Source organism: Mus musculus, chromosome 8 (assembly GCF_000001635.26).
Source record: "Mus musculus strain C57BL/6J chromosome 8, GRCm38.p6 C57BL/6J".
In the NCBI taxonomy this organism is placed as follows: domain Eukaryota; kingdom Metazoa; phylum Chordata; class Mammalia; order Rodentia; family Muridae; genus Mus; species Mus musculus.
This window is the reverse complement of record NC_000074.6, coordinates 116233476-116377654: the sequence shown is the minus strand read 5'-3', so window position 1 is coordinate 116377654 and position 144179 is coordinate 116233476. Positions and strand designations below refer to the sequence as shown.

Below are 144179 nucleotides of genomic sequence, written 5' to 3'. Positions count from 1 at the left end.
AATCTGGTGCCGCCTTCTGGCCTGAGCAAGAACTGCATGCACATGGTGTGCATATACACATGCAGGCAAACACTCAGATTAATAAAAATGATAAAGGTTATCATGAACAAAAACAAAAAAACCCTAAGGTGGAGAGCACCTGAAGAATGATGCTCAGTGCTGTTCTCTGGGCTGCACTTACAAGCACACATGCACACATGCACAATTACCTGCTGAAATGGATCAGAAAGAAAACCGTATGTCTCACTGCCAAACTTGGTTCATAGGAGTACAACCTCACCTGCCCTCTCTGGCTTAGAAGATGACATACCTTTGGTTGGCCTATACTAACAGACTGACAGCAAGACAGACTTCAGTCCACGTACTCCTGATTTGCCTGCAGTTTTGAGCAATACATTGCTAGTCGGTAAACCTCCTGTAGCTTCTGTGGTAAATGCCAGCGAGGGCCTCCACATTCCATATAGATTTAATCACACATTTACTGTTCGTGTAATTTTGAATTAATTACATGCCAAGCAGATTTATGTTCTATATACTTAATAAACCTCACAAGCGCCCTTTTAGCAATCAGCTGGTATTTAGGCCTTGCTCTGTTTTTTAAAAACAATGCTTCACGCGGCTGGCTCTTACCGTTCTTCCCATATGCTCAGGTGATGGTAAAATTAGAGACGCCAGATGTCGATAGGTGAGTAACAACAGGGTGGCTGCTGGATAGCAGGCTTTGGGTATGGGGTGAAGAAGTGGGTGAGCTTAGGATCAAGATGCCCCCAAAGTCAGATCTTCCGCCTGGCTAGTAGCTTGGCTTGTGGCCATTTGTCTGAGATGATGGTGTGGTTGGAATAGACCTTACGCTCTGCCAGCACCCACAGTTTGTACTTTGTTCTTCCTGCTCCCAGGTGGTTGGTATCCTGAGAGTCACACTGTTTTACTTGAAGGTTCTGCTCCCTGTTTCTTTCTCAGGGTGACCTTTTCTCCATCTTCTGTGGGAAGCTGGATTTTATCATTCATTCATTCATTCATTCATCCATTCATTCATCCATTCATCCAGTCTTTTTGCTAGGCAAGTGCTCTAGCTCTAAGCTGGTGTCCCCAGCTCTCTCTCTCTCTACTTTTTATTGGAAGGCAGAGGTTCATTAAGTTGTCCAGGCTGGCTTTGAACTCACTCTGTAGGTCAGGCAGACTTTGAACTCAAGATCTTCCTGTCTCTGCTTACTGGGTTATTCGGATGTTAGACCTGTAACCATGGGGTCTTGCTTTGGAGTCTTCTGACTGAGAATATATTCCAAGACTGGCATTCTAAGTTAAATCAAATGTCCGTACCTATTTTTCAGTGCTTTTAACTACAAGCCTCTCGGATGGCCACCTGGGTTTTCTAGGCAGGGGACAGGTCCAGAAGAGCTTAGGAACTTGCTGGGGCGACTTGCAGGGAGGAGCTGAGGTTGAGACTGGGCCAGATGGCTCTTGCTTATGGTGCCCTGTGAAGCACTGTCTCTGTGGCAGAACACAGTGGCCACCCTCTACCCCCACCCCACCCCCTGCCTTATCTGTGGCTTCACTTTCTGTGGCTTCAATTACCCGTGGGCAACCACAGTCTGAAAATGTTAAATGGAAAATTCCAGAAATAAACAATTCATAACTTTTAAATTGTGTGCTGTTCTGAATGCTGTGATGAAATCTCACACCATCCCACGTCATCCCACTCAGGATTGAATTCATTCTTTGTTGGGTACGGCTGTGATATATGGATCTTATACATACAAGGAAAGAAAGTCCGTGGTGACGTAACTTAAAAAATGCAATAGAGATGACCTATTTTAGGATTAGTCACTGTGGCTAATCTCTGTGCTTAATTTGTAGATAGAACTTTATCTTAGATATTATTTATAGAAAGGCTCCCCTCCCTCTGTGTGTGAGCGTGTGTGTGTGTGTGTGTGTGTGTGTGTGTGTGTGTGTGAGTGTGTTTGCATGGCTTGCTTTCAGGCATCCACTGGCCACCTTCACACATAGTCCCGGAGGATAACTGGGTCTTTTTGTGTTTGTTTTTCTTAACGAAATTTTTATACGGAGTGGTGTTTTTCATTATAACTTGGATCTTCTAACAAATTGCCAGAGAGTAAACAACCAGCCCCAATTTCTTACAGTTGGAGAAGCCAGAGCCCTAGGTCAGAATGCCACAGATGGATTGTGGTAAGGGCTGTCTTTCTGCACCCACTCCTTATGGGTGTGCAGAGACAAGGCATGTTCTCCTCGTCCTGCCATGGACCCATTTCTATCCTTAAGACTCATCCAAGCCTGGCCACTTTCAATTGACCTCATTTCTAGAAGGCGTATCATGGTTGGGAGTCAGTAGATGAATTTGATGGAAGGATAAGACATCATTTTGGCTTTCTTCAGCTCCTGAGGTAGTTGCTAGCTCACAATGGCAGAAACCCAAGGAGAGTGCCTCTGAGCTGTATCTCTGTAGGGCCAGCAAGCATCCTGGTTTCATACAGCTGAGCATCTGCGTAGGAGGAGGACACACCTAAGACTTCCCTTACCTCCTGAATGTAGTAGAAGTGGCTGGAAGAGGCTTTTCTGTGTTTCCTAAGCCGAGACAGCAGCTGAGTAACCAGGGGCAACTGAGGTGGGTCGGGGTGATAGAAAAGGCAAGCAGCTCCTCAGGGTGGGACAGTGGCCGGAGTTCTCTCCCTGCAGGGCAGTTTCTTGTGAGAGGTCACCAGAGCCCTTCTTCCAGCTCAGGATAAAGGATGCTCTTTACAGCCTGGTTTAGCAGGCCTGCTGTGCCTACCTGTGTACCACTAGTGGCCTCCTGCAGACAATTCAACACAGTGGGGGTCCTTCATTCCACTACCTCTGAGAGTTTCAGATGGTCACCTTGAAACAGAGTCATTCTATATAGTAGGGAGACATCCTTCCTACTTTATCCCAAGACTTAACCAAGTCTGTGGAATGGGGCAGACACATAATATAAGACCTGTCACTATTGCTGGATAACTGTCTAGGGATATGAGGGAAACAAAGGTAGTTCCAGAATTGTAAGGTCAATTATCATTTATTAATGGTGGTTATGGGCCATGGCAGAGTCATTTATACATTACGTTTTCTTTTCAGTCTAGAAGGTTCCTATTTATATTTTTAAAGACCAGAGTCAGCTTGCATAGGATGGGGCTTTTGGAACTCAGCTGGTAAGGTTGGGTACCTGTTTTCAAGATTCTATTTGCAGTCTGATTTACCCTGACTTTATACTGCAAGCTCCTTGTTCTCCAAGTGCTAATGACCCCCAGGCTGTGCGTGTGGCTGTGACGTGCATTCCATCTATACATGTAAGCGCATCGTAATGACAGCATGCGTAGGTTCATGGAAATGGGCATCAATATACCCAGGGCGACAGGCGGAACAGGATGGGCTGACTTCGCGGGGACATTTTCTTTTTTTTTTTTATGTCTTGAGGCAGAGTCTTATGAAGCTCTGGCCAGCCTTCAAATCCCTATGTGGCCAACAGTGACCTTGAACTCCTGGTCATCCTGCCTTCCCATGTGCTGGAATCTCATTTTGGCAGCGTGTGTCTTCATGTACATATATCTGTGTGCATGTAGAAGCCAGATGTCAAGTTCAAATGTCTTCCTTTATTGATTTACACCTTATTGTTTTGAGGCAGGGTCTTCCATTGAACCTGCTTAGGCTAGACTGGCTGACCCATGTCGTAGGGATCTGCCTGTCTCTGCTCTACCCCAGTATTGGCATCCGAGATGTACTCTGTCCTCCTTCTGCCAGCACTTGAGTTATAGACACACCTGCCTACTTCTGCTTTTTACATCTGGGCTGAGGATTTGAACTCGGATCCTCCTGCTTGTACAGAAGGCACTTCTTGACAGAGCTTTCTCCCTTTCTCCCCAGCCTGATTTTTGGCTCTTTGCAATAGGGTCTTAGTTATAATTATCGGTGGGCTGCCATGAAATATGTACACCAGGCTGAATGTGAAGTTGTAGCTCTCCTCTTGCCTCTACCTTTCAAGTGCAGGACTTACAGGCATGTGGTACCACGCCTAGCCTCCTGAGGCATTCTAATCTCAACTAGACTTTTAAAAAACTAGTCCCATAATGGAAAGAGAGAGTAAGATCGCAAAAAATAAGGAAAACTTGGTAACGATCATTTATATTTTTATCCAAGGATGGCTGAGGCTAGATTGGTTTTTAAATTCTTTTTTTTTTCTTTTTTCTTTTTAACTTCTGAGTTTCAGGCATAACTCAAGGATACCGGGAGTTTCCTCAGTTTTTGTTTTCAGATTTAAAGATTTCACTGTATTTATTCATTTCCGTAAGGGGGCAGGGGTTGGTATTGTGTGTGTAAGCACAATGCCCAAGATGGCCAGAAGAGGGTGTCAGGGTTCCTGGCGCTGTAGTTAACAAGTGGCTGTGAGCCATCCAGTGTAGGTGGGGACCTGAACTCAGGTCTCCAGCAGGGGCAGTAACCAGTCTTAACAGTACTGCCATCTCTCCAGCCTTGTTTTCAAAATTTAAGTCTTTCTTTAGTCCCCTTTCTTACCATCATATATGCATTACAAAATCATCAAGTTTCATTACGACATCTTTTTTGTTTTTGTTTTTGTTTTTTTCGACGCAGGGTTTCTCTGTGTAGCCCTGGCTGTCCTGGAACTCACTCTGTTGGCCATTTTGATATATGTATACAATGTACTTTTGAACCCCCCCCCCCCACCTTCTCTAGTTAGTCTCCCCTCCCCCTCCCACTGGTCCTTTTCCTCTTCCCGAATAGTCTTGCTTCCACTTTCATCTAAAATCCTCCCTTTTGTACTTACCATGATTCAGCAGAATGGGCTCTGGCCAGTCTTGGCTTGTGTTCTCTCTTCTTGGCACAGGCCTCCTAAACAGCAGGGCTTCTGTTCCTCCCAGCTCTTTCTGGATCTCAGAGTGCATGCGCAGGAGCTTAGGTTCTGAGTCAGATTCTCACCTCCAGGGTCCCTCAAACCCGAGGCAGCAACATCAGACATCTAGGGCTGGTGTGTGTGTGTGTGTGTGTGTGTGTGTGTGTGTGTGTGTGTGTTGCTGAACCAGAGATCTAGGAGGGTGGCTGTAATGCGTTGCATCTCTGCCTATCAGTGTGTCTTGTTTTTCCTTTTTCAAAATTGAAACATACAGGAGCTGAGCCGCCCCTCTACCCCTGTGAGAAGTAATTCACTACACCAGCTGCTTTTGCGACTCCACTCCCTTCCTTGGGTACCTGTCATCCTGAGGTTTGGAGGCGCCCCCTCCCCAACCCCCACCGCTAGTGTTTGAAACACTCATTGGTCAATCCATTGGGCTAGCACTGGCTCTAACTCCCCAGACCTGCCTCTCAGTGCCCTCATTGACCTTCTGCTGATAGGTTTCCATCACTCCCTTCCGGTTTGAGTTTCTGTTAGTTTTTCTTGTGGCGCATCTGATTGGCACCGCAGGCTCTCTGGATAGAACTCTGATGTGTTTTTCTTTGGAAACTGGCCCTGGCATCACAGAACCTCAACATATCCGCCGTTGGGGGGGAGGGGGCATGATCTGGCGGGGGTGGGGTGGGAGAACAGGTAAACAGTATGTTACAGGGGGTTGATGCATGTTGGAACTCCCCTTTGCCAGCGGTTCTGCAGAAACCTCGGAGTTGTCGGAACTTATCTTTCTTGTAGCTATCTCTTCTGGAAACCCTCCAGCAGGCCTTATCTAGAAGACTCCTTTTCTCTCCTAGAAAAAAGAAATACCATTACGGAGAAAAGGACAGAAACCTCCTAGCACATTTCCCCACCATCCCACTTTTAAACTTTCCAGCCCACTCGGCCTTGCCCTGGAATTTTAGGCCCCAATTAAACCTTTTGTGCCTCTTTACATAATGGCTGGGTCCCTCTGAAGGGGAATGGGTGGAGAGACAATTTTATGCATTGTGCTTGTGTTCTGTGATTGGGTCAACAGTCCATCCCCTGGAATAAAAAGAATAGCTTAGGGATGAGAACAAAACCATCATTTAAAAATACCCACAGCCATCTCACCCACCACAGAGGAGGCGACATTTGGGTATTCTGACTCTTCTGGTATCCCCTCCAGTTAGAGGAAGCAGACCCTCCCCCACCTCCCAGCTCAGTTCCAGCTGAACTTGCCCCACAGGTCACACATAGCTAAAGCCACAGTGAATGAACTTTACAGATGAAGTAGAAAACGTAACCCTGACCGCCATGGCTTCTGTGCCCCAGGGTCTGCCTGGTCTATGTCTTAGAATAGGGTCAGAAGACAGGGGAGGGGCCCTTCCACAGAGGTGTCCTGCTTGGGGAAAGCCATGAGCCCAGCAAGGAATGAGAAATTATCATTCTTCTGATCTTGATGTGTGTGGGATGACTTGAAACGATTGAAAAATCAAATCGGAAGTAGTGCAAGGATTTTTTTCCTGGGGAACCTGAGGTCAGCAAATGTGTTCTGGGCTTTGGGTTGTATTTTGGAGACTATAGAATGTGGTAGGTACTGCCCTGTCTCTCCTCTCCTTGTTTTATAATGGGCAAGATGAGACAGTCTCCAGCATAGTGCACTTAAGTCTAACTGAAAGCTATGTGCAGTGCTGTGGGGTATCAGAGATGGACAGAGGACTCATCAATCCAACCAATAAAATACCCACTATGTGTTGTCAGGCTAGATCCTGGGGAGTGATGAGAGGAAAGAGGAAGGTTTCTGCTGTCATATAGCTTGCAGCCGGGTGGCCTTATTTAGAGAAAAAACAACCAAAGACCTAAAGGAACTAACACCGTTGGATCTTTTTGGTTTTTTTTGTTTTTACAAAGGGGGTTTCACATAAGTCTAGCCTGGTCTGGATCCCCCAGCAGAATAGATGCACCTACCTCCTCAAAAGACCAAGGTCTGGGAGTTTAAATCATTCAGGCTCTGCCTCTAAGATAGCAAAATTAGATGTTGTCATATGGTTACAAGTTGCAGACACTTGCTTGTGGGGCTAAATGAGTGAGGGGATTGCAGAGTGGGGCATTAGTCATGACCCAGGAGTTCAGCTTCTGGCCTGGATGTGTGGTTCCCCCTCACTCGGCAGGAACACCTTTCTCTGAGTATAGGAATGACTCCCAAGTTTTAATGTGAAAAGGTCCTTTAGTCAACTCCAATGGAAACAGAAATGTTCTCGCAAATGTGCAAAATTGGTTTTGAAAAGAATCTGCTTCTCCCGTGCTCCTTGCTCTTCTCTTGGTGGAAGAAAAAAAAAATCTGAGCACGATACAGTTTATAAAGTATTCTCACACACGTATATTCTTTGAAAAGCAAACATCTTTAAAAAATCAAGGACAGATGTTCTGGAACCCTTAGGTTGGAGAGGAATGCAAAGTTAGGTAGATACGATGGAGCAATCCCCTCGGCGGTCCTATTCCGGCTTGGCACCTGGCTTCAAAGAAGGTCTGAGCTGATTTCCTAGGGTCTATAGTAGGGCACTAAGGGTGCCAACCTTTACTGGAAACCCTATCTCAGAATCACACTGGGGAGCCTCCGAGAAGGCTTAGTTGGTGAAGTGCTTGCCGTACAACTTGAGAAACCATGCTCCGTCCTCTGTGGGCAACCATACGAGCTCTGGAAAGAGTGACAGACCCTTGGGACTTGGTAGGTAGTAAGCTAGCCTAGGATTACCTGGCTAACTCCTGGCCAGTGAGGAAACTTATCCCAAATGACAAAGTGGATGGCTCCTGGTGAGTGACACCAGCAGTTGTGCTCTGGGACACACACACACACACACACACACACACACCTACTTACTCATGCAGAAACCTCCCCTGGGTGCATGCTTAGGGCTCTTGGGCTAAAAGAACTCCATTCTATTACCTAAATGCTGTGTCTTTTGGTGAGGCTCGGGGTGGGGCGTCAGGGGACACATCATTTGCATCTTGCTGTGTGACTCTGCTCTATGAGAAACCAGAGTTTGTGATTTGTCCCCATCTTCTGCCTTAAGAACCAGAACACAAATGTGTGGCTTAAGGATTTAGTCTCCTGGCTCAACAATGCCCCCTGTTACCCTGGAGGCCAGCAAGGACTCTGTTGTCTTCAGTCCTGAAAGGGGATCCTTTGATTAAATGGCTGAGCCTAGGAGTGACCTCTGGGTGTCAGTCAATTCTTTGGTGTTGCCTCCATTACTTAGTATGGTCATGAAGGAGATTTCTTAAGATTTTAGAAGGGTTTTTTTGGAGGGAGGCAGTGCTGGGTGTTCCTGTGGCTCGTTAGTTCTTAGTGTTGTTGCCTTGTCCTCCACCAAGGGACAAGAGGCACCCCATGGAGTAATTATTTCTCTTCTTTACCACCACGCCCTTGACTTGCTCCTGGTCCTCCTCCCCTGTGGCTGTGGTGCTCCTTCTCACACTGGGTCTTCTGCTGTCTGACCTCCCCCACTTGGAGAACGAGGCACTCACGGGCCAGGGCTGATATGATTGTGTTTGATTCAGGGCCATTCCCTAGTCAGAGCAGATCCTTTTTGGAAACTCCTCCCTCCTCCCCTCCCCCCCCCCCTCACGCATCTCAGGCCACTCATATCTATTTGTAGTTGGGTGCAAACATCTGCCCTTGGCTTGTGACCTGTTTGGTTCTAGGATGGCTATAGGATTTCAGTCAGACGCTGCCGCTCTTCCATTGGCGATCTGGAATCCCCAGCCCCTCCCCGGCCATTTCCACCAGGATGGAGATTGCTCTCTGAGGTTTTATTGAGCAAAGCACCTGACTGGAATAGGCTAATGTGATGGCCAGCTGTACCTACCTCAAGATGGCTCTGAGGAGAACCATCTGGACGAGAACCCATCAGATGTGGCTAACTTCGATCCAGAGTGAGATAAGCTTAGAACCAAGGCTGATGTTCTGGGCCCCACACCAGCAGGCACTGTGAATCTTAGGTCTGGGGAAAGGGCATGGCTCTCTTAGAGTTGTCTTTTAGTTTGTTTCTTTGATGAGATCTCCCTTCTCTTTGGCACGTGAGGAGAGCACTACCATCAACTATGTCACCAGCATCCAGATTTGACGCTTAGTGTCATTTACACTGGCAGCATCTCCTGACCCCAGACCTGTGTGTTCTCTCCTGGCCTCAGTGTCATTTCTGAGAAAAAGAAATGGGCATCGAATATCACTTATTTGCGATAGGCTGAATAGGTCCTCTCTGAATAAGCCTCTATCCCATCCCCTAGAGCCCTCAAATGTTCATTTATTTGGAAAAAAATGAATCTTTGTAGAGTGATTAAGGGTTTTAAGATAGAACGTAATTAATTATTTTGGATTACTGGTGGGCCGATGGGGTTCAAAGGGACCTTATAAAAGAAGTCAGCAAAGTGGATTCCTCAAGGCTCAGGGAGGAGAAGGGAGTGTGAAGACGGGCAAGAGATTCTTAGGAGATTGGGGGTGATGTTGCAACGACGTGCCAGGCATGCCAGAAGCCACCAAAAGTACAAAAAGAGAAAGAACTGTTTTTCTCTGGAGCCTCCAAAAAGACCCCAGAAACACTAAGGATAGATCTCTGGTTTCTAGGAATCTCACACATTTCTCTTTAAAGCTACTCTCTTTTTGGTAATTTGCCACAGGTACTGGAAATGAATACATGCCACCATGGCGTTATCAAGAGGGTCAGTCAATTTATGTCATGTTGCAGACATGTCAGTCTGTTTGTTATTGAATAAGTTCTCAGTAAGTATTAGCAAATAGTGTCATTTTATTTTGAAGCTAGGGAAAGCGTTGGCAGAGGATGACCGAATGGTGGGGGTGGGGGGCGGAGTGGGTGACCTGCCAGGGTCACTGTGATTTGCAAGCTGGACTTCTATCTTCTCCTTTGGCTGAAGGGATTGAATAAGTCCTGCCCTGCCTGGCTGCCCAGAGTTAAGGGATCAAATGAGTTAATGAACACGACAGTGCTTTTGCACAGCAGCCGTGTAAACGGCTAAGCTGTAGTCACAAAAGCTGGCACCAAACTGAGGCAGCCTAGGAGAGGGCCAGCCTGCAGCTTTGTTACTGGGGTGAGGTCATCTCTCTGGGCTTTTGTTCTTGCCTCTCTGAGCCCATTTGCTGTCCCCGCAACCTGGCCCCTTCAGCCCTGCCTGGAACCCCACACACAAAGTTCCAAAGGTCCCAGCAGTCCCAGCAGTCCCCGAGCCTCCCCTAGGGCACATTTCCTTTTGTTTCTATTTTTAAGAGTTATAACCAATAGATAGATAGATAGATAGATAGATAGATAGAAAGAAAGATAGATAGATAGATAGAAAGAAAGAAAGAAAGAAAGAAAGATAGATAGATAGATAGATAGAAAGATATATAGGTAGGTAGATAGATAGATGATAGATAGATAGATAGATAGGTAGGTAGGTAGATAGATAGATAGATAGATAGATAGATAGATAGGTAGATAGAAAGATATATAGGTAGGTAGATAGATAGATGATAGATAGATAGATAGATAGATAGATAGGTAGGTAGATAGACAGATAGATAGATAGATAGATAGATAGATAGATAGATAGATAGATAGATAGATAGATAGATAGGTAGATAGATAGTAGTGTTTAACAGTGATGCTCTCAGGGCTAAAGTAAATAGATCATCTTCCCTTGGTTTCACTGAAAGTGCCACATGCTTCTGATGAGTATCTTTTAGCCCAGAGACCCAGAGTCAGGGTGTCAACTTAGATAAGAACACGTCAACCCTTGCCAAATGCTTGCCTGTGGTGAAGTCCTCTGTGAAGATACCCAGCTTCCCCCAGAGAGCTACTGGGACAGCCTCAGGGGGCCCAGGAAGGCGCTCAGGAAGGAAGTGGGGGAGATCATGCTGACATGTTGACTTGCTTTGTCTTCTCCTGGCCTTTTCTCCTTGTTACTGTATGTGTTTATTTTGATGGGTGAATGGATAGGTGGGGTATGTCTTGTGTATATTCATGCATAACTTCGGGTTCTTGTTTCACACTCTGGTGATGTTCCCTGGGAGCTGCCTTCCTTTTCTCCTTCTCTTTCTCCTTCTCCTTATTCTCCTCCCTCCTCCTCTCCCTTCTCCTTCTTCCTCCTCCTCTTCCTCCCTCCTCCTCCTTCCTCCTCCTCCTCTTCCTCTTCTCCTCCTCCTCTTCATCCTTCTTTCTTCTTCTTCCTCTTCCTCCTCTCTTTCTTCTTTTCTTCTTCTTCTTCTTCTTTCTTCTTCTTCTTCTTCTTCTTCTTCTTCTTCTTCTTCTTCTTCTTCTTCTTCTTCTTCTTCTTCTTCTTCTTCTTCTCCTTCTCCTTCTCCTTCTCCTTCTCCTTCTCCTTCTCCTTCTCCTTCTCCTTCTCCTTCTCCTTCTCCTTCTTCTTCTACCAGTGTGTGTGTATGTGTGTGTATGTGTGTTCATGTTTATTTATTCTGTTGTTTCTGGAAGTCAGGGATTGATGTTAAGTATCTTCCTCTGTTACTAATCTCCACATACACACACACACACACACACACACACACACACACACACACACACACATATATATACATATATATATATCGTTTTATTTATGTGTAAGTGTGTGTGTGTGTGTGTGTGTGTGTGTCCCCGTGTGTGTGTGTGTGTGTGTGTGCCTTCTGAGTTCAGGTATCCACAGAAGCTACAAGAGAGCATTGGATTCCCTGGAGCTGGAGTTACCTGAGATGCCTGATGTGGATGCTAGGAACTGAACTCAGGTTCTCTGTAAGAACAACGATTAAGTAAATGTTTTAAAGTGCAGAGTCATTGCTCCAGCCCCCCATCCGCATTTTACCTTTTGGGGGTGCACATCTCTCATTGAATCTGGCAGAAACACTAGGAAGAGACTAGTTGGCCAATGAGCCTTCTGGATCTTCCTGTCTCTCTCCCCTACATGCCCTGGGTCACAGGTATGTGCTACCAGGCTTGGCTTTTACACGAAGAACTCAGGTTTCCATGCTTGCACAGAGGTCTTTATACTTACTGAGCTGCCTCCCCAGTCCTTTACCCTGAGGTTCAGGTAGGCTGGCTGGGCAGTGAGTTCCAAGGGCCTGTCTCTGAAATGACTTGTGTGTCCCTAAGATGCCCAAAGGTATGCATTGTGAAGACTGCCAGCCCACAGTTGAAGAATCTTGCCCCCCTTTTTCTTAGATCTTTACTTATTTATTTTATGTATATGCATACACTGTAACTCTCTTCAGACACCAGAAGAGGGCATTGGATCCCATTACAGATGGTTGTGAGCCACCATGTGGTTGCTGAGAATTGAACCCAGGACCTTTGGAAGAGCAGTCAGTGCTTTTTAAGTGCTGAGCCAGCTCTCCAATCCTCCCCTCCCTTTCTTTATCACAGAAGCATGGTGCTAGACCAGACTCTAGACCTCCTACACTGGTTAGCAGTGAAGAAAACTAGAGATAGAAGCTAATCAGGCAGGGAAGAGACCCCAAAGCATCAGTTCTGAGAATGCCCCCAGTTTCTGCCATATGTCCTTTCAAGAGCCTCAGGCCAGCAGCTTATTGGAGACCTATTTCCTGGGACCACCTTCTTAGCCTATGGAGCTCTGAGTCTTTTCTGCACTCCCTCTTAAGTGACCACTTATGGATGGACAATAAAATTCTCGGTAAAACTCATCCTTCCTGGTAAATTCCATTCTGTGAATTCAGAGGAAGAGAACCTGAAAGTCACTAGCTCTGTTGCCCTTAGAGACAGCCCAGTACTCCCATGTTGGCAGGAGTGGACCTAAATGTCCCTGACCAGAGGGTGGTTCAGTTCTGTGGCTTTAGGCCAGAGCTAAGATGCCTCAGGTACCTTTCTGAGGTCAGCCTACACTGAGATTCTCAGTATCTCCAGTGCCCTGAACAGCCATCTTCCCTCTTGCTGTCCTTGGGCCCAAGTTCCTGTTTCCCACAGGGAAGTCTCCTGAAGGCAGCAGAGGGACCTTTGAACCACAGCCCATTCCCACTTGCTGACAGTTAATGACTTGTTTCCAGGGATGCTTAATGCACTGTGAAATCAGCCATTAATTGCAGAAGCAACCGATTTCAGAGAGATCGTGGTGATTATGAGCCATTTATGATACCGGTGGCCTCACAAACATGCTGCCTGTGTTTCTCTGCCCATTCCTCATGAGAGGAGAAAGCCAGTTATGGGACTGGGATGTATCTCTCTGTTGGGGAGCAGTCATGGGCAGCAGAGCACCCTAATCCCCTGCAGTGATTCTCTTCAAACTCCAGCTACAAAACCCCCAAGTCAGCAGCCCAGTTCCTGGGGAAAGAAAAGAATTTCACCTGCCAGCAGCCAGCTGAGGGAGGCAGCATTGGCTAATGGATGGAGCCGCTCTCTGGGCAGTGACTGTACCCAGTTCTGGTGGCTTCCAGGCTGCAGCTGAAGAAACTTCTGTGGGTCAGCAAGGTTCTCTGGTGTCCTCTGGGTTGGCTCCAAGTGATTCTGGGGCCGCTGTCTCTTTGGTTTGTTTCTGGGGAAAACTGGAAATAAATGGTTCCCTTTGTTAGCATGCAAAAGCTCTCCACTTCTCAGGGCTCCATCCTCACATTTTTAATTATGTTTGGTGTTTCCCAGCAGTGTAGCCCAGGCTGGCCAGGAACTCAGGATCCTCATTCCTTAAGCAATCCAGTACTGGGGTATGCACTCCTCACCTATCTCAGACTAACCTTTGCTTTCTTTTGCATTATGTGAAAGAAAGAAAGAAAGCAAACTGGCTTTCTCTGAGCTCCCCACACCAACCTTCTGCTATCAATCTCCTACGATTTCCAGAGCCTTTTGGCTTGTTTTGTGTAAACCCTCAGAAGAGTCTTCAGAGACAACCTTGCTTCTCCTCTCTTGGGGCCATGTCACCCAGGTGTAAAGGAATGTCCCCGGAACTCATAGGCCAAGGACTCAGGGACTCTGGGTCTATACCAGCCTCAAAATATCCAGAAAGAGAGTAGAGGCCAGCATCGTGTGTAAGTAGAAAGCCTACCCATTAGTCTATTTTGCCCCTGCAAGCTAGGTCAGGATAAATAAGGGGAGAAGGGGGAGGGGGAGGAAGGAGTAGGGGGGGGAAGGGAGGGAGGGAGGGAGGGGGAGGGGTGGGGTCTGCTGGGGTGAAGGGTTTTACAGTGCTGGGATATGGGATCTGCTTACCCTATCAACAGCAGGAGATTAACAGCATGCATTGTGCCCACTAAGGTGGAATGCAAACTGTTTCTGATTGTGCTCACTGACACAAGATCTGGTTTATGGACTCTGTATACACATATGTACACGTGTATAAAGTGACATGCCCTGACATATCTAACCATCAGAGTCACTCTGAGAGATCAAAGACTCCACCAGCGTTTCTTGCTTTTAGCTGGTGTTAGCATACACTTGTGATCCCAACATTCAAGAGCTGGAGGCAGGAGGATCAGTGTTCAAGGCTAGCCTGGATTGCATGAGACCCCGCCTTACTTACAACAGAGCAATGCAAAGCAAAAACAAAACAAGAGCAACAAAGAAGAAATTTCTTCCTTTAGTGTCCAGAAAATGTCTGCCTCTACTACAATGAATGTATCTTTAAAGACTTCTGGGTATTTATTTTTAATGTTTAAATAAAACTTGTTCTAGTTTATTGATGGTGATAAAATGATATTTCAGGAGGTTTTCCTAAAGCTCTTTCTTGATAGTGTTTGCCTTTATTTGCTAAAAGAATCCAAGGTAAGACTAGAAAGGCAATCAGCTCACGTTCATAAAACAATCCACTTGGTAAAGAATTTAAAGATGGAGTCAGAAACAGGAAACATAAGGGCCCCATCCTCTTAAGAATTATGGATCAATCAAAAGTGGAGTGTGGGTTGGACAGTGTCACAGAAAGAAACTGGGGGTGGGGAGGACCCCATTCAGGGTGACAGCAGCCAAGTGCTAGTACTTCCTGTGCTATTGGTGGCTGTGCACAGGTGATATACAGGGCTCCCCGTGGCCTCGGGGCAGCTCTCTGCCAGACAGGCTTGAGAATTTGGGACATATCTGAAATTTCACTTCCTCCTTGAGTTTTGATATTTCTCTGAAATTCACGCCTCACTCCAGACTCAGCCACACCTTCTCCTAATAACCTCTTGCCCCGAGTCTGAATGTCAGGGACCTTCTGCTTGGCTCCTTGCCAGAGAACTGGTCATGACAGATACTCCAGAAAGTGCCCAGCATCCCAGAGTCTTTTGAAATGAGGTCCTTTTCCTGCTAAATGCCACCCCAGACAAACCTTATTTGAAAACCCCACAGCCCAGTTAGAATTCCATCTGGTCCTGTCTTGAAATTTTAACAAAAGAAGTGATTTCTTGAAAGAAATTTGATATAAAAAGTACAAGCCCAGGGACCAAAAATGAAGATTATGTATAAAATTTTATTAGCTTATAAAAAAAAGGAGACAGAAGGTCAAGTCAGGGGCATCATTATAGCTAGTTAAGCAAAGTTAAAAATCTTACAATAATTACCTTTGGGGCTAAAATATATAAAACACACAAGCATACACACACACACACACACACACACACACACACACACACACAAAAGACAATTAAAATTATCTTTGTTATCAGGGTCAGAAGATAATTCTGAAAAATGAGCCAGGAGCCACCTAGTACATATCAGTTTAAGTCAATTACCAGCTAAATAAAATATTCATTCTACAAGCCATTTCTTTCTCTAATTTTAAAAGCTAGTATTTTGTCAGCGTTCTCTTGTTTTGAGAACATAGTTTATAAACCCCAAACAAAGCAAAGGCACAGTGAGCTTTGTTCTGACTGGAAGGGGGAGGCAGCCAGTAAGATTTCCAAGACTAAAGTCACCAAAATGTGTAACTCCCAAAAAACCAAAAACTGAAACAGGAAATCCTTCAAATTAGCTGTTCACATAAAGTCTTTAAAAAACAAAACAAAACCAATTAGGGAGACAGCCTACTCTTTACTCTCTGTCCTGATAAAGGTTTTGTTCTGTTTTTTTTTTGTTTGTTTGTTTGTTTTAAAGATTTATTTATTTTATTTATATGAGTACACTGTAGCTGTCTTTAGACACACCAGAAGAGGGCATCAGATCTCATTACAGATGGTTGTGAGCCACCATGTGGTTGCTGGGAATTGAACTCAGGAGCTCTGGAAAAGCAGTCAGTGCTCTTAACTGCTGAACCATCTCTCCAGTCTCCTGATAAAGTTTTAAAAATAACAGCCCTCTGAGTTTCTTGTGTGTACATTGTCTCTCCAGCAAGGCTCAGGACCAGAAGCTGTTGGTTCCATTTCTCTTGGGTTTTCCCTCACTTTGGCACCAAGTCAGGAGAGCTGGGGATATGGGAGATGGCTCACAGTTATTTGCTCTTTGGGCAAGAAAGGCAACTGGCTTTATATGTCTTCCTACATCGGCTCCATGACAACGACTTCTTAAAATCTTGACTCCAGAAAGAATCTTGGAATGAGTTTGAGTCCAGTGTACAGATATCACATGCAAGGGTGCAAGAGGTTGTGGGATCTATATGCTGTTTGGACCCTGAATAAACCAGACCTTGGGCTTCCATAACACTCAATGCTACTGCCTGAGACAACACACCAAGTTATGTTAGGTCAACTTGTCTTCTTGAGGATCCTGTGTAGCTCAGGCTAGCCTTCAGCTCACCGAGGATGACCTTTGAACTTCTGCTCATCCTGCCTCTCTTTCCCAAGTGATGAGATCACAGGTGTGTACCATGGTGCTCTCTCTCTCTCTCTCTCTCTCTCTCTCTCTCTCTCTCTCTCTCTCTCTCTTGTCTGTCTCTGTCTCTGTAGGGTTCACACGGTTCATTCCAGAGTTGCCTGTGAGGTAGACAATCATTCTACCAACTGAGCTATAGGCCCAGCCCAGTGTGTGTGTGTGTTTCTAACATGTTTCTTCACTAAACATTTTTCTCTATTTGCTAATTTCCAAACTTTTGAGAGAGAGAGAGAGGGAGAGAAAGAGAGAGAGAGGCAGGGAGGGAGGGAGAGAGAGAGAGAGAGAGAGAAAGAGAGAGGGGGAGGGAGGGAGGGAGAGAGAGAGAGAGAGAGAGAGAGAGAGAGAACAAGTGTATTGTTGCCATGGAGGGTTCTGGAGCCTCTGGAGCTGAGGCACACGTGTGTGTTTGTGAGGCACCTGATGTTGATATGGGAACTGAATTCGGATTCTCTGGAAGAAGAGCAAGCACCATAATCCATGGAGCTGTCTTCCCATTCCCCAGTCTTCTATTTTCTAGTTGAGTAATTTGACCTAACCTTAACACAGTTTAGTATATTTTCTTATTATTCATTTTTTATCTTTCATATGCAGAAATGACTTCAAGGCCTCCTGCATGAGGGGCAGTGTTCTATCCTTGAGCCACATCCCCAACCCTCTTATTTATGTATTTATGTATTTATTTATTTATTTACCTATCCATTCATTTCACTTTAAAATTTAAAAAAAAAGAAAGAAAGAAAGAAAGAAATTGAGGCAGTATTTCACTACATTTTCCAAGCAAGTGTTAAACCTATGATTCTCCTGAGTAGCTGGGAATATAGGCTCATTCTACCAAACCCTGGCCTAACTTTTCTTCAAACTTCCCCAAGTTTGCCCGTGAGTTATAAGACTGGGACCACATGTGTCTTACAGAATTCTGGTGAGGATGAATCAGGTTATCCGTGCACTTAACACTGAAAACAAGAACCCATAGGGGCTGTTCAGGATGTATAGCTCCCATCACACATCAGGTTTCCTGCTTCTCTGACCCCACTGAGGGCATCTGGGCTGGTCCTGCTTTGTGTCTGTGCCGTGTCTCTTCATAGAGAGTTCTAGAAGCCTGGAGCAGTGGGGCAGCCTTTTCTCTGGCACTGATGGCTGCTTTCTCTCCAGCTGCCCTGGCACCCCTGAGCTCTTCTGGAGAGCAAGCAATCTCATCGGGAGAATAAATTCAATATGAACTAATAGACAATTTGGAGACAGTCTGAGAGTGGATGTGTTTTACACCTTGGAAGGTGTTTTGTCTGATTTTATTACTAGGTCTTCTGATAAATTAAAGGGAAATAAATGAGTTGTTATTGAGCCAAAGAAACCCTTACAGTTAAATTAAAATATAAATCCTCACTGCACCGCCCTCCCCCCATAAACGGGGCTCAGGCAGAAGTGACTCTGCTTTATATTTTTATGTTTAATTTCTTTTTGACACAAAGATATTTGCTGACTGTTGTGATTTGGGGTGCCAGGACACTCTTGTTTGTCTCTTTTTCCTGTGTGCATACTAGTGCACAAGTGTGAGTTTGTGCGTGGGCACACGTGTCTATCTGTGTATCTATGGGTTTTGGTTTCTCTCTGGGATCTGGGCATCCCTGATTAAGCCATTTAGCTTGGGGACCCTTCTGTCTCCCCTTCCCCAGTGCTGGAATTACAGGCATGTATGCTCACACCTTACTTTTTCTGTAGGTTTTGAGGGCTTAGTCAGGTCTTCAAGCTTGTGTAAGAAACATTTTCCTAACTGAGCTAACTCTAGAGCCCTGTTTTCCATTATAAAGGAAAAGGCTGAGACTGCAGGGGGGATGACTTAACAATTAGCAATAGATTCAACAACTGACAGACTTTCATAATAATTAAGAGAATTAAGTTTGAATCGCAGGCAGCTTTGGATGTTCAGCCTAGTCCCCATGCTTTATAACTTTGTGACTTTGGGTCTGTATCCATGTCCATAAAATAGACTGATGCTTGTTAATTTAAACATTAAAACTCACACCAAAACATCCCCAAACGCACCCGTTGAGACAAACATCTCTTTGTATTCTCTCAGATCCCATTTGGAATAGAGTCCTCTGAGCTGATTGGCTCTTCTCATCTGGGTTGGGCCCAATCATGTGACTTTGTGGGCTGGTCAGGAAGCCTTGCTTCACCCACTTCTCATCCTCTTTGTGGCAGAAGCCTAGCTCTTGTCATGATGATGGAGGAAGAGTCAGAGAGCAGGCTCAGTCCTACTTACATTATCAGTTAAGCCTTTTGACACGTCTGTTAACATCTCTGTGGGCAAAGCAATTCACGTGACCCAGCACCGAGGAGAGCAGGACTGTCTCCCCTGGTGGTCTGGTAATTTCTCAACAATAACCAGTAACAATCTGTTCTTCTGTAAAGGCCTGGTTCACAAGGATGCTGTTGAGATACACAGTGTAACAGAAGCTAAAGACGTGGCTCACCACTTAAGAGAATGAAGTGCTCTTGCAGAGGACCTGAGTTTGAGTCCCAGAACTGATGCTAGGCAGCTCTCAATGACCAGCTCTAGCTCCCGGGGTCCAATGCCCTCTTCTGGTCTCTGTCACCATTTACACTCATGTGTACAAACTTCCTATACACGTGACCTAAAAAGGAAAATAATATCTTTAAAAGAAAAGACAGAATGAAATAACACATTGTCCTTGATTGTAAACGATTTCACAGGTGCAAGACTCTCCTATATGTCCAAACCATGCAGCTGTTAGCTCTATCTGCTGACACCACCTTATCCAGGCCCATATATATTCTCATTTAGCACACTTATTCATGGTTTCCAATGCAGAGGCTCTGACTAAAGTGTACAAAAAAAAAAAAAAAAAAAAAAAAAACCAAACTCAGAGAGTGGCAACTTAAGGCACATCCGTAAGGGTTTTGGTTCATTTACACTTAAGAGGCAGAGGCTAATTTTCCTCCTTTGGATTGTGGATGGAATTGAATGGCTCACTGTCAGAACCGTTAGGAAAAAAAAAAAAAATGGAGACCATGAACAACTTGCATCGAGGATGTGGGCCTGTTAAGGCAGCATGAAGGAAGTCACCTGGAGGGTTTCTGGGAAGCATTGTTTCCCCCAGTGTGTATGTGAAAGGTGTGTGTGATGTCAGCACACATAGCTTCTTACACAGTGCTGCCCAAAGCTGTGGACACCATCTTGTGGCCAGGAGAGAGTGGCCAGGACAGTTCCAGAGTTGCTTGTGCTATGTTCTCAAAGGCCAGTTTGCTACCTCCAGATTTATTTTAGATGAAGGAAACTAACCAGGTATCTAACTTACCTAGATATGTGTCACATATGTGTGAAGACATTCCTAACCTCTCCCCCCCCCCCAAAACCCCACAAAAGACAAAACCCTAAAAACAAAACAAAACAAAACAAAACAAAAAACCCGTAAAACTAAACAAAAGAGCAACAAAACAGAATGTGACTATAGTAGGTTATATAATGGTACTCCAAAATGCATTTGTGTTAACATTTAGAACCTTCTTTCTAGAGCAGAGGACCTTTGGTGATGTGGTAAAAGCAAGAACCTTGACAAAGGGGAACCTGTGGGTGGGCACTGAAAACGGTCACAGGTATCCCCAGAGAGAGAAGACAGCTGAAGACGATGAGACGTGGTGGCAAAAGCAGAAATTGAAGTGATGTCCCCGTGAGCCTAGAAAAGCGCATGGGCCCTGGAAGCTGGGAAAGGCGGGGGAAGGATTCGTCACTGGGAACTTCTAGATGCCATCAGCCCAAGCGGCACCCCGAGCATCTAAGGCTCAGATCAAATCTCTGGAATCCATATTGATAGGAGGACTCCTTTATGGTGTCCATTAAGCAACATAGCTGTGGCTATCGGTACCTTAGCAACGGAGACCTCGTAGAGGGGGACACTGGGGTGCAGAAGGAATTCAGTGCTTTGTTAGAGGAGGGCATGCTGGGAGATCAGAATAGGGCATGCTGGGAGATCAGAAAAGGCTTTCCAGAGGGAGAAGTTGTTAAGCAATGATGAAGGGATGAGCAGGCCGTTGCTTGAGGAGAACGATGGAAGAGCAGAAACTTTTAGCCAGCAACTCAGTCACTATGGACATTTCCATGATTGTTTTCATGGCTTTGTCTGTCCCATTTCCAGTCCTCTCGTGGCTCCTCTTCCTCCATCTTCCTCTCCCCATGGCTCCTCTTCCTCCTTCATCTTCCTCTTGCATTTCCATTCTACTCTCTCTTCTTTCCCCACTGCTTTCTGTGAATAATTTGAAGGCAAATTATTATATTACTGTATTATATATTATTATATTATTATTATATTCATCTGTATCTGCTTGATCCTAATGCTGGATATTCACTGGTCTAACATCGTATAGAAGTCTGCATTGACTTCTATATTCGAGCACACACACACACACACACACACACACACACACACACACACACACACTTCTTCTCCCCAGGTATCTTGTATAAGGTTCTCTTGGGGGATGCTGCAGGCTTCCTTGTCACATACCAGCTTTGGAATACATAAAAACATCATTCGTTGAGGCAAACTTCAATCCCAGAATGTCTGGAGTTAGAAACATCTCTGGCTTTTAATTTTTAATTTTTTTTTTAAATTCAGGCATACATAATCTTATTAGAGACGTAGCTCTCTGGGCTGAAGAATTCCTTTTGGTTTCTTTGATCCAGGGCACACTTTTGAGTTCAGGGAGTTCAGCTGCTCAAGCCCTAAAAATATCAAGCTACCTCCTTGCTGACCTGAGAGGGCAATTTCTCTCATTTTTGGTGAGAGGTCTGGACCTTCATGAAGACCTGTCTCCATCCCTAGTTCAGAAAAAAAAGTAGGGAGCAGAAAGCACATTGTACTATATTGCCAAAGTGCACGCGAGGTACTTCCTGCTGGCATGCCAATTACTATAAGGAATATTAAGTTATTTGCATATACACATGTGCTCACAGACACTCACAGGTAGGCAGCAGGAGGGCTGGGGAAGATGGTTCAGTCAGTAAAGTAATTGGCTTGTAAATATAAGGATCTGAGTTTGGTCCCCCAGAACCCAAGTAAAGTAGCCAGGTTTGGTGTGTGCAATAGCCCTACTCCTGGAGAGGCAGATACAGGCAGGTCTCTGGGGCTCACAGGACAGCCAGCCTAGCCTGCTTGGTGAGTTCCAGTCCAGTGGAAGACCCTGTTTCAAAGAAGGGTGATGGTGGATACTAGTCAAAGTTGTCCCCTAGTACATCCACACTAGGCATGCTCCCACATATGCATACATGCGCAGATTAACACACACACACACACACACACACACACACACTCTCACGGACCCACTCCTACACTCACACGCACGCGCAAGTGCATGCGCAGTAAAGTATCAGTTGCTGCTTTGCTCATTCATTACATATCTGCAACCTTTCTGAGTATACAGTGTGGGCATTGTGTTTTGTTCAAATGTCTTTCTCTAATGCCACCCCCCTCTCTCGTTCATCCAGCAGATGCCATTTGTGTTCCCCTAGTCTCTGTCTCCCAGTTACCCCCCACCCCCACTCGTCTGCGTCTATTCTCTCTGCTTCATACAGGGATCCCTGTGTTTTATAAGCAGTGCAGGCAAACATATTTCTACTCAGGAAACTGCATGCTTCATGCCCTGACTTCTAGAGTGTTCTCCAAGAAAGCACGTCACTTCTGAGGCTCCAAAGACCCTCATCTTCTGGTCTGTAATCCCCTCCGCCTTTCCTGTCTACTGTATTTCTGTAGAAACCACATCACCGGCATTTTCTCAATTCTAGCTCTGCTGTATTTTATTTTCATAGTACTTCCCAGCACCTAGAACATTCGTTGGATTATTATCTGTCTCCCCTGTATGAGTCGAAGCTTCTTAGATGGGGGACTTTGTATAAGTTTGGCTCCCTGAAGTATTCCCAGTCTTTGATGTTTTTGTTGGGCTGCTCAGTGTGAGAGATGGGGTCAGGGGAGAGTTGGCGGTTGTGACTTAACCACTTGGTTTCTTGGCATTTCACCAGCACCTTCTATCTCAGACAAGCCACATTAAATGTCGGCTTACAGTCCCCAGAGTGAAATTCCTTTGAAAGTCCACATTTTCATGTTGCAAGTATCTTCCCAGGCTGTGCAGTTCATGGTATTATTTAACACACCCCTGGGATTGCTCGTTCCCTCAAAGAAATACTGATTGCTTGGGGTTTTGACGGACCTGGAATTCAAAGGTCCTCTAGCAAGACATGTGCTTATCCTTTCTCTTCTACTTTTGATGATCTGAAAATAAAACTGTTGACAAGAGGGCTGCACACTCTTTCCTCTCTTCCACCCCCCTTCTCTCGATTGCCTCAAATGTATCTGCTGGAGCCACTGATTGAATTTAGATTGGAACTCTATGTCATGCACCATTTTAGAAATTGCTCAACAGTGGTCTTGTCTTTGGTGGGTTGTGTGCAGACACATAGTGAATTTTATTTTGAAGAAAGACTGGAATCAGGAGACTGAGGAATGTCAAAAATATTTAAGGATGCATCCTAGTTAGTTTTTAATTATCAAGTTGACACAGCCTAGAGTCATCTAGGAAAGGAGTCTCAAACTGAGGGGTTGCCTGGATCAGATTGTTCTGTGGACATATCTGTAGGGGAGTGTCTTGATTGTGATTTAATGTAGGATGGTACAGCCCACTGTGGGTGACACCATTCCCTGGGCAAGTGGTCCTGAGTTACATAAGAAAGCTAGATACGCATAGATCTATGAGTGAGTCAACAAGCAACATTCATCTGTGATTTCTGTTTCATGTTCTGGCTTGAGTTCCTGTTTGACTTTCCACCGTGGTGGACTGTGACCTGAAATGCAAGCCAAATAAACCTTTACCCCACTTAGTTACTCTTCGTCATGGCAGTTGCTACAGGAACAGAAGTGAAAGTAGAAAAGGAGACAAACAACCTGAGGGCTACCTGGGTTTATGTATTACTTGGAGGCAGAGGCTACGATTTTATGAAATACACTTGAATATATCTGAATTGCACCCACCTAGCTATGCACGGTGGCATTGTCAGTTTTCTGTTTTGATAACGAAATCCCCAGGACTAAGTAATTGATTAAGAAATTAAATTTCCTAGGCTCTTGTTTCTAGAAGCTGAAAAAAGCAAGATAATGTGGTATCATATCTATCTGGCATCTGGTGAGGACCATTTTGCTGCATCACAGCACGGGACAGGATAACGAACATGTGGAGATACAAAACAGCTGTGCTTCTCTGAGCTATGGATGCTCATGACCTCATCCGGCGCTAAGCGTTTGGTTTCCCAAAGGGCCTGCCTCCATATACCCGGCGCTAAGCGTTTGGTTTCCCAAAGGGCCTGCCTCCATATACCCTGAGCAGAGGAATTTACAGATTAAGTTTCAACACAGAAATTTCTGGAGTACTTACTTGAATGGCATTCAGCAGCCTGATTAATGCATTATGTAACTCATTTCTTACTGTTTGGAGTGCCATTGAGCCAGCGACGAAGGAGTAGGTGAGGTCCCTGCCCTTGGAGTTTATCATACATGGGCTTTGGGGGCGAGATGTCAAATGAGCCACCACCACCACAGATAGTTATCGTCTTTCAAGCACCTTTGATGGGAAAATATAGAGAAGAAGAAACGAAGAGATGGGGATCCAGCTCAGCTGTGATTGGAAATGATGACGTCTAAGATGCAAAGGAGAGTCTAACCAGGCCTTAGGGTGTCCTTCATTCTTTGTTTTCCTGGTGGATATGTAGGATTTGGGTCAAGTTGAGATAGTTGTGTTCTAGGAACTCCAGGGTAAGGGGGACAACAAGGGTGTGGACTGATTCATTCATGAAACATTTCAAGCTCTTGTGACATCAAGACCATTTGGATAACGTGTATATTTAGCACTGGGGATGGGACTTACTTAGGACCTTGTGCATCTTAGAAAAGCAATTGAGCAACTGAGCTGTCATACCTTCAGCCCCTCAGGGTCCCATGTCAAGGATCCTGGCCTTTCATATTTTTGTAGTTAGCTGGCTGCTGCTTGTTTTACACCCCTCTGCCCTAAGGGTCCTTGAACTTCAGGGGACATACCAAAACCACCTGTGGAGGTTGCGAACTGCTGATTGCATAAGGATGACCTTTATTCTCAATGCCTACTGTGCCAGAATCACAGGATGACACTTCCCTGAACATCCCCACCTCTCCTTTCTTGCCTGTGCCCTTTGGTTGGCTGTGTGAAGACCCAGAGGTTTCCTGGGGGAAAAAAAAAACTTGGTTATAGAGGTTTTCGAAGGGCAAGGGCTCTCAGTAGTTACATTTGTTGCAGAGTACTTTTGTCCAGATAGACTTGAGCTTGGTTGTATTTTTTGATGTCTGGTGTGAACTGTCAAAGCACAGCATTAATCACCTCCATGGCTGTGGCTGAGAGATCAGAGCCTGGGGAGTTAGGTTAGGGTAGACATTGCTTCTTGTGACTTCATATTGTCTTTGTCCATCAATCCATCTACACCCAACTTCTCTGATCATCTCGTTTCAGCAAGGTTAGAAAGTATCATCCTACAGAAGAAAACTGAAGCCCAAGAAGATGAGTGACCTCCTTAGGCTTCAAGGTATGTGAGGTCTATGGCCAGGGCAATAGCTAAGGCCTTCTTATTTCCAACTGGTTGCTACTTGAGCCAAATCTCTAAGAACTGTACCGAACAAGAGATTTACACACTTAAGCTTCTAGAGTGATGATGGCTGTATTCACCAGACAGGATTCTGGTGACAAATTGGCATTAATGTAATCTCAATATCTACTCATGAAGAGAAAAACAAAAAATCCATAGCAGGCCCTTATGGGCCATTAGGTGTTAATGGGAATAATACAAATGTCCCACAGAGCACATTACTGAAGTAAGTGAGCCGGCCCAGCCCATCACAATCTGTAACGTCTCAATTGCTTCTTGCTCAACCCACAGGTGTGAATTGACTAAAATCATTGACGATCCAGGTGGTGGCCTGATATGAAGTCATGAGAAAGCACTTCTTCATCATGGAACTGAACGAGTGAGCCTGGGCAGGTTGCCAATGCCCTCTGGGTCTCCAGCTCTTCTCAGTAAAATGGGAACAGCCATGTTCTCTTTTCTGGTTGCTGAGGAGAGGAAAAGGGCGTCACGCTGTCTCATCAACCTAACTTGCATTTCTAGTGGCTGTCAGGGAGCCTTTTGACCATTGCCTGTGAGGAAGGCTGTCTAAAATCCCTCTTTTGGGAACTGACTGCCCATCTGTTTAGTTGTCTTCTTTTAAGCCAGTAACTCATGTGTCTGTAAATTCACCTATTAGTCAGACACATGCCCAGATACTATATCTTGATTTTTTTTGTTTGCAAATAGTTATACTGAAGTATTATTCACATAGCATGAAATTCAACGCTTATATAGGTGCAGTGATTTGGGCGGGTACTTTATAAAGTGGTACAACCAGATGGCACCATCAACCAGTTTTAGATGTTCCAGCCAGTTAAAAAAGCTCCCTTTGCCTGTCTGTGCCTTAGTCCCATGCCCATCCCAAGTTATAGGCCACCATTGGTCTGCTTTCTGTCTCAACTAATTTGTGCTTCCTGATAATTTCTTATCAAATGGGAGCATACTAACCGCAGTCCTGGCTTTCTTCTTACATTCACCTGTGCTCTTATAACATATGCCAGTGTGTTACTACTGCTAAAGAGTATTTCACCGTGTGGCTGGAACACATTCTGTGGTCTCTCCAGGCCCCACACCGAATATGTGCAAACTTGGTCTTAAGGGTGTACTTCCCCGAGCAAGGCACAACCTCAGATAATTGGAATTGTTTGCCTTCTCTACCTCCCAGGCTGCCATTTTCAGTGGTAATGCCATCGAGATTGAGTTTTCCCCTTTCCCTGTGGCTGAGAAGTTTCAAGTCTTCAAACCTACCCACCCTGGGCAGAATGTCTGTCAACCTGGCTGCCAGAGGAGCAGAAATTGAGTGACAATTGTGGTAATGATGATGAAGATGGTAATGGCTGTGGTGGTGGTGATAGTCATGGTGCTGATGGTGATGGTAGTCATGGAGATGGTGGTCATGGTAATGGTGATAATGTCTCTACTGTCATCAACAGTAATGGTGGGGTATAATATACCAAAGAGTAAACCTGTAGTTACATTATTGTAAGTATCTTATTTTTCTCTGGGTGCTTTGCTAGGGACCAGACTCATTTTTTATGCTTTTGATGGAAGTAGATGCTTTGACCTGTAGGACGCTTCTTCTGTTTTCCATCTTTATAGGTGGTATGAAAGAGAAACTTTCTCCTAGAGCAGAGGAAACTATTAAGAGAGTATTTCATATTTGAGAGGCAAAACTGGACCTTTTCAGTTGGCTGGACTATATTCATAAATTTATATATTTCAATAGACTATAGGAATACATATTCCATGTGAATGTCTATACCTCTTATATGTTTGTATGCATGTACACATATGCATGTTAAGTAGTGATCATTTGATCATTAATTGGGTTGGGCACTTTTTAGGTCCAGCAGTTACCTCTCCTCTGTTATGAATTACATCATCAGAACTCTTGCCCATCTTCAGAGTACTGATAATTTTCTTATTTACTTCTTTATTTTACCCATGTAAGACAATGTTGTTTAATCATATGCCTTTCTTAATTGAGATGTGTGGTTAATAAAACTTCCTGCCCATAAAAGAGTTTCCTATTCATGACAAGAAGATGGTTCTACCTTGTTCCATCTCATTGTCCTTTCCTTAACTACGATTGGCTGCAAACATCAACCAAGTATGTTGGACGGGATGATGTGCCGTGTGAGGTTCTAATGAACTCATCTCTGACTTGGAAGGGAAGCTGCCGCTGTGTGAACATACCTGGTCTGGTCTGTTGTGTGATGAAAACATTTGATCTTGCCACCCAATTGAGGTCACAGATGACAAGCCAGCTAGCAGTCTGGGTGAAGGTGCCCTTGAAAAACAAGCTCAGGTGGTCTGACAAGTCATCTGTCATGTTGAGGTCAGACTCTGCCCAGACTGATGCCATTTCCCCCTCTCCCCCCAGATAAAGTTGTCAGCATTGGCAGCCAACAGCTTTGAACCACTAAATTTAGGGTGGTTTAACACATCGCAGCAGGCACCTTCATGTACCTGTGGAAGCAAACTAATGCAAATTGCCATCTATTGCTCTGTAGCTGGTTGTGATTTTCTGTATATTATATCTTTCAGTGGTCACTTTTATCTTAACATATTTGTGCGTGATTTTGAGATAGGGTCTCATGTATTATAGGCTAGTCTCAAACTTTCTAGGTAGCCCAGGTTGATCTTGAACTTATGATTCTCCTGCCTATGTCTCCTGACTATTGGCTATACAGGAATAAGCCACTATGCTCCCTTTGTGAGGCAGTGGGGATGAAACCCCAGGTTTCTTGCAAGCTAGACAAGCATTCTATTCATAGAGCTCCATCTTCAGGGTGTGTATTTTTTATTGTAGAGCCACATGGAAGGTTTCCCCGTTCACCATCTCTCACTGTGCACAAGGTACAATGTCTGAGTTTGTCCTTAATCCATTTCTTGCTGTTATTCCGTGCCTGAATGAGCAGAGGCCATGAGGCAATGCTATTGCTCAAGTGTTTCTTTTCGAGCTGCCATTTATTTTGACTTGCACCGTAATTTGTATGAGGTGGAAAAGAAATGTTTTCTGTTGGCTCTTTGCATTTGTTTCATAACTCCCACGAGAACGCCGGCTGTTTCATCTTGGAGGTAATTATACTAACTTCAGTACATTCATGGTAGTTATGTGATAAATAAATTTCAGTTCCCTAGAACAAAAACACGATGGGTAAATAAATACTTCCCATTATAAACATGTCATAATCACCTAACATTTCAGTCTGTAGTAACAACTAAGGCTAAGGCAGAATATCACACTATAGCTTTAGTAAACAACGTAGTCAAAAGTCTGCCTCTTCCTAACAAACGTATTTTCAGCAGTCAAGGGTTTTATTCCACATTGAGTTCCTTTTACTTCCGTTCTGTTTTTTGAGATAGGGTCTTATGTATTCCAGGTTGGCCTTGAACTTGTTACATAATAGAGGATGATTACCTTGAGCTCCTGGTCCTCTTGATTCTGCCTCCTGAGTCCTGGGATTATGCAAATATACCATCATGCCTGGTTTATTCAGTGCTAGGGATCACACCCAGGACTTGTCCACATTTGGCAGTGTCTCTACCCACTGAGACCCAGCTGCAGTCCATATTAACTATAATTTCTCTTCTTACAGCTAAGGAATCTGTTTCATCTCCAGTTCTCACTCTTGTTTAAGTTGTAGGAGATAGTGTTCTCTCAAGGCATTGATTGCTCACCAATTTGTATCAGCAATCAAAGCTTTATGGTACCTCTCTGCAAAACAGTTTCAAATGATTTTAGTCATTGAAAATATAGGGCTTATAGTTGGACATTTAGCCATATTACTAATTCTTCCCCCATCAAATCATAAATGAATTTTAAATCCTATGTTGCCGTTTATCTGTGATTCAATCACTTTTTCATGTTCCTGTCTATTTAGCTGGGTATAATTTCTGTTTACACATTTTCCCTTCAAAGCACTAGTCACATGGATATACTTCAGGTTTTCCTATCACATCGTCCAGTTGAAACCAACATCATTGTTTTCCCTTCCCACATAGCCAGAATTTTCTGCCGGAATACACTTACTTGTCCTCTGTCCTTCAACTCATTACTAAAAAGCAAAATGAATAAGAACAGTAAAGTCTCTCATGTTTAGGGGTTGCTTCTTATGTGTTAATTTGCTTGTCTTCTCAATCCATTATTCAGCTTCGTTAGGTAGCAGCTTCATGACTATATTGTTTGTTGTACATGTGCATGCACACATATCTTTGTGTGTAGTAGGGGCACATAACATGTGTGTGGAGGTCAGAGGAAAGGTTTGAGGCATTAGTTCTGCCTGATACAATGTAGGTACCAGGGAATCACTTGGGACTTGACAGCAAGGGCCTTTATCCACTGAACCATAACACTTGGAGGACCTGGAGGGATACATATTTGAATACTTGATATCCTGAAGTGCAAGGTGCTCTTTCTCTGGATTGATAACTGTGACGGTTGGTTTTCATGTTCATCTTGACATAACCTAGAGTTTTCTGGGAAGAGAGTCCTAAAGGAGCAATTGTCTAGCAGGTTGACCTATGGGCATATCTCTGGGTTGGGTGATCCTGATTATGTTAATTGGTGTGGGATGATGCAGTCTACAGTGGGCAGCACCATTCCCTAGTCTGAGTAACAGTGTAATATATATATATACTGAGTCTGCATTTGTTCACTCTCTGCTTTTGACTGTAGATGTGACAAGCTGCTTCAACTTCCTACTTCACTTCTCTATAATCATGGACTGGAACCTAGAGTTGTAAACTTAATAAACTCTCTTCCCTAAGTTGATTTTGATTTTTGTCTGGTTTTTTTTTTTTTTTTTTTTTTTTTTTTTTAGTCACTAGGCTAGTGACTGATACTCAAAGACAGAAATGGCCATTTGATTTTATTCTGAGGGAAGGTCCTGTTCTTTCCCCATTGGTGTGTTGCACAGCAGTTTGGGGGATTTTTCCAGGCAAGCTCTAGAGGCCATCTGCCTTGGATCTGGAGTGCACATCACCTCTATGCATTAACTCCACAGACTCACTGACAAGGAACTCCAGATGTATTCCAGGCTGCCCTTGACAATAAGGCTCAACTAGGAAGATGATTGGCTCATCAGGACTGTACACTTGTAATGCTTTATCTTAACTGTCAGCTTGACAGTATCCAGAATCACCCCGGAGACAAGCTAGCAGTAGATCCAACAGCCGGCAATACAGCGACAAGTCAGCAAAGGTTCAGACGTGGGCTTCCATACTTTCCTGTCTGTGTGTTCCTTACCTGGTTTGTTCAGGCTAACTAGTAGCGGCTTCTGGATTGTTCAGGCGGCGTCTACTATCCACAGGCAGGAGATGCTGTTCTCCTCCCTGCCATTGGCAAAAGAGCTTTTTGCATTATTTACATTACATTTCTGTACCTGGGTTCCAGGCAATCTTTCAAGCACTTAAGGATATTAGCTGATTTAATCTTCTCAACAATCCAATGTACCAGGAATGGGGATGGGACACCAAGGTTCAAAGATTTATCAGCTGCCCTATGGCGTCTGAGCCAGGGAACTACAGAGCTGGGATTCAAACACATGCATCTCCATCCCAAAGCTGTCTTCTTGGCAGTGGGCAGTTCTGGCCGTTCTGCAGAGCCCCCTCTTATTCAGATCTAGTGCCGGTGCTGAAGCTTTACATAGACCTGGGCCAGCCTGGTCCCTTGGTCCACCGGGATTGATTTGTGTCTCTTCCCTTAGCCTTGGCTTTTACAACCTTAAGAGGATGAGGATGGGGAGTGCACAGGGGACGCCTGCTTCTCTTTACTTGCCGAGAGCCACCATGCCTCTGCCAGCTCCAAGGTGGAGAAAGCTCCAATGGCCTGGGCTTGATGCCATTCGCAGATATGCCCAATCCTAGCAGCAGAGCTAGATCCTTTCTTGGAAGTTGAAAAGGGGCAGTTAGTAAAGAAAGATCAAATCTCTTGTTGTTAAGGACTTACTTGTGTGTCCTTAACCTGCTCCATCCAGGAGCTTATGGCTAAGATACACATGATTTCCAAACAGGGCCTCTGTTTATCTGTTTATTTCCCCTTCTCTGTGTGTGTGTGTTCATGTGTGTATGTGTGTGTGTGTGTGTGTGTATTAATTGTATGAATGCATCTGTATCTGTGCACACACATTTGGAGGCCAGATATATAATTTTTTTTGTCTCCATTGAGCTCACTCTACCTTATTTCCTGAGACAGGGTTTCTCACTGAACCTGGCTCCATTGGCTCCACTGAAAGACTAGTGAGCTCCAGGGCTCTGCCTGGTTGGCTTCCTGAGGCTGAGACCAGTGCTATACCTGTTCTTTTTATATGAATGCCAGAGATCTGAATGCAGGCCCTCTCATTTGCAGGGCCCTCTTTCCAGCCTCTGGCATTGGATATTTTGAGACAGGGTCTCATGGAGTCCAGGTTGGCCCCAAACTTGCTATGTAACCAAGGATCACACGAACATTTCATCTTCCCATCCCTACCTCCCAGGTACTTAGTTTATAAGCCTGCACAAAGATAACTGCTTTGCTGTTGCTATGAGTCAAGGTCTCTTTCTGTTGCTGAGGCTGATCTGGAACTCTTTATATGCTCAGGCTGGCTATGAACTTGGGATCAGTCTGTATCCACAGTGCTGGGATTATAAGCAGATGGTTGGTTTTATATCAAACCTATTGAAGGCTTGCTCTAACCTCTGGGGTCTTGCCTGAGCTAGTATCTCGCCTGCAAGAATTCACTCGGACAACCGGATCCTTCTATGGCAAAGCTTTTATTGCTTCAACATAAGGAAGACCCTGAACCCGGAAAATGGCGCTGCTTATATAGCCCGCAGCGTGACGTTTCAGCACCTGATGTGGCGTGACAGCACCTGATTAGTTGCTTGCCCATCACCCCATTACTACGCCCCGAGATGGGCAGTGACTGGGCGTGAATTCACTCTTGCACTTGCGCATAAGGCTTGTTTACTAGTTAGGCGCAGTGGAAGCCAGTGCCATCTTATAATGGCGATTGCTCACAGCACGGCTCTCCACACTGGGGCCTCTGGGATGTGTGAGTCCCATGAGGCTTTGTGGGGAGGCATGGGTCTCTAGCTACAAGGACCCCAGAACCATCTGGAAAATCTGAGTGTGTCCCGGTGATGGCAGATCTTCTTGCAGAGTCTGTGCCCCTCACAGAGAGCTAGTTGTCAAGTTTAGGATAGCACCTGGGCCATTCTCCTCCTCCTTGTTTATTCAGTGATGAGTCATGGATGACCCAGGCCTGTTCGAAACACAGGGATTCTAGACACAACAGATCAATTCTCTGCACACACACCTCCTCACTGTGTCCTGGGGGTCGAGTGCAGATAATTGAGAAGTTACAGGAATGATCTAGAACTACTTTTGTAGTAGTAAGTGGAGTGGGAGGGTGTGTGGGCAGACTGTCTGGAAGAGGGCCTGGTTGGGATCCCCAGAACTGTGTAAGTGGGGCAATGGAGACAGACTGCTGTGATCCTAGTACTTTAGAGCAGCGAGAGCAGGGGCAGAAGTGTAGTCATCTTCAACTACACAATGAGTCTGAGGCCAGCGTAGGTTACATGAACTCTTTCCTTGAGGGGCAGGATTGATTTATTTAGGGGAGAGTAGAGCTATCACAGGCAATTTCTGGTAGCTGGTGTCAGTGTAGTCAGAGGTGCAAAGGGTCTGTTAAGGCAGAACAAGGGGGGAAAGACAAGAGCATTGAGGACAGACTACACAAAGACAGGGATATGAGGGGAAACGCTTGCTGAGTAGTGAGTGCCCAGTGTGACACTTAACCGTGGGAAGATTAAGGCTTGTCAAATCAAGTAGGTATTTCAATGGAAAAAGTGATGTTTGGTGCTCCCACAACCATCTTGTGCTCATGACGTTATGAGGATTATAATGGATGCCCTTTAGACGTTCAGTGAAGTGGTAAATAACCTTAGTATCCACGTCTCCTCTTGTTCCTTCACGATGTGAGCTCAAACACTGTTTAAGTAATTTGTTGTCATTACACATGTATACCCCTGGTAGAGGTGCTGTGCTCTCTGTGTGCGTGCGTGTGTGTGTGTGTGTGTGTGTGTGTGTCCTCACAGGTGAGTTTGGGTGTGCTTCTTTCTTCCAGCATCACACACTTCAGCTATGTTTTGCTGTATCAGTCTGAAAAAACTATCCCACTTGGGAGGGTGGCTGCAGACAGGGTGGCATCATGCTATTGCCTGGAACCTAGACTTCGCACTATACCCTTCCCCAAGGAACCAGACTCTTGCAAACATCCACAGAGACTAGGAGATTGCAAACTCTCCTTACACAGGCCCCACAGCTTTGGGAAACTTTTTAAAGTTCATCATTATTTATAAAGTTAATACTTCTAATGAAAAGGTTTCCCTTTGATGTGGAGTGTTTTTCGGAGCCTCTGTGACCTATATTGCCGATGTTCTCTGTGTATGAGGTGAGGCAGGGACAGGCTGGGGAATTACCCATGTTTAATGAACACTAAAATTAGGATTTGACTGAAATCCACAGAAATGGCTCGGCAGCAAGTTCTCGATGCCCCTGGGGAGCTGTGGGCAGCTCAAATTTACCCACAGGCACTTTTGAAAAAAAAATTTTTTTTTTTTTTGAATCAGCACAGTTGGTTCTTTTGAGCGTAGAAGGTTGTTTCCACCCAAGGCCCCTTCTCCCCTCCCCCATCACAGGCCCTGGCACTAATGCTTTGGGGGACCAATAAAAGCCTCCTCTGCAGGCTTTGTGGTGTTGATCATGGTCTCCTGAGCACAGGCCTTGAGCCTGGTGATGATCTACATTCCCCCAGGGCCAGTGGTTGACCCCTTGAGGAGGGTGAGGAATCTTGAGAAAAAAAAATCACCATACCCACAGTGGACATGTGGTTGATAGAAAAGAACCCTAGAGAGCCTCTTGTCAAGTGGTCCCCCAAAGCATGTCTTGGGTGAATGCAATTTGTCTAGAAGGCATTTTTTTTTTGTTTTTTGTTTTTGTTTTTTTTTTTTTTTTTTACTGAATTCTGTGGGCGGAGCCTGAATGTTTGCTCACTGGGAGGGAGGAGGGAGGAGGGAGGAGGGAGGAGGGAGGAGGGAGGAGGGAGGAGGGAGGAGGGAGGAGGGAGGAGGGAGGAGGGAGGAGGGAGGAGGGAGGAGGGAGGAGGCAGGAGGGAGGAGGGAGGAGGGACAAGAAGCAGTTGAGAGGTGCAGCTGTCTCCCCAGTAGCCCATGACAAAGAGGAAAGGACACAGGAATCAGAACAGAGCAGGGTTGAAGTGGGGTGTAAACTTGTGCCTGGAGCGGTGCCTCAGCAACTCACGGCTCAGCCCTGGTACGCCCTTGGCCAGGCCAGTGAGGTCTCTTCTTGGTTCTTTATGAGCAGTTATGTCTAGTGAGCACCGGTGGCCTCAGCTTCTCTGTATCCCACCCAAACCAGGAAGCAGAGACTGGCAACAGAAAGTGAAGTTATTTGCAGTTATTGACATAAAGTGAGGGAGTCTAAGTTCCTCCACGCGGTATCCGTGGTCATCTTGGGGTTTCTCATTCTAAAGCCCCAATCTAAGGTCTTGTAGGGCAGGTGTCCATCTTACCTGTAAGCCAGTCAAACTGGGCCAGTGGGAAGTGACGTGGGCCCCAACTGCCATCACTGTCTCTGCCCTCTTGAATTCTATTCCTCTTCACAGGCAGAGAGCGAAACCTTTCCTGGCTGCAGCTCATGCCAATTCTTTTTGCCTTTTCCAAAGACAAATACATTTTAAATTGAAATAAAACTAAGTCACTTTCTCCCTTCCCTTTGGTCCCTCTAGCTCCTCCCACTTACCCTTCCTCGAGCCCCGCCCATGTTTCCCTCCACTCTCAAGTGGATTAACACACTCCTTTTGGGCATGGCAACAAAAAAAGGTGATAATGGGATGGCCCAAGCGAGGGACATCCGAGTCTCTCAAAGATGCCTCTCCCTAGCACTTTAGAGCAGAGTCTCTCATGTCACAGTGCCACCTGCTTGTCTAGCAGTGATCGAAGGACAGTTTTATATGCTTGTGCTCTTACAAAACTATTTCAGTGCTAAGTTAAAATGGCGTTTTTTTTTTAAAGATTATTTGAATAAATTAGGAAAAAAGAATGTATGCATTAAGATCTAAGTAACTTGCTCTCCTCCACCTCTGCCCAGTAAGTCAGGGAATCAGCGGTTATGCTTTTGGTACACGCTGTCCGATAGCTCTTTCTTCTCCTATGTAAACATCTAAGTATGCACCCACGTAGATAGACATCTGCTTGTTTCTAATGTGTACTCAGCGTTTTGCCTTTTTATTGAATAGTACATCAGGAGTGCCTGTTGGGTGTGTGCATTATCTAATTCTTAATAGTTCCACGAGACTCTGCGATATAGATTTATCAAAACATAGCCACCATTCTTTATTGATCTGCTCATCTGCTTTTTCAAAACCCCGTCTCTCTGGAACCTCCTGTCTCCCCTGTCATTAGGACCATGGGCCAGCATCCCCCACTCTGCCTGACGGTTGTAACTTCAGGAGGTCCCGTTAGAACCCTGATCCGGGGCTTCTATCTCAGGATCCCTCATGCGAACCTAGGAACTAACCATTCCCTTTCATTCTTCTCCCTTTTTCTGTGCTTTCGTGAGAGAGTCTCTAAATCCTAGGCTTGCCTTGAAGGAACTCACTGTTTGGCTAAGAATGACCTTGGATTTAAGATCCCCCTTTCTTTACCCCCCGAGTGCTGAATTCAAACCACCACACTGTCCATCAGCTGAACTCTCTTTCTGATCACGAAGAGTCTTAGCAACATCCAAATCTGGGTTAGCTTGAAAACATCTTCTTCCCGGGCCTGAGAGATGGCTTGTCAGGTAAAGATCCTTGCCACCAATGCTGGTGACCTGAATTTACTCCCTGGAACCCACATGGTGGAAGGAGAGAACTGACTCCTGCAAGTTGTCCTCTGACCTCCATGGGTGGGATGTTGAGCACACTCTTACCCTACCCCAGCACACAGTCCATAGTTGTATTAAAAAAACCAATCTGCCTGTCTGTCTGACACATTGACTAACCGCAAGGTAGCTCAGCTCTTTCTTTGTACACATTCTTGAGAATACAGTGTACTGCTATTCAGGATGGAAGTGTGTTTTCCTTATTAAGCACTGGTGGATGGATGCTACAGTGAGGAAGATGTATCTTTTAGCGTTTACAGCTTAAACACCAGCAGTATTCTGCCAGAGAAATGTTAACTGAGGTCTGTTTCTCTCTGTGGAAAAAATATCACATTTCCCTATCAACCCAGGTTGGGTTCCTCCATCTGGCACACTCCTATTTCATGCAAGACCTGCCCTTATGGAATAAAGAAGGCATGACTTACAGTAAAGCACACAGCAGATACAATGTAGATATTTATCCCGAGGTGTTTGTGGACTCAAACTGACCTTGCAGGCGCATTCACCTAAGAGGTTATTCAATTATTCAATCAATCATTTGTTCTATTTTTAAAATTACATTTAGTTGTGTGTCAGCATTGAGGGAGTGGCATATGTACCACAGCATAAATGGGGGGGGGGGGTTTGTGCCAGAGGACAGTTTGAAAGATTTGGCTCTTTCCTCCAATGATATGGAAGCTGGGGATTTGAACTTGGCAGCCAAACACCTTTACCCTTTACTTGCTAAGCCATCTCATATGATCTCTCTCTCTCTCTCTCTCTCTCTCTCTCTCTCTCTCTCTCTCCTTCTCCTCCTTCTCTTCCCCCTTTTATGTGACAGTGTCTGAGTATATACATAGCTTCAAATAGCTCTAAATTCACTACGTAGCCCAGGCCGATCTCAAACTCATGAGCCTCCTGCCTTGGGCATCTGAGGGTTGCTATTATAGGAGATTACAGGAATACCTCCCACATGTTGAGGGTACTTTTTGATGGTGGAGAATCTATGCTAGCAACTTGGGGGAAAACGTTTTTCTTTTTCTCTCCTGAGTGAAGCAGGTTTGCCAGACTAAGTTTCTGGAAGCAACTGTGAGCCCAGGGTATAATGACTACTGTCAGCTCATATCTTATGTCCCTTTTTCTAACCCGGGGCCAGGTCACACTGCCCTTTCCTAGGCAGTACAGCTCCCTGACCTTCAGACCACACAGGGCTTTGCCTCTCCAGCAAGTTCTGCTTGCCTCTGGGCTTCTCATGTTAGCTTTATTTTCACTAAACCATGCTGGACCTAGGCCCCAGTGCTTGAATTGTCCAGGCTGTTAAACCCAATGCTGTGGTAGTAGCTCTCATTGTAGGAACAGAAGTTGCTGACCCCACGTAGCCACCTTATAGCATTTATCTGGAGTCAGGCAGGTGAAGTCCTCTTTCTTTTGCCTCCTCTTTCTGTCATGCCCAGCAATCCAGGCCCAGCCTTTTTCCAGCAGATCACCCGGAGGAGAGTCAGTGTATGCGTTTCTGAAGTCACCCGCTTTGCTGCTTTACCTTCTCTTTTATCTGTAGCTCTTTTGTGAGTGATCATTATTTTCTGCCTAAACTTTTTACTGTGAGTCCTGTCATATGCTGTCCCAGCAGAAAGGCTCTGAGCTCAGGAGTCTGCGCCATGATCTCATCGAGCCATCCAGAATGTCCGGTTCCTGGAAGGCCCAGTGGCTGGTGATCGAAATGTCATCCATAGATGTCTAAGGATGAATTTATCAGCACTTAGCATCTTAGAAAGTGAGCAAAAACAGCACACGTGAGGAACTTTGTTTCCAAAAATGTGTCTCTCTGTCTCTTTCCTGTCTGACTTTCTCTCTGTATCACTTTCTCTGTCCCTGTCTCTCTCCGTGTGTGTGTGTGTGTGTGTGTGTATGAATATATGTGTGTGTAAGAGTCTGTGCTGTGTTTTGTGTGTGAATGTGTGTGTGTGTATGTGAGTATATATATATGCATATGTGTATGTGTATGTGTATGTGTATGTGTATGTGTGTGTATATATATATATATATATACATATATATATATATATATAAATAAATGACAGTGCCATTTTAAACCTTGCCATTTTATACACACTAGCAAAATCTTTTAAAATCAGATGGCTCAATGGATAAGCTTGCCCCAAATATGATGACCCGAGTTTGATCTTAATGATGATAGAGCATTGAGTTCTGAAGGTTGAGCCCTGTCTGCCCCACGAGCAGAGTGGCATGTCCTTCCCCACACAGAAATTTAGAGGCTGATTCAGCAATAACATGTGCCCCATCTGAGTGCCCTCCTCACAACTGATGCATAATCTAAGCCAGCGTGTTCCCAGATGCAGAAGAGAGGCTGTAGGACGCTGGAAGACCCAGAAGTGCAGGGCCAGCCATCTTCAAGGTGATGTCACTTCCTGGGAAACAGGATGCCATTGGAATAGCAGACTGGTCACAGAGGAGAGAGCAACCTGGACATGCATGTCTTGTACCAGCCAGGGGAGATGTGCACTGAGCAGTCTCCCATTTCCGTGCCTGCTGCCTCTCTGAGTTTCATGTTTCAATGGTCTTCTTCCTAGTGAGCGTCAGCATTTACTTCTGTCTGAGACCCACTCTTCCTCTTCTCCTTGCCCATCTGTTCATATTTCACATCTTGCTTCAAAGAGCCCAGCCTTGCCTATTGAGTCAGCTTCGGCTATACCTTCTCTGGGTTACTGTGGCCTCATTACATTCTCTCTGCAATGCCTTTATCTGTTTTAATGTGCTAGACCTGTCCAAATCTCTCTTAAAAATAAAAAGACTCGAGGGTTGGGGCTAAAGCTCAGTCAGTTAAGTGCCTGTGCTCAAGCATACGGACCTGAGTTCAAATCCAAAGTCCCCACATAAAGGTGGGATGCAAAACCAGCTGGGCGGATGGATGCTTGAAGCTTATTGGCCAACCATTATAGGCAAACTGATAAACCACGGGGTCAGTGAGAGACCTTGTCTCAAGACATAAAGTAGAGAGCAACCAACAGTCAAGTAAGACACCGGGCCTGCACATACTCATAGGTGCACACACACGTAAACACACAGGTGCAAATGTGGGCGTGTGTGCATGCATGAACACACACATACATACACACACGTATGTGCACACGCACACATGTGCATGCACATGCACAAGCAAGAAAGGGCTAAATGGAAATGAGTCAGCACAGGGCTAACTCCTTCTCTCTCCATCTCCCTTGATCAAAGAGTCAACTCAGCCTGGGCAGTTCACTTCCAGTGCCAGCAAGGCAGGCAGGGCAGGCAGGGTAGACAGGGCAGGCAGGGCAGGCAGGGTAGGCAGGGCAGGCAGGGCAGGCAGGGCAGGCAACACAGGCTATGGAACACCCAAGTCTTTCAGCCTGGGTCAAAATGGCTCTGATGTCAGGCTTGCCTTATACTGACATGTCAGTTGTGTTTGAGGCTCTATCAGACCTGCTCAGAGCCCTGTCAAACACTGTTCCTTTCCTTCCTTCCACAGGATGTGAGCACTAACCACTTTACCCACCAAACTATTGTCACTTGTTTTTGGAAAACCCGCCCCCATTAATGACAGCGTATTGTCTACCTGGCTCATCACGGACCTGGAAGAATCTCATTCGCTACTGCCTTTCAGTCCCATTGCAGTCCAGAGTAGAATTTGTTAAGAGAACTTTTGAGTGGATGAGTGAATGTATGAATTTGGATGACCCCACATGCATCTTAGCTGCTAGTTCTTACCCACCCCCACTTAGACCTCATGCCCGATGCATCCGCTCCACCTATCACCCCCCACAATCTGAAGCCCCATCAGTTTTCTCTCCCTGAAGGAGACCTGCAAATTAATTGCATCTCTCCCCTTTGTTCTCAATCCTTGCCTGTCCCAGGGAGGGTGGGCAGGACACTAAGCAGCCCACAACAGACAACCCCTTTTATTCCTTCTGACGGCCTCAGGGAGGTTTGATGGGGACATTTCCATAATCGATGAAGGAGCCCTGTCACCCCAAACATGGAGTCTTTAAAGACGATAGGTTTATGCAAATTAGATATTGATGGAGTAATGATTAATTGGCCCTGAGCCTTTGTTAATATGCAATTGTAGTAACAGAGATACGTTTATAATTATTTTGGTTAATTGTTCAAACAAGCACTCAGGACTTAATTGCACAGAGTAATTGAGGAGTCCTGGTATTAGAATTATTTCTTCCCGAAGGAAAATCTGAGTTCTTTAACCAGTTGGGTCCCTGAACAGAGGGACAGAGGTGCTGTGTGTTCTCTGGGGTACTTCATGTCTTCAGATGATGAAGCTCTGTCACATAGCTACAGCCCTCCTGTTCTCAGAGGGTTAAGAAGCTGCATTGAGTGTCTGGACAGGGAAGGAGTCTGACCTTGGCCCTTGAAGGGCTCTGTGATTTGTGGAAAAGTCATTTAGTTTCTATGAGCTACTGTTGCCTGGTTCATGAAAGAAGAACAATATTTAACTCATAAATGCAAAGAGGGAATGGTGTCTGTGTGAAGCCAGGAGTTGGCATGAGTTATATATTAGGCATTCTTCTCAGCACTGTGATCAAACACCTAACAAGGCAACTTAAGGAAGAAAGAGATTTTCTGGCACACAGCTTGGGGACTTCAGTCTATCATGGTGGGAAAGACATGGCTACAAGTGGCTCCACAGTGGCTGAAGCATATGACGACTGTCTGCTTCCTGTTACCAATCAGGAGGTAAGGAGAAGCAAGAAGTGTTGTTCAGGCTATAAAATCTCAAGGACCTCCCCAGTGGCCTACTTCCTGTAGCTGGGCTCTACTTCCTACTGGTTCCACAACCTCTCCCAACAACGTCACCTGCTGGGACCTGTGTTCAAACACAGGAGCCTGTGGGGACAGTTAATATTCAAAGCATTACAGATGCCTGGTAAATGGCTCTGATGAGACCTAGTATGGTACTTCCTCCTGGTAACCATCCTACAGACTCCAAGCAGATGATGACAGCTGGTGGTATCAGGTGCCTGTGGAGTTGGGTGTGGACCATGCATTAGGAGACCTTAAGACTTAGCATATTTAAAGGAACAGGAAAGGAAATGGAAATGGCTCAGCCATCAATGACTTGAGTTTGAGCCTAGGACATGCAGGGTGGAAGGAGAGCATAGACATTTCCAAATTGTCCTCTGACCTCTACACACTGACATACACACTGGCACATACACAGTGAGTGAGTGAGTGAGTGAGTGAGTGAGTGAGGGAGTGAGTGAGTGAGGGAGTGAGTGAGGGAGTGAGGGAGTGAGTGAGGGAGTGAGAGAGTGAATGAGGGAGTGAGTGAGTGAGGGAGGGAGTGAGTGAGGGAGTGAGTGAGGGAGTGAGAGAGTGAGTGAGGGAGTGAGTGAGTGAGGGAGTGAGTGAGGGAGTGAGGGAGTGAGTGAGTGAGTGAGTGAGGGAGTGAGGGAGTGAGTGAGGGAGTGAGAGAGTGAGTGAGGGAGTGAGGGAGTGAGTGAGGGAGGGAGGGAGTGAGTGAGTGAGGGAGTGAGGGAGTGAGAGAGTGAGTGAGGGAGTGAGAGAGTGAGTGAGGGAGTGAGGGAGGGAGGGAGTGAGGGAGTGAGGGAGTGAGTGAGGGAGGGAGTGAGGGAGTGAGTGAGTGAGTGAGGGAGTGAGGGAGTGAGTGAGGGAGTGAGAGAGTGAGTGAGGGAGTGAGGGAGTGAGGGAGTGAGTGAGTGAGTGAGGGAGTGAGGGAGTGAGGGAGTGAGTGAGGGAGTGAGGGAGTGAGAGAGTGAGTGAGGGAGTGAGAGAGTGAGTGAGGGAGTGAGGGAGTGAGGGAGTGAGGGAGTGAGTGAGGGAGTGAGGGAGTGAGGGAGTGAGTGAGTGAGGGAGTGAGGGAGTGAGTGAGGGAGTGAGAGAGTGAGTGAGGGAGTGAGGGAGTGAGGGAGTGAGTGAGTGAGGGAGGGAGTGAGTGAGTGAGTGAGGGAGGGAGTAGATGCAGAAGGGTGGGGAAGAATTGGAAGAACATATGTAGGCTCTGGAGCTGAGCAGGGAAAGCCAATGCTAAGATCTCTATAAAATAGTTGGCTTGACTTGGTGCTTTGAGGCTTACTGCCTCTGAAAGATTTCTCAGGGAGCTTTACGTACTTATTGCTGTTCAAATTCTAGACTACACCCCCTCAATGTGCGCCAGCACACACACACATATGCACACATACACACATGTGCACACATATATGCATATATGCACACACCCTGGTACAACTGTTGTAACGGGGACAAAGGTCTTGGTGGCATCTGCTAAGGGGATACTTTCTCTTTGGCCCTTCTTCAAGTTGGATAACTGCCTGCCATGCCGGGCAAGAGGCTGCAGCAGGGCCGATCAGTGATAAGATGATAAGAGAGGCCTCCACAGCACTTGAAATCTAGGCTCAGCATGTGGGGAGAACACCAGGCTTTCCCTCCTTTGGGCCTCTGACCTTGGGCAGGATTTTAAGTTTGAACCTGTATGTTCTTTGGACCTTATTGAGTTAAAGTAAGCAGTCATAAAGACATGTAAGACTGTGCTGCAAAGCTGGCTTAACTCAATGGTTAAGAGTGACTCCTGCTCTTCCAAAGGACATGAGTTTATAGTTTTTTTAGCATCTATGTTGGGCAGCTTAAAACTGCCTGTGTTCTACACTCCAGGAAAATCTCACTGGGGATGTTTTCTCAGGCTTGGTGGAGGCAAACAATGGACTTGAAGCTCAGAACATGGTCAAGGGCTCGCCCAGCACACTTGACAATAGTTTTCCATCTCTCTTCTTTCATGGTGCCTTCTCCACCAAGAGTAGATGCTTCTTTGCTACCCAAATGCAGAGCAGGTCATCTCCTGTCTATGACTCTGCCCTGTGTCCTGATTATTTCTCTTCTCTTCCATCTCAATCAGCTCCATCCATACCAGATAATTTCTCTTCTCACCCTTGCCATGCCAGGACAGAACCAGATCCCTTAACAAACAGTCCTCATAGGGCAACTCTACCATTCTGTGGCCTCTGCTGGCTTGGAAGCTGCCAGGCTGTGCCAACAAGGCCAAGTGTCTAATTGCCTTTCTGAAAATACTGCCCTCATTGATTTACTGGCAGCTGCAGACTCAGAGTCGGGCCAGAGTGTCACCCATTGGCCCTGTACTACCCTGTCTGGTGACATGGAGACTCTCAACCCACCCGACCTCATCAGCCTTCTTCTGTATTCCAGGCCCTCACCTCATTGACTGCGCTCATGCTTCCTAGAACAGGAACTGAGTCGCCTCAGCTGGCCAGCTCAGGACTCATCCTGATTTACATCACCATTTCACCATCTGATAAGAATGACCACAGGAAGCAAGGACCTCTTAGGACACTTGTGAGGAGGGTATTTCACATGGGGACAGCGATTCTTAGAGCCACGTCTCACCCACCCGAGGGATTGACTCTCTTCTCACCTGCCAAATACATGTACCTTATTCTTCAATTGTGGATCCATGACTAAGGACAAAGATTATTGGTGCCTTGTGTGTCTGCAGAGGGGTTGGTGCAATGTATTTATACGTACTCTCAGGTCTGGATAAGACAAATGTTTCTTACTTCAGTCAACATAATACAATGAAGGAGGTTTATTAGTAAATGGGGCAGAACAGCCCAGGAGTTATGTTCGATCTAGAGGGTATAGCAATAATGATAAGACCTTTTTCTTAGCTTTCCTTTCCTTTATATTGGTCTCTTTCTCATAAATCAGGGTGGCTGCCATTGGCACTATTTCAGCTTCTTGGTTATCCCAAAGGATACTAAACTATTTTTCTCTATGGTTCAAAAAGAACTAAAAGACATAGTCTAAATCTCATCAAATCTGTTGTGGACACAGGCTGTTAGACCAGACCTGAGTCTACACAGAAGTCAGATATGAGGCCAGTGCTCTCCATTCCACTGCATGGAGAGTGTACATGGGTCACTACCTCATGGTAATGGCGGCCAGAATTTCTTTTTGGAAGTTAAGAGTTTCTAATAACTTCCCAGTCCTTGTGTTTTGAATCTGTTATTAGGTGTGTGTGTGTGTGTGTGTGTGTGTGTGTGTGTGTGTGTGTGTGTGTGTGTAGGGAGAGAGAGAGAGAGACCATAGATATATGTCCTTGATAAATTTGTTCCTTTCTCTCAACTAAGACATGCCCATTTCTATCTTTGTAAATATTTGTTGTTTATTCTGTTGGATGTAGCTGCCACCATCTGGTTTAGTTTTAACATTTATTGAATTTCATGTTCTCTACAGCCTTACGTTTAAGACACGTTTCTTAATAGACAGCACATGGGTCAGTCTTCATTTTTAAAAATCTATTTTGACATTCTCTTCCTTTTGAATTGATATTTGTCTATTCATATTTAATATAATTATTGACATAATTGTATTTGAATATTTGGGTTTACCTATTATATTTCATTAGTCCCTTATTTGTTTTGGTCTTATGTTCCCCCTTCTATACTTTATTTGGGGTATTTGATTATATGTTAGACTATAATATATATATTTATCTATGTATATTAATTTATCAACTAGCTTTTCAGTAAGCTTATTTTTGGGGGTGTACATGGATATATAGTCCTAACTGTGGACACTTAAACCTTAGAGTCAATATTGTGCCACTGCAAATTGAATATATGAAACTTAACATTGTGTGAATTTTTTCTTCCCTCCTTCCCTTTATGTTATAGTAGCCACATGCGTTATATTACATGCATTTTAAAGATTTAAAAAAATTACATGTGTGTGTGTATGTGTGTGTCTGTATATGGATGCCCATAGGCCATCAGAAGATGTTTGTTCTTCTGGGGCTGGACTTACAGGTAGTTGTAAAGCACACAGTATGGATTTTGATAACCAAACTCAGATCCTGTGGAAGAGTACCAAGTGCAGAGAATCACTGTGCCATCCTTCAGCTCCTGTAGCCTCTGTTTGACTCTTCCTGCTTAGAGCATATTTTATCAGATGATTGGTGCCTGTAGAAAAGCATGGGATGAGTCAGGTCTTCCCTGCTGCGGAGTACACTAGAGGCCTAGAGTCTTGTACCAACTATCGGGTGTACCCATATCCTGGGTTTTGGGAGGTAAGCAGATGTGAACTTACTAGGATGGGGCAGCAATTCACACTGGGAAAAGAATTAGAGGGCTGGAAGAATGAAACAATTTCAGTCACTATGGGGGGTGACTTCCAAGTCTCACACTTAGTTGGACACAGGACAGGAGGAGTGGGCTGGACTCTGCACAAGGTGAGAATGGGAGGGTTTATATGAGGAAGGACAAGGCCTTGGGAGCGAGGTGATGGGAGACAGAAATCTGGGACCCAAGGAATGAAAGAGGAGCACTAAGAAAACTGCCTGCATGGTCTGGATGTGCAGGCACTCATTCCAGAAAGAGCCACACTTTCCTAGCAGAGCACATAAAAACGCAGCGACTCCCATCCTCCAAGTTTCAGCTCTTGAATTTGGCTCCTGATTGTAGGTGCATAATAAATTCCCGTTGAATTAAATTAAAATGTTTAAGGAGCCAGTGGCTGGGCCAGGACTTTCTTTGCTGTCAAGGAAGAATTTATTTATCAAGACCTAGACTTTGGCAAAGGGCCTTTTCTTCTCTTGGCTAGTCTGTGGTCATGATTTAAGATGCTGATTTTTGCCACCCAGGGTTGGAAACTGGGTTCTTGGTCAGGGCCAGGGTGTGGGGCCTGAATGTTAGGGGGCAGAATGTTCTAAGAAGCTCTGAGCAATACTTGGTTTAAACTCTGGTCTTCCCAAAAGCTCCAGGGAGCTGTGATGGTCAGCTTGCTGCAATCTAGAATCACTTAGGAAGAGAGTCTCAGTGAGGAACTGTCTATGCCAGATTGTTCTGGGGACACGCCTATAGGAGATTTGTCTACAATTGTTAATTGATATAGGAAGACCCAGCCCATTGTGGGTGTTGCCATCCCCTAAAATGGAGATTCTGAACAGTATAAGAAGGGAGAAAGCTAGTTGAGTGTCTTAGTGTTTTACTGCTGTGAACAGACACCATGACCAAGGCAACTCTCTTATAAGGACAACATTTAATTGGGGCTGACTTATAGGTTCAGAGGTTCAGTCCATTATCATCAAGGTGGGAACATGGCAGCATCCAGGCAGGCATGGTACAGGAGGAGCTGAGGGTTCTACATCTTCATGTGAAGGCTGCTAGCAGAATACTGGCTTCCAGGCAGCTAGGACTAGGGTCCTAAAGCCACACCCACACTGACACACCTACTCCAACAAGGCCATACCTCCCAATAGACACTCCATGGCCCAAGCATATACAAACTATCATACCCAACACGGCTAATAAGCAAGCAAGGCTGAAATCAGGCTTGCATGCATTGGTTTCTCACTGTTCTATGGACCAAAATCCATACTGTGTGCTTCACAGCTACCCATAAGTTCAGTTCCAAAAGGACAAACATCTTCTTACAGACTGTGGGCACCCATATACAGACACGTATACTCCCTGCTGGAGTTCCCATCTAGATCTCTCCTCAGTGATGCACTGTAAACTTGGAATTTCAAGCCAATTAAACCCTTTCCTCCCCTAACCTGCCTTTCGCCAAGGTATTTTATCATGGCAACAGAAATAGAACTATGATAGGAGCCCTGAAACAGTGAGTCCACCAAAGCCACAATTTTTTTTTGGGTGGGGGGGGGGGAAGTGAAGTAACCTTGTTGATAGCCTTCTCAATCTCAAGGCCATTGTGTGAGAGGCCGAGTGTGTTCATGGAACTGGTGCAGTGTGCTGTGCAAGTGCACTCACGCTCTCTACCACGGACATTGTCTGTTGTAAGCATCATCTTTAAGCCAACCTGTATGGATATCAGGAGCGAGATTCCTGGGACTGACAATAACTGTGCAGAAGTTGGTCTCTGATCACAACTTCATAAAAATGGCACGGAAAAAAATCCTGTTTTCAATCAAAAGGATATTTCTCTCCCAGGATTCAGATCAGGACTGAGGAAGTAGGTCGTTGGTAGAGCAGTTTCCCATAACATCGTGCATTCAATCGTAAGCTTTAAAAACCAAAGGAGACATTAAGAGGCTGGGGAGATGGCTTAGCTCTTATGAATACTTACTGCTCTGGCAGAGAACCTGAGTTTAATCCCAAGCACCCACACAGCTATGTATAACTTCAGTTCCATAGGATCTGACAACTTCTAGCCTCTGCAAGACTCCTGCATGCGTGTGATGCACATATAAAATCATTTAGGCAGACACTTACACATAGATTTTTAGAAAAGTTTTCTTAAAAAAAAAAAAAAAGACATTGCATACCTGGATACAAAAACCCAGGGCTCTTAGCATCATGTGACTCAGTTGAGTCCGTGGTAAGGGAAGGCATTGCCTGGTTTAGCAGGGAAGTGTGTGGCTTTCAGCACACAACTCCATCAACACTGATGAGACAAACATGGGTTCTTTTCTGCAATTCTTACACTTGAGAAATCAGACCCTCCTTCCAGGAGGCTGCAAGGTCATTCCCACTTCCCCAGGAAGGATGGAGAATCAGCAGAGATGACAGTCGGCCTCTCCAGCACAGGTCCAGCCTTACACACACACATCTCATACACATTCCAGTATGGCCGAATACTCTGGGGGATGTTATGTTTGTCCAGGTCTGTGACCTGGCTCATCCACCAACACATGTTATAGCCTTCGTTCGGGGGTCTGCTGAAGTAGAAGCTCAAATCCCTTCAGGAATAATTACAGGAGAAATAGGCCCTGCCTGCTTAATTATGTAGGCTTCGTGACTAGTACAAAACGGCAGCAGCATTTTCTGCAGAGGCAATTTGAAAGATCAAAGTTTCTGAGACACAGAACACCTAAGCCGATAGGAGACTTCTCTCTACCGGCCATCTCGTCCATCTCGGGAAGGGCTCAAGGGAACAAAGGAGAACAATATCAGCATATAATTTATCCCAAATGTCTCAGGTCCTGCCAAGACAAGAGCGCATTTCAGACAAGGTTTGCGTTTCTTCTCAGCTTCATTTCAGAGCCTTTCTCAGAAGGCTCTTGTTTGCCCTTTCAGTCCTTCCCACTCCTCACCAGATATTAACCCTGCAGACTTTAAGTGAACAAGTAAATGGAATAAAAAACATTAGTGACTTTAAGAATTGAAAATTGGGTCTGGAGAAATGGCTCAGCTGGTAAAGGGCTTCTGGACAGGCACGGGGACCTGAGTGTGGATTCTTTCCCCCATGTAAAGCCAGAGTGTGGCAGAGGTACCTGTGCTCCAGTGCTGGGGAGGTGAGACAGGAAGATCTTGAACCTTATCGACCAATCAGACTATTTCCCCTTCAACCTCTGGACTACAAATACATGTTCACACTTATACACATCCGCACAAGCCTGTACACACACTCACACACTCACTCACTCACACGCACATGCACACGCACACACACACACACACACACACACACACACGATCTATGACATGGCTCTATGCTTGATGACTTCATTGCTGAGCCCACGATTCCAAGTTACATACACAGATAACCAATACCAAATCTGCTCCTCTGAGAGCTTGTGTTTATTAACCGTTCTGGTGCTGAAAGGTCATTTAATGACCTTTCAGCACTATATCCTGCCACTTTGCAAACTAAAGTCATTCCTATCTAGTGAACATCCATCCATCCATCCACCCACCCATCCATCCATCCATCCATCCATCCATCCATCCATCCACCCACCCACCCACCCACCCACCCATCCATCCATCCATCCATCCATCCATCCATCCATCCACCCACCCACCCACCCACCCATCCATCCATCCATCCATCCATCCATCCACCCACCCACCCATCCATCCATCCATCCATCCATCCATCCATCCATCCATCCATCCATCCACGTTGCCTCTGAAGGTTCACTTTCAAGATGATCTACTTTGAGAACATATTTAATATGCCTAATTTTATCTTCTGCTGGTTCTTCTGAGTTACATCCAAAGGGATACCATTTATAAAAGTAAAACATGGCCTCATCATGTACAACTGTTTTTATGGATCTTGGTACATGCTACCATTGTTTTCAACATGACAGTGTCAATTCTCAGAGTGAATAGGAGAATGGATGGATGGTAGAGGAAGCTAGTAATGAGCTTTGTAGGGTTTCAGTTTCAGAGAATATCTTGCTCTTGGATGCGTTGTATGTATTTGATTTGCCTCCGATCCTCTCATCTTTCTAGCAACAGAGACTTGGCTGTTTGCAAAGCTAATCAAAGGTGGAGTGATTCTCTGGCTCGGGCATCTGCACAGTCATTTCTGTAAGTGCTAAGCATTCCTGTAGCTTTTCCTCCCATGAGTCAAACAAAAACCAGAAAGGGAATGTGTTATCGAGCAAGGCAATGCTGTCCATCTCTGTAAAAACCAGAGCTAAGTGAATAAAGAAAACATTATATTAATGATTCCTTCCTGCCCAGTGGGCCTCAGCTCTGCTGTTTATTATTTATCTGTGGAAAGTTTCCAATCTTTCTCCCAGTGAGGCTCTTATAACACCTGACCCCGTACCCCTTTCTCTTGACATAATGTCATCTTTTGGGGTCTTGGACTTCTTCTATCCTCTTGTCCTTCACTTACTTGATGAAAGTCTTTTGTTGTCCTTGTCTCTTCTTCCTGTCACTGGATGTGGGGTACTTCTGCATCCTCTTCCTTTCTTCTCGGGTCCCCATATAGGTTCATCCCCACCAGAAACTTCCATTCTTCCACTACCATTTCTACTAACTCCAGAATTTAAATCTTTGCCACAAACCTCTGTGTGACAGACACAAATATATCATTTTACTGCTTTGGGTATGATATGAAAAATTATAAGGTGCTAGCCATCTTCTTCATAACCACCTCTAAATATAGTCCTCTTCTGGTAGTCTCCACCTCAACACAGGGCATCTCCATCTACCCCTTAATCCAGCCAGCGGCTCATTCTTGATCCTTCCACCCATGCTTTATCCACCCATCCACCCATTTGTCCATCTGTCCATCTGTCCATCTATCCATCCATCCATCCATTCATCCATCTGTCTATCCATTCATTTATCTATCTATCCATCTTCTACCCATCAACCCTTCATCCATCTGTTCACCATTCTTCTCTCCTTCCCTCCTCCCCTCCCTCCCTCCATTCATCTATCCACTCAACATGAGCTGAATAGCCCCTATGACACTTTCAAATTCTGTTGGCATCGACTCCTAAATACCTCTCAGCCCCTCACTCTTTAGCCATTCTGTTAGCTAAGCATGCATTTGCTAGTCTATCCACTTACCCTCTCTTCCTGGGGCCCTCCTTCCTCCATGAGCAATATTGTTGATTCATTAACGTTGACTAATAGCCAACAGCATTATCACTCACACTGGAGCAAAGCTTCCAAGTGTCACAACTGACTTTTCATGCTTAGAAACCTAGGACAGCAATCCATTCAAGGCATCTTAAATCAACTCTGTCAGTAAGTAAATTGCAATGGAGATCTAGTCTGTGGCTCTTGAAACAGACAGAAGATGTTGCATGGTGCCACTTTAGTTGGGGATATGGCTGTTGGACAACTCAGTTTCCTCAATCTTGTACCTATCTGTGTATGACCACCAAGCTTCTGGACTGTCAGTTTTAGGGTTACAAATAAATCAGCAAATAATCTATGGACTGTGTGAAGGATGAGGGTCAACTCTCTTTGTTTAGCCAACCAATGGGATAAATGACTAAAAATGTCAACCCATGATTTTATTCCTTTGAATACAGACTTTGGTAGTGAGTATTCTTTCACACTGCCTCTGAGCTGCTCCCCCCGCTGCTTGCTTTGTTTTCACAAAGCAAACAGAGGCTTGGGAATTTCTGGTGCACTCGGGGATGTACTCACAGTCTTTTCTGGAACCAACACATTCCTGAGTACTTGTTGGCCTCCTGGATGTTGAGAGACTTGGCCAAGTATATCTATCTTATCACCCTGTCTGACAATGAGCAAGAGTACTGGACCTGTGACCGAACCACCCTCCACCATCATAGACTTGTAGAATCAGAAGTCAAAAGTCTATGAACTATAGGAGAAACAAATTGCTCTAAACTACCAAATCTCCCATTTCCAGAGAGCCTGTCAATTAGCACAGTGAGCGTCCAAGAACACATGAGAGCACAAATGCTTATGCAAGTATTTAGAGCAGTGGAAATAGCCAGCGGGTCCTAGGCTGATTCCATAAGAGCTTTTGCACAAGGGAAGCAGTACATGGACTCTTTCTACTGATGCTTAAGGAGTAGCAAATAAGGTAGGGGCTGTAGGGAAGAAATAGCAGCAGTCAGTTGGAGAGGAAGTAGACAAATACCCCAGTTTAAAAAAAAAAAAATCTCTTGGCTGCACATTCTTCCTTTGGTTTCTGTTGTTTGTTTTAACTGAAATTTCCCCTTCCTGTTTTCCTTTTGTTTAGTTATTCCTTGACACTTTCATGTGTATATGATGTATTTGGGGAATCCCACTCACACCCACTACTCTCTCTTCTTTCTCCCCTGCTTTCTGATAACCCCTGCCCAATATTCTTGTCCTGTTGTGGTATGTGTGTGTGTGTGTGTGTGTGTTGTATCTCACTAAGTTGGGTGGAAATTTTTAAACCAGTTGAATGGTCCATTCAGTCTTGGGTCTAGGGCAGCAATGAATCATGGGACAGGGTTTTTTTTTTTTTTTTTTTTGGGTGACACATGGCTCCTCTTTATAAACAGATCTGGAGGCAGCTATTTGTGACCGTGTTTCTCCCTGATGTTGAGTCTCTGTGTTTAGATTTCTTTACGCCATGCTTAAAAGTGCTTTCAAAATTCCGAATATCATTTATCTTGAGCGGCAGTACATCTTTAAGAGAAAGAAATCTTTGCATCAAAAAAGCTGAGTAGCGTTTTAAAGTGCAGAGGTCTATGGAGGTAAAAGAAAATTGAATCGGGGGATGGCATGCATGGCAGACTTAAAAAAAAAATCAACCCAACAACAGTCCAAGAGCCAGTCATTCAGGAAGCCAACAACGTTGTTTTCTTAAGCAAGCCTTTCAACAGCTTCCATATTATTTATTTATTTATTTTAATGCTACAGTGACTAAAAATGGCAAAAAAAAAAAAAAACCCACACCATTTTATTTATGTCAAAAGAAATCACTTGTATGCAAAGTTGCAGCTGCTTCTTATAGGTATACAAATGAAGAAAAGCCTGGGAATGGGCTAGTTTTTTTTTTCTTTCTTTCTTTCTTTCTTTTAATGGAAATCTTGATTCACGCTTCAACACTCCGAATCCCCATTCAGTGGTGTTTTGGAGTTTCAACTGGATTGACGGCCAGAAATGAAATCTGAAGACGATGTCCTTATCCTGGTTAGGTCTTATCAGACTGAGAATTGTGTGTCTTGACTTTAGAAGATAAAGGTGGGTGTGGAGACAATGACCCTGGTCCGTGGCATTTCTGCCAAGTCATTGTTTAAGGTTTGGGGATCTAATTTTCCTACCCACTAGTCCTCCATTTTAAAAACAAGCATTTTATTTGTGTTTGTTTTTAATAGAATATCTCTTATACGTCTATAGAGAATTTTATCTATGGATTTTGATCACCTGTATTCCCATCTGCTTCCTCTGACTCCTCCAAGGCCTCCCAAATGCACCCCTACCTGACTCTTTCATAGTCTCCATTTTTCTTGTTTTGTAGCCTATTGAGTCCAATTAGAGCTGCCTTTTTGGAATACTGTCTGTCTGACTTCTGTGGCTTCATCTTGTGCAGGTGACCATCGCTTTGGCAAGTTCATGAGAGCAATTGTCATGCCAAGTCCAGAAGACAGTGTTTCAAAGAACTACTTCACATCTCTGACTCTCATGGTCTCCCTTCCCCATCCGCCATAACACTCCCTTGTCTTGGGGTGGGGAGGGTTGATGTAGATTTCCTTCTTAGGGCTGAATACTCAATACTGTCTCATTCTTAGCACTCTGACCAGTTAAGACTCCCTATATTAAGTGCTGAGCACTACAGAGAGAAGCTGCTCTGGTCAGCTTTGAGGGCAGCCCTAATCTATGGATGTCAGAGTAAATATTTGGAAAGCCTTTTGACAATATATCCATTTAGCAAAAACAGTAGTAGATTCATTCCTTGGGCCTATTACCTAAAACAAACACTAAAAAAAAAATAACAACACTCAGGGATTGAGGAGATAACTCAGTTGATAAAGATCCCTGCGAGCACAAACATTTGTGTTTTATCCCTGGAACCCACATTAAGAAAAAAATCAAAATAGGTATGGTGATGAATCCTTGTTATTCCAGCTCTGGCTGAAGCAGAAAGGTGGAGCCCTGGAGAGCACTGGCCAGCCAGCCTAGCCAACCTTGGAGTCTCCATACCAAGGAGAGACTATCTCAAAAAACAAGGGATAGAACCCAAGGACCAACATTTGAGGATGATTTTTGGCCTCACACATTCATACATATATGTACACCTGCATACCCATGGGTATCCACAGTCTGGGACACACACACACATACACACACACACATGCATGTACACACACACATACACACATATGTACATATATACACACATGTATACACATACATACATATATACACATACATACACATACACACATATACATACATATATACACACACACATATACACACACATGTACACACATACACACATACATACACATATACACATACACATACACATATACACACATACATATACATACACACAGATACACACATATACATAGTAATGTTCAAAATTTAACTGAGTTGAAAATTGTTTACAGAAGTACCAGAATATGTTTCATAGTTTGTTTGGTGACCTAGAAAGTCAAGAAGGCAATGTGGTAGGTCCATCACAGGCTGGGATGGTGTTTCTAGAGAGATGAGATGCCACTGCTCCTTTTCAGGGCACTGACAAAGCTTCCTGTTTTGGTTTGAACAGTGGCGGAGGTGACTACGGACTGTAGGGATCAATATGGATAACCTGAGTTTCTGAGGGCAGCTGGTTTAGACAGAGTGTTCTCCAGAAGAGACCGTTACTCAAAAAATGTCCTGCCCTGAGCTCTGATTCACACCTGTAAGTCATTCTTCACGAGGGCTGACAATGCCCTCTTCCCCAAGTGGCATTAGGAACCCCTAGAGGAACTTTGTTTGCTACAACTGGAGTAGGAGAGATACGGTACCATTACTGGAAGGCAGTGCAAGAAGTCAGGCATCCAATCATAGCAGGGCTCCCACCAATGCTCTGAGTGTCAGTTGAAGAGGAGAAGCCTAGGTCTAGTCAGAGGGTATTTGAGATTGCTCAGGGCTTGGGTCCCACCTTCAGAAAACACTTAGGCCGTGGGGAGGAGTGTATGAAGGATAGTGAGGGGCAGTTCATTCCAGGGCAGATTATCAGTGTGGAATCAGTCACAGAAAGCTAACGTCCCTCAGAGACCAGGGCCAAAGGACTAAGCTCACGATTCTAATACTCGTGTGTGGCTTTCCTTGGATAGACCTGGGAGTTTTACAACAGACACAAATACGACAAAGGTATGTAAGATCATGCCCTGTAGTGGCGAAGTACAGGGACTTAGGGACACGGGATTTGGATTTGAGTCTTTGTTCTTACACTGTATCTGTGAATTTGCTTTTATCAGGAAACATCTTGGAGGTAACACTCTTGACTGAACTGATAGCGTTTCCGTCTCCATCTCTAAGGCTCTTAATGAAGCATTCATTTTCTTCTTGCCAAGATGAGACTTCAGGCGATCAATCTGCCGACTTTTATTTTATCCCCCCGCCCCCATAGAGTCACGCAGCCACTAAAAGGAGTTTCCATGTTCTTTCCAGGAAACCCTTCCAGAGGACTTTTCTCATTGAATCCTCAGAGTCACGTGGGAGAGGGAGTGTGCTTGCACCAAGGCTATGCTTTCCCAAAGATAGGCAATATCAAACTTGAGGCAGCCAGTGATCCTTGCTCACCAGAGAGTACCTTATAAGTAGGAACGGAGGTATACACATCAGCTCTCTATGTGTCCCACAATCGCTTTGAAACATAGCAGATGCTAAGCATGTCTGCTTAGAGGAAGCCAAGAATTCAAAGCTGGAAAGTTAGAGCCGTTGGAGGGAGTCAATATCATGTCGGTCTGTCACACATCACTGAAGCAGGTTAGACTTCATGGAACCATTCACAGTATTTTGCATTAGGCAATGCTATAAGAATATGATGTTAGCATCCAGTTGTTGCTCAAGCGCAGGTAGCAACAGTGCTCCCCCTTCCACAGACCACAGCCAGTGCCCCGATGAGATACTGTGAATCCTAGCCTCTGGGGCCAGGTCTTCTCACCAGGGAAGTGAGTTTACACCAAAGGGGATAGTGATGGCCATGCATCTTGTTAGCCACCTCAGTCCTTGCTCTCCTGCCTGGGGATCAGAGGCTCATGCAGTGACACCTACTTCATCTTCAGAAAGGTAGAAAGATACACCCCACTTCTACCAAGTGGACTTTGAGACTCTTCCGAGACTCTACCATGCAATCTGTGTCTGGTGCTAGTACCTGAACACTCCTTGGATTCCCCTGTCCAAACTGCTGCCTCTGTCTGCTCATGGCATTATTAACTCTTCTAGTAACAGTGTACTTGGAATCTTCTCCTCTGTGTAAGTGTTCCCCTTGAATCCTTCCCCTCTGTCTCGGTGTCTCCCTTGAATACTTCCCCTCTGTCTCGGTGTCTCCCTTGAATCCTTCCCCTGTCTCGGTGTCTCCCTTGAATCCTTCCCCTCTGTCTCAGTGTCCCCCTCGAACCGTTCCCCTTACAAAGGCTTTCAAGCGCCAGAGGGAATAGACTTCAGGATGTTCCCCTGGCTCATTAATGCAGTGTCTGGGAAGAGGACCCTTGCCCGTAACCTTCAGACAGGGTGCCCAGACAGACAGAGAGTTGGCTGATGTACACTCTGACAGCTGTGTTTTCCCACTGTGCCATCTACCATTCCTCCGACAGAGCAGGTATTTAGTGGGGTAGACTCAGAAATGAATGATTGGGGCACTCTTCAGTTAAAATGCTGCACAGGAAGCCCGTGTGTGGCATCCGAGTCTCCTCTGAGATAGGGAAGTGTTTTCCCTAGAACGGCCTCTCTTCCTGCCTGTTCCTTCTTTAAACCACCTTCACCTATGACGCTTGGCTTTTGCTAAACTCTTGAGACCCAGATGTCAATCACTGGTGACCCACGGCAGCTGAAGAGTCAGAGACCAGTGCCTATGATTTCCTGGCTTCAGCATTGCTTCCTCTGGGTATTATAAATCAGCTGTGAACTAACTCAGGGAATTCTATGTCTAGGTATAAGGTATGCCCCAAAGATATCGTCGATTCTTGATTCCTGGTTTCTACAACTACAAGTGTATTTGAAAAATAGGGACTTTCTACATTTAATCCGATTAATGTGAGGTCATGCTGGACCAGGGTGGGCTTTCCTAGTGTGACCAGTGTCCCTTTAAGGAGAGGGAAATTTAGAAACAGAAACATAGGCGAGTACTATGTGCCACAGACAGAGATTAGAGAGGACACAGGATGCCAAGATAGTTTCCACCACAAGAAGATGTGAGACAGATTGCCTAGATGGCATGGAGAAGCCACAGCCTAGCTGATGCCTTGATTCTGGGCTTCTGGCCTGTATATTGAGTAAATAAATATGAGTTGTTTTCTATCACCGAGTTTGTGCTACTGGGTTACGGTAGTCATAGGACTTTCATACTGAAGGCGAAGAGTCTCAGGGTATTCCTGTCCCTTCAGCCAGCCCTTGCGACTCAGGAAATTCATGACTGAAATAAATCCAGGCATGAACTGGCCAGCTCAGCAGTGCCAGACAAAGCGTGTCAATGTAGTGAGGCGGGTAATGCTTCACTCCCACAGAGAAAGGGATGTGACAGGGGGTGACACTCGGAGCCCCAAGGCTGACTCCTTCAGGATGGGCATGGGGCCTCCTTAGTGTGGGGGCTCTGGGATGCTGGGGGACGGTGTCCAGAAGACTGCAGTGGGATATAAGCCATTTTCCACATGAGACAAAGTCCTTAGAAACTCATGAGCTGACTCAAGAGGTAGGACTGAGTGAACCAGAACAGCTGAGCGCTTTGCCTCAGCGCAGGTTAGCGTGTCAGCACCACCCCTCAGTTCCCTGTGAGCAGCATTCCTGCAGCCTCTGTGAACCTCCCCTCTCCCTGTCCCTCCCGTTACATACTGAGTAATCGTCTTATTTGTTAAAGTCAGCACCCAGTGTGTAGATTGCTCCATAAAAGATGTGTTGGTGGATGGAATTGATTGGAAGTGTTTACAGTTATATATCCTTAGGTGATTACAAAAGGAAGCCAATTGTATTTTATTCTTGTGAGTGCTTTGGGTACACTGAAAATTTTAAGGAGCCCTTAGGTACTGGAATCTATGGGAAAGAGCAATTGAGACACAACCCAAGACATGGCATAGATGGCACAGGATGAGTGAGCCCTACCATCAACTCCGGGTACAAGGAATAATACCTGTGACTGTTATTGGGTCATCCATTGGAACGCATGTGCCACTAATAGAAAGTGTCCTCAAAAGTTTATTTTTATTTTATGTGTCTAAGAGTCTACGTGTGTTTATGCTCACTGTGTACATTCACTGTCCGTGGAAGCCAGAGGAGGTTGTTGGGATTCCCAGAACTAGAGTTAAGACGACTGTAACCGGCTCAGTGTAGGTGCTGGGAACTGAATCTGTGTCTTAGGGAAGGGCAGCTAGTGCCCTTAACCACTGAGCCATCTCTCCAGCCTGAGTGCAAAGAATCAGAAGCGGGGAATTGACTGTGGTGAGAAGGGGCAGCAGAAGGAGCTGCTCAATTCTGCAATCCCCAAATCCTGAAAACCAAAGTCCATTGATTTAAAGGATATCTAGAAAGTTGGAAAAAAGATGGAAGATTAAGTCAGTTTAAAAGTCTAGTACGGAGTCGGGAGGAGCTCCCCAGACCCTGCCCCTAGCTGAAGAGCTATTTGTTCCTGGAGGAGGGAGAGGCACTCCTTTACTTTGCAGGTCAGTTGCTCATGCTCTGGTGGCTGGCCCATACTCATCCACATATGGGCAGCCTTTATTGTACTTAATGGCTTATTAGTAAAAAAAGACAGGGCACATAAAGTTGGGAGGAGATATTGGGGGGGGGGGAACTGGTGGAGTAGGTGGGATGGAGAAGAGTGTATAAATATGATCAAGATACATTGTAGCATGTATGAAAATTTCAACAAATAAAGAAAAAGTAATTTTAAAAATATCTTATTTCTTTATTTTCTGAAGACTTGTAGATACCTTCAAATTTTCATATTGAGCTCTCTTTCTCATTCTCTCTCTCTCACACACAAACACATAAACACACACAGAGAGAGAGGGGGGAATACATAGCATATACAGATAGGTGCATATATGGCACACACACACACACACAGATGCACCCATAGAGATTCATACAGAATGTACACACATACACCCACAGATGCACACAGAGAGATGCATACACGGCATGCACACACAGATTCATACACAGAACACACACACAGAACATACACACACACACACACACACACACACACACAGAACACACACACACACACACACACACACACACACACACACACAGTTGAGTTGCTCCTATAGTACTGAATATAGAAATGGTGTGAACAACGGCCTGCCTTGTTCTCCCTCCTCATATCATCTCATTGTTTCTGTGATGTGAGGTTTTGTCCATGCAGTGGTATAGGTTACTTTTACAAGCACAAGCCCACATAGCTTAGGATCAAGAATTAATTGATTGCAAATTGTATGGCTATGTCCCTAATCGTGTGTTATCCATCTCTCTATGTATCTTTTGGTGTGCCTTCAACCTGACACCTAACTTTAAAATCTTCTTAATATAGTTTCTTGAATCATTTCCCTCCAAGGTCTTAAGGTGTTTTGCTTTCAAAGGTGTGTGTGTATGTGTGTGTGTGTGTGTTGAGATTAGAAGTTGACATCAAGTGACTTCTATTGTTGTTAAGATATGGTCCCTCACTGAACCTGAAGCTTGTTAAATTAGTTAGTTGGCCAATGAGCTCATCCATTTACCCATATCATACCTACCAATGCTGTGGTTGAGGGTTCATGCTCCACGTCTTGCTTTTTCTGTAGACTCTGAAATCATATCTTTATGCTAATGTGACAGGATCTTGTCTCCTGGAGCCTTCTCTTAAGTCCTTACTGCAGGAGATAATGCTCCCGTAGCACCATGGGCTTTCTTTGGACTTGTATTCCATCCCTCTGCCCTTTAGGGGAATCTAGAGACTACGTAATAAATGATACAACCCAATGGCATGAGATCGTTGACCTTCCCATACAGCTGCCAAAGTCCCATGGAGAAGAGGCTGGATGTGAAAGGCGGGGCCCTGTCTTCTTTTGGGACACTTTTAGATTTTCATAAGGAATCAGAAAATGAGTGTGTGGTGGAGGAGAGAAGCTGTGCTGTAGGTTGACATGGGGAGGAAGATAAAACTCAGTTATATAGAAAGGTCACAGTGCTGCGAGTTGGGGGAGGGAGAATTCTGAAGAGATGAGGAAGGGAGGAAGGCTGGATACTTGGGAGGAGTTTTATGAAGTGAAAAGTTCTAGAGCTGGCAGGTGATAAGGATCAGGAGAAGAGGAAAAGGTGTCCAATCAGAGCCTCTTCTCATGCTCTGTGTCATTTAGTGAAGTAAACCAAGAACACTTATGTTGCTTAACACTCAAGTTTTCTTCCCTTTGAAATAGGATACTTCTGAGGCTAAGATGTTTTCTGGCCCATGGAGGGAGTGTGTGACCATGAGCAACTTCTTACGTGAGGTCCTTGTCTACATAAACATCTAGATGATAAAGTGTTAGTGATAATGCTTAGGTCCACATGAAGGGAGTCAGTGACGGAGATGCAGAGCCATGGCTGGAGAGCACATATTTATTTCTCTGTGGTCAGACCTTTGAAGAATTGAGCCCACATGATTCCAGGTACCATTACTTTGTGTTCTTTAATTATCTAATATGCCAATTATGGCTAATTTCATGTCTTTCTCGAAGAACAAAGAGCAGTGGTGCACTCACCATTCCACTGAGCAGTGCTGCTCTGCTCACCATGCCACTGAGCAATGATGCCTCACTCACCATGCCATAGTTCACGTAACCTGCTTCAACCAAAACATCACAGCTTTTCCAGCCTCTGCAGATCCCAATGCCATTTGGTCAAAAGTCATCCCATCATGGTTGATGGAACCATGCCACCTTCCTACCACACTGAATGTTGGCTTCAAACAATTCTCTCAGAGGTTATACTAGCAGGAGGATGCCCTAAGGGCAGGTTTGCCAAGCTTACATGAGAAAAGGAGAATTCATTTTTTCTGGTTAAGGGTAATCTGTTAATGAGAATTTTACTGTTTCAGCCTAGAGCATGCTACACAGATGATACTATTGGCATAAATTAGATGGCCGGATGATTAATCTATGATACATTGATTAATAGATAAATGAATTGATGGACTGATGTAGATGGTACAAAATGATAAATATAGATCGTATGATTAAGGGCTGGGTAGATAGGAAGATGATAAATGATAGATTGATAGATAGATGGACTGTTAGCAATATGAACAGATGATGTATAGATATACGGATGGATATGACAGATGAACAGATGGGTAGATATATGATAGATTTGCTGAATAAGAGAAATGAATGTATGTCACTTTTCAGTTTGGCAGTTCATGAAAGGCAGAGACCGATGTAGAATGGTCATCTCAGTGAACATTGGAGGTGGGGACTTGTAAAACACTCGAGCGTAGATCAGGAAACCCACCTGTTTGTCCTGGCCTTTCTCCTACTCAGAACCTTTGGAGGAGGAGAAAGGATGGGGTACATTCCAGCCAATTCTCATTCTGTAGTTGTCAAGCCCCCTTCCCAGGAGCTGGGCTGTTCACAGGAGAAACACATAGCAGACATGACAGCACTCTCCTCAGTTCAGGCCTTCCTGGCCCACTGGGCCACAGCCCATTGCTCTAACTAGCACAGCACAACCAGGGAGACAGGCAGCGGAAATAGCCATTACAGTTGAACATGACGAAATGTCAGAGAACAGGAGTGACAACGGTGGGGGGGGGGAGGCTCCACCATCACCATCAAAGTGCCTGTCAATGCCTGGCACCCTGACCTGAGTGAGGGTCAGCGGATTGGTTCAGACAGGATGAGTTCTGGTGCTTGGTGGGACCTGTCAGCTGAAACCCAGAGGTTCAGATGGTGACATTTGAAAATAGGGCCATGACAAGTGCAGTCAGAGAAAGACAAGAATAGGGAGAGCATGAAGGTACTGCTGAGAGTCGGGGGAGACCATCCAGTGGGGCCTGCTAGAGAGGAAGCAGCCCCTCTTCTGCTACAGATCAACCCTCTGTCACTGGGCTGCCCACGAGATTTCAACCAGATAAATGTCCCTTTGGGAAGCTGGAATGCCTTGGCAGACAATTTTAGGTCTTGATTTGATTGATAAATCCTTTGTGACAGGAGGGGATGAAAGAGGCCCCCGGTTTGGTACATATAAATAGGAAATTAGCTGGCAAAGTTGTCAAAGATAATTAACTTTCCCATTCTGTGGGTCTATTCAGGTTGACATCCTGAAATTATTTAGAAATGCACATGTCAACGCTCTGACAGAATTTGGGGCTGATCAGATAAACAGATCTGGAGCTGTTTGATTGTAAAATGATGTAAGCGCTTAGCTGGTGTTTTTATCAGGAGTCTGCTCACTGCTGCAGGCCCTAGGGTGGGAGAGGGGCTGGAGTGTTAAGAGGGAGGAGGGCATGCAAGGCATTACACATTGCTTTCTTCCTCTTCGACCCCTCCTACCTCCCCCTCCCCTCTTTAAAAACCTTTCAATGAGCGGAGAGGCACCCAATCCTCAGTTTAACTGTGATCTCCCTCAGCATTCCCACACGGGGATCAGCCTCCAATAGGAAGTGGTGTATTCTGAGGAAATCCACCACCCTGGTGTTCTTTGCTCAGATAAGTGGTCTTTCAATAAGGGGACCGTTGTTTGGAGGCGCATACAGAGTCACTACAGTGGGTGGCTGTTTCATCCTACCCTTGGGAAAAGTCCTGGACCTGGCACATTGTTCACAGATGAGAGAGTCTTTTTTTCCCCCCCTGTCAATTCCATCTTATTTCCAGAAAAAATTCCTTCACTGGAAGATTTGTCTAGATGCAAACTTTTCCCGAAATGAAATGGCCTTTCCTCAGGTTGGAAGACATTCAGCGTCTGACAGTGATCCGCTGTGTGATGAGGGAAGTCAATTGACTATGGTAGTCCGTAATAGGTTGATTTTAATTTTCATTTAAAACAAGGCAGGTCTCTCTCATTTGACCAATGAGAAAACAGATTCCCAGAAAAGGGAAGTAACTATTAGAGGCGACACAGATATCCACTAGGAGGAAGCTGTAGTTGAACTTGGCTTTGACGGTGACCCCACCTCCAGCACTGTATTCACATGAGTAGAAGCCTAAATTCCTAGATAGAAGGGAGTTTGTGAAATTCTTAGTTCATGCTTCAGCAAGCTGGAGCCCATGAGCTAACTCCAGCTCACTGCCTACATTTGAGGGGCTTGTGAGGTAAGAATAGAAATTGTTACACTTGGAAATGCCCTGGGGAAGTAGAGACTGAAACAGAAAGTGTGCCGTGTGGAAGATACATAAAACTCTAAGCCAACCGCATACAAATAAAGCTTTACCAGAATGCTCCCTTGCCAGGCCAGCCGTCTATGTGTTGTCGACTGCTGTTCCTGCACCACCCTGGTAGGGGGGCAGAGCCATGGCAGGACCGACTTCTTTTAAAGCTGAACATTGTTATCCTCTTCCCTTGCAAAACACACCGCTGGCTTCCCAATGCAAGCTTGTGAATCTGGGAATGCAAGTAGCCTAGGGGAGACCTTGCAACAGACCTCACCTAGTGTGCTCTACCAACCGCTGATGGTGGGAGCTGTCAATATCCTATTTCACATTCAAGGAAGCAGACTCAAAGAGTCCCAGGAAATTCTTTCTATGGATGCAGAGCTATGGTCACAGCTACACCTGCCTGACTTCACCCTGAACACAGCAGCTCTGAAAACCCGTACGGTGTAGCTATGTAGCTATGATTCCGTATTTGCTGCCTGTTGCCTTTCTAGGTGAGATTCTAGGGACACAGTGGAGATCACCACCTACCTGCCCGTCCCCGGAAACCATGAACTACCTTACGTGGAAAAGAGAGCTTTGCCCTAAATATCTATTTTACCCCATATACATCAACATCCAAGGAACATCGTGGAAGAGGAGGCAAAAAAGAGTTTAAGAGCCGTCGAGGATTGGAAGGAGTTCTGCCCTGTCTTCTCGGTAGGACCTGGCTAACGTAATTACGAACTCAAAACAGCTGTGAGCACCTGCATAGGATCTGTACAAGATAAAGCCTGCCAAGAGGCAGGCACAGAAGGGTAGATGATCTCCAGGCCCCACCCATTTAGGCAGGAGCTGTTGGGAATGGATAACTGCTAAGGAGGCGGGGCGGAGGTCCAGGCTCCACCCATTTAGGGGAGGAGCTATTTGGAGTGGGTAACTGTTGGGATGCAGAGAATAGTTCTTCTGTGAGGTTCTAGCCACTGGCGCACCCATGCTCCAGCGGTTGGCCCTACACCAGCCTATGTGGACAGTATTAATTTGTCTTGGTGAGTTATCAAAAATGAAAAAGAAAATCAGGGGTAAATACGGTCATATTTCTATGCTCACCTGTATGAAATTCTCAAAAACATGTGGAAAAGTTGATTTAAAGAAAGGAGACAGCCAGCCATGAATGAGCAGATACGAGGCAAATGTCCTCCCATACTGCGGTGCTCCAGACTACAGGGCTTGAGCCGTCCACCTCAGGCTGAGCTCAGACTTTTCACAATGTCCTCCTTCCCTTTGCTTCTCCTGGCTACAGAGGACGTGGGTCTCTTCGGAAGAGAAATCGCAGTCCTGCCTGCATTTTATTAGCATTGTGACTGTTTGCAAATTAATTTGGATGGTAATATAATTTTCCTCTTGTACAGAGCTCAGTTCTGATTACTGTCATGCCCCCAAAGTGCCAGCTTCCACGCAAGCTCTTGTTATGGGAAATTAAGATACATCCCTCCCTCACCCAAATAAAACAAACACGTGACTCGGGGGGCACAATCAAATAGAAAAGTCATTAATCCAGAGACCATCATTATTTGAATGGAACTTGAGAGGAGAAACCCAATCTAGGGCTTGAATGTGGACGTGAAATTGCGAAGGCTGTTCTCACCCATCGCTGACTTTAAATGCCTCTTTGTAGAGGATAATTTGGGCCATAAACCTTGTTAATGTGATATTGGCTGTTTCAAAGTCATGTTTCATCCCAAGCAATAGTCATACTCTGAGGGTCTCAACATGTGGAGCTGTATCTCCATCTGCTGCCCCGACTTTCCCTTCATGGGGGGGGGGGTCACATGATTTTATGTGGGGGAGAGGGCATCGTGTATTACTCAGGAGGTCATGGGAAGCCATAGCTGAAAAGTGAGCTGCTGTGCTGTGTGTGTGCCACATGTGTGTGCCCTCTCTGTGCCCTCGATGCTGTATCATAGGTGTGTTTAATGGACCTGCACAAATAGCCCTTATTTTTAGTGGCAGACTGTGCACCCAAGCTTTTTTTTTTTTTTTTGGTTTGGTTTTTCGAGACAGGGTTTCTCTGTATAGCCTTGGCTGTCCTGGAACTCACTTTGTAGACCAGGCTGGCCTCGAACTCAGAAATCCACCTGCCTCTGCCTCCTGAGTGCTGGGATTAAAGGTGTGCGCCACCACGCCCGGCTTTTTTTTTTTTTTTTTTAATAGTTAAATCTCAACTGCATATGCCACTGAAACTCAGCTCTTTGGCATTCACAGCCTATCTTCTTTCCAGCTGTGAGCCCCCTGTGATTTGATTCTCATGGGTGCCCCCAGTAACCCCTACTCACTGGAAGGGTAAGAGGCCCCCATCTGAGGGGAGGGCAGAGATCCATTCTCTTCTGGTTTCAGCAATAGTTCCAGTTGCCCATAGTGGCCATGGCCTTGAAAATGTGCTTCTTCTGTAGGTTCTTTCTTTCCCCTATCTTAATTTTCCTGTATTTCTAATCTTATGGCTTAGGTCAACTACTTACATCTAATGTAAGCATTTTGTCTAGGCTCCGCCCCACAGTTACCTGGCAACAGCCAGGTGTACCTGACTCACTATAAAAGGGGCTGCTTATCCCCCCCCTTGCTTTCTTGATTTCTTGATCTCGCTCTGTCCTCTTGTTCGGCTCCCCCTCTCTTCCCACTCCCCTCCCCCTTCTTGCTCCACATGCTTGGGGACAGCCTCTACTCCTCTGCTGCATAGACATCTGCCTGCCTGAAGAGGGCATCCGATCCCCCTGTAGATGCGAGCCATCATGTGGTTGCTGGGAACTGAACTCAGGACCTCTGAAAGAGCAGCCAGTGCTCTTAACTGCTGAGCCATCTCTCCAGCCCTACTTGTCTTATTGTCCTGTGTTGGAAAATCAAACCAAACAATCATATCACCACCAGGTTCTCTCACTCATTCACTCACTAAGTTTTTGTTTAATTTGTACATTTATATATTTAATTACACGTATTATGTGATTAATAATCATTAAATACTGTCAGGGATTGGGGAGAAGGATACTGCCACCCTGATGGACTACACCATCAAACTGGGAGCCTGATGAACCCTTCTTTTCTTAAGTTGATCTCATCAGGTGTTTTGTTACATTGTAACACGTCCACGGCCTCCCAAGTTGGATTGTTTCTCATCCTTGCTTCTCAAGTTGAGAAAATACAAAGTCAAGGACATTGGGTAAAGGACCTAAAGCTAAGTGGGTGAGGGGGGTGGGGGGTGGGGGGTTAAGCTGAGATTTGAATCTAGGTCTGCCTAGTTTCTAGATGAGTGGTCTTCAACACAGTAACTCACAACAGTGGAGTTTGGTTTGTTCAAGGTACCGTGTGGAAGCCTTAATAAGCCATGAACTCCCAGTAAGAAAGTGCAGCGCAGATCCTGTGACTACAGAGAGATCTGAGCGTATCAACTACTGATAACTCACAGGCCTCCTGCTCCATAAAACATCGGCACATTTTGACCACTCCACACGGTCAAGCATCTATCTGTATCTATCTTAAAGGTACAGCACGTGGCAGGGGCCTTGTCAGTGGGCAGTCTGCAGATGGTGTTCATAGGTAAAACGAAACAAAACAAAACAAAAACTCAAGAAATAGTAAGATTGCCCCTTCCTTGACATGTGTCTATAGGATTTAATTAGAGTTTGCCCATCAACCGTAGATAAAGCGGTCCAGTGACCTAACAATGTGACAGTGGAGAGAGGGAAGAAGGGTGAATGGAAACTGATATTTTTATCATTCACTAGTCCCTACTGATTACCGATGAACAATCTGACCCCTTCTTGGCTCATTTGGCTAAAGAAATAATGGTAGAAAAGCAAGCTGCTGGGACGTGATGCACAAGGAGAGAACCAGGGTGTGTGGAGCATGGGGTGTGGGTCCATTAGTGCCTGACATCCTGGCGGGTGGGTGGATTAAGCTAAGCAAGTCTGTTTGTAAGGATTTCTATTTTAATTTAGTCATAAACTTAAGGCGAACAGTCAAATCATTCTGTCTGAATTTAATGTCTTATTGCCATCAATGCTCCTATATTAAAATAATAATTCTTCAGGGGATGGTATACTTCATTTCTTAAAAAGAGCTGGAGAGATGTCTTAGCCAATAAGAATATTTACTGCTCTTGCATAGGGCTAAGGTTTGGTTCCCAGCACCCACATGGTGGCTTACAACCATCTGTAACTCCAGTTCCAGGGACTATGATCCCTTCTTCAGAAGAACTCTGTGGAGTTGACATTCTTTGTTCAAGCTAAGAGAGGTGAGCAGTCTGCTCGTGTTCCCCACTCTGCAAAACTGAACTCAGACCCACACTACCACCCCATGGCCTTTTAGAACAGGAAGGTCAGTGTGTGGTTATCCAAGATGAATGAGATTCAAAATCTAGCACCACTGAGCCTGTATGCCTGGAGACACTTGAGTATCCGCTTACAACAAAACTGCCAGTTCCATGTGGTTCAGCCCAGTAGATAAAGTGACAATTCACCAGCTCATTTCATTCTGTTTGTGGCTTGAAAAATGTGCCTAGTGCAGGGCTCCTGTGCTTACACTGACAAACATTTCATTCTAGATGGAATGGATGAGGGAGTTCACCTAAATCGTAGACATTACTGAGCGATCCCCAAGCTTGCAAGGTTATCATCTATCTGTCTACACCTACTTACCTACCTACCTCTCATCTATCTGTCTTTCTTCTATGTATCTTTCTAGTATCTCTTGATATACCTATTATCTATCTGCCCATCCACCTATCATCTATTGATCTAGAATGCCTATCATCTATCATATTATCTATCATCTATCTACCATCTATCATCATTAATCATTTATCTAGCTATGTATTATCTATCTATCTATCTATCTATCTATCTAATCTATCTATCTATCTATCTATCATCTATCTATCATCTATCTATCTATCTATCTATCTATCTATCACCTATCTAGTTGTCTGCCTATATGTCTTCTGTCTATCTGATAATCTGATAATCTATCATCTATCATCTGGCTGGCTGGCTCTGACCCATCTTCCCTCTCCCCTTTGCATCCACAATGAACAACTATCTTATTAGAGGTAGAATTACGCTTCCCAGAGATGACCCAATGGCGGTTGTACTAAAATCAACTAAACCTATTATTGCTATGACTACAGACAGGACATGTGCCCAGAGGACACATTGCAGTACAGATTCACAATATTGATGTGATCTCTCAAGTAATATTGGAGAATACACATCTGGGATTACATTAATGATGGCAATGTAGATTTGAATTCATTTCTAATTTTCTCTGTGCTACACTATTTTACATAAGAAAGTAATCAAGCATGAAAAAAAAAATTAATAGCCAAAGCCACCCAACAGAGCTAGGGCTGGACCCGAAGGCTGAGCAAGGCCAGCTTCAGGCATCAGCATTTGAGGCGGGATGGACTGTAACTCTGCCAAAAACTATGAACCTGCTCCCATAAAAATACTCCTCTGCATATCACTGGATGTATGTACAGAGAGTGGGTGGCAAACTACAGTCTGCAGGTGAAATCTGGTTCCTGGTATGTGCTTTATAAATAAATAATAGAGCCCCAGGTATGCCTTTGCATATTGCCTATGCCTATTTTCTTGTCCAGGAGTATAGAAGTAAGGATGTGATGGTTGTTTTCTGGACCTGCCCCAATTATTTCTTCTCTGGACCTTTGTAAGCAACATTTGTCAGAGTCCTTTGGCCAGGCCTGTAGAGATCAGAGGCCCAGGAAAGATTTTGAAGGAGCACAGTGAAGCTGTGAGTCCCGCTTTGGGGCTGAGGAGTCTGGATGCCCCGTGGAGCTATGGAAAGAACAAACAAACGGTGAGGAGCGGTTTCAGGAACAGAGCAGGGAGAGTTCCCTGAGGTGCAGTGGGGACAGAAAGATGGGAGGATGCCTGTCATTCTGGTTTAGCTCCACTTCTCAGTATGACCCCAATCCCAGGACAAAAGTCCCAGTGGTTAGTATCTGTACTTGACCCCCATGTGCACTTGCCTATGTGTGACTGGCTTTTACACTGCTGGATGACCCCTTGAAGGCTCAGGACTGGTCATGTGCTGGGCTCTGGCCAGGAGAATTCACTTGTCTGCTTCTGCTTTGTGAAGTGCTGGCTTCCAAAAGATCGAAACCCCCAAATAGAAAGAAACAAAATTTAGAGAAAAAAAAAAAAAAGACAAAAAACAAAAACCCGTGGAGTTCACTGAGTGAGCCAGAGAGCAGGGGCTTATTGTTGGCCTTCAAATAATCACTGTCTTTGAAATGAGCAGACTTGACAGTGGTGTGTCAGACAAAATGAAGACACAGCAGGATCTGGCCACGCAACTCCTTTGGCCAGTGCTCTGGCTGTTAATACAGGGCTGGCAGCTAAGGAGAAAGAAAGAGAAGAGTAGCGTGTACCCTCACATCTGTTCCACCCAGATGCCCTCTCCTACTCACAAGGCGAGGGTATGATGGACACATTTGGAGACAAGGCATTAGGTGTGAATGCTTATGGTTGGGATATAAAATGCCCCTGCCAGGCCTATGCATGGTGTGCTTGGTCCCAGGGGCTGGTGCTGTTTTCAAAGGTTTGAGAGAACTTTAGAAGATGGTGCCTAGCGGGATGAAGTAGGCCACCAGTAAGCTTGTCCTAGGGGACTGTATCCTTTGGAACAGCACTCTAACAATGTTAATGTGTGCGCACACGCATGCCTGTGTGTAGGTGCTGGGTGTAGGTGCCTGTGGAGGACATAAGATGGTGTCAGATCCCTTGTAGCTGGGGTTACAGGCTACTGTGAACCACCAACGCAGGTGCAAGTGCTATTAAGTGCTGAGGCATCTCTTTTGTCCCGTGAACAAACCACATCTTGCCTTAGGCGCCTTTCTCTCTTCTTCTCTGTTTCCTGTTCCTTAAGAAATGAAGGACAGACTCTGCCATGTGCCTTTGCGGCCATGTTCTGCCCAACCACGTGGGGACAAGCAACTGTAGACAGTGCCCTCTGAAAATGATGAGCCAAAATCAGCATTTTCTCTCTCTAGATAATTCTCAAGTGTTTTGGCCAAAATGATACTGGAATAAGGAGAAATAATACTGACTTGTGATTGAGAGACCCTTGAGATAGAATTGAGGGGAGAGCATACACTCAGGTGGGGTGATAAGTAGATAACTGGCAGGATCCAGTGATATACAGAGTAGTGTAATCTTCCTAGCAATGGTGGTCATATTAACTCTGCCCTAGTCTGCAGGACCAAACACAACCCCCGACCCTTCCTCAACATAGCTGATTTGTCCAGGCAAAGTCATCAGGAAGACCTTCGATAAAAGAGGCAGTCTATCTATCATTACCACAGTAGAGCAGCCAGCCAATCTGAGAGACACGTCTCGAGCAGTTCCACAGTTGAGGAGGGCTAAGGGATGAATGTGTGAAGGCTGCAAGCGTAGCTGGCTTTTTGGACTTACTTGGATCAAAGGCACTGTGTTAAGGTGCAGTGAGTATGGAAAGCTTTGTCTGGTCAAGGTGAGTTGCAGGGTGAGAAGGAATGCTGATTTGCAGAGTGGGCTAATTGCAAGGAAATCAGGTGCCCGTGCTACGTTCAAGGACACTGGCATCTCCCGGTGTTGAGCAGGAAGTGAAGAGACAGGGTTGTTGACGAAGCAGCACTAGGGAAATTGGAGCCCCTGGGCATTATTGCAGAGAGCATCACATGGTACAGACACCATGGGGAACAGATTGAGGATGCCCCAAGAGAGAAGCATAGTATCACCATGTGACTCCTCAATGCCCAGCCACATATCCAGAATATTGGGGCTTAGGCAAGGATGCCTTCACAGAGGTACCACTGGCTTTCCACAACCAGAGGATGAAAACTCCCTAGTGTTCCATTTGTGAATGAGTGTAGAAACAAATGGTGTTCTCTCTATGCTAGGAGAATTAAAAGAGTGATACAGCTACAATGCAGATGAATGCCCAGACCATGCTGAGGGAAAGGAGTTAGTCACAAAGAACCACATACGACATGATCCCACTCTTATGAAACTTTTAGTCCAATTAGATGTAACCAAAATGGCAGAAATTAGACTGGTGGTTGCCAAGGGAGGAGAGATCGGTTTGGGAGGGACCCAGGGTTTTATGATGGAATAACGGGTATATATTAAACCAGATGGAGGTGGCGACTGAGTAACAGGGAATGTACTTAATGGCAGCTGACTTAAAAACTAGCAATTTTACGTTTTGTGAATTTTGGCCTAATAACTCATGACAAAGAAGATGAGTGATTAGAAAGGGGGAGGAGAATGAAGGGAGGAAAAAGAGGAGGTAGATCACAAGAAGGATGAGGAGGAGGGAGAAGGAGAGGAGGGGGGAGGAGTAGGACAGAGTAGATGACCCTAAAAGGTACCCACTTCTTCCATTCTAAACATTATCCCCATCCAAATAGTTGCATGGAACTCCTGCATTTAACTGCTATGTTAAACTTCCTATTTTTCACTCTTTGTGTCTTGCTACGATGTGACACTGATGTCCTCCAAATCTCTTTAATCCACACCTCCTTTTTTCCCTCAGCCATTGAAAACCCAGACTCAGAGATCTCTTTTCTATGCTTCCTCAATTCTCATCCATCTTCTACCCTATTGTCAGAGATATCTCTTTAAGACATTTCTTGCTGTCCATCATCATGGTCAAGTCCTTTCTGGAGTCCTCCATCTTCAGTGCAGTGTTTTATCTCCCAAACCTAATGTGATAAACTGGAGGGGACTGTGGACTTGGGTCAAGGTTATGACCCATCTAGACACTGGTATATATCCATGGCCATCTCTCAAGTGTGTTCATAAAAGAGGAATGGTTTTGTTTTGCCATTGGGGAGGTCAAGCAGTCTCTTTGAATTCTAGCTCAGAGTACTTAAGAACTTTACTGCCACTCTGAGTGTTGGTGTAATTATATATTGATAATGTGGTTGGTTTGGCCACACAGGAGGATATGTGGTTTGGAGACAAGTGCCAGGTTCACCCCTTGATGGACAAAGGCTCCCTTTAAGGAGCTGGTACTGTTGTTGCTGCCTTTTTAGTTTTATTCAGTTGCTGGACCAAATACAGAGACCAAAAACAACTGAGTGGAGAAAAACATTTACTTGGGTTATATTTCAAGTTCACAGTCCATCACTAGGAGAGGTCAGGGCAGAAACTTAAAGGAGAAACCATGGAGGAATGCAACTTGCTCTGTGCCTCACTCACTGGATCATGCTCATCTTGCTTCCTTAACACAGAACTGCCTGCCTAGGGAATGGTGCCACCCACAGTGGGCTGGGCCCTCCTATGTCAATGAATAATCAAGACAATTCCTGAAAGACATACCTGCAGGTCAATCTAATATGAGCAATTCTTCCATGGAGGTTTCCCTGTCAGATGACTCTAGACCATGTCAAGTTGACACTTAAAGCTAAACAGAACAAAGCCTGAGTCTGAAACTCAGCCTCCAGGGGTTCCTGCCATCATATGTTGAGCGGAAAGGCTCATTAGTACCAGGTAGAAGGAACTGTGTTAAGCTGCACTGAGACCAGATGGAACATCTGTCACTTTACCTGATTCCGTTAGTGCTTTGCATGGATTGGCATTAGAAGGATGGGTGCTAAGTCCTGCAGTGTACTGTGTGTACACTTCCTTTATGCACTCACTCACTCCAGTGTTGCCTGTCCACTATGTGCAAGGTGATGTACTAAGTTCTAAAGAAACACATGGTCATGTTTACATTTAACACTTTACCCTCCAACCAGGAGTCGTTAAATGAGAAACATATAAGCAGGGGGACCAATCTTACCAGAGTCACTAGAAGGGACTTTGGGAGCATTGTCAAGGATACTTCAATGTAAAAGTTTACATCATGAATCTTGGTGCCACTGGTTTATAATGTGTGTGTGTGTGTGGGGGGGGGGTGTCCTGGACTCTCATGGACCTGTTTCCCCATCTGAAAAAGGTGAACGTTGTGGCTAAACCTTGTGACCCATGGTGCTTTAAAACAGATCTTCTAAATAACAGTGTGGTGACCTTGCACCCATAACTTGCCAGGAGTCTCCCAGGGATGGGGTACCAACACTAGATGGTTCTTAACATTCCCAGGTAACTTCCCCATGGAGCTGCGTTTGCATGTAATGGAAAGGAAGCTCTGCTTTCATCTAATGGGTAGAGGCTGAGGATGCTATCAAGCACCCCACGATCGAGAGGACTGTCCCTACCATAAAACATTTTTCATTCTTGAAATGTAGAGGCTGAGGAACCCCCCTTCTAAGAAGAGACCCAGGTCACTGGTCTATAGACCACAGTCAGGTCACTGGTCCACAGACCACAATCAGGTCACTGGTCCACAAAGACCACACTGTCAGTAATGACACACTCTCCTCCTCTGTGTTAGCAACAGTGACTCTGGGTAAAAGGATTGAGACAAGAATAGAGTCACAAACTGAGGTTTGGATTGAAATTAAAGAGAAGGTGGCCAGCCCCAAACCGTGGCCACTCACCAAGTGACTGTCGGGGCTGTTTATAAGGATGGAGCTTCAGGAAGGCAAATGAGGGTCTGAGGGTTCCCACTGGGTGTAAGCAGCAAAGACAAAAGAATTGAAGAAGGGGAGAGCATGAATTATTAACAAGGCCAGGCAGGGAAAGTGTGGTGCAAGCCTTTTTAAACACTGTTTGAGATCAGGATGAGAAAAAATGGGCAGGGACTTAATTGTCTCATTGACTTTTGCAAGGGGAAAAACTCAGAGTCATCAAATCCATACACACAGGGCAGAGGGAGAAGTCACGTGCACCACTGTCCGCCTATGCTCAGTCTCTCTCTCTCTTTCTCTCTCTCTCTCTCTCTCTCTCTCTCTCTCTCTCCCTCCCTCTCTCTCTCTCTCTCTCTCTCTCTCTCTCTCTCTCTGTGTGTGTGTGTGTGTGTGCATGTGATCCATTTGAATACAGTTGGGTACACATGTGTGTGCATGCATGAGGAGACCAGAGTCAAAGTCTGTCATTTCTTAGAACCTTTCTTCTTTGCTTTTGAGCCAGGGTCTCTCCTTGGTCTGGAGCTAACCAGTTAGTGTAGGCTGGCTGCCCAGTGAGTGGGCTCCAGGGATCTTCCTATGTCTAGCTCCCCAGTGCTGGGATTACCAGAGGATTCCACCACACCTAACTCTTCTCATCTGGCTTCTGGGAAAACTCAGGTCTTCTTGATTGCCCACACCAAGTACTTGTATTGACTGAAATAGTTGCTCAGGCCAATTTAGTTTTTTAAGGTTGATTTTTGATTTATAGTTCTGATGGCCTGCCCAGGGAAAGGGTTGAGATCAGGTCATCCTTAGACACCTGCCCTGAACTTCCCACCCAGCCATGTGGCCTTCCTGAAGATTCCGTTTGCTCCTCAGGCAAGTGGACAGAATGAGCCCAATCTGTTGTCATGTGTTGTCTCTACCCAGTCTCCTCCAGTCCTTCTCCATACTGTGGTCAATGGGAGATTTCTTTAAAAGTTTTTCCTACCGCTCTGGCTTTAGGGAAACCTTTCAGTGGCCTTCCTTCCTCTCTGGATAAAGGTCAAATCTCTTATCTCTGCCTTTAGGATCTTTGGTTAGATGACCGTTAGTCTCTTCTAGCTGCCTCTCACCTGCTCCTCCCTGCCTCCTCTCTCCTTGACCCAGCTGAAACATGGCAGTGACACTTGCCCAGCACGTGCCAGTCTGTCTTCTCTCCATGATTGCGACAGCTGCTTCTTCCTCTCTCCGCCATCTTTACTGCCAGAATGAATGTTCTCCTTCTAATAAACCCACCAGCGGCCTCACGTCTCTGAAGCATTTAGTTTTAGGGTGACTCATCTTTGCCCACAGCAAGGAGTTATCTCTTCCTCAGACTCTTGTGTGGCTCTCACGAGGGCTGGGATACCCAATTACTGATTGCTTGATGCAACCAACTTATAAGCAGAAAGAGTTACTTTGGGCCATGCTTTCAGGGGGAGCCGGGCATGTCCAACCTTTTGACATTACAGAATAACTTTGTCACCTGCAATGTCCATGCCTCAGAAACATGCATTTGAGGTTGAGGTTCCAACAACAACAACAACAACAACAACAACAACAGCAACAACAGCAGAATCTCCCAAATTCTCATAGTGTTTTAAGGAAGCTTATGATGTTGGGCTGTAGTCATAGCAAATGTTCTATGAGCTGTGAGTCAGACATGCCTAGCAGAGAAGGTGTAGTAAGCACAGTTTATTTCACATGCTAGCAGGTTGGAGTGCAAAGGATGAGACAGTTAGGGATAATACGTACCATCAAAGACATGCCCTAGTAACATGTTTCCTTCAGCCCCTAACGTTTCCACAGTTTCTCAAAGGAATGCCACCATCTGGGCATTTAAATCATGAGCCTCTGTGGGGGTGGACATATACACAGTCAGGCCATAACCAATAGTGATAATCTTACATTATCTAGTCTGCCTCCTGGAATGGAGCATTACAGAATACTGTAACATTACAGTCACTTCCTACTGTCTCAGAAGGCCAAGGGAGCAGCCCTAATTTCAGAGACTGTGAGTGCAGTAGTGTATTTGAATCTCTCCCTGAAGTGGAAGTCCTGTTCTCCATCCAAATATGATTACTTAAGCATGAGGTCTGAAAGCTGAGCGTGGTGGTGCACGCCTTTAATCCCAGCACTCGGGAGGCAGAGGCAGGTGGATTTCTGAGTTCAAGGCCAGCCTGGTCTACAGAGTGAGTTTCAGGACAGCCAGGGCTATACAGAGAAACCCTGTCTCGAAGAACAAAAACAAAACAAAACAAAACAAAACAAAACAACAACAACAACAACAACAAAAAGCATGAGGTCTGAGTTGTCATGAGCCAGGGTTTAGAATATCCTGCTTAAGGATATATACTGCATCATGATAGCAGTGGAACAGAAGCCAGCAAGACAGTATGTATAGGGTAATATATCAAATACATACACACATATATACACACATGTATATATACACAGATATACATACACAGATACACATGTACATGCACACAGACATATATTCATCACATATTCACATGTACACACACATCACATGTATACATACACACACATACATCCAGGACACAGAAATTAGTTTATAAGTCTATCCAAATCCCTAAATCATGGCTTTGATCATAGATCCATTTTTTCTATGAATATCTTATATGTCTACCCTGAGTCATATTTTCAACAAGCATATCCTCTATAAAACAAACAAACAAACAAACAAACAAACAAACCAGAAGACAGTTGGAATGCCTGCAGCCAGATCACCATCAGGTGAGCTGCTGAATCTCCCAGTTTCTTGAGACTCACTACAGTGTGATCCTCTAGCACTTAAAGGTTCATAGCATCTCTCAGGGGGCCTTTGAGGGCCAAACTATTATTTTTTTTTAACAATATAAAGATGTGGTTACCTTTGTCAGCAGCTCATAGCTTGCTACTTTGATAGTACAAAAGACACAGTGAGTCACCCTGCTGGTAACTCATAAGGCTTCCCAGCAGCTGTGGCCATGCATATAAACAGCTACCTTGTCCTTCAGCATGCCATGATCACAATTAAAAAGAAAAGAAACAGAAGCAATCGCTCTTTAGAACGCCCTGGATGAAGTAGTAACAATGATAAATGCCATCAAATCTCAACCTCTGTGTTCACATCTTTTAATATTTGAGATCCGATAAGATGAACACATACAGAAAACTCTCCTGTGCAGAGTGTAGCGTGGTGACTGGCTCGAGCCAACTCCTTATGCTGTGGCTGAGCTGTGAGCTGAACTTGCTATTTATTTACGGAACACCATTTTCACTTGGAAGAGCAACTGACAGACAAATTATGACTCTTCAGACTTGGGTGTTTGGCAGACAGTTTCTGGGAAAAGAATAAACGAGCCCGTCATTTCAGGAAAACAACTGATGCCATCCGTTGCCCGTGGTGAGAGCCCAACCTTCAAGAGACAAGTCGAATTTTGGGAAATTTTATATTTTGCAACTGGGAACACCATCGCTTTTGAAAACTCAAATATTTGGGAGATGAGACTGGTGGCATTAACAGATTAAAAAAAATAGATATTAATGCAATGTGGAATGACTTGAAAAGTATTCCTATGATATAAGAAGCCCGTATTTGCCAAATGACCAGTGCATGGTGTACTAAAAGGCCCATTTAAAATGCAGGATGGGCCAATGAATTCCAATTACATAGAGTGCAAAAAAGTATATTGCTATGTTTTTCAGGTTCCATGCTGCAGCTAGCCTTTGAGAAACACCCCTTTTGAGTTTCTGTGTAGTATCAAAATTACTCTCCCTGTTATCTGAGAAAGTTATTAACCTCATTTATTCTTTTCTATCTTGCATTTTAAGTGTCATTGTGTACTTTGGCTGATAATGATAATGATAATGATAGTTTAAGTGCAGGAAGTGATGTGACGGTCTGCTTTCTACTAAAGGACACCTAAAAGACTTAACACAGTCATACCACTAAGCTAGTATTGTCTCAGAAGCTGTTGGGTTTTTTAAAATTGTTTTAAACTATGTGTGTGTGTGGGGGGGTGGTGGTTATGTGCATGTGTGTGTTCCTATAGATGCCAGAAGGGTATGTCATATTCCTGAAGTTGAAGTTATAGGCAGTTGTGAATTGCCTGAAGTGGGTGCTAGGAACTAAACCCAGACCCTCTACAAGAGCATCAGGTGTTTTTAACCACTGAGCCACCTCATCATCCCCCACTGTTATTTTTTAAAATGAAGTTGCATGATGTCGCTTAACGTGTAATGATTTGGTGTTTTGAGTGCACTGACCAATAAGCTTTAAATTGTCCTGGTTTGAATGTATAAACGTAAAAATATCAACAGACCCAACCCCCTAACCAAAGGTCTTTGGAGAAATGTCTTGAGAGTTGTTCAAGGCCTTCATTCACCTTCCCTCTGGCGATCTCAGACAGCCACACGGCCATCCTTTCTGCTTGGGAATGTGTACACTCCAAAGGGTGTTGCATTTCAGAGAGCGGTCACATTACAGTGTTAGCTGAAGTTTTGCAAAGCTAGCAAAGGAATTTGGGGTTGCAGAGGCATACATAATACTTTATAGTGTGGGAAACCCTTCTGTGAAAAAGAAGAGCAAGCTTGTGAGAATCAAATGCCCACTGAGCATTGTCCTTTGAAGTGTCCCTATTATATTCCCCAAGTGCACAGAAACTGGGACTATCAACCTTCCATTATGCAGAAGCCTGGCTGGGCCACCCTGGGGGTTACAAACATAGTGTACAACCACCAAGAAGGTGCATCAGACTCCTAGGTGCTTCCCTGGGCAGAGCTGTATGTTCTTTCTTCTTTCTTTCCCATAGCCAATTGGTCACCATCAAGATCCAAACAAACTCGCGGCCAATGAGAACATTTGTCCCTTACATAAGCATCCCCTCCCCCTGCACCTCCCAGAACTGAAGGCATCTTCAGGCCTCATCTCATTTCCTCCTGGGGTGCATTATCATGGTCTGGGCCAGATGGACTTCCCCAGGAGGTTTGGCTGAAACACCCTCCTCCCCTGAGCATCCAAGGCCCTGCGCTTGCAGGCACCCATCTGTTCCTCCTGAGATCTCGTCGCACCCATTGGTTTGGGGACGATGCAGAATTTTCACTGCAAATGAAATACCTCCGCCCCATTTCCTCTGACACCCAATTTCCAATTTCACAGGTGGTAGAATTGCTTGGAAAGATAGACTCTAATGTTAGCATTGTTAGAGTCCTGTGTGTCAGCCTGTGGTGCCTAAACCCTACTTCACATCGTTGTTGTTCTCTGGTCTCTTGAGTCAAGGCATCTGAATATACAGAGCAAACAAGAACAGGTTTGGGCAGAAATCCACTTACACCTCCCCCAAATGTGGCACATACACAAAAGAGAATACACTGGAAGGTAGCTACCTGCCTCTGTTTTTATTAAATTCAAACTAGGATGAGGGAAGATATGATTGAAACTCAAAGAAGAGCCTAATTTAGTGGACTAACTAAATTAGTGGTAAAAACAAATAAAGTAACTATTTAGATACAGTGCTTTCAGCAACCATCAAGAAACCAGTCCTCAACATCGAGGTTACTTGGTCAACGACAGGATAAAAGAAGATTTGCAGGTGCTAGAGAGCTGAAGGGCAGGCAGTTTATTCTCCCACATCCAGTAGTTTGCCTAAGAAGGAATTCAAAGGATTAAAAATGGGATCTGCTGATCCTAGCATGCTCCAATGGCTAGTCCCAACCTGGCGGTCATGCAAGTGGACCCCATAAAATAACCGGGTCACAAAACTGAACCAAAAGTCGTGAATCTGGGTCAAGGTGGTTAGAGAGGAAGAGAGGGTGCAGGTTGGCGAGAGTTGGGGGAGGGAAGTGGGGGATGAGTAGGGGGGTGAACATATTGCATTACATACGTTATGAAATTGTCAAAGAGCACATTTATTTGTAAACAATGGCTCTCAAGAAGGACTCTTTAACCTCAGCACTACTCGGTTGTGAGTTGTATAACTCTTGTTATAGGAGGCAGTCTTACATATTCCAGTATGTTAGGAACAACATCTATCTCTATACACTAGCTACCACACCTCACTTCTCTACTTAGACAGAAGCAGAAAGCCATTTGCCCCTGCTCAGCCCCTATAAGAAAGAAGTGCACTGGTGTAAATGACAAGACCAAGTGCTTGGTCATTTGATCTGCCTGCTGGTAGCCCAGGTCCTACATCTATGCATTGTTGATTACCAGGCCTCTGATGAATAGCTCTTCCCAGGAAAGTAACTTCAAGATATCCCATCTCACATGGCTTCCCCTATCCTTGAAGTAATTCAACCCATGTTCAAAGTCATCTGTATTATCCAAAACCATTTATAGAGCCTTGTTTCTACCATATTATTTTCATTTGTGTATGAGTGTGTAATGCATACAGCATGTGTCTACATATGTGCATGTTGATATAGATGTGTGTGTGTGTGGAGGCCAGAGGTCAACACTGAGTGTCTTCCTTGATTGCTCTACTTTATCTTTTGAGGCAGGGTCTCTCACTGAGCTCAGAATGCACTGATGAGCTAAATTGGTTGTTGTAAAACTCATATTAGAAATAGCTGAAGATATACTTTTTTTTGAATAAGAGTGTTCAGGATAAAGGTCTATCTTCTGGTTCTTAAAAATATCTAAGCAATTGCTAGTTCATTCATATAAACTTTCAAAGTTAGATTCCTATATCTTTCTAAGGGTACATGGTACAGAAAGACCCATGAGGGAAGATGTATTTTCATAGATTACATGCAGAAGGGGGCTGCAGACTCTCCTGTCCAGTTCTCTACAAACCTTAGTTTCACTTTACCTTCAATCCCTTTCTTTCCCTCCTCCCTCTTTCCCTTCCACCCTCCTCCTTCCCTCCCTTCTTTCTTGCCCCCCCCCTTTTTAAGCACAGGAAATTGAACTCAGGGCCTTATTTATATATGGTAAGCAAATAGTTTACATACTGAGCTATATCCTTAAACCCCTATTTACTATTTCAGACAGGATCCAGGCCCAAGACTTTCCATCCTCCTGCATCAGCCTTTTCCAGACATGGGGCTCAGGAGTCTTGGCTTTGAATCCCTTTCTGATAAGATTCTGCATTGAGTCCATGTGTCCTTTACCTACAATCTTTTAGGACTGCAGAGCTGTTGGGGTGGCTGGTAGGGAATGGGTAGGACCGTGGGGGTAATGTTTGTGTTGGATTTATTTTGTGTATGTGTGCAAAACTCAGCTTTGTGCTTTTTGGCCTAGACAAGAGGCAATCAAGGATGTGCTAGGACAATGAGCGATTCCATCCTTTGAGAGCGTACATGCCACCAACAGCTGTACCGTGGATTAGCTTGACAAGCTGCGCGACCGACTTTGCTGAAGGTGCAATATTATTATTTCTGGGGACAGAAGCCCAAACGGTTCATTACTAACACATTCAAAGCCCAACTGCCTAGAATGTGTGTATGTGTGACAAGAATTGGTAGAGGGTCCTTGATTCCAGTAGGCATCTTAGTCCCCATAAGGGAAGACTTGAGTGAGTGGCCAAAGGGCTTGTGTGGGTCCCAATGAGCCCCCTCTGCCTGTTCAAGGAATCCTGGTGTGTGGAGAAGTATGGTTATTGGGCAGACAAGGTCCAGCACATTATCCATTTGCTCTTTTATGATCCAACTGCTTTACCAAGCAGTTACTTGCATGCCACAGAACACATCATTTTTAAAAGTGAACTTTAAAAATGGACATTTTTTTTATTCTTTGACAATTTCATTGATGCATTCAGTGTACCTTGTTCATTCCCCAACCCTATTCCCCATTCTCATGATCTCTGAACACCCTGTGCATGTCCCCTTCCCATCTTAGTGTCCTCTCCTTCTTGTCTTTATCACATTGAACCAAATTCATGGTGCCTGTTGGAATGGTCACTGATGTCATTGGCTGGACCTTGTACAGATCTTGTGTTAGTGACCAGAGCTACAACAAAGACAGACAGTCTTTTACAGAACTCCACCCCTTTCACTCTGTCTGCAGGCTCTTCTTACCCTTTCTAACCCATCTTCTGGCATGTTTCCTGAACCTTAGAGGGCTGCTGCTATAGTTGTCCTACTTGGGGCTGGGTAATCATCAGTGAAAGGAATAGACCCAGCATATACATGTATCTATAGGAGTTTAACGTTGAGTCAACGTTCAATAGAAGCCACCATGATTTCCCATGTTCTTTCTGGTTCCACTCTCACACAACCTTCCCCTATTTTCAGTCCTGTACCAGCATGATGTATTTGATGAAAGTGAGGAACCACCCATGTTTTTGTCATCACTCATGGCCCACAGTTTACCTTAGGGATTGCTCCTGGTGTTATGTGTCTCATGAGTAACCACTATCAGGCTCAGGTAGACACCTTCCATGCCAAAGATCATCCTTTCAAGTGTGTGATTCAGTGTGGATTGCTTTTCAACACTTTCACAGGTTGTGAAGTCATCCCCATCACCACATCTCAGACCCCCTCTCGCATTCTGAGAGAAATACGTTATCTCTCAGTGACCTGACACTGTCTCCTGCCTTTGCCCCTGTTGACTACCCATCTGCTCTCTCTTTGGATTGGCTGTTCTGGATATTTTAGATAAATGGAATTTTACAACCTATGGCTTTTCTAACTGGCTTCATACACTGTGTGAAATGTTGGCATAAAGTTATCTATGTTGTGATATGAATCACTTTTCCCTTGAGAAAGAGAATGGTGCTATGTGGATAGATGGAACATATTTTGTTTACATATTAGTTGAATTCACATGTATGGTTTTATTTGTTGGCTAATTTGAATAACACTACTATGAATATTCATATGAAAGTTTTTGTGGAGGGAGTATATTGGGCATTAATCTAGGAGTAGAGTTACTGGGTTACATGGGGTAACCCTATATTTAATATTTTGATGGAGTTACCAATCTTTTGCCCATAGAGACTACAATACTTAATAATTCCACCAACAATATGGTTGGTTCTGATATCTTCTCAGCTTTACCAAGACTTGTTATAGTTGTTTTTTATTCATCCATGCATGCATGCATTCATCCATTTATCCATCCACTTACTCACTCACTCATTCATTAATTCACTTATATATCTAGCAATTAATTGAGTGTCTATGTAGTCTACGGACTGGGGGATGTAATAAGAAAGATCATCTGAGTATACAGTGCTGCGATAGAGACATGTAACCATCACACAATACTGGGAGCATGCCAGTATGCAAAAAAGCTCAAGAATATGGAAATGACTGTCCCAAGAGACTTACCCTAGGGATCTGTGGAATTCAGAGTTTTCCTCAGAAGGTGATTGGTGAGCTGCAACTGGACTGAAGGAGAAGGAAGCCAATACTTGCGAGTAATTTTAGGAATATGTTTTATGGTTTGAATATGAAAGGTGCCCACGGTCATGTGCTGAATGCGTGTTCTCTGTGTGCTGATGTTAATCCGTCAGGCTCTGGAAACTTTAGGAGATGGTACATTGTTGGAGGGGGTAAGTAAGTAGAGAGGGCGATTACTTGGGATAATTGTCTCTGGTTTCTTCCTATATCTTCCTCCACTGTTTCATTCTATGAGATGATCAACTCTCTTCTTCCCCATGCTCTTGTCACCATGATGTTCTGACTGTGCACAGATGTCTAAAACAACTGAAACAGCAGAAATAAACCCTTCCTCTCTCAGCTGTTTCTGTGAGCCAATATATTTCTCCCCTTTTTAAAAACTAGGAGTTAGCTAAGTCCATCCCAGTGTCTGTAGAAACTAAGACACATTTGTTGCTATACACGGACCAGATCCTGAAATTTGTCACCTCCTTCTAGTTTCTAGTTTCTACTTTCCATTACCTGAAGAGAGGGTCTCTATATTGTTGATACTGGTGGGTTTAATGTTGAATGTATTGGTGATTGTGAATGTCGGAGGTGTGTCACATACCAGGTGACATCTATGTGGCCAGCAATTTATAGCATTGTATCTATTCCTTACGTTGTCACTGCTACAGAAAGAGGTCAGCATGGGATTAGAAAGAAATGAAAATGAAAAATGCAATAGGGGAACAAATCACTGAGTTTATAGAGGACAGATAGTTTTATGGCTGCAGAAAGGACTCTAAGATGAGTCTTCCGAATTCCATACTCAGTGCCCTAGAGAGGTACTTATTCAGAAATACTTTTTCATGAACTTCCATTTCTTTCTTTCTTTTTATCTTTTTACTTAGAAGCACATTTGTTACTTGACTATGGAATGCAATTTCTTTTATTTCAAATTACTTCTTTAGCATTGAACTAAATGTTTTAACTTAATCACACAAAACAACACTCCCAGTATAAGGGCTCCCAAATCTTTGTACAAATTAGTTTCTAGCCCAGGCAATAAATGAATACCTGGAGTCAAGTAAAGAAAGGAAACCATTTTAATTAGGTTTGAGAGCATGTCCAATCAGCTTCAGGAGCCCTGTCACTGGATTTACAATACACTGTCCCAATTGTAACTCTTTGAGTTTAAGTGAAGTGAAAAGTCCCAGAGAAATGAAGAAAGGTTTCTTAACATCTAAGTATTTATCTTCTGAGATAAGCACCACTTGGAGATATGGGTAAGATACCTAGGAGGAGGTATCTTACCCAAACCTGTCAGCCTCTATCATTCTTCCCACTTAGCTGGGAAGGTTCTAGAGGGATCGATTCATTCAAGTTTTCCTTGATTCATTTCAGTGAATACAGAATAACCCTACCAATCAGACACAGGAATTGCATTCACCCGCACATTTATCTCAAATGATGGTAATGTGGGTCCTGTCCTGAGCAGGAGCTGCTGCTGACATTCAGAGGAGTTCAGACACTGAGCCAAACCTTGCTATGAACATCAGAATGGGTTTAACAATTCTGATCCGTTCAATTTCTGCCTACAGTGTCCCAAGAAAATACCCCCCCCCAAAATGCCAACAATAAAGATTATCATTAGGACTTGGGGAGATGGCTCAGCCAGTACAGGTTAAGTAGTAGGGTATAAGTCTGATTCCTCAACCCTACATAAAAATGTCTGACTGGGTGCCACACCCTTGTAATTGTCAGGGAGACAGAGACAGGAGAATCCCTGGAGCTAGCTTAATTGCTGGGTCCCCAGTCACTGAGATGCCGTGTATGAGACAAAAAAAAAAAAAAAAAAAAAAGTCTGCACCATTGTTTGAGGAGAAGCAATACCCATCATGGCTGTCCTCTGGCTTCCACATTCATGGTCCATGCATGCATACCTATTCATGCCCCTCCTACATGCACACAGACACATGTGTATGCACACACACAAAATCATGTCTAGCCATATCACTTATGACAAGTTACTTCATTGCCATGTATTTTGAAATTGGATTCCCTTATTATGGATTCCCAACGTAGATTTCCTTTACCTTGCTTTTTGAAGAAATAGTGCATGAACATAGCCCACAAGAAATGCACAGAGCCAGTGCCATCTTGGAGAAGCCACAGCACTGAGTTGGAAACGTAGGACTAAACACTTCTTACCACTTGGCTTTGGACTTGACCTCTCTGTCTCTGTCTCTCTTCCTATCACAGAGAATTAGCACATCCATAAAGAAGGAGGTTTGGGGGAGATGAGGAGATTAAATGTGGTGTAGATTCCATGTTACTATCCACCTCCCTTACTTCTTAGAAACTCAAAGGGAATGTCATTAGGGCTGACAGTAGAAGTCCGGGAAGTCTTCTGTGCGAGTTAATTAGAGATGTTGTCCCCTGTGCAGAAGTCACTGTGGCACTTACCCATGAGCTCTTTTCAGGGAGCCCTTTCTTCTTGCCTCAACAGTATGGCAACTGCAAAGAAGGCATGACACCTGCTAGAATTTCTTAGTGTCTTCATGACATTCTCCACACGGTACCAAATGCTTTGTGAATATTCTCTAATCTCCACCTCTCATCTACATGATTGGTAACACATTTCTTAATTCTCACTTAGCAGATGGAGACTAGGTGCAGATTACTTCTGTTTGATTAAGTCAGCCTTGCTCACAATAACAGATCCCTTGGATCTCAGCTTCTTCCATTCCCTTCTATTTCCTTGTGATGGGTCATTGATGTGAATTACCAATGGATATGGTACTTCTTTTCTTCCTAGCCTTTATCAGGACTTTCATCTAGTTCAGGATAAAAAAGAAAAAGACGGAGTAATTTTTTTCCTAAGAGATGTCCCTTCTCCAACTCAGGATATATGATTTATTATGTTGTCTAGCTGATAGGGCAAAGGGACTTCGCTAGAATGATTTTTCATATAGAATTGGTTTGTCCATCTGCAGTAGGTCTGTGTAAATACTTGACAAAGGTCAATGTAAAGAAGGCACAGGGCTTCTTTTGAATCACCATTAGCACGCACAGTCTATTGTGTCAATAAAGCCATATCAGCAGGAGCTTGAGTTAGCTATTTACATTACACTCATGGTCAGGAAGCAGAGAGAGATGAATTCTGGTGCTCAGCTGACTTTCCCCTTTTCATTCAGTCCAGGACCCCAGCCCATGGGATGATACCACCCCACAGTTAGGATGGATCTTCTTACCTCAATTAACCAGTCAGAAATTCCCTCGTAGTCATGCCCAAAGGTTTGTTTCCTCAGTGAGTCTAGATGCTGTCAAGTTGGCAGTCAACATTAACTATCACAGTGTCTGTGGGTTCTGTGTCCACAGAGCCATTCTGTGTGTTGAGATGAGTTTATTGGGGAAATAAAAGGAATTATCAATGCTAAAGATGTACAGTCTTGCTTCCTGGTCATTGATGTGACAATGATTTACATCGCATATTAGGAATGATAAGTAATTGTAGATGCTTCAAGTATAAGGAGGATGTGCATAGGTTATATGCAAATACCAAACCATTTTACATAAGCTCCTAGAATATCCGTGTGGGATCCTGGAGATACTGTCGGACACCTCAGCACATTTTCCCAAAAGGGAATAAAGATACCCAGACCCTTCCCAGGATAGTGATGCCCAGCCTGCCCTGCTGCCTCCTCCACACAGCTTAGTTCTAAAAGCACCCAAGCATGGTAGTCATCCATCACTTGTGAGCAGCCTTCCCACACTCACCATCCTTTGGACATGATTAATTGGTGTATGATGGAGCCAGATGCGAAATAACCTCTAACGAGGTGGTTAATGTTTGCTGAATGTCCCAAGACTGCACTTTGATTTTTTGGCATCTCTGCCCATTGCTGATGGAGAGTCCACGATAGAGAGACCTCCTTTCCTATAAACAAGGACAGGGGTGACTCACGGGTCAGAGTGTACCCTAGAAAGTACCAGGTTCTCTGCAGAGCTAAGATCAGCCTGTAGTGCCAATAAAAGTTGCATTGGAAGACAGGTGGGAGAGAGAAGGAAATCTGGTTTGGAGGGATACATGAAGTTGTGTTTGGAAGGTGGGAGAAAGCTAACCACAGCATACAGCTACCTAGTGGATATGAAAGTGTCACTTGGAGCTTTCACAATGGCACTGGAGGTGTTACAGATCATCTTTCCAAAATATGGAAACTGAGACACAAATAGAGTATGCAATGAGACTAGTAGGCTTTGGAATGGGGTCTGAGGGGAAAAATTAAGTTCTAATTCAAACCTTTGGATAATTACAAAAAAAAATCATTACTGTAATGTGTTTCCATTTAGAAACAGTTCTCAAGTTTCATTTTCCAAAAATAGTATGTCATTAATTTAACATCCAAGTGTTTGGAATAGAGCCAATCAAATTTTATCTGTGTATCCGTGAGCAAGAGGCTGAGGCTTGGTGGAAACCACAGTCAGTTAGGATTAGAAAAACCTTAATTTAATATAAATTGCTTAAAAAAGATGGTAGGTTGATGGCTCAGCAGTTGAGAGCTTTTACAGAGGACTTGAGTTTTGTTCCTGGCCCTGTTTACAACCACCTGTAACTCAAGCTCTAATCAAATATGATGCCCTCTACTGACCTCCTTGGGTTTCTGCATGTATATGCACGCACGCGCGCGCGCGCGCGCACACACACACACACACACACACACACACACACACAGAGAGAGAGAGAGAGAGAGAGAGAGAGAGAGAGAGAGAGAAGAAAGAATCAATCTTTGGACATTTTTTAATTTTAAAGAATTAAACTGTATTATACTTCATGTTTATGAGTGTTTTGCTTGCAATGTGTGCATAGTGTAGCTGCCTGGTGCCCATGTGGGCCAGAAGAGGGCATCAGATCACTTGAAAGTGGAGTTGCAGGCAGTTATAAGTGACCATGTAAGTGTTGGGGACCCAACCAGTGTCTTCTACAAGTGCCCTAAGTACTCCCAGCCACCAAGCTGTCTCTCCAACCCCACAGAAAACTTTAATTTTAGTCAGGGTATTAATGTTCTTAAGCCTTGGGGACAATGGTGTCCCCTATTTAGACTTTCTTATCAACTGTGAGTAGCAGCATAGGGCAGAGAGGTTGTATTGAAGACAGATTAAGAGCCTCTGTCACAACCTTGTCCCAGAGAAGAAGCCTATGATAGCACCTAAAGACAGACAAGAGCTGGCAGGGCTCACCAATAAGAACTTATCACCAAAGGCTGGCCCCCACTGTGGTGAGAACACATCCTTGAAATGACCTTGATGAGAAGGGACCTGTCAAAATGATAGTAGGAGATCTGAGCGTCATGCCCAGTGCACAAAGCAGCAGAAATAAGGGAGGCTGACCCTCCTGGCATGCAGCCCACACATCACTGGCTCTTCCACTCCATGTGTTTATCACTGAAAGCAGGAGTGATGATGCTCCTCTTTTAGGCTATTTAAGGTTCTAACTTCCACTGACATTTTAGGGGTCTCAGGGCAGAGCAGGGACATTGATTTCGCTGAGGGCTTTGGAAAGATTACAGCAGCACCCTGTCCCCTCTATGGAGGTTTCTGAGCTGATTTGGATAAAATAAGAAATGTCTTGACCCCTCAGCCTCGAACAAAACCAGGACAAAATTAAATTTTGTGAACTTTAAAGGATTTCCTCCAAGGTCTCCTCCTGGTCTTACCTCTGCCTTCTGCTCCCCATCACGGCCACTCATGACCAGATGCAGGGACAATCTGCTGAGAGCCAGCTCCTTTACGGGGGTGGGGGGCATGTATTTCTGGGAGGGCCTTGGGTCTCCTGTGATTTGCACCTCTGGGGATTTCGCATTGGAATCTGCGGTCCTGAGGGAAGAGAGGGGCATTTGCAGGTCTTGGTGTTGAGTGACTACCCTTTCTGCTGATCCAGCTGGGTGAAGCCACCCACTCAGCGGGTGGTTACCAGCTTCTCTCCATGGTCATTGCTGCAAGATCAATTTTTCTCACAGTGTCCTCCAGCACTCAAAGTTTCCTGGTTACCATGTTTCGTTCACCAGGCCTGGCCAGGAACACCTTTACCAACCTTGACTATGGCAAGGCTTGATATCACTGCTACTATCACATCGACTGACACATAGTCCCAGAGTGACTCAAGGGTCAGGCTGAGGGGTTCCCAGGTAAGTTACCACATGACGTTCACAAGAAGCCTATGTATCACACTTCACACTTTACAGCTGCGGGTATCAGGGCTCAGAGAAGTTAAAGAGATTGCTAACAATGGCAAAGCAAACATGTGGCAGAATCAAGACTCACATCTACTTTTGACGATAAGTCCAGAACTCGATTGCTATACTACCCAATGGCAGTGAATGGCCTGCTGTATCTAGGAAAGAAAAACTGTTTGCCAAGTACACCTCAGGGTCTCTATTTCCTTGGTGCTATGAACTCATCTACCTTCAAAGAAACTTGTGGAGTAATCTCTTGAGCTGACAGACAGACAGACAAAAGTATAGAGATAGAAGACATTTCCAGAGCTCTGGTGTCTTTAGGTCCAACAGGAGATGAGATGTTTAATTGTTTGCTTTATTACAGTTGTGTGTAAATGTGGGCCTTGCTCTCATTTCTTCATAAAGAATTACCCTAGACAATGGTTTGCATATTATCAGTGAGAAAGTAATAGAAGCAATTTTATTCTTGCCATGTGTATACATGCCACAAATTCAGCTTTGGGAAGTATTTGGGTCTTTCGGGACCAACTTTAGCAATTTTGATTTTTCTATACAAGAACAGCCTTGTCCCCAAAGTGTCTGCGTTCTCTCAGCACACAGGCTTGGGCTGGTCACCTGCTTTGACACAGTTCAGAGGTCATGGAGGTGGACTTTCCTAAAGGGAATTTGAGTGACAGATTCTGTCTCCAAGCTGCTTTGCTGCTCATGCTGGATAAACACTGCTGGAGGTGCGAATGAGCTTCCAAGACACACTTGTTTCCATTGCAATTAAGGGCAGCTTGCTTGCTAGTACCTTTGGGTGGAGACATGGAAGAAAAGAAGGCCAGGACAGAGTCTGGCTCAGTAAGAGACTGACTGGTCCCAGAAAGTTCTGCTGAGCTATCCAGAGCTCTCTATCCAAATTTGGGTACTACTCATGACTATTCTGGCCTAGGCAGCATAATTTCAAGTCTGAGTAGCAGGAAATGGGACAAAGAGAAAATGCGTATGGATCTAGAAAGGAGATCTGATAGAATGTGGTTTGAGAACAGGAGGCGGTTAGGAAGAAAGGTGACTTAGTCAGGGTTTCTATTCCTGCACAGACATCATGACTAAGAAGTAAGTTGGGGAGGAAAGGGTTTATTTAACTTACACTTCCACACTGCTATTCATCACCAAAGGAAGTCAGGACTGGAACTCAAGCTGGTCAGAAAGCAGGAGCTGATGCAGAGGCCACGGAGGGATGTTACTTACTGGCTTGCTTCCCCTGGCTTGCTCAGGTTGCTTTCGTATAGAACTCAAGACTACCAGCTCAGGGATGGTGCCACCCACAATGGGCCCTCCCCCTTGATCACTAATTGAGAAAATGCCCCACAGCTGGATCTCATGGAGGCATTTCCCCAACTGAAGCTCCTTTCTCTGTGATAACTCCAGCTTATGTCAAGTTGACACACAAAACCAGCAGTACAGAATGGAACTGGCTAGAGATCTCAAGAGTCCTGTTACTTCATATGCTAATTTAAATAACATCATCATCAACAACAACAAAAAAGACAGTTGAAAAATGGAGGGTGGATAAAATGATTGGGAACAAACTATAACTCATGAGCACTTATGTCGTGGCATACTTTTACATATCTTGAGTTTGATGTGCAGTTCTAGTGTCTGATAGAATGACTTTCTGTGGACCAATCTGTGGACCAATCAGCATCATCGCTTCAACAGGGAGAAAGGAGTGAAATGATTGGCTGACCTGGGTCACCTGCTCATTCCATTGTTTTGTATGGAGTTGTGGCCCTGCCCACTCACCCCATTGCATAGATTCCTGTTGAAAGGAAGGTGTACTGGCTGGTTTTGTGTGTCAACTTGACATAAGCTGGAGTTATCACAGAGAAAGGAGCTTCAGTTGGGGAGATACCTCCATGAGATCCAGCTGTAAGGTATTTTCTCAGTTAGTGATCAAGGGGGAGGGCCCATTGTGGGTGGCACCATCCCTAGGCTGGTAGTTCTAAGTTTTATAAGAAAGCAAGCTGAGCAAACTAGTGGAAGCAAGCCAGTAAGGGACATTCCTCCATGGCCTCTGCATCAGCTCCTGCTTCCTGACCTGCTTGAGTTCCAGTCCTGACTACCTTCGGTGATGAACAGCAATGTGGAAATGTAAGCTGAATAAATCCTTTTCTCTCCAACTTGCTTCTTGGTCATGATGTCTGTGCAGCAATAGGAACCCTGACTAAGACAGAAGGGTTCAAGAACAAGAAGTGAAAAGAATTGATACAAAACACCCAAGAGAACAGGGGATACACCCAACTTCTGACTTCCAAGTCCTCTCCAGGCCTGGGATGAGATGAGGCAGGGCAGGCAGCTGGAGGGAAGGTGGCCACAGCAGAAGGTCCGCTTGTAAAGAACTGAGAAGCCTGAGGTGACCTGTGGTAACCACTTGCTTTAATCAAATTGAAGTAGCAGTTCTGAGAGAGACCCTGAAAGACGGACCTTTACCTAGAACTGAGTGGTCCACTTCTGCAGAGGCCATGGACTCACTTGCTGGGGATGAAGAGTTGTAAGGAGAGGAAAGGAGGAAAGTAGCCCTCGGGGAAGGGATGATGATGGCCATTCTTACAATCCAAGCTATACTAACAGGGAGTGACAATGTAGCCTTCACCTCCCCACACTGCAGAGCCCCAGTGGAGGACCAGAGTCCCCAAAGTGAGTCTGATATAGTTTGAGTTCAGATGGAAGATATACCAGCATGGGCATGTATCATGTAACATGAGATAATCTACTGAAATGTCATTTTAATAGTGTGTCCAATATGTCAGGCCAACCAGACATAGGGCATAGATAGTGGCAGAGATGCAGCTTAACATAACAACTCAGTTGTCTATAACATATTGGTTGGGTTAAAGCTCCAGAGCTAGGCTGGACTTTAGGAACAGTACCTCTGAGGATGCTCAAATGTGGAGTTCAAGTTGGGGCAGAGTATAAAGGCTAGGCTAGAGGGGAATTGAATCCTCTGCCTCCCGAGTCCTAGTGAGGACTTGCAACTTTGTTCCTCTTATGGAGAGTCATGGGATCTAAAGGGAATGGTGCTATCCACTTTGTGCCCCCTGAATCTAGATGGACTGAACACAAAGATTAAGGTGGAAGGCAAGGAGGGGGACTCAGGAGGGCCCAGGAGAGGGGTGAGACCAGGATGGACAGGAAGAACACCAGCGTAAATACCAGCGTAAGAGGTTTCTTTCTACACCAGTTTCCACTTCTGTTTCTCCGATGAGCCTACAAGGGCCCAGACATCAGTAGAGAGACAATGCTCATGGCTACTTTAATCAAAATCCCTGACAGAAACAGCTTGGGGGAGAAAGGGCTTATTTTGCCTCAGCGGTTTGCTTGATGGAGCATAGCGGGGGAGTCACGACAGAACTCATGGTGGCAAGATCTGTGGTGCAGACCTCTTGCGTTGTGGCCCAGCATTAAAGTGAGGATTACATTAGAACCTAGTGGCTTACCTGTACCAGCTATGCTCTGTCCCCTAAATGTGCCATAACGCTGTGAGCAGTTAAAATTGAAGCCCGTGTGGGACCTGCCAGATGAAAGACTGTATTAGTTACCTCTCTTGGTGCTATGATGAAGTGCTCGACACTAGCAACTTCAAGAAGGAAGGATTTATTTGCCGCCATAAATTCTAGGTACTGCCCATTATGGATGGCCGTGCAGTCACGACAGTAGGAGTGGCGGGAGGCAGTTGGTAAAATCACGCACGTAGTCTGAGAAGAGATGGCTGCTGGTGCTCGGCTTTCAGGAGCTTGGCTCATGGATCTGGTTAGGGTAGGACTTCCCTTCTCTATTAACAGAGTCTATTAACTTCCTCGTAGGTACACCTAGAGGTTTGTCTCCTAGGCGCCTGTAAATTTTGCCAATCAATACTAGCCAACACAAAAACACGGCGGATAGGCACGAGAGAGTAAATACAGAGCTATTCTTATAGCGTTGAAAAACAAGGTTTATAGAAACTGATGTGGGGACACACACGTGAGTATTGGACAACTGGCCAGAGGACAGAGGGACTAAGGTCTGAGGTTGTTGTGGAGCTGATCTAAAGCAAACATGCTTAGCTGGAACCCCTGACAGACAGATCTCTCTCTCTCTCTCCCCATCTCCCTCCCTCCCTCCCTCCCTCCCTCCCTCCCTCCCTCCCTCCCTCCCTCCCACTTCTTCTTCCTCCATTTCCCTCCCCCTCCTTCTGTCTTTCCCTCCCTCCTCCCCACTAACCGTGTGTGTGTGTGTGTGTGTGTGTGTGTGTGTGTGTTAGAGATGGACTTGAGGGCACCTGGCTCTCGATCCTATTTTCTGTACACTCAGTCCTCTGTGCTTCCTGCCCTTTGACATTTGGCCCTTGACCTTTGGTGTACCTCTCCCAGGCCTCTCCCCTCCCCCTTCCTATCCAGCTAAGCTCATTCTCAGCTACTCAGATTTCTATTCCTCACTTACTCCACAGGGCTTCATGTATCTCATTCCTTCTTCATCTCACTCCGGGATTCTTAAATGTCACCCTATTTCCACACTCAGGCATTTGCCAACACTCCCCTCTGGACTTTTTCTTAATAAGCTCCTGGGCTCTTGGCTCAGACCTTAAACATGTCACTTGATTAGTGTTTGAACATAAGCAAACAAAAAAAATGATAGCCTTCTATAAAGTGGCAAACATTAACTCTGGGATTTCTAAAACACACCCAACATTTTTAAAGACCTCTGGGAAAATATTAAATTAAAAACTGTCTGTGTTTTATACAACCTATGAGAACAGCCTCCCCTGTAGCCTAGGACTCACTTGCTCCCACCAGCATGTGTGAGTATAGACTGTTTGGTTATGACAGTCTTCCTGAAGAAATTGGTGATGAACATTGACTATAGCTCAACAATTCTTCCTCATGGCCAATTAAAAACAACCCCATCTGCAGCCTTCCTTCTTCCCTCTTGCTTCAGTGTGTGGGCTGCTTCTCTATAACTCAATAGAATCAGAGAAATTGATCTACAAAGAGATTTTTCAGATCTATAATTTTACCACAGTTGGGAGAATATGAATAGCTGAATTGACCACAGTGAACTCTCCACTGAAGGCTTGCCCCAGATATTCCTGGGGAAGGAAACAGGTTCACTGAGCATCTACTATGTTCCAAGTGCTAAACAAAGTGTCTCCTTGGTCCATTCCTATTCAGTCCTCTTAATGGCTCTGCAGCAAGATAGATTATCATCTCTCTGGTGTAGACAATAGAAAGGCAGCTTGGGATGTCATTGGCAAACGGTTTAGATTTACCCAAGTGGGAGAGCTAGGATTGAAGAACTTAAACTAACATTTGCTTTGGTTTTTTTGTTGTTTTGTTTTTGTTTTTTCAGCGAGTATGTGTGTGGGTGTGCACAGGGGCATGTGTGTGTTTGTGTGCAGACACACATCTATATTTAAGCATATGTGCATGTGTAAGCGTATTTATGTGGAGATCTGATGTCAACTTTGGGTGCTATTCCTCAGGTGCCATTCAGCTTGGTTTTTATCATGTGTGCACCTTTGTGTGCATATGGAGGCAAAAGGAAGATGACGGGTGTCCTGCTTTGGCTTATCCCCTTGAGACAGGGTTTCTGTCTGGACCTGGAGCTGGATTGAGAGCCTCGCCAGCCCCAGTGATTGTTTTGTCTTCCCCACGATGCTGCAGTTACAGGCACTTGTGGGATCTCCTGAGAGATGGTGTAACAACACCTTAGGATTTAAACTCAGGCTGACATGCTTGTGTCCCAAGTGTCCTTACCCATGGAGACACCTCCATCCCTCTCCTTATTTTATTTATTTATTCTTTTGAGACAGAATCTCTCACTGAACTTGGAGCTTGCAGAGTAGGTGAAGTTGGCCTAATTTGATCCTCTTCAGGGATTATGCGTGAGTGCCACCATGCCTGGCTATTCCGGTGTCTGGGATCAAACTCCGGCTCTTATGCCTACAAGTACTTTCCTGATTGAACCTTGTCCCCAGCTCTTCCTAACACCTTTGACCTTAGCCCTGTTTCAGCAGCCACACCTCCAATGGTCACCGGCTTAGTGACCTGTTCTTGGAGCCATCCCTTTCGAGATGAGTGTGTCATAGCAGTTAAGAGTTGGGTCCCTGTCTGTTGATAGCAGGGTGACCTCAGGCAAGTTTAGAGTAGGCATCTAAAACCAACAGGTCCTAAATCAGGAACCTTTGATCACTGACCTATCTATAATAGATAGTTCCACACCTGATCCCATGTGACAGGTCATGGTGATATCCAGGCTCATTTAGGATATTTAATAAAATCATATTCTTGTGATATATAAGGTAGTATGAAACCCTTCTCAAATGTTTTGCTTATATTTGTCTCTGATTCTAAAAACTATCTCATCATGCATGTGCAAGCATGCTACACTTTGGGAAATCCCCCAGACCGAATCATTTGCAGCCTCTAGTGCTTCAGGTAAGGGGTGAATTAATGTCCCAGTCTCAGTACACCAAACTAGAGGCTGGAACATTTTAGCATTAGAGCAGATGCTGCTTAGAAAGGAAGGCCTGAGTACTGTGCCTGTACCAGTACTGGATACTCAGTCAATACCAAGTGTTATTTCCTTTGGGGAGTTACTTCTCAGAGCTTTCAATAGCTCATGTGTAATCTGGGGAGATGACAAGAGGAACCTCTCTGCCATCACGCATGTGCCACAAAGGTAAACTGACATGACAGGCTGCTGTACATGATCAATCTTCTCTCTCCCTCTGCCATTCTCTGCCTTCTTCACTACCCCTCCCCCTTACCTGCTTATATACTTATTTTTGTTAACATGGCTCTATCTTGGTGGAGAGAAAGCTCAGTGGTCAAGAGTGCTTGCTGCTCTTGCAACAGCCCTGAGCTGAGTTCCCAGCACTCACACCAGGCAGCTCAGAACCACAAGGTGAGCATCCTGGCTCTGGGCTTTGAGCAACTCTGTTTCACCCAATGTAGTTGGATATTGTTTACGGTATTAAGAGAGCTGTTAGGTAAAATGCTATTCTCATTTGATGCTGATTTTTTTATTAAATAAAAGTTTGGCTTCCTTGAGATGAAAAATATTTTTTCCTCTTTGGCAGATAGAAGAGAACCAATCTATTAATTGACTCTCTGCTTCTAAATGGCACTTTCTTGGTGCTACAGTGGTCTCCTCAGTGAGTATTTAATTTAAATATATTGCTGGATTTCCAGTGAATAGTATATTATTTAGCATTTTCATTTATATTCCCATATGAGAGTGAAATGCAGTTTGTACCTCAGAATATTTCAACTCAGGGGCATAGCCATACTCACTGCTTGAAATAAATTGGAGAATTATCTTTCCTTTGTGTATATTTGGAATAAGGTTATCTATTGTGAAAATGAGTTAATCTTTGCAACTACCTGCCTTTCAATCCCCTGGATCCCAAGACATCTTGTTTAAGTGATTATGTGTGACTTTTTTCCCTTCAGTTTTTGAAAATAAATACTTATTGATCTAGACAGATGGATCGATTTTAATAGCCTCTTGGAAAATGTTTCAAACATTTCTCTGTGATTTTTCAAACACATTATTATAATTTGGTACAATGCTCTGATTTAGAAATCTCCTTCCAATCTTCTGCATATATAGAACTATGTGCCTTCTTTCCCAATTCTCCTCCCTTTCGTTTTTTGAGGGAGGGGATTCTTTGACTTTATTTTCTGTCTAGCTACATAGTCCAAGTCTTAGACATTCTGATGCGCTGTGTTGTATGTGTGTGTGTGTGTGTGTGTGTGTGTGTGTGTGTGTGTGTGAGAGAGAGAGAGGGAGGGGAGGGAGGGAGAGGGAGAGGGAGAGGGAGAGGGAGAGGGAGAGAGAGAGAGAGAGAGAGAGAGAGAGAGAGAGAGAGAGAGAGAGAGAGAGGAGAGAGGGAAGAAAGAGAAGGAGAGAGAGGAGAGAGGAGGTGAGAGAGAGGGAGAGAGGGAAGGAGAGAGAGAGAGGAGGTGAGAGAGAGAGGGAGAGAGAGGGAGGGAGAGAGAGAAGAGAGGAGGTGAGAGAGAGAGGGAGAGAGAGAGGAAGGGAGGGAGGGAGGGAGGGAGGGAGGGAGGGAGGGAGGGAGAATGAGAGAGAGCATGCATGTATGTGCGTTTGTGTTTGAAAGATGGAGGTCACCTTTGATGTTGTTCCCCAGGCACTGTCCACTGTTATGTTTGAGACAGGGTCTCTCATTGTCTTGGAACTCACCAAGTCAGCCAGGCTGGCTTGACAGTGATTTCAGAAACCTGCCAGTCTTTGCCTCCTTGGGGCTAGGATTGCAAGCATGGGGCTAGGATTGTACCATTCTGGCCTGTTTTTATTAAGTGTAAGTTCTGAGGGTCCAACCTAGATCCTCATGCTTACATTGCAAGCGCCTTATCAATTGAGCGATCTCTTCAACTCCCTCTTCTCTCTCTTAATTTACTAAGTTACCATTCTATATCTTCTTCAGTCCACTCCCTTCTCTCAAGTTTTCATTGACTCTGCTATTGCATGCAGGTGACTAAAACCTAACATGCACATCCTCACATGCAGACGGCACTGTGTCCACATCGTACTTAAAGTGTGTAAATGTCATGTATAGAGTATTTAAACAGACTTTCAAATAAATGCATATGTGTATAAAAAATTTAAAGCTATGAATTTGCTTCTGGCTATACGATTCCGTACATTTTGTATGGACTTGTCATGTACTGGTATATTTTTTTATTCTGAAAATCTTTATTAATAAATATAGCTGTAGATTTAATTTTGATCTCCCTCTGACTTACAAGGTATTTGAAGGTGTGCTTGCATGAACTGATTCTAAGTTTTGCCTTTCATCCCGCAGTCCTGGAGACTGGAGATGAGGTCACATGAGGAGAGAGCTTTACCACTGCACCCCCTCTGCAAGCTCCAGGACCTCTGCTTTAACCTTTGCTGTGCATTTCTGATTGTGCTGTTCCCTGGTTAAACCGTGGTATTCATAGACTTCTGATTTCTGCATTGTAGGTAGATGACCAGTTTCTAATTGATACAACAGTGACATTAAAAATATATATCTATCATAGTATTCTATGTAAGCAAGGCACAGGTTATTTTGTATAATAATTAAAACATTCTATGATAGTTAAAACTTCATCTCCTTGGTCATTCAAAGAGCATATTCTATGTCCTTCCATTTGAGTCCTTGTTATATTTTGAATACAAAGTACTTCCGCATGCTCATGAATGGAACACTTACTATCTAGCTGTTGGTACTATTCCAGAAAGTTCTGGGAAGTTGAGAGAGTGGGGACTGGATAAAGGAGGTAGGTCACTGAGAGTGGGTTCTTTGGGGGCTATATCTTGCCCTGACCTCCCTCTTCCCTCTTCTTCTCTCTTCCCTCCTCCTCCCCCTTTCCCCCTCCCCCTCTCCTTCCCCCTCCCCCTCCCCTTCCTCCTCCTCCTCCTCCTCTTCCTCCTCCTCCTCCTCCTCCTCTTCCTCCTCCTCCTCTTCCTCCTCCTCCTCCTCCTCCTCCTCTTCTTCTTCTTCTTCTTCTTCTTCTTCTTCTTCTTCTTCTTCTTCTTCTTCTTCTTCTTCTTCTTCTTCTTTCTCTCTCTCTCCCCTTCCCCACCTCCCTCCATTCCTCCCTCCCTCCCCTTGCTTCCTGACTGCCATGAGGCCACGAGGTGAGCTGTCTCTTCCTTCCTTGCTACCCAGATGTTCTTCCCATAAAACAAACCCAACATAATGAAACGAGTGGATGGTGACCCGATGCCTCTAAAATTGTAAAGCCAAATAGATCTCTAAATTGTTTCTATCAGGTTTTGTCACAGCAATGGGTGTCTAACATAGTAGTTGGCAGGTCAGCCAATAGAGAACAAATTCTGCTTGATTTGTTCCTAAGCAGCATTTTTGGCTGCAGAAAATATGGACAGTGTTGGATTCATGACTCAGAGAAGTCTCTTTGCTATTGTATTATTTTGATTTATATTTAATATATATGTGCAAAACCCCTATATAAAATATATAGGGATATAAAATATTTTATATAGTGATTTTGCCTATACAGCTGTGACGCTTACACTAAATTTAGGTAATTCATTTATCTGCATAAACTGAGACGGTTGCCTTTACTATGTGCTGCACTTAAGTTTTAATTCTTCTTTGTTTACCAGATATTAAGATTTATTCCATGTCTCTCCCACCTTTACTTTTACACAGTATGAATCTGTGCCCTCTCAGGGTGGTGGAGAAGCACCTTCCACTGGAATTTCCTCAACCCTAATGTCTAGTGTTGGAAACACTCTCCTAGAAAAAGAAGATGAAGGCATGACAATGCCCTAACGTTTCTATGTGTTACAATATGGACTTGTTTCTTGGCACATTATCCCTGAGGAAGCTATCAGTGGGACCCTGGGGTTGAAAAGCTTACATGTCTGAAAGGTAGCTTCCCACACTACAGATCCCTTTGGGGCTGCATTTTGCTTTGAAGCTGAGGGATGTGCCCTAAAGAAAAGCAACTACTGGACCAAGCACCTACTTCAGGGCAACATCTGTGGCCAAGCAGACAAATGGCAGCCAGATGTGAGTTCTATGGAACCATGGAAGACAATAGACAACTTTTTTGGGGGGGTGGGGAGGGGGGGTGACAAAGAAACTTCATCCCAGCTCATTGCTCATTCTTCAGTGATCAGATTTTCATTGAGCATTTAATATAGATTGAAAAGGAGTCTACCCCTGAAGTTAGAATGATGAATAAGACAGAGGAAGTTCTCTCTCTCTCTCTCTCTGGATAATGGGGTTGCCCCACTAGATTATAAAGCAAATCATACCATGTTGATAGCTCACCTGTTCCCAGGAATTACAGCCTCAGTGGAGAGGCAGGCTCTGATCCTCTCCTGGCATGGAGAAGACAGTATGCAGAGGTGATTTTTGAGATGAGGAACAGCTGGCAAGGAAGCTAACGTGACAGAAAGTGTCATAGCCTTGGGCTAAGAGAAAATCAGCAATTAGCCAGAGCGAAACGGGTCCTGCCCCACTCACCCCAAAAACTGAAGATGGGAGAAACTGCCTTAGTTTTTATATCTATGCAAGAAAAGGAGGAGCTGGGGAGGGCAACCTCACCCTGAGTCCACACAAGACCACTATCCGGGCTATCCGGGGGGGTGTGTCTCAGAAGACCGAGCCAAGTGTCCTGGAAAGTTCTGAGGTGGCATTTTTCTTTTTGAAGAATGCTGCCAAATTGCTAATTTGGCCTCTCATTCTTTTTCTGCAACATAGCTTTCTCTGACCTCGAAGGAGCTTGGGTGTAGGCAGCTGAGTGTCTTAATGTTTGAGAACTGCCAACTCCGCTTCTCCTCCTCCAAACTCTCCGGTGGATTGGTCCATAGGGTTAAATGGCTCATTGCAATTCAGCAAAGTGGGGTTTATGTGCAATTACCGTTTGTTAATTTGGTTACATGTCAAAGCCTACATTTTGGGGGTGGGGTGGGGGTGGGGGTAAAAAGTTCCTGCAGTACAACCCTCCACCCTCAACCTCTTTAAATTTCGATGGGCGAGATGCTATTCTCTAACATATATGAGGACATCATATTCAGCATCCTCTGGAAATTGGATGGAGGGTGGCTTAGTTAAACGTCTCTCTTGGGAGTAGAGACCATCAGAAGTCAGCAATCTGAGTCCAGCCTCAAACTTAAGGGGACAGTGTGGAACAAACATAATCTAGAAAGAAAAATAAAATCTATCCTTGCCACCTGCTTCCTAAAGAAGAAAAAGGGGGCTTTTATTCAATAATTGGCCACCTTACCCCCCCCCCCCCAATCTTAATATTATGGCTAGAGAGATAGCTTTGTGGTTAAGAGGATGTACCTGCATTCAGTTCCCAGCACTCAAGTAGGGCATCTCACAACCTCCTGTAACTCCTGCTCCAGGGGATCCGACTCCCTCTCCTGGCATTTTTGGGCACCTGCACTCACATGTACATGCCTACACAGCGACACATGATTAAAAATGTACATGTGTATTTTAAAGCCATATATATATATATATATATATATATATATACACATATATACATACATATATATATATGTATATATATATGCAGTTTTAAAACCTCTTTGTCCTTTCTGCATAGGCCCTTTGTGCTCCATCTTTTTTTTGTTCTGCTTTGATGAGTCTCTGTCTGTCTCGGCCCTGTCTGAGCATTAAACATACCCTCTCTCTGCAGACAAGTTTTTATCCTGTTAAGTATAAGCAGACACAGCAAACACTCAAACAGGCTACAGGCCTCTTCAGCCCTGACAGGTTTCTGCTACTGGGGTAGAGGAATGGTTCCCTTTTCCAGATTCACAAGGTGAAAGTAGGTTTAAAGATGTGTGCCTCAGAGTCTCACTCAGACATCTTTTATTTCTCTCCGTTAACTGTTCGTCCTCACACGGCTCACAGAGCTCCCTGCTGTATCCAGGATGCATGAGTAATGTGTGCATATACCTCAATATTCCTATTTAATCCCATGACTTGCCAATATCACTTTCTATTAAACCTCTCCCCTGCAAATCTGTGTGTAGTGAGAGGCTCCATCAGTCCACTCTATGCACTGCAGGCCCCCTCCCAGCTAGGTGGACTGAACAGGTTCAATTCCTAGGCTCATGGCATCTCTTTCTCCTTTGGACGGCTTGGCCGATGCTCACGTCTCTCCTCTTGCTAACTTCAGAAAGGAAAAGAAATGGAAACTGCAGGGACCGACTTTGGTTATCAGGAAGTACTTCCTCACAGATAACTGTTTCTAGTCTCCCTCTCCTATCTCTGTGAGCATTTCCTGATTTGCAAATGATTTGTGTAGTCACATGACTTTGTGGTTGTGATTTCCAAACAATGGAGTTCCTCCCCCCTCCCCCCCCCTTTTTTTTGGTAGCCAAAGTGTATTTTCTCGAGTTAGCCTCCATTTGAATCCATCTCCAGAAGCCATAAGAACAGCTTATAGTTTTTCTCTTGGCAGAGCCAGCCCCAGGGTTGTGGGATGAAACTTTTCATATAGGAGCTCCAACCCACAAGAGAAGTAGCTTATAGTCTTGGGATATGGGTTCTCACATTTTGGCTTTGCCTTGGGTCTTCTCTGTCTTGATTCTTAGACATCCTGACCAGTCCCTTGTGTACATCATCCATGTAGCATATGCATCTGGCTAATACCTAGGAGTTCTCCTCCTCCTCACAACAAGTTCCTCAGAGTGCACGTGCCTCTGCAAGAGAGAACTTACTGAGATTATCTAAGGTTCCAAAAGGAGAGCTAAGGTCAGCCATGATTTAGCTTTAACCGTCAAGGAATTTACAACCTCCTGGGTGGTGAGCGTCCTCTCTGATAACAACATTCTTATGAATGGAAAGTGACAAAGTCCAAGGAACTCCCCAGGGCTGTGAAAAACACTACTGAGTTATCTGGGAAGATCTGCAGATTTCATGGGGTCATCCAAGGAGGCGACATGAAGGTGCTGTGTCTTGATTTACACCTTGGTTTCATTTTCACATCCTCAACAAGAACCAGGGGTGGGGGTGGGGTGGGGGGGGTGGGGGGGATGGCAGCAATGTCTACAGGAGACAACTCATGACAGTCTCCATCTTAGTGCCTAGTCATAGGAACTGCCTGTAGGGTTTAGCAGACCCATCACCAAGGAATGGCTTTGTGTTAATGACTTATTTTTATAAATTACCCTTCACATGGGAAGCCAGGGTTGTTCAAATCCTGCTTCACTTGTTCTGTGAAATTTCCAAAGGACAGACACACACCAAAGACTGCTGGAAAGATAACTGAAATTACCATAACTGGTTTTGAGGCCCAGACTTCAATGCAGAGGATGAGGTGAGAGAAGAGAAGCGTGCTCCTTCTGTGGTGGCATGGATGTGTCCTGGGATGATAGGACGTGCCCACAAGTCCTGGGAGAGGGCTCGCAGAGACAAGGAAAGGACCTGCATGCTCTGCTCTAGCTCTGGCTGATTTGGTGTCTGGCTGGAAAAATCAACCAGAAAGGGCAAGGTGGTGTCAGCAAGGCTTCCATATGCGGCTGAGTTCAGTTGGTCATGGAGGACAGAAGGAGGCACAAAGAGAGGCACAAATGGAGTCAGAATTAAGAGGGAAAACAGAAAGGAGGGAGTACATGTGTACCCAGTGTCCTATTAACTGAAGGAGAGTTAGAGGAACACGAGCAGATAAGCGAAGCAAAAGTGAGCTCTCTGGGATGGTGGCTCCTTATTTCCAAAAGACTTTGCTAGGAGAAACCAAGAACCCATGCGAAGGGAGGATGATGGACATTAAACAAGGGGGAAGCGGTGGTCCCAGAAACCCTATAAAGCATCCAAGCTGCTGCTGCTTAGCAGACTCTCAGGGCTCTCACATCACACAAGGATAAAGCTGTGACTTTCCCCTTCTCCTCTATCTTTCCTGGTTGTTCAGTTCTTTTTGTCCCTTGAGGGATTGAACTCAGCAAATCCCTAGGTGCCCACCATTACTCTGTTCTATTTCTGACAAACAGGGTAAACCCCAGTACTGGTTCAGTGTCTGGCCACTCATGGCCAGTCTTTCTTTTGGTTGAATAGAAACCGTTCAGTGAACGTTCCCAAGAACTGGCTCTCCATCCCAGCATCCTTCAGAGAATGCTCCCCACATCTGATTTGCTGTCTCTCAAGAGTATTCCCAGAGATTCCACTTGGTGGCCTCTTCCTTGCCTTCCCACACAGGGAAGGGGCACATTGTAGAACTTCATGGAATTGCAAGCTCAGACTTTCTGTAACAAACTACTGTGCCAATCATGAGGCAAGGCTACAGAAGACCTGTGTGTGTGTGTGTGTGTGTGTGTGTGTGTGTGTGTGTAAGACTTATGTGCTTGCTTTCTCTGTAAGCACACTTTTATTTGATGAGTGAAAGTCCAAAGATAGGGGTCTGCATTGTGGGACATTTCCTCTGCAATATTAAAATAAATATTATCCCTCTATCTAATTACATAAAACTATGTTAATAACGCCGTCTTTGTTGTTGTCTGCTCATTTCATTTTGTAACCAAAGGGTTTATTAAAACCAGACGGGCTCCCTTTCAGAAGAGGCACATTTGTTGTTGTTGTTATTAACGTACTCAGAAGAACACAATTATTATTTTTTAAAAAAGAAAGTCTCAACCCTGGTGGGGGTTTTTCTTCAAGTGAGCCATGTTCAGAACCTCTTACTTCTCAGCTCCCCTTTTAGAGAACACATGAGTTTTTGGGAGTAGCAGACCTGACGCAGTCTCTGCTGTGTTAGTGGCAATGTAAGCACAGAGAGAGGGGGTGGTCACATGCTCAACTTGATGGATTAAGTACATGCAAACTATCAAGAGTACTGGTTGTGGGGGTTGGGAGGGAGACTGGAGGGGTGTGCTGCTTCCTCAAATGCCCTCATTACACCCAGACATTCTCTGTATTTACTTCTAGAGTAACCATGCTGGTACACACCTGTAATCCTAGCACCCAGGAAGCTCAGGCAAGAGGATCATAAGTTGTAGGGCAGCCTGGGCTAGAGAGCAAGGTCTGTCATGAACAAGCAAGCAACAAACAAACAAACAAACAAACAAAAGCAGAACAACAACCAGAGAAGGTTGGTTCTAGGCTAGGTGTGTGAGTTACAGTCTTTGTCAAGAGATTTGGTCCCTGAGATGGACTGCAGAGGGAAATAAACAGTAAAGGCCAGATGGCAACCACACTGTCTCCACATCCACATGTGTGAGCACACAAGGGAAACCTGACAGCTACTGTCAGGGGACAAGGCCCATCTTCAATGCTAGCTCCTGGCCCCTGGCTCTAAGGACTCAGAGGTTTAGAATAACTATCTAGAAACATGTACAGCAATCTATATAAAAAGTTAGGTTTGCATGGTTAATTTTGTTGTTTAGCCTTACTCTGTGTGTGTGTGTGTGTGTGTGTGTGTGTGTGCGTGTGTGTGCGTGTGTGAGTGTGTGTGTGTGTGTGTGTGTGTTTGTGTGTGTGTGTGTGTGTGTGTGCGTGTGTGTGCGTGTGTGTGCGTGTGAGTGTGTGTGAGTGTGTGTGTGTGTGTGTGTGCGTGTGAGTGTGTGTGAGTGTGTGTGTGTGTGTGTGTGCGTGTGTGTGCGTGTGTGTGCGTGTGTGTGCGTGTGAGTACCATGGCATACTTAGCGGTTTGAGGAACCTGTTCTTCCCATCTATCCGGTAAGTCCCTGCCTCTACCTCCTCAATGCTGGGATTATAGGCATCTGCCACTATGCTTGTTTATGTGATGGTAGGATCCAATTCAGGGCTCTCTGCAGGCTAGGCAAGCACTCTGCTAAATGAGCTATCCATATCCAACATCACATCTTCAGGGATTTTGTTCAAACTGTGTTTGTATCCATCCCAGATAAGGGGCATCCTTGTGTTGTGCACTAGGTCCCACACTACGTAGTATCAAAGGTGTACATTGCTATCCGTATGCAGCTTGGCTATGGCAAACATTGAGCAGCTGGATCCTGAGCCTGGCCTGGAGAGGCTCCAGGGGCTGGAAGCTGTTACCACAAATGCCACCCGTGCCCCAGCTCTACCCTCTCCCAGCAGAGACAATACCTCTACACTCATACTGCTGTCCTGCTTACAGGTCACTGGTCAGGAGCAAAGCCAGATGAGCCTGCGAGACCCCCTTTGTTGGACATGTAATCTCCGGTGCATTGTGCTTCTCTGAAATGTGAAAGTCTATTATGGGCTGTGAAGCTCTGTAGAGGGGATTAGGTAATGACACCGGTGCGGAGAAAGAATGGCGTCATGGTGACACACATCCCTGTCCCAGCAGCTTGTGGCCTCAGAAGGTCTGGATGCCTGAGAACAAAATAAGCGTGCGTTCCTATCTTTCTTTCATAAGCTTTTCCAGTGATGGCACATACCCGGTGATGGATTAATGTTGTCCAATAAGGGAAGGGATAGAAGAAGCAAGGAGAGGTTAAGTGTTGAGTGAATGAGGTTTTAGGGAGAGCAGAAAGTGCAAGCTGGCTGTAGTACTCCTGGACTGAGAGATCAGTGACATATTAACTCCTCTTGAGGATCAGTTACTTAGGACATAAGCCAGTGTTCACTGAGTCCCAGTGCTGTGACAAACTTTAGTCCCTCGGATCGCCTGCCAACCCACACCGGATTCACTCTGCATTCTCATCTTAAAGATTAAGTTACCGATGCAAGGAAGGCCTGCATTAGTAAGCATCAGAAATGGGATTTGAATGCAAGACCTGTGCGGAGTCAGAGACCAGGCTTGTGAAACCACTGGAACATGCACTAGACTTATTCAGGAGCGCTCTGACTCTAAAGAGTCATGGCCCTTCCAGCAGAGAGGGGGTTTCTCCTTCTAGCTGTTGTTAGATTCTTGCCTTTCCTGGGGAAAGCTTTCCTTCTGCATATGCCTGGCAAGAGCCTTGGCTAGAAACACTAGCCAAGTTAGAACAGGGAGCCACCCAGGCCCAGACTGTTACACAGTGCTGGAAAAATGGAGGGTCTGCATCTGAGGTCTTCTTGCTGGATCTGGGGTTGAGATCATGAAAGAGACCACTAAGGTGGTATGTGGTGGTCATAAGGGGAATGATCTTGGAGGGAAAATAATACAAGGAGGAAGGAAGAGAGGGAGGGAGGGAAAAAAGGAGGGGGGAGAAGAAGGGAGGAAGGAAGAGAAGGGGAGGGAGGAAAGAAAAGAGGGAGGGAGGAAGGGGAGGAGAAAGGAAGGGAGGGAAGAATGGAGGAAGGAAGGCAAGAAAGAGGGAGGGAGGAAAGGGGAGAGGGAGGCAGGGAGGAAGGAGAGGAGGGAGGAAGGGAAACATATGGTGAGAAGGACAGAGAAGAAGGAATGGCAGGAGAAGGAAGAAAGGAAGATAGGTAGGTAGGAAGAAAAGAAGGAAGGAGGAAAGGATGACAAGGAAGGAAACAGAGATGAAGGGAAAAGAAGACAGGAAGAAGGACAGGGAGGTAGGGAGAGAAGAAAGGAGAGGAAAGGGTAGAAGGAGGGAGGAAAGATGGATAACTGATCTATGCATTCCCCTTTGCTCCAGTATTACTGGTAGAGAGCACCAGGGACAACTGGGACTCAGTGGTGAAAGGAGAGACGGAAAGTCATTTTCCCGTCCCAGCATGTGATGTCATCGGATACCAAGGCAGGGCTGCACACCCCTGTCTTGTGTTTTGTTGATGTGCTGAGTTTCCCATTGGGCCTTTGGAAGTGTCCTGGACAGGCCTGAAGGGCACGATGACTATGGGGAGGGAGGGATGGAGGAAGAAGACAAATACACAGGTTCAGAGGACAGTGTCTTATCCCCTCCCCTCCTCCTGCTTTTCCTCAGGATTCCCAGCCATCAGTGTCCACTCCCATCGGTGCCACAGAGGCAGGTTGAAGCTTGAGCCACGGTCTCTGAGGACACAGAGGACATCATGCTTCGTCCACAGGTCAGAAGCTTGACAGGGACACGGCACCCTCATTGAGCAAAGGCTGGGTGGTGGTATACTTTCAACAGTGTTTACTTAGCTATGTAAGTCAGCTTCCTGCCCCTGGTTCCAAATCCATGAGGTCATTTACATATAAAGAGAAAGGTTTACTTCTGCTCACATTCTGCCTTACTTTGGCCTCATTCCCTATGACAAGGTAGTCACAGAGAAATGTGAAGGGACAAAGCTTCTCACATCCTGAGCTAGGGAGCAAAGAGGAAGAGGGAGATTGAACCTACAACTGTCTTTGGGGACACATCCCCTGGTAACCTAAAAAGCTCTTGCTGGGTCCTGCTGACTTTTCAGGGTTTTGTTACCTCTGGATAGCACCACCCTGGGGAATAATCTTATAAAACCTGGGCCATTGAGGGCAAGGGTCACTCTCAATAAACTCCAGCATCAATAGAATGTAAATGCCTTTGTTGTGCTTTCTGTTTTGTTTGTGTGTGTGTGCCTAGGTGTTTGCCAGAGGACAATGGTCATGGTTTGAATAAGAATAGGCTCACATACTTGAAGGTTTAGTTCCCAGCTGGTGGACTATTTAGGAAGGATTAGGAGGTGTGGCCTTGGAGGAGGTGAATCAAAAGCCAGTGCCACATTCAGTCTTGCTCTTTCTCTGCCTCCTGACTGTGAATCAGGATGTAAACTCTCAGCTACTACTCTGTAGCCACACTCACTAGTCACCATGTTGATCATGGACTAACCCTCTGAAACTGTAAGCAAGTCCCAAATCAAATGCTTTTTGGTGATAAGCTGGCTTGGTCATGGTATCTCTTCACAGCGATAGAATTGTAACCAAGACAACAACCTCCGAGTGTTGTTTCTCAGGGACCACTCACCTTGTTTTGTGAAATAGGGTCTCCTGGGGGATCCTAGGGGCTTGCCTATTAATCTAGGCTGGCTGGTCAGCAAGCCTCAGGGATGGTCCTGACTCTATCCCCACAATGCCAGGATTACAAATGCTCATTTCTGTATGACTTACTTTTATATTGTTGTGATAAGATACCATGGCTAAGGTAACTTAGAAAAGAATTTATTTTGTTTATGGTTCTAATAAGATAATCTACATGGCAGAGATAGTTGGCAGGAACAGGAACCTGAGAGCTCACTGCAATTTGGAAGGGAAGAAAACAAAACAAAACAAAAACAGGAAGTGGCATGAGGCTTTAACTGTCAAAGGCTCCCTCCAGTGACATACTTCCTCCAGTAGGAGCATGCCTCCTGAAACTCCCCAGACATGGCTACCAACAGAGACAGAGCATTCAAGTAGCCGAGCCTATGGCAGATACTCTCATTCAAACCACCACTGCTATGATGTTATTTTTTTTTATTTCTTTGTGGGTTCTGGGGTTGATCTCAGGTTCTTGTGCTCATGTGGCCGGTATCTTATGAACAGAGCCACATCTTCAACCCTAGTAAGTGATTTATTTAGTCTCAAAGCAATCAGATGAGTCTCAGACCCTAGAGAGCTAAAACCTCTGTGTCTCCAGTGTGTGCCAGAGAGCCTAGGGGACCTGGCTCTTCAGCTTGCTGCTTGTCAGTAGGGTATGCCAAAATGCTCCTGTGGCTTGTTTAACACGCTCTATCTGTAAGGTGGAGCAGTCACGTGGCAATGCCTTCTAACTGGGCATAACCGTCAATACCGAGTTCTCCTGGAGGGCACAGTACTACAGCCACGTTCTCAATCCCAGGTCCACATCGCCCTCAGAATCCTGCCCAGCATTTCGAGAAGCAGGGATTATTACCTCACAGCAAGAGTTCTGAGGACTCAGAGTCCTAAAAGAAAAGCAGTTTGTCCTCTGCCTTGGCCAAGGTCCAGCAGCAGCCTAGTGGAAAGGCCAACACGGCTGGTGCACTGACGTAGCACAAAACAGTGGCTTTTATATTCCTAAATGCACTTCTCTGCCCCCTTGAATCTATGATTGTATGAGTTCCTTGGGGAGGTACAGCCTTTCTGTGTCTAGAAGCGCTTCCTCTCCAAATTCCCCATTCTATTAGTTCATAGCACAAAGCCTTATGTAACACATATCCTGGGGTGGGAGAGTCCCTCCTTTTCTGTTCACTGGGCTCAGTCCTGTAGCAGGTAGCCTGCAATGTTTGAAACCAAGGATGAGCTGAGCTGCCCAAACAAGCAGGTATCTGCTACCGGGTAAGAAAGACAGGGGCTTTAATGCCTCCTGGTTATCTGTGATTCTCTGATGAGCTCTCATGAATCTCATACTGAAAATGGTCATAATGATTTATTTCTTATAGCATCCACCCACTAAAGGACAGAAGGTGGGTTTGCAGGACATGTTAGTAGTGCGAGTTTGGATAAAAGACTCTGACTTTAAATTGTCAGGGCAAAATAAAATCATTCCTATCTCAAAATTCAGTAGTCTGGGGTCTTCTTGGCCCAAGGATGCAATCCTCGGGTCCTTGTGCATAAACACATTGGGTTTGTACAATGGCTAAAGCAGCTGTTCAGGGATATGTGAGACTCCTCAGAAATGTCAGTGGATCTGAGGGAGAGGGGAGGCAGGGAGAGCTGGGAGGAGTGGAGGGAGGGAGGGTCTTCTCCATTAAGCACTCTTGATTCAAAGACTTTGGTTAAGACAAAAGGTGACTGACTGAAAATGTCTTGCTTCTCCCCTCCAGCCCCCCACGGAGAGGTGCAGTGTAATCCTCCTAGTCCTTGGAGCTGAGTAAGTTTAATGGCTCGCTGAGTCAAAGCGAGGCGGCAGAAGTGAAGTTTAGGGTCATCTCAGGTCAGATCATCAGAAGGAAGCCTTGCAACTTCAGCCCTTACATCTTGGAAGGCTCTGTGTAGGGATGGCTGAGGTGAGAACCCCACAATTAAACCACAAAGTCAGACCATGTGTTGAGCAACCCTGGGCCAAAGCATCAAGAACCAGCCTTCCCAGCCCAGCCTCAGGGCTCATGAGAGGAGTTGTCTCATGGCAAATAATCTTGCGTTGCTCATTGCCCATTATCTTATAAGGAGGAGTCATTGGTTTAGGGTCTACCCATACATACCATTTCACTTACCTTATTCCCTTCCTTCAAGACTCAGCATCCAAATAGAATCAAGCTGTACTAGAGGTCAATACTGCAGCCTAAGGACTCACACGAACAGGAAAAGGACACAATTCTGGCCCTAATATCAGAGTTTGATGGGCTTCTGTGAGCCTCCATTTTGTTCTCTGGAAAGTGAGATCTTAACCTAAGGTTGACATGACAGGTAAAAAATGGCGTGGAGCTACTTGCTCACAAAAGATGGTTTATTAGGTCACTCAGACAGAAAACAGCCCCTTGCTTTAGCCTTCTGCTCAGATCTCTTTGGGATGAGCCATGCTAACAGTCAACATTTCTAGAGTAGTGTGTGTGTGTCTGTGTGTGTGTCTGTGTGTGTTTGTGTGTGTATGTCTGTGTGTGTGTCTGTGTGTGTCTGTGTCTGTGTGTGTGTGTCTGTGTGTGTCTGTGTCTGTGTGTGTGTGTCTGTGTGTGTCTGTGTGTGTGTGTGATTGCTTATTTAAGACAGGGTCTCCTCTCTCGCTCAGGCTCATCTTGAATTCACTATGTAGCTAAGAATGATCTTGAACTTGTGATAGTTTTGCCTCTGTGTATGGAGCGCTGTGATTAAAGGTGTGAGCCACCATTCCTGCTATTTTTAGATGGCACCGTAGATTGAGCCCACGGCTTTATGAACAAGAACTCTACCAACGGAGCCACAACTCTAACCCCTTGTAGAATAATTTATAGATGACTAAAATATGCCATCACTATAATTCATTCAAAAATAATATCAAAACTTATGTGGTACCTATTGTAATTATTGATGGCGTGGACTTGCCAAAGAGAAAATGTGTTTATTTCCTATCGCATTTTAGAGATACAAAAAAGGTCCACAGAGTCTGGAAACTGTTTTCAAGGTTTCCTAGTGGAGGATTGTGTATGGTTCAACCTCAGGAGTTCAAGAGGTCATGTGATCTGGAAGAAGCCAAGTTTATCATACATGCAGAAGGTCCTTAATAACAAAACTCATGCCACTCTGCAAAAACCCCAAAGGTCTGTGAGAGTCATCTGCTTTCTTTTCTCATTTCTGAGCTTGGGACTCAGGTGGGTCATTCATCCTTCTTCCAGAATCCTGGAGCCAGGAAGAAACACCTTATCTAAGGTTCATGCCTTTTATCTCAAGGTCAGTGAGAAGAAAAACATTTTATCAACTGGGAGCCAAGTTAATATTTGTCCAAAGTCCTTAGATGGAGACCTGTGGGCTCAAGGGGCAGATGAGTCATGAGGAGATCAGGACGCAGCCCTTGGCAGGTCCCAAAGGAAGCTGCCTTGGTTGGTGCCAGAGTCCCCTACTTTGCGTACGTATTTCAGGGGAGAATCAGGAGAGGCTATGTCCTGGGGGTAAAAGCATTTGAGTGTTCATGAATGATAATCTCTCTCATAAGAATTTGAGTATTATATATATTCATGGATGTTGGTCTCCCTCATGAGCCATGTGTGGGAAGTCAATGGTCTGGGACTTTTTATACACAATTTTACTCTACTCTACCACTAGTCTAAGGAGAATGGCAAGGACGAACAACTCTAAAACCCAAGGTCCTTCTTACAGTGGGCTCAGGATTCAGTCTGACTCAGTTTCCAACCATGCTCTCAGTGACCAACACCACATGTTTTCTAAGGCGAAGCGCTTCAAGACTCAGTTGCCTTCCCTGTAAGTAGAGGTGATGGAGGTAGACTTCTTGGCACACACTTCATTGTAGATGAGGAAATCAGGGCCATTGTAGCCACCAGCCCCTGTCCCCTGGGATTCTGCTTCTGTGAGGGCTCAAGGCTGTCTACTTTCCTGACTGTGAGGGCCATCTTGAGGCTGAGCCAATATCCTACCTTCTGGTAGACAGGATGCCACTCTCTTTCTAATGTCTCTTTACTTTTGGTCCTCTCTCTCTCTCTCTCTCTCTCTCTCTCTCTCTCTCCCTCCCTTCCTCTTTCTCTCTTTCTCTTTCTTTCTTTCTTTCTTTCTTTCTTTCTTTCTTTCTTTCTTTCTTTCTTTTTCTTTCTCTCTCTCTCTCTTTCTTTCTTTCTTTCTCTCTCTCTCTTTCTCTTTCTCTCTCTCTTTCTTTCTTTCTTTCTTTCTTTCTTTCTTTCTTTCTTTCTTTCTTTCTTTCTTCCTCTTTGATACTTCCTCCCCCTCTTCCTCCCTCTTCCTTCCTCTTCCCCTTATCTCTACCTCTACCCCCTCTCTCCCAACAAACTCTCCATGTATAGCCCAGGATACCCTCACACTTATGGCCCTTTTGTTTCGTCTCTGTGAGATCAGCCTTGTGGTTTTCAGTCATTCGGATGTATCTAATGGATGGTCGTTGAAGAGAACATAGACGACAGTGGCATTGTTACTTCTCAAAAATACTTTGGTGTTTTCTCCGGGCCCAGAAATGTGTTGATTTCTCATTTCTTTGTTCCTGTTCCTATTGACAGACACTGGGTCATGCACCCACCGTGACTCCATCTCAGAGTCCAACAGGAGAGCCTAATGATGTGCGGAGCCCAGTCTAGACCAAGAGTGTCCTGGACTGAGTTTTCAGCACTTAACAAGTGCAGAATGTTAATCTCAAAGATAGGAAGAGAAAGACCACTGACCCAAACCATCATGGTCAAATTATTTAAAGCAGGCCATTAAGTAAAGCAAGTTTTTCTTATTCATGTACATAGGCTGTTCCCCGGCCCCACCCCAAGGTTGAGTACAAGGGATCAGCCTACAGTGTAAGGAAGACAAGACTTTTATAGCTCAGGGATAGGGAGGTCCCAAGTCAGAGAAACAGGGTGTGTGTGTGTGGGGGCGGATGTTACAGGAGTAGAACATAACAGGTGGTCAAAACAAGATAATCCCAAGAAGTAGTCATAATAAAGTAATCATAGAGGTCCTATAACCTTTTCAAACAAAGATGTGATTGCCATTCTTGCACTAGGCAGTACATGACCGTTTGTAGTTAAGGTTACAGGTGTGGTATAGCTCAACCCTTGCAAAACAGAGGTTCAATCATAAGCAGGAATGAATGTAGTTCATCCTCACTATGTGTTAGTTTTTAAGCCTAGGATGGAGGCAGGCTGGTTCATCCTGTATTCTTCTCAGTGCTACACAGTAGCATTTTATTAATAGCCTAAAACCAGGGCCTGCTGGAAATACGTGCGTACATCAGGAAATCAGAAAAATCTTCAAATCTGGGATATTTATTTTTCCAAGGAGCTGTTGAAGCCATTGGTTACCCCAACCTCCTAAACCAGTGATTCCCAGAGTTCAGCACCGAGTGACTTCCTACTACCGAGGACTCTCCCGGCAGTGGCTAACCTCGAAGAGATCCTGCGACTTTTGAGATACAATCCACTCTGCGCTCCCACCGTCTCCACCCGGGGTTGCTCAGTTACCAGGAGAGAAGATGACGCCCAGGCTTCCCCACCCAGCAGAGCAGAAAGTCACTGGTCAGGGACCAGGAAAAAAAAAGTCTAATCTAAACAGAAATAGCTGAAATAATTGCTGAGCAAATCTAGAAAATAGCTAGCTAAGTAAATTGCTTTTCTTGCACAAAGTTTCTCTGAGTTTGCCCCTGAGCGGGTGGGGAAGAGCAACTCCCTGGCTGCTTAGCTGCACCCTGTTGCTTGCTTCCAGCTTCTCCTCCCTGCAGTCACCAGGCATTTCTTACTGTACTAGCAGAGCAGCCACGCTCTGTCTTGAACGGTTGAACTTCCTGTGGAAACATGGCAAGTTGGAAGGGATTTCTGCTGGCACCCAAGGGTCCTCTGTGGCTCTGTTGTTTTGCTTTCTCTCTTGTTATTTTGCTATCAAATTCAGATTAACACAAGACCTGCAAAATTGTGGCCTAATCTTTTTTTTTCTTCTTCTTCAAATAGCAGGCATTGGGGGCAACACCACCCATGGTTTGAGCAGCTAATGAGTTGTTTCTTATGTCAAGGTGATTGTATACTAAACCTAGACACCATTTCAAGTCTCTTCAAGAAATGATTTACTGTGAGGCATGCATTCCCATTCTCTACTCAGGTCACAGTTAGGTCATTGTCCATGGTTGGTCCCAGAGCTGAGACTCTGCTGGCAGGATATGAACGCTGAACCTCATAAAGCTACCATCTCTCACATGAGGTACAGCCATTCTCTTCTGTGTCTGTGGAGTGCTCAACAGTAAGTGAGGATTGTACATCACACCCCTCCGTGCAATGTGCAGGGAATATGTAGATGGACTACTGGGGCCAGAGGTTGGGGAGGACAGAGGTGAAATGAATGTGCCAGGCACACCGCACTGATGAACTCACAGCAGCTGTGGTTATCACTGTAAGGCCTGCAAGATCAAGTCAGCCAACCTCCAGACGTGAAGGAAGGAGGGGCTGCAAGTCCCCAGCTTTTAGCTGCGGAGCTATTAATAGTTGGTGGTGGCTGAGGGAGGGAGAATCAATTTTCTTTAGGGTGTGGCCTCTGCTAGGTTGACCATGCTCCAGTGGATGGCCCATATCCATGTACATATAGGCAGCACTAATTAGACTCAATAGGTTTATATTATATATATACACACACATATAAACATTATATGTAAATATGTTATACACACACACATATATATATATACATACACATACATTAAATACACACATATATGAACATTATATAGACACATATACATATATTATACATGCACACATATATGAACATTATATACATATATACATATAGACACATTATACAGACACACACATATATGAACATTATATATACATACATTATATACACATATATGAATTATATATATATACATATACATTTTATATATATACACATATGAACATTACATATACAAAAGAGAACATGAAATAGGGAGGGGCATGGAGGGTGGGTATGGGAGGAGTGGGGAAATGAATGTGATCAAATACATTGGATGCATGTATTAAACTTTCAAAGAATTAATAAAACGATCAATTTTGAAGACATGCAGGAAATGAGGCAAGGACACACAAAACTAGAAGTGATCAACAGGGAGAAAAATGGCATGTGACTCCGCTGTGGCTCCTTCTCAGATAGGCTGAGACCGTCTAGAACAGAGAATCACACACCGTGTGAGAAAAAGAGGGGTTCAGAAAGGTTAAAATGACTCTCATTTCTGTCTAGATGTGGCTTTGGACCCCTGGGAAGTCATTAAATTTAAGACCTAAGGCTCTCCAGACAACACTGTGAACATTTAACACACTCTGTATGAATCGCTTCCCTCGTGTATGCACTGCCTCCCTAGCAAGATTCCCAAAGAAACAGAAATTAAAAACTAACAAACAACTCTGCTGTGATTATCTGAACCCCAAAGCTGATCTTTTTTTTTTTTTATGAATTTGTTACCTTATAACTTAAAGAAAAAGCCTCTAAAACTTGAAGTCTATCTGTCCCAAAGATCAGTCTTGAAGTAAGCCCTAAACCTACTCAGGGATTTCTTCCTGGCATTTCCTCCCACAGACAAACAGTAACTTGAGAGCAGAGTTGATTAACGCACAGTGCAGACAGCCTGCTCAGGCCCCCTGGCCTGGGAGAAAGGCATGCTGGGTTGGTTTTACCTCCCTGGGGGAGCTTACTCATTTGTCACCACCTGGGTCCTTAGTGGTTGAGATGCTTGCCCTTAACACACAAATTCAGAGGTGAACCTGCTGAGGGTTCCTATGAGTTCAGGGAGATTCCCCTCAGACTCAAAGTGAAACCCCTTTTCCCATCCTGGTCGGAAGTCATAATAAGGGATGCCTTTTCTTTTGCCAGGCCAAACGTAGGATGTCAAGAGTTGTTCAGATGTGACCTAAGAAGCATCTTGAGACATTTCCTTCTTACTTATGATTTTACATACTTTAGAATACTATAATCTTTGATAACTGGGGCGGGGGAGGGGGATAAGGTGGGAAATAGTCACAGAGCCTGTTTTTTTTTTTTTTTTTTTTTTTTTTTTTTAAAGAAAAGAAACAAAACCCGAAATCAAAAGACCATAAATCCTACATGCCACAAATAGAAGATCCAGCTTGAAATTTTAAACATTTGCCATACAGAGTAATGGGAAAACTGCTCATAAAGGGAGGCAGGGGCGGGGCACTCAGTTTGTAATCAGCCTGCTTGTCAGGAACAAGTGTAGTTATCCTTTTTGCCTATCTGACCATTGAAATAATGGACCTCAAGAAACAAGAATCCTCCTATTACTGGAGGAAGAAGAGGTTGAAGGCAGGGGTCAGGGGAGGGGACTTGTTTCCTGGATAGACTTACAACTTGTCAGATCCCCTTGACAGAGAGCATCTTAGCCAAGGTAGCTGAAGGCAGGGGCCTCACCTATACCAGGCAGATTGGTGATTTGTATAGCTTGCTCTCTTTGTGAACTACCATTACAGAAGGACTTGGATTAGAAGGTCTCTTTGTCTCTCTTTCCAATCTGGCCACATTGAATGAATCTGCTCTTTTTGCTCTTCAGTATTAATTTGGTTCTTTTAATTGGCTTATTGAAGATGGTTGGCTTGGTTGGGTACACAGGCCGTGACCCTGAGTCTGGTCACAGGTTGTCAAACACTTGATTTTGTTGCTTCAAGATCTCCTGTGGATGAAAAATCTTAGGCTCCTGTCTTGAAGTTTGAACAAAAAACCAGTGGCATTATTTTATGTTACTTTGTTTGGTTGGCTTCTCAAAGCAGGGCCTACAATACAGGCTGATGTTAACCTCTTGATGACCCTACTTTAGCCTCCTGAGAGGGATTGCAGGTGTGTGAGACCAGCTGAGACAACTCTGCTTAGCTCCCTCCCAACAATGGGCCTTTCAGGCTAGTGGGAACTATTCGTAGTCTTTGTTTGAGATGGCACAACTCAAAGTCTGAAAAGATGGGGTAGAGGAATAGTCAAAGATTTCCAGTTGAGCTCCTTCCTGGCAACTCCCAGCACTGAGGGCAAGGGAGAGTTGAGTTTGCTTCTCGGCTCTTGGCAAGGGTCTTTCCGCTCACAGATCTGCAAAGACAGAAGAAAGGGAATGAAAAGGAGAAGAACTCTGTCTGTTCTTGGGGTACACAAGATACAGGCAAAATGACTCAGGGTCATTGAATGATCAGAAGACAGCATGCTTCTGGTAAGATGTGCATGTGTGTGTGTGTGTGTGTGTGTGTGTGTGTGTGTGTGGTATATGGTAGCTGCAGGCAGTTGTGAGCCACCCTGTGTGTGTACTGAGAATTGAATTCCAGTCCTCTGCAAGACGCTCTTAATGGCTGAGCCATCTCTCCAGTCCACCTGTTTTCTTTGCTCCAATTTCACTGCCTATAAAGTACATTGTATCATTTTCATGTGCTGGTTTATTTAAACCACCTGCCACCCAACAGCACCTTTCCCAGTAAGGTTTTGTTTCTTCCATGATGGTGTTTTTGATATCTATGGCTGAGGTACTCAATGTTTATCTGTTTCTCATCTCTGCTGCTCTCTAAGTTCTTGATCAAGTCACTGGGCATTCAGTCCCATGAAGATGATCATCTGTCTTCCACTTGTGTTGCTGTTAATTTAGGGGAGTCCCTCTAGAATCATCGCACATTATAGGCGAAATCTGGGTCCTCTCTTGTAGTTCTTAGAGTCTCCTTCCCTCCGAGGAAGCAACACTAAGATTATTTAGAAAATGAACGAAGATCATTTAGGAAATAAAATCAGAGAAATCACCACGAGAGTCTAGATCAGTGGTTGTGGTGACCCCAACCATAAAATTATTTTCATTACTACTTTATAGTTGTAATTTTACTACACTTATGAACCATAATGTAAATATCTGTGTTTTCCCATGGTCTTTGGCAACCCCTGCGAAAGGGTCATTCAACTCCCAAAGTGGTTGCAGCACACAGGTTGAGAACTGCTGATCTAGAACTACAGTTTCAAAGCTGTTCACAGGAAGGATTCTTGTCTGGATTAGAGTTTCGGTCCCACCTTTGTGTTAGCCCCCACGATGCTCATTTAAGGGGACATAAGAAACCAGCACCCCCTTCTTATATTGGTTCAAGGCCCATGGGTATATTTTTTTAGAATGACTACATTGGGGAATTCTCACCCTAAGTCTGCCTAGCCAGTTTCCAGCATTTGTTTTGGGAATTCTTTCCTTCTTGCTGACAGTCTTACCTCCTTCAGTCAGCAGACCCTAAGGCTAAAGCTGAGGCAGAACATTCAAGGCACGGAGGAGAGAGCTCTAAGCTTTAGGAAGTGAGAATGTTCTGAGGACAGAGATAGACATGGACTCCGCTGCTCTGCTCTCCCTTTCAGAAAGCTCCATCCTTCCCTCGCCGTGATTTTGTGGGAGACAATAACTGCAACTAAAGCGAAGTCGGAGCTCAGCCCTGCTGCTGTGTGGTACAAAAGAGGATATCCTTGTGCCTCCAGTGAACTGCAGATCCTGTATGGGAAAGAATTTAGTAGTAGGCATTTAGGATGTAAGGCACTAATGCAGTGCCAGTAAGGGAAAAAAAAAAAAACTTTGCAGGCGTGCAAAAACACTTCAGAATTTTTTATTAACCTCAATTGACATCTAGGGATTTGATGGTTATCTTAAAGAAAGCTGGTTTGAAAGCCCAGCCATTTGTATGTAAACTTTGCCCATTAGCAGAGCTAATGGCTTGAGGACTTGCCTACTAATCTCTCACTTTCTTCTTGCCTGAAGCCCCCTTTATGGTCCCCACAGGGACTTAGATTCTCCCCTGGTTTGCAAAAGTTAGAGCAATTGATTATCCTCAAAGCAGAGATGCCTATCTTGACGACTGAGTCCAAGATGTTCTGAAAAATCTACCTCTTTCCATCCGTGCTTTAAGGCTGTGAAACAAAGCAAGCAATCCTCACCCCCAGAGTTCCCCTTACCACTACTGCTATTCTTTCTATAAGTGGCTCATGGACAGGGCACTCACCAGTGTTCTAGGTCCTATAATAAGGCAAGGGCTGGGCTGTGTTTCTCTTTCCTTGTGTTTCTATAGATATCCACCAGAAAAGGTCTGTGGGCTGCTAGTTGGAAGTGCACATTTCCAGGCTTGCCAAATTTAGCAAATGAAAACACAGAACACCCACTTTAATTTAGATTTTTAGATAAATAATAAGCACATTTTTAGTCTATGCATCAAGTAGGGCAACAAGTCTACTTACAGATAAAAGTATCCTCTATTTTTTCCTAGAAATTCATATTTAAGTGGGTCTTTGTATTTTACCACGTAGCCCCATCCCTTTCTGATCTCTGCTGATGCCTTTCTCTGAATGAAGAATGGACTCAGCTCAGATAGGAAATGATAGCAAGTCCTTAGTAACAGGTTTTGGTCTCATGATGCTTGCTTTTACAGTTACATTTTAATTCAGAGAAAATAATACCAGTTGTGCATTTAGACTATTTTAAAATAAATTTAATTTTAAGATACATTTAAGTCAAAAGCTAAAAGAAAGGAGTTATGCCAGTTTTGCTAATTTAACAAACTCTAGAACTGTCTGGGAGACCCAGCCTCTGGCCACATCTGGGGTATTATTTTTATTTCATTGATTGAGGAGGAAAGACCTGTCCACTGTGGGTGACGCCATTCCCTAGCTGAGATCCTGGACAGTTAGAATGGAGCCGAACAGTAACATTCATCCATCTGTCTTTGTTTCCTGATTTTAGATACAATGTAACTCCCCACCCCCAGCATCAGAAAAAGGTAGGAAGACGTGAATGGGTTTTAAAAAAATGTTAGTATACAGTGAAGTTGGATGTCCCTAACGGTTATGAACTAACTGTTGACCAAGCTGCTTTCCTTTGGTTGTTGCTAGACTTAAATTGTATATAAGCAACAGTTGTGGCTAAATTTAAAGGATTCCATTGTTTTCTTTGTGAACTCTTATAATTTAGGAAGAGTGAAGAATTCCAAATTGCTATGCCTTTTAATTTGCTGTTGTTAGTTTTTTTTGTTTTTTGTTTTTTGTTTTTTTTTTTTTTCAAAATGCAGTGAGGCTGTACCTAGGAGGAGAAAACAGACTTTTGTTAAGGCTTGTTCCTGGTCTTCTGTCTGCTTTCCTCTTGAGTTTTCTTTGCTTAATTTTTCCCTAAGTGTCAGAAACCTAGAGCATCTTCACTGGGTCAGCTGAGACCCTGCTAGAAACGCAAGCTTTGAGTCCACGAAGATGGCTCAGCTGGTAAAAGCATCTGCCGCCAAGTCTGAGGACAGGAGCTCAAGCCCTAGAACCCGTCTGGTTGAAGGAAGGAGAGACTTGATTCCTGCAGTTTATTCTTTGATTCTCCATGTGTGCAACACTCACACATATATACAGACACACAATAAATAAGTAAATAAATAAAGATTAAGAAAAGAAGAAATACAAATTTCTAGATCCCATGGAAGAACAGCAACCCACCGTCTCTGTTTTTAACAAATCCTGCAAACCATTCATTCTTCATTTTTCTCCCCCCCCTTCTCCCTCCTGCTCTCGTCTTTTCCTTTCCCCCTTCTTCACTTTTCTTCCTTTCTTTTTTGGACAGGGTCTCATGACTTCAAACTTGTTAAGTAGCTAAATAAAGTCTATTCCTCTTTACCTCCCAACTGCTAGGATCAGAGGTGTGCATTGCCACACCTGCCCCTGCAGGTGACATGAGTGTGTCTTCAAGCCTGACACCCATTGTGGCAATTCCTACCATAGAGCAGGCTATACCACACCAGTCCTTTGCATTTTCCCACTTCTCTTAGATACAACTGTTTTCTTCTCATAGTCACAGGCTTGGTGGATCTTTTGAGTTGCCCTGCAGTATTTACTGATCTTTTTGGCCAATGTGGTTATTTTAGGCAGCCCTGGCACCCTCTGAGCAACTTAAGGAGAGATGCATTGTACATACTCATATATGAGTGAGGTTGCTCACAGGTGTTTGAATTGAACTTGAGGATAGCAACTAAATATCAGAATTCTGATTCTGGAAAGTGGTCTTTAAACATTAATCAATAAAGGAGCTTATGCATATGAATCTTTTTTTTTTTTAAATCACTAAACCTTTTTTTTCTTTTTAAAGATTGGATCTCATGTAGCCTAGGCTGGTCTTGAACTCTCCCTATAGCTGAAGGTGGCGTTGAACTCATGATCCTCCATTTCCCACCTCCTAAGTATTGGGATCATGAGATGCTATGCCTCATAATCACTAAACTTTATATTTTAATAGCATCTGGGAGTTAAAAGAGATAGAAGCTGATGCAAGACAGGGGAGAAATGCAAATAAATACACAAAGATATTCAACCTCACTGGAAAGGAAAGGGAACTGAATTGGCATACAAATAAGGAAACATTTTAGCTGTAAAATTAGCCGAGGTTTAAAAATGGAAAAGAAATCAGGTTTGGCAAGAATTCTGAAAAAAAAAATTCATGTTGTGTGCTGAGGGAGTTCAAGTTATATGGTGACTATTTCAAGGCACTCATCAGAATATATAGTGAGTCGACGCAGAGTTCATGCCCTTTGACACAGTGTTTTCTCTTCTTGGAGGAAAAGTCAGAAACAAGTATGAATATTTATGCACAAATACGTCCATTGCAACATTATTTATAAATAGCAAAAAAGAAAAAAAGATGTGGGAATGGAATGTAAGCCAAAGCCAGTTAAATAAATTATGTTAACTAGAAACGGGAGAACATATGCAGTCATAAAAAAATAATGTTTCGGGGAGATATTTAGTGTCATGGAAAATTTGCTACTTATAATGTTAAGTTAAAAAAAAAAGAAAGAAGGATAAACATTTGTCTATACAATCGTAAGAATTATGTTCGTGTGTAGCCAGAAGAAAATAGAGCAAAATGGTTAGCAGTGTTGACCTAAATATTAAGGCGTTTGGTACCACAATATGGATTCCTTTATGCTTTCGTACTGTAGTTACCATTTTCTGTACTTTTTCAATAATTTCAAAATCTTGTAGAAGGGTAGTCGTCTATGTCCAATTTCCATAGAACTGGAGTTGAACAAAAGCATCAAATTAAATCTCCTGTAATTAAATTTTTAGCCACTCATTTATGTTAAAAAAAATATGAAATGGCCTTTTGGTCATGATGGTGTAGCTAGGGGTGCATGTGTCTTCCCAAGGGACTATAAACATCAAGGAAGCATGCAAGGTTTGTAGTTATTGGGTAAGCGTCAATTCGAGGCTGTGATGGCAGCATGCTCAAAGCCTTCAGGGCTAGAGAGTGAGCCCAGGGGCAGCCTGGGCAGGATTGTTCAAAAATGAAAAGCATGAGAAAGGCTGAAGGTGTAGGGTGTGGCTCAGTGTGGAATACTGAGCATCCACAGGCCCTGGGTTCAAATCCTGAGAATCACCAACCAAACCAAAGGAGCAATAACACAGATACTCAGGACTGACTTTGGAAGAAATCATCTCAGACGTTTTGGAGAGAAATTTAATAGAAACGCCCAAATTTTAAGTGTTCTTAAATCATTACACTGAGTTTCGTTAAGATGTTTGCATTGGTGTCCAGAGTCAGCACAACCTCCTTCAAAACCCAAGAAGTGTTTGGAATCAGAATTGGCCAAAAATAAATAAACATAAAAAAAATCAAATTTGATTTTTATAATCAAAAGCTCTCTGAAAACGTGAAGGACCCAGAAGAGCTAAAACATCTCCAAAACGGAGAGCGTAGCTTCTCCATTCAATTTCATGTCATACTATGAAGTTCTACAGATCAGTACAGTGGAGCATGAGGGGCTGACGATTGGCTCAAGAGAAGAGCTGGGGCAGGATGGGCAGGGAGAGGGCAAGGCCTAGAGACACGGACACTGGTTCAGATCCTGCGGGTTCCCCACTCTCCTTATCTTGCTAGAGCAGAGCATTGTTACGGGTATCTATCACTGGCTTGTCTCAGGGCTGTTTTAACTCACTATGGGGCATTGGCTTGTCTTGAGAGCTGGGCCGAATGTTGGTTAGCATACCCGTGTGGAAGATTTACAACCATGACCATTCATTCATTCCCTCGATGTTCGTTCATTCACTCAGTGACCTGTGTTGTGCGCCACCTAAGTAGGCACTGTCTCTCACAGATGCCATAGTCTGACAAGGGAGAAACACATTCTCCCTCCTTCCCCCCAAGAAAAGGAAATACAAAAGAGGAAAAAAGTTCGGAGACCTGCATTCGAGGAGAAGAAATACAATCCCATCAAGAAATAAGCTGACCTGGGGATGCTTATGCCTCCTCCAGACCATGTAGCCTACAGAAAGAGCAGAGAGAACATGATACTATGTATCGTCCACAGAGAACGTGATACTATGTATAGTCCACAAAGCTTACTGAGCAGGTGGAGACAGCAAGGCAGTCCCGTGTGTGCTCCTTTCAGGAGGCACCTAACAGAGGCAAGAGCTATGTGGAGGCACAGAACTAAGGTTGGCCATTGCCTTTGAATGTCTTATAGAAGAGAAGTGCATTAAACCTACCTTCAACTTGGTAGGCATGAAGCCCGAGCGTTCTAATGGTGGCCATTAAGAATAAAGAGGGTCTCGGAGCTTACGGCCTTCCGATGGAATGTTGTGGGACATCCAGATTTATTTTTATAATTGCAGCTTAGTTCACTTTCATTGCTACAGCTCAGTTGTATCTTTTTAAGTCAATCCGTATCAGCATTTTTTTTTGCATTATAATCACCATCATAATAATAAACAGTTATCTTTATTGCTGGGAATGATGGAACGTGCCTGTAATTCCAGGACCCAGAAGACTGAGGCAGAGAAGAGTTTAGTTTAAGACTGGCCTGGGCCACATAACAAGTTCAAGACCAGGCTAGATTACATAAAAAGTTGTGTCGATTTTGTAAGTGCTAGGAGTCAAAGGCAGAGAAACACTATTTACACCACAGAGAAAAAAATTCATATTAGAAAAACTTATTTTCTTTTTGCCCTAGTGCATTCTCAATAGTGTGTTCCTCAGTGTCTCCCGGAGGCCATCGGGGAGCAGGAAGGCTGGCTGGCTGTGACAGAGGTCCCCTGATATGTAGCTAGGGCTCCCAGTCACACTGTGTGGCCAGAGTCAGGCTCAAGAATGTCTCCCTGCTTGGAAAGAGTTCATTTTAACCAGAGAAGCTGGGGTCGATGGCCTCTCAAATGAAACAGATAAGGCAGGCAGAGGGTTCTTGTCAGAAACGAATGTTAAGGCTCTCCCTCCTTGAAAAGCTTCTAGATGTTATCAGCAGGAGGCCTGGTTAGGCCTGAAACGAGCCAGTGAGAAGTCATATTAACCAGACGCCTGACAGATTGTTTATTTATCTTCCACTAAATTCAATAAAGGCAGACATATATAAATAAAGTGAAATAATGTGGATTTAGTAATTTATCACTGTGTAGAAAGACATTGTTACCCTTATCTCTCTGATGATGTTCTATTTCAATTGAACCATAAGGCTGTCATCTACCTCCCCTGGGGACAGCCAGTGGAGACACACTGGGTGTTGTAGCTTAGCTCCCTCCTCCAGAATCCTGTGTCCTATGCCTCTGGGCTCCAGGGCAGGCAGCTCCAGGCAAGGGCCTGGGGTGACCTAGCTACTGGGTTTGAAGAAGAGGACATTGTTTTAAAAAAGAATTTATTCACAACTCTCAGGGAAGGCATGATGCGGGCTTATTGGGAAGGCAGCATTTTATTCGTCTCTCCCAGAGTCCCCATCCTCTTATTGGTCATTTGTTAAAGGATTATAGTCAACTAGGCTGTAGAGGAGTGGGAGAGAGAGGAACATTGGAAACTTAATTGTTTGATTATATTATTGATTTTCTTGGTGATTGTTGTGGTGTTGGGTGATGTTGGTGATTACAGTGAGGATGGTGATGATGGTGGCGACACTTGCTGATGATGTTTATCGATGGTGATGATGGTGATGGTGATGATAATGGTGATGGGCAGATAGTATTTGCTGTATACGTACCACATCCCAAGCATCTCTTTGATCATGTCGCATGATTTGAATGTTATTTATTTTATTTTCTCCACAATCTTCAATATGGCCTTTGAGAGCCTTGGAGTATTAATAGCTTACCCCTGGTCACATAGCTGGCTAGGGATGGAACAGGGCCTTGAAATGGGGGTGGTGGTGGTGGTGGTGTCTGAATCCATTGTCATTACAGTTCACTAACAAAGGGTGAATCTCACTGGTGGGCATGAAGAAGCATTGGATGCAGGTGAGGCCGAGGCCACTGGATTCCATCCTCAAAGACAGAGCAGCTTATGGGGGTGTTTGGAGCTATTGGCACTGTGGGAGGCCAGGAGGTCGCAGTGCAGCCAGAGTAGCCACAGAAGCTCTAGGAATGAAGGGGCCTTGAAGAAAGTTGATGCTTTTTACCAGGAAGAAAGCCCAGGAAAAGCTGTTGGTGAAGGTGCACCCAGTTAAAACAGACATCCCCAGCATTTTGGAGATGCCAACACCCTGGGACAACCAGTAAGATATCCAGTAGCTATGGAGTAGAGCTGGCCTGAGCCTGGAAGACAAGTTATGTGTGCTGCCAAGGACAGAGCCAGAGAAGTAACCCTAGCCCTTTGCAGGAGCCCAGACGATGGTGAATAAATCCCAGATACTGGACAGTGAGTGATTTAAATTATTGAAGTTTGGTTTTGCTTTGATCTGATCGTGACTGTACCCCAGATCTTCCCTCTTGAAGTAAAAAAGGATTTCATTTATTTTCAATTTAATAATTGCCCACATTTGAGAGATTGAATTTTTAAAGCTATTTTGTATGTTTTAAAAAGAGACTTTGGATTTTTTAAAGAGATTAAAATTTTAAGGTGTTTGAATTTGTAAAGACCCTGAGACTTTTCAAGTTTGAAAAAAAAAATGTTTCATTTTGTGTTGTTGATATTAATGGGTAACCTTGGGAATTAACAAGAAAGGGAAGGCTGTGGTTTAATAATGATGTGTATGTGCATTGAGCTGAAAAGGGGCCAATTGTGCTGGATAATGTTATGTCAACTTGACACAAGCTAGAGTAATCTGAGGGGAGGGAACCTCAAATAAGAAAATGCCTCCATAAGACTGGGCTCTGGACAAGCCTCTAGGGAATTTTCTTAGTGACTGATGGAGGACAGTCACACCCTTTTGATGGTGGTACCATCCCTGGGCAATGGGTCCTGAGTTGTATAAGAAAGCAGGCTGAGCTAGGCAGGGGAGTAAGTCAGTAAGTAGCACTCTTCCATGGCCTCTGCATCAGGTTCTGCCTTCAGGTTCCTGCCCTGCTGGAGTTCCTGCCTTGACTTCCTTTGATAAGGAACAATACTTTGGATATATATATATATCCTATTCCCCAACACTACAGAAGTAAGGTAAAATTTAGAGGTTCAGGTTTTTGACAGTATGTCCGACACTGGACTAGAGGGAGGTTCTGGTACCTAGTTAGGACTGACAAAGAGTTAGGCCACTGGGCTCTTGAGATATTGAGAATGATGACTGCTGGAGCAGGCATATTTCAGAAGACTAACTGTCAAGATGTTTGACAGGGAGATGAATTGTCACATCCACAGGGTCAAGTCCTGAGTCCCCCACATCCAGTAGCTTCTTTAGGAAAAGGTGGTCTGGGTGTTTTGTTGGGATAACTAGGTGTTTTATCCATCATTTCTGATGATTCCAAGGGAGGTAATTTTGAACTGGCCATTAATATCACTCACAAGATAGCCACTAATGCTGCAGGATGCTTGCTATCTGTCTTAGGAGATGTTCCATTTACCTCTCTCAATGCACCTTGGAACAAAAGGAGCTCCTTGGCTGAGACTGAATAGAATCAAGGTGTTCGATGACTCTTAAAGACTGAAAACCACTTCTCAGGAATGTGTGTATATATATATCTAGTTCCCATCGGTCTGGCTTCTAGAGTATATAAGTGTAAGTAGCATTTCAACTATTTTAACTTGTATAGAAACTTAGAATAAGGAGAGAGCTAACTTAGGCAGACAGAGAAAAGATATTGGGAAGAATCCTGAGGGCACAGAAGCTTCACCCCCAAACCTGGTGCCACCCCCTTCTTTACTCTCAAGAACAATGGCAAACCCCACCACTATACCACTATACAATTCTTCTTCTTCTTCTTCTTCTTCTTCTTCTTCTTCTTCTTCTTCTTCTTCTTCTTTTTTTTTTTTTTTTTTTTTTTTTTTGGTTTTTCGAGACAGAGTTTCTCTGTATAGCCCTGGATGTCCTGGACCTCACTTTATAGACCAGGCTGGCCTCAAACTCAGAAATCCACCTGCCTCTGCCTCCCGAGTGCTGGAATTAAAGGCGTGTGCCACCACGGCTGGCTACAATTCTAATCTTCTCTTTCCACTCCTTAGAATGAAAGACTCTCAAGTGAGAAGACATAAGTATCTCTCTTTTTCCATCAGGCCATGACAACCTTCATAATTACTCTTTAGCTCCTCCTCCAGGTCTTCACCAGTTAAGTCCGGTCTAGGAAGAGGCGAAACAGAGAATGGGTTCTCTGAGACACCATAGTATGCAAAGTTCGGAGGAGGCTGTTCAGTGCTATAACCAGATATAGTGTTAGATCCAAATGAAAGGCACGATAGACTTTACGAGGGACCACTAGAATGTCCATGCCCTCTTGAGAAAAGCCATGCTGAGGAAGTTCAAGTCATTCCAAGGAAAAGCTTTCTCAGGTGCTCTCTGAGCCGCAGCATTGCACCTGTGCCTCCTACACACCCAAGCCCCACATTTAAAGTCCGAAGTGTTCCAAACCATTTGTGTCCTGATAGGACCCTCCAGGTACACCATTCTAGACGATAGAACTATACTCCATGTACAATTTAAATATGTAGATATTCATGACCCCCAGGCAGTATGCCTAGGTGTGGCTGAATCGGAAATGAATTTCATGCTTAGACACCAGTTGCATCCCAAGAGACTTCATTTTTCATATGCAAATACTCAGAAATATAAAAAAAAAACAATGTTATACACTTCCAGTCCCAAGCGTTTCAGAAAACTCAGCCCTTACTGCTATCTAAATTGATAGCCACCCTCGACCTAAGACCACACAGGGAGACTCTAGCTTAGGGATCCAGAGAACATGATACAACACAGCACCTCTTACTGGTGACTCTACAGTCTAGCCTAGCATGCACAGCTCTTCCCATTAGTGACATAGGACCCATCTTCTATGAGCCCTCTCTAAATGAATGAGGAATACAATTAAATTTTGCTTTGCTCTTCAGTGAGTCAACCTCCTTTGGACAGAGCCTCATTTATATTTATAATTATATTTATATTTATATCTATTCGCGTTCCCTCCCTTAGAACTAGCAAGTTCATCCTTGCATAGACATACTCAAGGCATATCCCACAAATGGCCCCTCCCTCCTCTAGTGTGGCCAAGGAAAGCAAGCACCAAGCTTCTGGTTTGACCTTGGACTTTCTCCGCAGCTGTTTCTTGTCTGGATGTGTCAACCCTATGTGATTTTAAGAGGCCATGCTACAGGTCAAGCCCATGAGAATAATGAGGAAGACTGGAGGATAATTTATCCTGAGCTGGAGATGTGTGCATGAGAAAGGTTCATAATTCAGCTGCCACATGGGTTGAGGAGGGTGACCTTACTGTTGACCTGGGTCTCATGAACTATTTGTTCTGTGGTCTAATTGATGCTGGGAACAATGTGGCCTTGAAGTGTCTGTTGAGGCATCTCTGACCCAGGCAGCCCTCAGAGGCCCACAGAGCACTTCCTGTATTCCTCCAGCCAGATGGGGTGCCAGGGGACATCTGAAGATGGCCATGCTACTAACCTGGAGCTAGCATGATTTGGGCCCTGTCTGTTAGCTCTGCCACTGTGCCAAGTGCTTTGTAGAGATGACATCATGTAACATTAACCTGATTGGTTCACCTTGTTTTTAAAAAAAAAACAAACATAAAAAGAGTTTAACTAAAACATGTTCCACATAACATGGTGATCTAATGACCCTAACAGTAGAAATTAACCATTAGCCATGTATACCTAATATTCTTAAACTGGCATCCATGAGTCTGGACAAAAAGTCTGGTCTGCCTTCCTGGATGAAGGAGACCGGGAAAGAGAAGTCTATTGAAATACCCACTAGCTACCAGATGCTAGTTGCATGCTAGCTTCTTTGAATCCCATTGTCATTTTGTATATTATTCTGTGTCCTTATCAAAATAATTCCAAGGTGCTGGGAAACTGATTGACTGGCTCACTCATTACCTTGAATCCATCTGTGTCTTCCTGGATCCACACGAGGGACTCCTTAAGCCACTATCTTGTGTTTCCTTCCTTCTTTCCTTTCTTTTCTTCTTCCTTTTTTAAAAAATCAAACAATATACATTAGAGAGAAAAAGAAAACAATATCGACTGAGATGTATATACCGATACTTATCACATGATTAACAAATGTAAGCGTCTTTGATATTTTAACTGGGGATGTAACTAAGGGGTAGGAGGGTTGTGTTACACGCATGCGTCTTACATTTCAATCCCTGGGACTACCCCAAACCTCTCAAGGTTCAGGAACTTATTTGAAAGGTTAGCTAAGGCATTTGAAACAACCCAATAGATAAATATTTGATTTGTGTTAATGCCTGCAATCCCTCCTTCTAAACACTACATCTAACTCAGTTCTTAAACCAAACTCACACAAACTATTCTTTTATAAATCGTTCCTTCTTCTAACAGTCTTCTGATCCAAATGAGGCCCTCTCTTCAACAACTGATCCCAAGTGACCAGTGTTAGTGATCTCCTATGGTACTTGACATAATCTAAGTTTTTTGTTACCAATCCTCTCACCTATTCATACGATCTCACGTATAGGTTTTTTTTTTCTTTTTCAAGTTCTCCATGGAAAAATAAATCCCATGAGGGTAAGGTTTGTTTCTAATTTGTTAGTTCCCTGGGGTCAATGTTAGGCAATCATTGAGACTGTGCAAGTTCACAGTATGATTCCTTGAATGAAAGGATTGTATACCAGCATGTGGCATGGTGACATCTTGGCCTTCACAAAAGCCAAACTGTGGGTAGTTTATACATACCATAATATGCAAGCTACTATAGTGTATACACATAATGTATACACACAGCTTGTCATCCATTTGGAATCCTTTGCCTTCATCCCATCAACAAGTCAGACTTTATTCCTCTCAGACATCCCTGAACTTAATCCAGTGAGGTTCCGAATCAAGAAGCTCAGGACCTGCAACTTCAGTACCAAATGAGGGGCTGGGGCTGGGGCTGGGGCTGGGGCTGGGGCTGGGGCTGGGGCTGGGGCTGGGGCTGGGGCTGGGGCTGGGGCTGGGGCTGGGGCTGGGGCTGGGGCTGGGGCTGGGGCTGGGGCTGGGGCTGGGGCTGTTTGAATTAAAATCTTTCTAACACAGAGAAACAAGACTGGGAAGAGTAGTGAGATGGTCTTCTCACACTCAGTGGCTGACGATGAGCTCAGCGCAGCGAGCATCACTAGACAGGACTGTTGAAAGTGGGGAAGAAAGAGAGGCACTTAGCCCTCACTGTTAAGTAGTGATTCTGAAATCCAGCCAGCCACCTGCCTCCAGTTCTCCCTCCTCTAGGGACTGAGAATTACTTATAGTAAAGTTGGCCTATTAATTCACTCTAGAAGTGGTTCCACAGTTCACGGTTCTCCTTTTATTCTGCTCTCTCTCTCCTTAGGGGTCTCTGCTTCACTCTCTGGCATACCGTTTTTTTCTCTGACCTGGGCTCTACGGTAGCTTTCTGAGCATCCTTCGATTACACAGAGGGACAGCGAGACCTTCTCCGTTTTGAACTGTCACGATCTCTCTTAGCGTAGGCTGCTATTGCTGTCATTGAGGAAATAATCTTAGAATTTGGTAAGTTTCTTAAAATCCGATTGTGTTTGCTTAGACACCCCTTGTTCACACCCTTCATTCTTTTAGGGATAAACTTCATGTAGGCCTACTATGGGATAATTCTTGTAAAATTATTTTATTTTATTTTAAAAATACTATGTTTTATTTATTGTTTCAGAGTTTCATACATGCATACAGTGAATTTTGATCACATTCACCCCCCAACTCTTCCCAGCTCCACCCAGCCTCCTCCAAACTTTGTGTCCCCTTTTTCTTTTAAATACCTCACCTGGTCCAACTTGTGTTGCCCATATACACCCGGATGCGGTGACAATCACTAGAACATGGTTGACTTTGTAGGACTCACAATTCTCAAGAAAACTGACGTTCTCCCTACCATAGCAGCCACCAACTGCCAGTAGTTGCTTTGCTAGAGATTGTGGCATTGGAGACACTGTCCATGCTGGAATGGACGCACTTGATTTTGTGCAGGTCTTATAGTCTTAATTCTTAGAACCGTCTTTTAAAAAAAATAATAGTAATATACTATTGTGTGTTTGTCTCTCTGTGTGTATGTCTACATGGATGTTTGTGTGTGTCTGTGTATGTGTTTGTCTGTGTGTGTCTGCATGTGTGTGTCTGTATGTCTCTGTGTGTCTGTCTGTGTGCATGCTTGTGTGTGTTTGTCTGTGTGTGTGTATCTCTGTGTGTATGTGTATATCTCTCTGTGTGTGTAATGATTATCAGGACCAATCTTCTTTGGACTGCTTTTGAGAATTTGTTTATTCTTATGGGAGCAAAATAGACCTTCAGCCCATAGAATATATCTCCCACTTGAACTTGAGAATGACCTAAGGGTCTTGGAGGCAGTGGACACTAGTGCATCTATGGGCATACATTTTACTAATTTTTCTGAAGGTACCTTTCCTTGTTTTGTTGTCCCTGCCTTTTAAATAACTACTTGTTATGGGACCTTGTGAAGTTTACAGAAGTCCAGAGAATGGTTTGAAAGACCACATGTTTATCATCCTTTTCTAAGAGCCTGTCTTGTCTTTCTGTGGACAACTTCTCTGGCAGCAGTAGATGTAAGGGCCACATGCCCGATTTCCAGTGAATCCAGACCAAGTTTGGGAACAGAGTTTTCACTTAGAATAATGCCCATAGAACATTCCCATGAGCAGATGTCTTCATCAAGCTATTTGGAAGATAGAAAAGCAATATCTGAACATACTTCCCAATACCCTGAAGATCAAGGGCTGTACCACATAAACGTGTTCCCTTAATGTAGTCTAAAATGTAAAGATGTTTACTGAGATTTATCAACCTGCTTCAGAAGCAGAATTAAGTTTCCATACTACACTTTTTCTACTTATTAAAAAAATCTTGAGATGTTACACAGCTACCCAGACAAGCACTTCATTACATAAATATAAAACATATCTTTCCTGAAGACATGCAATCTCAAAAAGGCTTCTGTCTTCTCAGCTTCTTGGATAACCTGGGGAACTGTGTAGTTCCTGAAAACACAGGTGTGTGTAACAATGGACTAGGCTTTAAAACTAAAAGCACATTAGTGGAGATTTTAATAGAACAATAATAAGCTAAATAAGTTTAATACACCAGAGGCCATGACTGTACTCCAAAAAAAAAAAAAAATCAAATTAAAGATACCTCCTTAATTTGGAAGTCATGCAGCTTAGACATTGAATTGTAAAAACCAAGGCCAGAAATGTCCACTTTCTAGACTAACAATTGCAGGAGAAAGAGTGTGTAGTAACCAGCCCATTTGTGCAGTGACAGGCTCTTAACCTGACATTCTCCTTTTAGGAGCATCTGAGACGTGTAGTCTGGAGTCATATTAATGTGGGAGCAAGGCTTTTCTCCAAGTCTTTGTTTCTTTTACAAGCCGCTCACTGAGCTGGTCTCTAGCTTCTAACCCAGACCACTTAAGAGGCCATGGGGTTATTGAAGGACATCTGACAGGGGATGCACAGAACCAGTGACTGTTTGCCAGCATCCTAGAGGGAGAGAACCCAGATGAGTGGGGAAGAGAAGCTGGCGGGTGGGGGGAGGGGAACTAGTATTACAAAGGCAAAAGTCAGAATGGACAGACAAGGTTGCATCTCTTCTCAGTGTTAACGTTCAGTTAAAATCTTTTTATGATGGAACAAGAGGCATGGGGTAAAACATGTGAAAGACACTGAATGCCTCCCCCTAAAGATCTCTACAAGCCTGGATTAGAATATTCATTTGATAGCTTTATTCTCTCTCTCTCTCTCTCTCTCTCTCTCTCATACACACACACTTATTCTCTCTGTTTCTGTCTCCCTCCCTCTCTCTTCTCTCCCCTCCCTCCTTCCTCCTCTCCTTCCTCTTCCTCTTTTCTTTCTCTCATAACGCAGGAAGATTGGAATATTTCCTTTCGCTGGGAAAATCACCTCGAACTCAGCTGGCTTGCCTCCACCAATCATCCTGCTTAGGAACACAGCTCAGTATGGATTCCTCATGAGCCTCCATCAACAGCTAATTGATTTCCTGAAGTCTTGGTAATGGATGGCTAGTCTCTGCTGGCCCTCTCTCCACGTACCCAGTCCCGCCTAATCAGGCTGACACACCAGCATAATGAACTGCCTCTGTCTTCTTGCCTTCCTACCATAGAAAACAGGACCACTTCCAATTAAAATCTGCATGATTTATGGAAACACACCAGCCTACCTGCCTCCGTTCTCCCTTCTCCTGGCCACACAATCCTATTAAGTCGCTTCCTAAAACCTAGCGCCTTACCCTTGGAAAAAGCACGGGTTGCTGTGCAGGCAGATAGCTGAGAAAGGGAGGGGATGAAGAAATGACAGAAATAGGCAGTTTCTTTTTCCTGGGATCAGTGTCCCACACCCATAGCACATCTCAGAGCTGAGACAAGAAAAGTATCTCATGTGCTCTTGGCAGCCGTGTCACTAGCACTTGCTGTCATTCAAGACATTTAAACAATTGCCACCAATGCTATTTGCTTTCTGTTCAAGGCTGCATGTGACTCCTATGTCTGCACAAGTCTAGGGGCCTGAGAAAGTATTATTGGTGCTTGTAACTCTACTTCCCCTAGTTTAAAGGGGAAGCGCCTGATTCTGGTTACAGCACGACCCTTTCCCGCCTTGCTGTACTTTCATTGCAGCTCTGACCTCCTTCTCATGTGCATGCATGCTTGTTCACTGTCAGGTTCTGTGAGGAGGGACCATGGTCTCTTTTAGTTCATGGCTATTATCCCAGCTGGAGCAACAATGTGGAGGACATAGTTGGTATACAGCGTATGTATATGTGTGTATATGTATGTTATGTGTATATACATGTGTATATGATGTGTATGTCTCTGCTTATGATATATCTGCATTACATATACACATACACAAACACATATACATATACAATGTGTAAATGTTTGTGTGTGTACATGTAAAAGACAGTTTGGTTATAGTTTTTTAGTTTCTTCCTTCATTTCCCTCCTGTCCCTCCTGTCCCTCCTGACCCTCCTGTCCCTCCTGTCCCTCCTTCCTCCCTTCCTCCCTCCCTCCCTTCCTTCCTTCTGTTTTTCCTTTCTTCCGTTTTTCCTTCCTTCCTTCCCTTAATGTCTTTCACTAGCTTGGACCTCACCAAGTAGACAAGGCCAGCTGTCCACAGAGCCCCAAGTACCCAACCATCCCCACCTCCCCAGCACCAGATTACAAGCACTTGCTACCACACTCAGTTTTTTACATTATGTGGAGTCTGGGCTTAGAATTCAGGTACTTGTGTTCGTAAGGCATGCGCTTAACTGACTGAGCCACCTTTCCTGCTGCTTATTGGTGATACAAAAAGATACGTAATGGGGTGAGAAGAGCACCAAGAACTAGACACTGATCATAACACCACGAAGCAAACGTAGGAAGTGCCTGATCTTCCTTTTGGTCAGAGTGAAGAAAGCTCTGGGAAGCTAATAGATGCCTTGTGATTGGACTCAAGGGGCCATTCAAAACGTGGACCTGAATCTAGAGCCGTGATGCACTGAACAGGGCACGAAGAGGCACTTGCCGACATCTGCCCGTCTCTCTGCTGTCCATGATGCCACCATGACTGGCTTTGAGCCATTGACACAATGAACTTGATCTGCGGTGTTGGGAAGAAGCACAGAGAATTTTCTCCTGAGGGCTGCTCTCAGCCCCCATCCACAGCACTACTGCCTCTGACTGTAAGCTCCAGCACACCCCACCCTCCCAGGCGACCTGGGGAAAGGCTAGCAGTGTCTCCAAAGGACTCCTACTTCCTAGAGGCTCGATGATGACTGCAGGCTGGAATGAAGGCTCTGGTGGGTACCTCCCAGGCCCACTGGGCTTGCATGCAACTTGTTTAAATGATGGCATTTCCTTTCTCAGGGGATCATGTTCATTAAGCTTGACAGAAGTAGTTCCTCCCAGAGGGTCCTGCTCTGCTCTATGGCCTTGGAAGTGAGTCCCAGAGTGGCCCAGGTAATCCGATCGTACCTTTGGGGCCTAGGAAGCCTACTTTTTAATTGATAATTCCATGTTTCTGTAATAAGTGGCCTCCTTAATAATAGCCTGCCACGTCATCCGAGATGATTGCTAATTTAGGTCTTCAGGCTCCCAGGATATAATGAGCTCTAATAAGCCTGAGACTTGTCACAGGCTCAGGAAAGCCCCTGTCCCCTGGAAGCAATGGTTTCCTTCTATCCCTGGGCACAATTGGGCACAGTCTCAAAAAATTAATAAGTGTGGCTGGGGTGCTCACCCCCTTCCAAAGAAAACATAAAGTCCTGGTTTCATTAAGCCAAGCTATTAAATTAAGAAAGTGTTTTTAATTATCTGAGCATTTCAGGGAGCTCATAAAACATTTAAGGACCTCACGGGGGTGGTGCTGAGGCCCTTTCACAGTGAATTAGAGGCGACAACCAGAGCTGGAGAGGCAGGGTTCAGCTGCCTCTCCAAGTCCTCTTCCTGGTCCCGAGGGCTGGCTGAACAGAAGGGGGCAAGAACGGCAGAGCTCCTGTGCTCTGGAACGGTGTGTCCGTGTCCAAGCTTCTGGGAGAATCCAGGTGAAGCTGCCTCAGAAAGACACACAGATCTCAGATGTTTCCTAGGACCCCTGGGCCTAAGCAGAAGCCGACATTGCAAATAATGGGCTTTTGCTGAGAACCCCTTCAGTTGTATCAGGCATTCAGTTTAGGCGACGTTATCCCACGGTTTCAAAAGTGAGTTTGCTGTCAGCATCCCCCTCTGATAGGTGAAGAAACCAGACTTAGACATGGTAGAATAGCTGGTGTTCAGCTCCTTCTGGCCCAAGACTCCAGAGACCCAATAAGTCAGTAGAAACTAATTCCACCCACTTAGTAGTCATCATATCATGGAGCAGTGGTTGGGTTGATAGTTCTTTGTTATTTTGTTACCGTTGCTTTGTTTTGAGACCCGGCCTCTTGGTGCTCATAGCCCAGGCTACCCTTCAAGCCTCTGACCATGTACTCCAGGCTGTCCCCAACCCAAGATTCTTTCGCATCAGCCTCCAGAGGGCTGAAATCACAGGTGTGTGCCACCTTCAAATGTCCAGCTTCAAATCCAATGTAAGAATCTCCAATGTGCTGGGAACTGGGACACTCTGCAAAAGCTCATTGGCCGGCTACTCCTCTCCGTGCCCTGTGAAATCAGAGATCCTTTAGAGTACCAGGGAAGAAACTGAGTCACAGGAGGAGGCCGGGAGATTCCCAAGAGGCTGGCGCGAGGAGTGTGGTTTGTACCAGGGTGGGCTGACCTGCCAGTTTGCTCTTCTGCACTTTGACAGCCTCCCAGACCCCTCCTTTGCACCTGTTTTATATGCTAATCACCTGGCACTGGTGATGAGGTAGCTGAGTACTGGCTGCATAGCACGGAAGCATCCTTCCTAATCCCCACCTGCATATCTCCTTCTGCTTCTTCCTCATCTCTTGTACTTACACCAACCAATTCACCTGTCTCCAAACGTACCTTTAAGTTAATTAGATTAAAGGCCCCAAGTAAAATCTCTCCCCTCCCCCTGACATTACAGTTTCCTAACTTCTCTGACAGGAAGGTTCACTGTGGCACTGGTGTTCCATAGACCTGTGTCCCCTACCCATGGCTATCCAGGTCCAGGAGGACTCTGGGAAGGTAGCCTTCTGGCCATGTATAGTGTGATTTCCATTTGCTGGTGTGCTGTTCAAGTATCAGACAGTTCACACTGGTTAACTGGGGAGTCTTTATGGTACTTAGGATAACTGGAAGAATTTATTTTTTTACCTACAAGCTCGATGTTCGTGAGGCTGTGGAGAAGATGCTCTTGTGAGTTAAGAATGTCACTTAATGTCCCTTTGGAGGACAGTTTAGTAATATGCATTACAAACACATAGACTTCCAAATAGCTTTTTTTTTTACTTCTAGGATTTTTCTATAGCTATATAGGAATATACCATAATTGCATGTTTTATTGTTAGTTATATTATTTAAAAACAGAAAAAATTAAAAAAGAAGAAACTGCATATCAGTTTGAAGTTGGAGGGATGGTTTACATCAACTGTGGGGTAATTTTAGTATGGGATACTATGTAGCTGTAAAATATATGCCCTAAAGTGTACCAAAATGGAGCAATCTTTAGGGCATAATATTGTTAAGTAAAACAAGAGAACCAGGTACATATATGCGTTCATTGTTCTACTCCTTGTATAAAACCCAAAGAAGGTAACATTTTTAAACATTTTTTTTATTACGTGAGTGTGGGGCTTAAAGATCAGGAGAGAACTGGGTCAGAGTGGGATGGAGAATCTTGTGTGTATAAATTTTAGAGTATTAATTCATGAGCCACACGAATGTATTACCTCTACAAAAGGAATATTAAAAATACATTGTGGGTAGACAAATAAAATACATAGAGCTCAAAGAATCTACTAGAAAGATGGATTCGTGGGCAAGAAGGACTCCCAGTGGATAAAGCTGAGATGAAGGAGGTGGGGGTATTCTTGATAGGCCTTTTGGAAGAGTCTTGTTCTTGTCCTCAGAGTAACTGAAGGGTTCTGAGCAGGAAGAGAGTCCTGTAGCAAGCTACTGGAAGGTTTGCTGGGATGTGTCGAGAGCTCCTTGGGGGGAGACACCAGTTACTGTCTCTTATCCTTTGTTCAGGTGAGAGACCAGCCCAGATGCTACCACATATATCTCAGGATGCCTAGCCACAATGACACCGTTGGTGTGCTTGGTTGAGTGGGTGCTGGGAGGCATTCATTTGGAAGTTGAGGAGACTGGAGTTAGGAAGACTTTTGTCCCAGGACTGGTTTAAGTTAAGGAGTAGCTAAAAATTGAAACATTGTGCAACTATGAAAAACAAGGTATCAACTTGTATAAGGAATTAGGGAAGTCTCTTGGGCAGAAAGAGGAAGCAGGGTGCTGACTCTACATATCATATTGATTTTTTGTATAAAACCATGCAGAAGATAAGGGATGTGCTTATGTGTTTGAAAAAGCTTTCAACATCCTTTAAAATAGGATTGGTGAGGCTATTTTCAAAGAGGAGTCAGGTTTGGGTGTGAAAAGAAACTAGAGTTTGATGTTAGGTTCATTGAATAGAGACTCTTCAGTCCTTCTGGTCCATCATCAAGGAGGCTGGAAGAAGGCGACAGGAGGTGACATTCTGGAATTTGAAGAGGCCTGGCCTGGAGATCCGCAGTCATAATCCTAGCTGGAGATTGAGACCAGACATACACAGGAGAGACTCTTTCTTCTAAAACACTCATACTCCATACTCGCTCTTTTTCTAGAGATGCAAGAAGATGCAGAAAACTTGCAAGCAAGGATTATGTATCAATAAACAGATCCTTCTTGGATGCTTGCCAGCTCAGTCAGAAAGAGAGAGAGAGAGAGAGAGAGAGAGAGAGAGAGAGAGAGAGACTCATATAGGACTCTGGTCACCTTTTTTCTTTGATGCCACCCTCCAGTCAGAGAAGCCCTGTCCTTGAGTCTTCCTCAAGACCATTGTCCTTATCCTGCACTCTGGCAGTGATGCTCTTATAGAAGAGAGGTGAGCTGGTGACACCTCCCAGGATCTCGTTACCTTCCAGGCCCGCCAGTAGCAGCGTTCTGCCAGAATAATTGATATTACAGAAAACGCAAGGCTGGGTGCCAGCCTCACATTCTCTAAACATTTAATGATTCAACCATTTTAGTCTCATAAAAGCCAAACCTGGAAACTGCCCCAGTTGCTCACAGCTGAGGATGATCAAGCCACCTGTTTTCCTGTTTTAGCAACCTTGCTTTTCTGGTTCCAGGAGTAGGGGGACAAGGGGCCATTGGTTGAATGCCAGAGCTATGTGGCTCCTGCAAGGTCCTTGTGTCCACACGGAGGCCTCAGGCTTGGCAAGCTGAGCAATCTTTCTCCCTTCTATTAATCAGCAAGAGTGTTTTGGCTTCATCATCTAGAGGTTGGCACAATCTGCCTTATTGTTTTAAAGATTTGTTTGCTTTCACTATTGCAATGGGGCCCAGCTGTATGGGAATGGGAAGAGGAAGTGTAGGGCAGGCTGGGTGGCAGAAGCAAGAGAGGAAGTCTATCCTGGAAGTGCCAGGGACACCAGAGAATGTGGGGAAAGAGGGAGGGGATGAGGAGCTGAGAAAGTGGGGGAGAACGGGAACTTTGAAGACTAGACAAGAGACAGTTGTAAACGCAGAGGAGTAAATGTGCATAGAAACAAGGTAAAACTCAGAGCTTTCATGTGTATCCAAAAAGAACATCTCCTCAGCACCACCATCAGGGAAACAAGAATTCAAGATTTCATGGAGGAAAACCAGATTCAGCCTAAAGCAGATACTCTCTGAACTGCAGCATGTTTACCTAGTGGCTAGTAACAGTTAGCCATTGTCCCATAAGAACACTCCCACCCCCAATACCTTAAGGTGATAATTGTTGGCTTAGCTCTGAATTCCTAGATGCACATCTCCTGGGATGCTCTGAGCTTGGGAGAACTCACCCACATCTTGGTGACCCACTAATTATTTAGTGGGAAGCTTTGCGATCGCAACTGGCCTCTTCTATGTGATGTTATCCTGCAGCAATCAAGTCTAGCCTTGAACTTACACTAAAACTACAAAAGGCAAGAGAGCTCTTTCTACTCTTTCCTACTGTATAGAATGCTTTTGTCCTTAGGTGAGCCCAGTCAACGTGGAAAGGCCCATTTGAAGGGAACCCGTAGCCAGGGCTAGTCTTTTATCCTTGATGAATCTTTAGGGAGCCCTAGAAAGCAGCTAACTCCACTCAGTAGGTTTTCAAATGGTAATTGCTGAGGTCAGGTACTGAGGACACTCGAGATTCTAGAACTTTCCAAAGGGGTAGATGGGAGAAATCAGGGGATCATGAGGAAGTGAAATTTTCAACCTGCATTTGTTGAAGGGTGTTAGAACTACACTTGCTGTTTTTCTATTCAAGGCACTTCATACACAGATCTCCTTCTCCAACTGCTCCAGAATTTTTTTTTAAGGGCCAGAATAATCTTCTCATTGTCAGAATGAATGCTCTCAAGAAACCTACAACCAAAATTCAAATAAGACCTGGGGAGATGGTTATGTTGATAAAAGGGGCTTGTTCTGCAAGCATGGAGACTTCAGATGCATGCAGGGAAGAAGCTGAGCTTACCTGCAGACTCAGTGTAGGAGAGGGGAGACAGAAGGACCCATAGGGCTCAGTGACCAGCTAGTCTACCTAAGTAGTGAGGTCCAGGTTCAGTGAAATATGCTACCTCAAAAACTGAGGTGGAAAACAAAGAAAGAAGGCAACTGATGTCAACCTCTGGCTTCCACATGTATGTGCAGCCATTGTCTTAGTCGGGGTTCCTATTCCTGCACAAACATCATGACCAAGAAGAAAGTTGGGGAGGAAAGGGTTTATTCAGCTTACACTTCCATACTGCTGTTCGTCACTAAAGGAAGTAAGGACTGGAACTCAAGCAGGTCAGGAAGCAGGAGCTAATGCAGAGGCCATGGAGGGATGTTCCTTACTGACTTGCTTCCACTGGCTTGCTCAGCTTGCTTTCTTATAGAACCCAGGACTACCAGCCCAGGGGTGACACCACCTACAAGGGGCTGCCCACCCCCCACCTTGATCACTAACTGAGAAAATGCCTTACACCTGGATCTCATGAAGGCATTTCCTCAACTGAAGCTCCTTTCTCTGTGATAACTCCAGCCTGTGTCAAGTTGACACACAAAACCAGCCAGTACAGTCATATACATGTGCATCCCAATATGCACACATACATACATACATACATACATACATACATACATACATACACACAGACACAGAGAGAGAGAGACAGACACAGAGACACAGAGAGAAAGAGAAACAGACAGAGACAGACAGAGAGACAGAGTCAGAGGCAGAGACAGAGAGAGAAGGAATACATACCAGCATGAAAGGTTAAAGAGCAGACACTGATGTCCCGTGGAGGAGACACAACATGGGGGCCCAGAAGCAGGGAGCTTAGTCCAAGCAGGAGAACAATCTAGAGAAATCTATTTTAAATCAATTGCTTTATTTTGCTGGACTTTATATTGACATGTTTTGCTTGGTGCTTGTGTGTTCTGGGACTTGGGCCTATTCATTTATTATTAAGAGAACGGTAATTATTTTGTGGCACCCTGGAGAATAGACTTTGCTTCCCTCTGCCTGCTCTCAGCAGGGCTAGGTATGGTCTTCATATCTCCAAGGATGCCTATGACAGGACGTGACAGACCTCCCACATATCAGTTGTACCATTACTGTGTATTTGGTAGGACACCCCCCAGAGAACGCACCCTAGGAGGGAAGCTTGAAAACCCCTGGTGCTCCATCTTTGCTGAGGCTCTGTTTTAGAAGGTGTGGGAGGAGGCCTGGGACTCCACTTAATAAGCTGGTCCACGGGGGAACATTTTGAGTTGTGTGCATGTGGTAGGTCAGTGACACCTTCTCCCCATTGGTCAATTCAGTAGCTTGGCTGAGCTGAGGCTCCTGTATATTCTATTGGTCTGTCTTTTTGTACCAACACTTGGCAGAGATTGCCTGTTTCTTGCTTACGGCTGTTTCTCCAGTGCCAAGAATACAGAAAAGCCTTAGATAACATTTTACAGGTGAATGCTTCCTGCCTCTCTTGCTTCCCACGGGTGGGAGTGTGTGCTGGTCTGTATCATGTCTTCCCATCTTGATGCTCTGAGTGCCTGCTGGGCCTGCAACTGCCCTCATGGGTTTCAGGATGGATTCTTGCCCTCATTAAAGGAAGCTTAGGTATCCAGAGCTGGACCATGTGCCTTGTGGCCTTTTCCTAGATGAGGCTAGACCTCATCTGGAGGTTGTGCTTATGTCTCATGAGATGAGAGGCCCCTCTTTACACTGCCAACAGCAGCAGTCCATCTAGATCGTCAGCTCCATTAGATCTCGGATCAACTACGAGTCACACCTCCGGGTATGTCTTCAAGGACAGATACAGGAGGGAGAGGGGCTAGAACCTTCCTGTATGCAGTGTGAGAAGAAAGACACTACTGCTTTGCCTTCTTACCTTTGCTTCTTGCTGGTGAGGTTTTCTATCCCTGTTGCTGTTTCTGCTATTCTCACCATTCTTTGCTGACAGCAGAACACAGTTTATTTGGGTTCCAGTACAGAGTGAAGGCTGGCAGTGTTGTGTTTTATAAAAAGAGAAAAAGAAGCCAGGGATATGTTTGGTGGAGGTGTGGTATGGTGTGGGGGAAGGGGGTGCCTCTGCAGGCCCATGCTGAGGCATCCCTCCCCCCCCCCCCCGCCAAGGTACAAGACATATGATGATGGTATAGTATAAAATAGAGTTTATTTGGGGCATGGGGAGGAAAGATGAGGGGGTAATAGAGACTGAAAAGGCAGAGAGAGAGAGAGAGACAGACAGGCAGAGAGAGAGAGAGAGAGAGAGAGAGAGAGAGAGAGAGAGAGAGAGAATGAGAATAGAGGAGTAGAGGCTAGCCATGAACACGTAGGGGGGGGGAATGGGAAGAGAAGGGACAAAGAGGGAAGAGGTTAAGAGAGCAAGAGCAAAAGAAGAGAGTGAGGAGGGGCAAGCAGCCCCTTTTATTGTGAGTAAGGCACACCTGGCTATTGCCAGGTAACTGTGGGGCTGAGCCTAGAAGAAATGCCAACAGGCAGCTCTCCAGAAATCTCCCAGGCCTTCAGCATCAGTCTGTCAGTTGCCTTTCTGATGCTATGACAAAAACACTGTGACCAAGACAATTTACAGAAGGAAGAGATTATCTGGGTCTATGGTTCCAAACAGGTAAGGGTCCTTCACAGTGGGGAATCATGGCCACATACAGGAGGCACGGCAGTCAGAGCCAGGAGCCGACTCTAACGAACACATGACTGTACTATGTCCCACCTTGTGTCCATAGGCTAGCCAGGCTGGATGCTCATTCTGGAACATCATATACCTGACGAACAAGCTTGGCACTGTTCGTCAAGCTTGGCTCATTTTCCACTCTCTTCCTTTACATCTCTCCCTGTCTCCTTGGTTAAAATCTCAGCAAGGCTTCAAGACCAGCACTGGCACCAGGAGTGACCGAGCAACCTTGCACCCATCTCTGAGGTAGAGTTCTCATCTACAACCATGGCATTCTCTTCTGATTGCATTTTTGGGAAAGGAAAAAAAATCCATTAGTGATTATTCCAACAGTATGAACTATGTGTCTTCAAGTATACAATGAGGGCGATTGCACCCCACCTTGTAGGGTTTAGAATTTTTATAAGATTTATTCTATTTTTAATTATAGGCA

At 44.6% G+C, this 144179-nt stretch overlaps 1 long non-coding RNA gene across 5 annotated transcripts; it reads left to right on the top strand.

Annotated features, from left to right (window-relative positions):
* The first annotated feature begins 25219 nt into the window (after window positions 1–25219).
* Window positions 25220–134140, top strand: Gm31278. Of its 5 annotated transcripts, XR_879224.1 has the most exons (5): window positions 25220–25294; window positions 25646–25733; window positions 107446–107548; window positions 110225–110271; window positions 113823–114451. It is a non-coding gene; the product is annotated as a predicted gene, 31278 (long non-coding RNA). The 5 variants fall into 5 exon arrangements; XR_879223.2 differs by lacking the exons at window positions 25220–25294; window positions 25646–25733; window positions 110225–110271; window positions 113823–114451 and adding exons at window positions 106114–106314; window positions 131219–131397; window positions 133779–134140; XR_879222.1 differs by lacking the exons at window positions 25220–25294; window positions 25646–25733 and adding an exon at window positions 106207–106314.
* The last annotated feature ends 10039 nt before the right edge of the window (window positions 134141–144179 follow it).